Source organism: Rhinatrema bivittatum, chromosome 3 (genome assembly GCF_901001135.1).
Source record: "Rhinatrema bivittatum chromosome 3, aRhiBiv1.1, whole genome shotgun sequence".
Lineage (NCBI taxonomy): Eukaryota > Metazoa > Chordata > Amphibia > Gymnophiona > Rhinatrematidae > Rhinatrema > Rhinatrema bivittatum.
In genome coordinates this window covers 449,745,893-449,887,193 of record NC_042617.1, presented here as the reverse complement: position 1 = coordinate 449,887,193, position 141,301 = coordinate 449,745,893, and the positions used below count along the sequence as shown (strand labels likewise).

The 141,301-nt window shown below is 45.2% G+C and overlaps 2 protein-coding genes across 5 annotated transcripts; both read right to left on the bottom strand.

Annotated features, from left to right (window-relative positions):
• Positions 1–30,404: 30,404 nt before the first annotated feature.
• On the bottom strand, positions 30,405–60,950 carry LOC115088021 (oocyte zinc finger protein XlCOF6-like). Of its 2 annotated transcripts, none has more exons than XM_029595877.1 (7): positions 60,648–60,950; positions 57,417–57,543; positions 47,994–48,107; positions 47,413–47,523; positions 41,297–41,398; positions 40,076–40,183; positions 30,405–33,202 (listed from the first exon to the last, which is right to left on the bottom strand). In XM_029595877.1, exons 1-7 carry the CDS (start codon positions 60,669–60,671, stop codon positions 31,500–31,502), a joined length of 2,289 nt encoding a protein of 762 aa, XP_029451737.1. In that variant the 5' UTR covers positions 60,672–60,950; the 3' UTR covers positions 30,405–31,499. The 2 variants fall into 2 exon arrangements, with proteins under 2 accessions (XP_029451737.1, XP_029451738.1); XM_029595878.1 differs by lacking the exon at positions 60,648–60,950 and adding an exon at positions 60,491–60,558.
• A 23,020-nt stretch (positions 60,951–83,970) lies between these two features.
• On the bottom strand, positions 83,971–122,556 carry LOC115088020 (gastrula zinc finger protein XlCGF26.1-like). 3 transcript variants are annotated; one of them, XM_029595874.1, is made up of 7 exons: positions 122,243–122,556; positions 104,312–104,438; positions 101,830–101,943; positions 97,505–97,618; positions 92,707–92,835; positions 90,657–90,761; positions 83,971–86,488 (listed from the first exon to the last, which is right to left on the bottom strand). In XM_029595874.1, the coding sequence occupies exons 1-7, from the start codon at positions 122,264–122,266 to the stop codon at positions 84,954–84,956; spliced, it is 2,148 nt and encodes a 715-aa protein (XP_029451734.1). In that variant the 5' UTR covers positions 122,267–122,556; the 3' UTR covers positions 83,971–84,953. The 3 variants fall into 3 exon arrangements, with proteins under 3 accessions (XP_029451734.1, XP_029451735.1, XP_029451736.1); XM_029595875.1 differs by having other exon boundaries at positions 83,971–86,485; XM_029595876.1 differs by lacking the exons at positions 97,505–97,618; positions 101,830–101,943.
• Positions 122,557–141,301: the final 18,745 nt, after the last annotated feature.

Sequence of the window (141,301 nt, the reverse complement as noted above, 5' to 3'; positions counted from 1 at the left end):
CATGCGAAAAATAAAATAAGAAAACGTAAGCGAACCCAACTCCGCGGGGTGGTGGGCGGGTTTCGTGAGGACTAACATCCTGCTGTCCTGTGAGAACACCTGTTTCAGGTAAGCAACTCTGCTTTCTCACAGGACAAGCAGTATGGTAGTCCTCACATATGGGTGAGGAGGGACCTGAGGATGCCCGAGCAATACACCAAATGCACCCAAACACGTGCAACAGGCACAACAACAGGGGTGGAATTTGGTAAGGAGGGCATCCTGAAACCCTGGACGAGTTGGAAGGATGTTGGGTAGTTAAACTGAAAACAAGTTGCGAAGAATCGACTGGCCAAAGATGGAATCTTGCCTGCCAGCCTTATCTAAGCAATAATGGGCTGCAAATGTATGGAGAGAACTCCAGGTAGCTGCCTTACAAATATCAGCAAGCGGCACCGAACAGAGGCCCTGATAGAGTGTGCGTTTACACGGTCTTGCAGCGGAATGCCTGCTTGCTGGTAGCAAAAAGAAATACAGTCCGCTAACCAGGAGGAGAGGGTCTGCTTTCCCACAGGATTTCCTAATTTGATGGTATCGAAAGAAACAAACAATTGAGTGGATTTCCTGTGGGCCGACGTGCGGTTTAGATAGAAGGCTAGGGCACGTTTGCAGTCCAAGGAATGCAGAGCCTGTTCTCCTGGGTTTGAATGGGGCCTGGGAAAAAAGGTAGGTAGGATGATGGATTGATTAAGATGAAATTCAGACACTACCTTTGGTAAGAACTTAAGGTGAGTGTGGAGCACTACCCTGTCATGCAGAATTTTAGTGTAAGGCAGGTAGGTAACTAAAGCCTGCAACTCACTAACTCTGCGAGCAGAGGTAATAGCGAGAAGAAAAACTACTTTCCAGGTGAGATAACGGAGATCACAAGAGTGGAGAGGCTCAAACGGAGGTTTCATGAGCCACCCCAAAACTACATTAAGGTCCCAAGCAGGGGCCGGAGGGCGTAGTGGAGGTTTTAAGTGGAGCAAACCTCTCATGAAGCGTGCTACTAAGGGTTGTGTTGAAATAGCGACATCTCCCGCGCCCTTATGAAACGCGGCTACCGCGCTACATGCACCCTGATGGAGGAAGTTTTCAGGCCTGACTCTATCAGGTGCCAGAGATAGTCCAGAAACTTCGCCATGGAACAGGTGAAGGGGTCTATGGACATGGAAGTGCACCGGACCATAAACCTCTTCCATTTAGAACGATAAGACCTCGTGGAAGGCTTTCATGACGCTACCAGGACTCAGGACACAGACTCTGAAAGGTTAAGAGGTTGGAGTATTAACCTTTCAACATCCAGGCCGTCAGGTATAGGGCCTGGAGGTTGGGGTGGCGAAGGCACCCATCGTTCTGAGTTATCAGAAATAGATCCTTCCCCAGAGGAATGTGCCGGCGCACTGAGAGGTCCTGGAGGATTGGGAACTACACCTAGTGTGGCCAGTGAGGGGCTATTAGAATCATTACGCCCTTGTCCCTCTGTAACTTCACGAGAGTCTTCAATATGAGTGGAAGTGGAGGGTATGCGTAGAGGAGACCGCTGGCCCACGAGAGGGCGAAAGCATCCCTCAGTTGCGAGTGGTGGCTGCGAGTTAGAGAGCAGAAGTGTTCTACTTTGTGGTTGTGGACTGACGCAAAGAGGTCTATGTGAGGGTAACTCCAACGTTGGAATATTGTTTCCGCTACCGTGGGGTTGAGAGACCACTCGTGTGGATGAAATGTGCAACTCAACTTGCCCGCCAACACATTGTCCACGCCTGGCAAGTAGGTGGCTGTGAAGTACATCGAATGGGAAAGGGCCCATGCCCATAGCTGTGCAGCTTCCTGACACAGGAGGTAGGAGCCCGTTCCCCCTTGCTTGTTGATGTACCACATCACCACCTGATTGTCAGTTTGAATCAGGATGGCTTTGTTCGAAAGGCAATCCTGAAAGACCTTGAGTGTATATCTGATTGCCAGAAGCTCCAGGAAATTTATCTGGTGTTTGGCTTCCTCTGGAGACCAGGTTCCCTGGGATTGTAGATTGCCAACATGAGCACCCCACCCTAGGTTGGAGGCATCTGTCGTCAAGGTAATTTGAGGACCTGGAGCCTGAAATGAAAGGCCTTGAAGTAGATTGGAGTGTTGTATCCACTAGGCAAGCGACAGGCGGAGCTGTGTGGTAACGTGAACAATGCTGGACATTGGCTGACAAGCTTGAACCCACTGGGATTTTAAGGTCCATTGCATTATTCTCATGGCTAGGCGGGCCATCGGAGTGACATGCACTGTGGACACCATGTGACCCAGCAGTATGAGGAAGTGACGAGCAGTTGAGGATACTAGAGTCTGCAAATGATGCACCAGAGAGACCAGGGTAAACAACCAATCCTGAGGGAGGAAGGCTTTCGCCTGTATAGTGTTTAGGTCGGCCCCTATAAAGGATAGGGTTTGGGATGGAACTATCTTGGATTTGGGATAGTTGATTAGAAACCCTAGGGATATCAGGGTATGGAGAGTGAGACGCAAGGACGCCAATACATCATCAAGATAAGGGTAGACGTGGACACCCTGACTCCTGAGGAAGGCTGCGACCACCACGAGGCACTTGGTAAAGACTCATTGAGCGGACGCTAGGCTGAATGGTAGAACATGGAACTGGAAGTGGCGAGGGCTGACCAGGAATCGCAGGAATTTGCGATGAGATGGAATAATTGAAATGTGTGTGTATGTGTCTTGGAGATCCAGAGAACACAGCCAATCCCCTCTTTGTAGAAGAGGAAATATAGAGCCCAAGGTCACCATCCTGAACTTCTCCCTTTGTAGATATTTGTTTAGGGCGCGAAAGTCCAGGATTGGACGAACACCACCTTACTTGTTTGGGATAAGGAAATACCACGAATAGAACCCCTGCCCCTGTTGGGAGAAGGGTACTGGTTCTATTGCCCAGGATTGGAGGAGGGTTGAGACCTCCTGTTCTAGAAGGGAAGAGTGGTCGGATGATCCCCACGTCAGCCGAGGTGCGGAGTCCGCTGGTACAGTCAGGAAGTTGAGGTGGTAACCCTGAGTGACTACCGTAAGCACCCACTGATCGGTGGTGACTGTGTGCCAAATGTTCGTGAAGTGGCACAATCGACTGCCAACCGGTACAGATGGAAAAGGAGGTTGGCATATGCTCTACAGGAAGGAGTCAAAATCCTGACGCTGGTCCCGGCTGAGGAGCTGGCTGGGACTTCTGAGGTCGGGATTGTCTGGACTGACCTTTTTGATAAGGCTTGGAAGGGCGACCTCGGGAAGCCGGAGGATAATACCTTCTTGGTTTGTAGGCCAGCCGCTTAGAGTCTCGCCTGAATGTCCTCTTGGAGGTGGACGAGAAATCAGCAGGCACTGAAGAAAGTTGACGCATCGTTTCATGGTGGTCCTTTAGCTGCGCCACAGTCTCCTGGATTTTGTCTCTGAAGAGATTATCACCAGCACAGGGCAGGTCAGCCAACCTGTCCTGTACCTCTGGTCTTAGGTCGGAGGATTTTAACCAGGCCCACCTTCTTGCACTAATCCCCGCTGCAGACACCCTAGAGGCAGTGTCAAATATGTCATACACAGCACGGACTTCATGGTTGCCTGCATCCAGGCCTTTTTGAGCCAGAGCATTTAGGTCATCCTGGAACTGGTCAAGTAAAGATTTGGAGAAATCCTGGATCTTCTTAAAAAGGTTTCTGTTATACTGGGTCATGTATAACTGGTAAGAAGCAATGCAAAATATAAGCATTGAGCCAAAGCATCCAGGGATTTTTGCTCCTTCCCTGGAGGTATGGAGGAATGAGGTTTGGAACGCCGTGCCTTTTTCTGGGCTGATTCCACAACCACAAAGTGATGATCCAGTTGTGATCTTTGAAAGCCGGGAGCTGACTGTACAAGATAGGTGGCATCTGTCTTACAGTTGACAGGCGGAACCGAACCTGGGTGCTCCCAGTTCCTCTTTAGAAGATCAATTAGGATTTCATGAATAGGAATAGACATGATTTCCTTAGAGCATCAAGGAACTGGAGTACTTCCAGCATCTTGTGTCTTGAATCCTCTTCTGTCTGAAGCTGAAATGGAATTGTCTCAGACATTTCTTTAATGAAGTTAATAAAGGACAGATCTTCTGGAGGAGAACACCTTCTCTCTTCAGGGGGAGAGGGCTCTGAAGGCAAATTATCTGTATCCTGGGAAGAATCATCAGTCCAAGGATCATACGGTTGATCACCAGCTCCCTGAGGATCTTCAGAGGGAAGAAATGGCATTATTCTCGAGGGGCCAGGCCTGGGCATCGACGGCATCGGAAGAGGCACCAAAGCATCGATGGAGCAACCGATGGAACTGGTGACATCGATGGATGAGATGGTGGCAGAATTTCAGACGTGGTATGGGTATCGGTGTTTCTTTGCTGTCCGATGACAAAGGTATCGGTGTCGAAGGAAGAGGGCATACCGGTATCCTTGCTTCCAGTGGTGGAAGGGCACCGATCAACGCATCCAGTTTACCCAGTAGCAGTGCGAGCGCCGTGGGAATCAGAACGGTGAGCGGCTTGGGCACCGGTACTGGCATCGATGGAGGCTGGAATCCTTGCAGTGTTTTTCCGATGGCCTCTTGGATCATCCGATCCAATTCCTCACGGAGGTCTGTGGTGTGTAACACTGGTTCCGGAGTAGGAGGCAATAGAGGCGTAGCCGGAGGGTCCACCGGTAAAAGTGGAGTCGCGGCTCCCTGCACCGATGAAAGTGGGGAACGCCTCTGTGGTCCGGTTACAGAGGAGGATGGGGCCTTCTCTGGACAGGATTTCTTTGTCAGTGGCTCTGTCAACGCCGATGCCGAGGGCTTGCCTGGATCAGCGGACTGAGCCTTCTGATGCCGGTGTCGATGTTTTTCACAGTGTTCTTCTTGGTCCTTCTCCTGAGGTGATGAGGAAGATGTCGACACCTTCGGAGTAGTCGATGCTGGTCGGGCCACACTGGTGTCCCGCTGCTGGCGAGAGGTCGATGGCACTGGCTCAGACGAAGTCGAAGAGGTCGATGGAGTCAGGGGTTTTGAATGAAAAAGAAACTCCATCTTTTCTAAGCGGGCTTTACGGCCCTTCGGCATCATTTGGGCATATTTGGTGCAAGTTAGGGTATCATGGGCGGACCCCAAGCACAATACACAAACTCTATGCGGGTCTGTGATGGACATTGACTGAGGACAATCAGGGCACCGACGAAAACCCGACACTATGGCTTCGACAAAAATTTAGCCGCGGTGCGGCCCCGAAGAGAAAACTCGATGGAATCGACTGCAACAAGGGTAAAGCCTTACCTTTCAACTGCGGAGTACAGATATTGATAGGGGGACCCCTATGGGGTAGAATTTTTGGAAACTTTTTAAAGAAGTTCCGTGAGGAAAATTCCTGTCAGGAATCTCTAGAGAGCTCCTTGACCCGAGTGGCTACTGCTGCGCAGAAAAAAAAGAGACTGAAGGGGGACCTCTGCTGGATGCAGGGTTGGTGCTATGCTAGGCATGCCCAGTAGGTGCCAGTCAAAGTTCTAGAAACTTTGACAAAAGTGTTCCATGATTGGGCTCCATCCTGTGATGTCACCCGTATGTGAGGACTACCATCCTGCTTGTCCTGTGAGAAACCACTGGGCCTATGTCCCTCCATAGGGAAGACCTGGCAAAGGAGATTCTGCTAGAAGAGAATTTCTGGAGAAGAGTGACAGTTTGGATCATAAGAGGTGCTGGAGCCAGAGAGAAGTGCTCAGAGGTGGATTGCAGGAAAATAGCCCAAAGGATTTTTTCAAAAACTGACCCACGGATATCTGTCTGACCCCCATGCACTTTCCCTGCAGCATGTGTTTCAAAAGCCTCAAGATATATCACATGACCTGAAACCTGGAAGAACTGAGCTAAAAAAATCTCCCAAACAATACAATATTTCAAAACAGCAGATACATCAAATACCCAATATTTAAAACTAGTAAGGGTTAAAAAGAAAAGTCTCCTGCTCTCCATACCTGGTAACTTGATTTCCAGTCACCCTGAGATTGTCATGGATTAGTGTGTGGGGAAAGAGGAATTGAAGGTAAGAAAGAGAAATTCCTCTCTTGCTCATATCGTAATCTAGCAAAGGATGGCAGATAAAGACTGCAAAGTCCATCCAGGCTGCCTAGCAAAGTGTTTAAGGGTGGTAGCTGCTGTTCCGTGCTGGTGCCACCCATGCCGTCTGGTTAGGGTTTGTAACGGTCCATGCAGAAATGTTACACCAAAAGTTAGCACAGGTCCCCCTGTTCCTTCATGTCTAGCCTCATGCCACTAGTGATGATCTGTGTTTATTCCCAAGCCCTTTTGGATTCCGTCACGGTTCTTGTCCGCACCATCTTGTCTGGGAGAGCAGTCCAGGCATCCATCCCCCTTTCTATGAAAAAAAATATTCCCTTCCTGAGAATCTTGCATTTCTCTAGCCTCTTGTGGGAGATTATTCCACAGAGATGGACCAATACCTGGAAAGACGCGCTCACGAGTGCACTTTAAACGGGCTTCACATAAAGAAGGAGTAGATAAAAAGCTCTTTCCACATACAAAGGTGCATACGAGCATGCAGATAACCTGCTCCCCCTTCATGAACAGACTTAAAAATGAAACATAATGGGCCTGATTTTAAAAAGCATTTATGTGCTTAAAGTTGAATTTTACACATGTAAATGCACTTTACCCATGTAAATGGGCTTTTGAAAATTGCTACACTTACACGTGTAAATCCAAATAAATTCCCCCCCAGTATTTTGAAATGAATACGAAACTTGATGATAGGAGATATATGCTCCCTCTATGTTGCATTAGAAACCACCCAAGTTGCTGCATATTGAATCAATTGTAAACAACGTATATAGTTCCCAGGAATTCCTATGAATAGACTATTACAAGGGTCTATATATATAAATACCAAGGGCTGAAGAACAACAAGGCTCTGAGTCTAAGATATAAAAGACCAGCCTTGTTTAATCAGATGTAAGTACATGAAATAAGCCTTACAGGTATGTTTAATCTGAGGGACCATAGATGGTCTAAAATGACTCCAAGGTCCCTAACTTGCAAGCCGATGTTAATAACCACAGCGTTAAGAAAATGTACTTGGGTTTTCAGCACACGATTTTAAGCTCAGATTAATTTTTTTTTAACTCCTGATGCAGTAAACTAATGCTATGCAAATACATTAGAAGTTAAAAAAAAACATGCATTAACTTTAAAATGTATTAATTGTAAAATTAATTTTAACTAGGGAAGGTGGGGGTGGGGGGAGGCATCCCTGACAGGAAAGATGACGGCCAGATTTTCCTAGCCTGGCTTTCTTCTTTTTTTTCTACATTTGTTAGATTTTTCTTTTGCTTAATTCTCTATATTCATTCCCGCTACTATTCAGATCGGCTCTTTAACTCTTCAGATCTTTAGGGTTTTATCTAGGTAAATGGCAGCAGCCACTGCCACTTACCTGGATATGTACTGATATACCTGGCTATCTGGCTGCGGTAAACCATTGCCATGTCACCAGATAAGTCAGTACTTATCCAGCTAAGTAGCGGTGACCTGCTCCAGATAGCCGGATAAGTACTGACTTATCTGGCTAAGTGGCAGTGGCTTGCTGGTGACAGATAGATGGATAAATCAGTACTTATCTCCCACCATTTACCCAGATAAAGTCCTAAAGATCCGATGAGTCAAGGAGCCGTGTGCAGGAGCTAGAGCCACGGGCTTATGAAAAGTCAGCCTATTGATAAGAAGAAGGGGAAAGTAGCGGGAATGAATTTAGAGAATTACAACAAAAGGAAAAATCTAACAAATAGAAAAAATTTTTTTTGAAGAAAGCCAGGAAAATAAGGCCGCCATCTGTCCGTGATCTTTCCTGTCAGGGACGCCTCCCCCTCTCCCACCCCAGTGTTCCTGGATTTTTTTTAACTTTATTTTTTAATGGTGCAACATGCCAGCAGCTCTAACCCAGGAGTTAAGTTTCCACTACTGAGAAAGGTGCTCTGCCAAAGGCAGCCTCTTTGCGTCAGGGAGTATTGATTAATGCCCTCATTTGCATTGGGATTTCCATGTGAGGGCGCTAAGCAGGACTCCCATTTTGGAATGCACATTTTCTGCATGCAAAACCCCTTGCTGCACTGGCAGAAAGTTTTGTGCACAGAAAATATATGCTGAAGTGCAGGCAGAAAGCTGTATCGGGCTGAACGCACCTATCTGTATGTATTGATTTCCTCAGACTGATCAGGAAAGCTTCACATTTAGACATTAAGCTGAAATTCATTAAGTACATAAGGCTACAGCTCAGTCTCCTCCTCCTCCCCGGCAGTTGCTCCCAGTGGTAAATGCCCTCTCAGTCAGCCCCACTAAGGAATCAATGTAATAAAGTGCGCTCGGCAGAGTGCATAGTTTAACCCGCAGTTATGCACACATTTATTGTGTGCAAAATTTTACTGCCAATGCAGCAAGGAGTTTTGCACACAAAAAATATACGCATGATAATTTGCATACAGATTAGCATCCTCATGCAAATCCTATGCTAATGATGACATTAGATATTATTCCCCCCCCCCCCCCCAATCGCAGAAAGATGCGCTGCCTTACCTTTTTTTTTTTTTTAGTCTGAGGTGGAGTAAAGTTTCCATGGCTAATGTCAGCTTATGGGCAGAAGCTGGAGTTCTGGTGCCAGGACCTGTAGTCGGGATTTTGTGTGCACAAAGATTGCTTTATGCACATAAAATATGATTTCTGCTCACAAACAAGTCACAAACAAATCACAAATACCGGGGGTTACGCGCGTTGTTGGGCACTGTGCGCGCCAAGCGCATTTTAGAAAGGACCCGGCCACGCACATAACTCCCAAATCGTGCAGAAGTGCCGGGCCTGATGAATGGGGCAGGGGGGTGGGCTGGCATGCGGAGTTTACTTCTGCTCCAAAGGAGCAGTAAAGTATAAAAACAAAAAAAACTGGGGATAGCTAGGGTAGGTTTAAGGGTCGGGGAAGAGAGGGGAAGAGGGAGGAAGGATAGGGTTAGAGAAAACTGGGAGGGCACTGGGCTAAGGCCCGATCGCGTTGCTGCGCATTTCTTTTAAAATCCCGCCCACACAATTGTGCGCGGACATTAAAATCCGGCGTGCATGTGCGAACGGGAATTGCGTGTCTTGGGCAATGAGGGTTCCCAGCAAGTTAACCTCCCTTTATTCCCATAAGTTCAAACAAGGTAAACGCTGCATGCTACTTTTGCGGCAGCTCCTTCCTCTCCGGCGTTTGAAAAAAAAACAAACCCAAAAAGCCAGCATTTGGCAGTACACAGTGCAACTTGTGCTTTTGAGCCCCTGATATGCTGTAGGGAACTGGGGTTTGAGTGGGCTACCGCTTCGATCGATAGCCGATCTGCTCCGGGGGTTGGTGGAGAGTTGGGAGTTGGTCGGGCTGCCGCCCTAATCGGCTGCTAGTGGCCTGGGGGTTTGCCGGAGGGCCAGGGTTGGTTGGGGCTGCTGCCCCAATCAGCCGGGGGCCAGGTGTCAGCCGGAGGGCTGGGGTCGGCGATGCAGCCAGGCTTCGTATGGGTAACAGAAGTGACTACCAGTGGCGAGTCGCATTCAACCAGGGTGCCAAGCATCGCGATGGATGCCTGATGGGGATTTCGGGCAGCCATCTTTGTTGAGGATAGCCCTATTAGATTTAATAGACTATGTGGTAGCTATCTTTGTTGAGGGGAAAAGGATCCCTAGGCGGCCATCTTTATTGAGGACTGTAAGCACTCCCCCTCAGTGGTCATCTTTAGTTAGGGCAGTGTAGGCATTAAAAAAAAAAAGAGAAGCTAACACATGAGCAGGCTGGCGACGCAACGTCTTGCATGGCATGGCGACACTGTGTAGGGGTTCGGCTGTTGCGCCAGGGGGTGGTTTGTAGGATGCTTCCGAAAAGAAAGGAGACATTGGCAGTACGACCCTGTGCACATGCTGGCAGAACAAGGGCAGCAGCCCCGAAGAATGAGAAGCCAAGGGAGGAAAGAGCATGGAAGACCAACAGGACTTCCAACCTGGTGCCACAAGGAAGAAGAAGATCAACTAACCAGGATCCCCCCCTGTAGCAATAAGGGCACCCTACTGGACAAGCCAGTCAGACATTGAGGAACTCATGTCAGAGCTTTGTCAGCAGGCGGAAACGCATGGGACAGACTGGCTGTGGCAACGCATGGTGAGCCCTGCAGTCTCAGCAGATGGCGATAATCCTCCCAAAAGGTGACTGGGGACAAAGGTAAGGTGGCAGCCACACAGAACGATTCTGGCTCTGACTCACCCTCTGACAGTAGTGATGAAGAGCTAGCTCTGGCTAAAGTTATGCAGAACGCTTTAAAATCTTTTAAGGAGAAATGGTCGACCAGGAGAGCTGGCTCAGCCGCAAGAGTTTGGGGCACAGATGCCAGGTCTTCGGAAGCGCAGGGTTCTGCAAACCCTCCTAGTGGCCCCCTTGGGCAGTCTGTTTTGACACCTATGCTCAAGGAGGAAGTTTTGTGCGGTGTTAGTTCTCTTGCTTACAGCGTTCCCAAGAAAATTAAGAAAAAAATATGGAATTGGGAGTTTATAGACATATTCTCCCTGTTAATAAGGGATCTGGGCGGTGAAGAGAGTGAAGCACGGGAAAAGGGGAAGTAAAAGAGAAGAGACCTAAAATTTAAAAAAACATACACAATTGGGTTAATGCGTTTCACATCTTCATGAGCAAGGTAGTGAAGCGCAAGCCAGAACAGGCCCCCTATTTGATTAGATACCTAGACACAATCATGAAGGCGTATAAGCGGGGTGGATGGGCCTGGTTGAACTAAGACATTAAGTTCCAGAAAAGCAGGGCCCAAGACAGCTCTGTCTCCTGGAGGCACAGGGTGTTGGACCTTTGGCTAGATGAGATGTCGACTCATATAGCAACCGTCGAGAGGCCAGCTTTCAACTCAGGTGCCCTACTGGATTGGATGTCGCAGCCCCCTGGGGGGAGGCAGGTTTTATGCAGGCAATTCAATGCCGGTCATTGCATATGAGCAAACTGCAAGTTCAAACGCATCTGCTCCTCCTGCGAACTTAGTCCACACCTGGCAAATCAATGCCGAGACACAAGAGACTGTAGGCAGCAATCCCCTACCACTGTGCACGGCGCTGATGGCCTTAGTACCATTGACGCCATGAAGCCTTGGCTGCAGCTTTACCTTCTATGGAGTAAGGCTGCGGAGCTCACGGTGGGTTTCATGGCTGGTTTCCCCATTCCGTGCCATTCGGACTCACCAGCCCAGGCGCTCCCCATTTGCAATGTGCTGTTGTTATCGGTGCATGAGGCTGAAGCAGAGAAAAAGATCACTTCCGAAGTCGCGATGGGCAGATTCGTGGGCCTTTTCGCATCCCCCGCTTTCTCGAATATGGTGATAACCCCTTTAGGAATGGTCTTGAAGAAGGAGTCCGGGAAGTTCAGGCTCATTCACAATTTATCCTATCTGCCAGGAAATTCTGTGAATAATTTGATTGACCCTTTGTCGTGTTCTTTATCTTATGCATCATTCGATTCGGTGATAGCAATTATCAGAGAAACAGGCAATCAGGTTGAGCTGGCAAAGGCAGATATAGAGTCTGTGTTTCATCTGTTGCCAGTTCACCCTGAATCCTTTTACCTCCTGGGTTTTCAGTTTAAAGGCCAGTTCTATTGTGATAGGTGCATCCTTATGGGCTGCTCAATATCATGCGCCTACTTTGAGCTGTTTAGCTCCTTTCTAAAGTGGGTGGTCGAGCAGTGGTCGTGGTCCACACGAATGGTACACAATCTTGACAATTTTTTATTCATAGGTATGCATGTGCTAGACTGCGAACACCAGAATTACCAGGGACCTGACATTTTTTGAGCTGTTTCCTATCATTGTTGCCCTTAAGCTGTGTGTGTGTGTGTGTGTGTGTGGGGGGGGGGTATTATCCAAGTTGAGCATTATTTTTCAGTCTGACAACATGTCAGTGGTTCAGGTGATCAATAGCTTATCTGCGAGGTCCTTTGAAGCTAATGCACTCAGTAGACAGTTAGTGCTTACATGCTTGCATTATAATATTACATGCCGCACGGCACACGTCCCTGGGGTGGAGAATAATATTGCCAATTGTCTTTCCTGCTTCCAGTGGGCATCTTTCAGATGCTACTCTCCAGAGGTGGATTGTCTTCCAACCCCTATACCAGAGGAGATTTGGCAGCTTAGCCCCTCGACTTTTGGGTGTTGATCTTAGGCTCTCTGGCTGAAAATACAAGGAAGAGCTATTACCAAGCATTGGTCAACTTCCAGACCTTCCTGGGGGACAAAGCCAGGTCAGGGATATGGCCCATACCACCTGTCTTGTTGATCAGATACATTCTGCACTGTAAGCAGCAGGGCACAGCCAGATTTTCGGTAGCCACCTGTCTGGCAGGCCTATCGTTCTTTTCCAGAGTGCTGGGATTCCCCAGCTGCTCTGAGCTATTTCCAGTGAAAAGACTCATGATAGGATGGGCTAAAAAAAAGGCAGTCCTAGGGACTTAAGGCGATCCATCCCGCACAACCTTTTGACACGCCTCCTGGTGGCTCTGAAAGCCATTTGTTTCGATGGCTTCGAAGCCTGCCTTTTTTGCTGCACTTTCTTGTTGGCATTTTATGCGGCGCTACGCGTAAGCGAATTAGCAGCCCAGTCAGCCACAAAGCCAGGCGAAGCTAATTTACAGATGGCTGATGTAGCTCTAGAGCAAAAAAATCTTGCTTTGCATTTGTAGGTCAAAAACTGACAAAAGCACAAAGGGTACCAAGATGGTCTTGCAGGAATGGGTTGGTGAGGGCTCCTGCCCGATCTGTTGTACAAAACTCTATCTAGGGCTGCGTTCCCCTTTCAGCAGGCAGCTATTGATACATGCCATTGGTAGCCCGATTATACGATATCAAATCTGGAAGGTGCTACGTTTAGCATTGCAGGCTAGTGGCGTATCCTTGGAAGGATATGGGACTCATTCCTTCCGTATTTGGGTGGCTACCATGGCGGCTGAGCTGGGTCTGTGTCTTAAGGAGATAATGTCCATCAGCATATGGCGTTCAGGGAGGTTCCGTTTTATGTTGCCGGAAGAATATTTTCGGCATTAATCTTGTAACTTGTGTTTTCTATTTCAGGTCCAATGTCACGTATGCACTTTGTCTGGATAATAGCGCACTCTTATATGCAGTGGGTGCATAGAAGAGCCATTGATCGACCTAGGGGCGAGCACCTGGGCATGGCTTCACATTGCCTGTCGCTGATCTGAAAAGGGATTCTAGGGATGAGGTGGGACCAGTTGATGCTGACCATTCTACACATGGTAAAACATTATCTGCCTCTTTCTTGCTTTGATTATCCATCTGGGGAGCAATGATTTAACAGCTACATGAAGTATGCAGCTGACCCAAAAAATACAAAGCAATTTAATCAGCATGTCAGGAATTTTACCACAGTTAGTCATCATTTGGTCCTGTATCGCTCATAGGTGGGTTTGAAGGGAGGGAGTGGTCACATCAGACGGTGGATAGAGCTAGAAGAAAAATTAACAGGTGGATCTGTAGATTTATTCCCACTGTTCAAGGGCTCTACACATGACATGAATTGCTGGAAGAGAGCCCGGGTTTGTTCAGGCCAGACGGGGTGCATTTGTCAGGCATAGGCTGGGATATTTTTAATAGCAACCTACAGGATATGTTAGAGACACTGCTAGACAGATTGATCACAGCTAGTAAAGTGGGGGGTTCCCCTGGCAAATGGGATCCATTACCAGGATACAGTGGCTTGGTGACCAGCGAATTAACAGGGTCCCCTCTTAAGCTAAACCTCTAATGCCATATTGACTTGAGGGCAGCTGCCTGCAGGGGAGTGCAAGGTGGGGAGGGGGACCAGAGTCGTAGCAGGGCCAGCGGCCTGACTGATTGAGCTAAAGACCGAGATAGGGCCAGTGACCTGATAAATCGGGATCCAGACACTTGGCACTTCAATGACAGCCAGGGGAGAGGAAAAGGGCACGGCAGGAGCAGCACTCAACCAAGGTCAACTGACTTCTATGGTCAGGGCTTTGGTAGGCCACATTTTGGCTTCTACGGCCGGGTTTATCTTGTGTTGTTAACGGCTTGTTGGCGTATTGGTTTTGGGGCGTTGGTCACCAGGGGTGATTTGTGATAGAATGTTAATGTTTAGTGTAGAGGTATATTGTGTCTTTGATGCTAGATTGCTTTGCTTTGCTGTGAGACTGCAGCCAAAATCTGTCCAATAATAAAACTTTGTTCTGCTCTGACCACGTGTTGGTGACTAATTCAAGTTGCAAAGGGCGGGGGGGGGGGGGGGGGTAGAGGGTGCAGGTGGAGGGGAACGAAGGCCTAACCCCTGTCCATATTGTGTCCCAGAACTTGACATTTCAAAGGAACTTGCTGAACAATACAGCTGTAGATCCTATTTTAGAGACCCTTAAAATAATCCCATTTTTAACTCACAGTTGTGCCAATGGTTGTAACTGTTAATCGTTGCCAATGTGAAAGATCCCAAAGCCCCGACAAAGGCCAGTTGTTTCGCCGGAATCGGCTTCTTCAGGGGGAATGAGTTGCTGAATTAATAAAGCTTGTATGGTACAGGATAATTTGTATTCCACAAATTATAAAGTACTGAAAATTGTTGGGTTTTGTTTTTTTTTTTTAATAAAAGATTGGTTTATAAAAACATTAAAGAATAAATATATCATAATTTAACTATAAATGCTTTTAAAAAGGATATAGTACTTACAATTATTTTGCTTTTCTGAACAGTGCAGAAACAACGGTAGTGCGACGTCATAAATTGCCGGTAGAATAAGTATACGTTTCAGCTGTTTATTTTTTAATCCTACAAGATAACAGTGCATACACATCTTTTAAACAAATGTAAAGTTTTTATATATTTAAATGTTTTTGAAGAAACTTTTTATAAAAAGAAACTTTTTGTAAAAAAGAAGAAAGAAAGACTATCCCTGCAGAGCTTACCATTACCTTCCTTACTTCATCCCTCTTTGAAAGAAATTGCAGAAGCTGAAGCCTGCAGTTGTGCAATGGACTCCTTAAATAGTAACTTCAAAAGTGTATAGAATCAGCTGGAATCCACCAGTGTCTATAAGATTTAATACTTTGAATAAACAATGAAAGAAATAAATGAAATAGAGAGGATAAATATACCTATAGGAACGCTTCCCTTTAAATACATGTATTTAAACCTGCTGGGTGGATTGAACGCCATTTATAAATAAATTCCTGTTCATAAATTCCTTACAATGCCTCTGGGCTGACCTATTGTGTCAGGCATAGGGTCCCTCTTAGAACCTCTATCACAATACACTGATACATTTTTAAGCCCAATAGACTCTACAGCTAAATCTTATATTTGAGATTCAGCTCATTTTATACAACTCGCACAAACTATTGATTTGGGACAAAATTCCCTATTTTTTATTTACAGCTGACATTTCATCGCTTTACACAGATATCTCAGGATTACTTGTTATCAAACATTTATGACATTCTGACATCTCAGGGTTTAGAAGGATTTACTGATTTTGTTGTGAAGCTGACTACCTTAGGGGTTGATTTTAAAAGGCACGCGCGTCCATGTGTGCATGGTTCCCGGCGCGTGCACATGGATGTGCAGATTTTATAACCTGCATGTGTCGCTGCACGCATGATATAAAATACAATATCCACGTGCACATGTGCGCCCAATTTTATAATCAGCGCACGCATGTGCGGGCGGGTGCCTCATTTGCGTGTAGGGGGGGATTTTTCAATTATGTGCAGCAATGCGATTGGCCTTTTTCCCAGTTCCCTCCCAGTCCGCTCCAATTAAGGAGCGGTTTGGGAGGGAACTTCCCTAACCCTAACCTTATCCTTCCTCCTGTTTCCCCTCTCCTGCCCGACCCCTAAACTAAACTTATCCCCAATTTTCTTTGTAATACTTACTGCTCCTCTGGAGCAGAATTAAACTCCGCACAGGAAGTAAAAATTTAAAAAATTGGGGGTAGCCAGGTAGGAATTAGGGGTCGGGGTGGAGAGGGGAAAGAGAAGGAAGGATAGGTATGGGGGAAGGGGACTGGGAGAGGCCCGATTGCGTCGCCGTGTGTATTCATGCAAAATACAGCACCCCAGCACACACCTCCTGCACATGTATGCGCACGCATGTTATAAAATCAGTGCATCCGTGTGTGCGCACCGGGAACCGCACGCACATGGACTGCTGCGCGCTGTTTTGAAAATCTACCCCTAAGCTTTCAATAAAAACCCACATCATTCAGCACAAAAGCTGCATACGTACCAACAAATTATCATCCCCTTTGGTCAAACACTGGTTGGAATATAAACGTACAATACAACAATTAAAATTGTTGTAATCCAGCATTTAACTCTTGCAAGAGGAGGAAACATCTCTCAAAAACTTCAATGCCGAGAACAGGAATTTATTTATAAATGGCGTACAATCCACCCGGCAGGTTTAAATACATGTATTGAATGGGAAGCGTTCCTATAGGTATATTTAGCCTCTATTTTATTTATTTCTTTCATTGTTTATTCAAAGTATTAAATCTTATAGACACTGGTGGATTCCAGCTGATTCTATACACTTTTGAAGTCACTATTTAAGGAGTCCATTGCGCAACTGCAGGCTTCAGCTTCTGCAATTTCTTTCAAAGAGGGATGAAGGAAGGTAATGGTAAGCTCCGCAGGGATAGTCTTTCTTTCTTCTTTTTTACAAAAAGTTCCTTTTTATAAAAACTTTTAAACATATAAAAACCTTACAATTGTTTAAAAGATGTTTATCCACCGTTATCTTTTAGAATTAAAAAATAAACAGCTGAAATTTACACTTTTTTTACCGGCAATTTATGACGTCACACTGCCGTTTTTCTGCACTGTTCAGAAAAGCAAAATAATTGTAAGTACTATATCCTTTTTAAAAGCATTTATGGTTAAATTATGATATATTTATTCTTTAATGTTTTTATAAACCAATCTTTTATAAAAAAAAAATAAATTTTCAGTACTTTGTAATTTATGAAATACAAATTATCCTGTGCCACACAAGCTTTATTAATTCATCAACTCTTTCCCCCTGATGAAGCCGATTCTGGCGAAACAACTGGCCTTTGTCGGAGCTTTGGGATCTTTCTCATTAGCAACAATTAACAATTACAAAACAACCATCTGCACAACTCAGAGTCAAAAATTTATATAATTTTGTGGGATTATTTTAAGAGTCTCTACAATAGGATCTACAGCTGTATTGGTCAACAAGTTCCTTTGAAATGTCAAGTTCTGGGACATTATTTTAACATATATGGACAGTATTTGTCCGCACAGGACATTTGGACACTTTTTTGTTTGAATTTAAGAGTTGCGATTATATGTCATTTTGTTAATCGTTCAAAAATAAAAGTTATGTTTATAAAAAATAAGATAATTAAAACAACAAAAAATTGTTTTTCTAACACTGAGTTGTTCCTTTTTTTCCCTTTGTTTAATGTGTTCATTATTGGGAACAATTTGAATTATTTTTTCTTCCACTTGTTGTTACTATATAAAATATAAAATACACACACACACAAAACAAATATTTTTGTATTTAAAAGTACTCTTTTTTTTTTTTTTTTTTACAGAATTGGTGTGTGGGGGGGGTGGTGATTAGGTGAAAATGGTTGTGAAAATTAATTATCAAAATCTCAGAGGGGGCACAGAAGAGGAAAGCTGCAGCAGTGAAGTACTTGCATTGGTCCACATGGGCTGGAAGAAAGTAGAGGTGTGCTTGCGTTGGCCAGCATGAGCCCGAAAGAGGAGGCTGCATGCAGCTGCCCTTCCATCTGCCAGCACAGAGGAGCACTGAGAGGAGAGGATCACCTTACTGGGGGCAGAAAGGAATCAGTAAGTTTTTGCTTGGGACATTGTCTTTTTTAAAAGTATTGGGGCAAATATAATTATTTGGGAATATTATTTAGTGTGTTTGTGCTTTTAATAGTCAGTAAGGTAGCGAATAAACAGAAGTTAGACTGTTTGTATTTTTAAATAGTCTGTAAGGCAGCTAGTAGCAGAAGTTAGAGTGTTTGTATATTAAAAAACAAACAAAAAAAAATCTAAGAAAAGAAAAAAGTAGCCAGAAGCTAGAAATAAGCTAGAAGCAGTGTATACCTAAGTAAAAAGGTTGAAAAGTTCAGTTCAGTTACTCACCTTGGAAAGGTGTTGAGGTAGTGTGATTTGGTTTGATTAGGTACCAACATTTGTTAATCAAGACAGCAGTGAGTCACTCTGGCTGGCTGACTGAAGTTAGACTGTTTGTATTTCCCAACCCTCCCACCCCTAGCTCATCCTTTAATTTATAGGCAGGTGCCACTTACAAAAAACAAACAAAAAAACCCACCTTATTGAGAGTTTGATCATTCCCCTGTTGGCCACTAATAGACATATAGTGAATTCACTAATACATTTAAAGGACATTAATTAGACACATTCCTACTCCCATAGCAACCTAAAACTTAAGTAGGAACCGAACAAATTTGAGATGAAGGCAGCAATCCAGCAGCAAGAGGGGGGCTTCCCAGTCTTTTGCATCGAGTGTCACACATGAATGATTTTTTACCCACCGGTGAGAAATTGTACATGTGCATGCGATGCACAGAGCTCCTGGCTCTCAGAGAACGAGTCAGATCTCTGGAGGCTAGAGTGGCAGACAGAGAGGTATATAGATGAAACCTTCAGGGACATAGTAGCCAAGTCCCAACTTCAGACTGGCAGCCCTGGTGCTGCCTTGGAGGAAGAAGGTCTCATGATTGGAGCGCATCAACCTGGTGTAGCAGGAAAGGATCCTGTAGCAAGGACCTGCTTTCCAGGTGATGCATTGTCCTTTCGCACCGAGGATATCTCCCCAAGGCCTACTGCCCAGGAGGGAAGGATTAGGTCGCCATCATAGTTGGTGATTCGATTATTAGGAATGTAGACAGCTGGGTGGCTGGTGAGCGTGAGGATCGCCTGGTAACATGCCTGCCTGGTGTGAAGGTGGCGGACCTCACTCGTCACCTACATAGGATTTTAGACAGTGCTGGGGAGGAGCCGGCTGTCGTGGTACACGTGGGCACCAACGACATAGGAAAATGTGGGAGGGAGGTTCTGGAAGCCAAATTTAGGCTCTTAGGTAGAAAGCTTAAATCCAGAACCTCCAGGGTAGCATTCTCTGAAATGCTCCCTGTTCCACACGCAGGTCACCAGAGGCAAGCAGAACTCTGGAATCTCAATGCGTGGATGAGGTGATGGTGCAAGGAAAAGGGATTCAGTTTTGTTAGGAACTGGGGAACCTTTTGGGGAAGGGGAAGTCTCTTCCGAAAGGATGGGCTCCACCTTAACCAGGGTGGAACCAGCCTGCTGGCGCTAACCTTTAAAAAGGAGATAGAGCAGCTTTTAAACTAGAACAAAGGGGAAAGCCGACAGTCGCTCAGCAGCGCATGGTTCGGAGAGAGAGGTTATCTTCAAAGGATACTAATGATGCATTAGAATTAGGGCATCCCGACAGTGAGGTTCCAATAATAAGAAAAGTAGGCCAAGTGCCTGTAACTAAAAACTCACCTGAGCTAAAAAATTCTAACTTATCCCTATCAATTAAAAAGCAGAATGAAAATACAAACAAAAAACAAACTTTGAAATGTTTGTATGCTAATGCCAGAAGTCTAAGAAGTAAGATGGGAGAATTAGAATGTATAGCAGTGAATGATGACATAGACTTAATTGGCATCTCAGAGACATGGTGGAAGGAGGACAAACAATGGGACAGTGCTATACCAGGGTACAAATTAATTCGGGGTGGCGCTTTATGTCCAGGATGGCATAGAGTCCAACAGGATAAACATCCTGCATGAGACTAAATGCACAACTGAATCTTTATGGGTAGAAATCCCTTGTGTGTCGGGGAAGACTATAGTGATAGGAGTATACTACCGTCCACCTGGTCAAGATGGTGAGACTGACAGTGAAATGCTAAAAGAAATTAGGGAAGCTAACCAAATTGGTAGTGTGGTAATAATGGGAGACTTCAATTACCCCAATATTAACTGGGTAAATGTATCATCGGTGCATGCTAGAGATAAAAAGTTCCTGGATGGAATAAATGACATTTTTAGGGAGCAATTTTAGATCTAATTCTCAGTGGAGCACAGGATTTGGTGAGAGAGGTAACGGTGGTGGAGCCGCTTGGCAATAGTGATCATAATATGATCAAATTTGAATTAATGACTGGAAGGGAGACAGTAAGCAAATCCATGGTTCTCGTGCTAAACCTTCAAGAGGGAAACTTTGATAAAATGAAAAAAATGGTTAGAAAAAAACTGAAAGGAGCAGCTACAAAAGTAAAAAGTGTGCAAGAGGCATGGTCATTGTTAAAAAATACCATCCTAGAAGCACAGTCCAGATCTATTCCACACATTAAAAAAGGTGGAAAGAAGGCAAAATGATTACCGGCATGGTTAAAAGAGGAGGTGAAAGAAGCTATTTTAGCCAAAAGATCTTCATTCAAAAATAGGAAGGATCCAACAGAAGAAAATAGGATAATGCATAAGCGTTGGCAAGTTAAATGGAAGACATTGATAAGACAGGCTAAGAGAGAATTTGAAAAGAAGTTGGCCATAGAGGCAAAAACTCACAGTAAAAACTTTTTAAAATATATCTGAAGCAGAAAGTCTGTAAGGGAGTCAGTTGGACCAATAGATGATCGAGGGGTTAAATGGGCACTTAGAGAAGATAAGGCCATCGTGGAAAGATTAAATGATTTCTTTGCTTCAGTGATTACTGAAGAGGATGTTGAGGAGGTACTCGTACTGGAGAAGGTTTTCATAGGTAATGATTCAGATGGACTGAACCAAATCACGGTGAACCTAGAAGATGTGGTAAGCCTGACTGACAAACTGAAGAGTAGTAAATCACCTGGACCGGATGGTATACACCCCAGAGTTCTGAAGGAACTCAAAAATGAAATTTCGGACCTATTAGTAAAAATTTGTAACCTATCATTAAAATCATCCATTGTACCTGAAGACTGAAGGATAGCTAATGTAACCCCAATATTTAAAAAGGGCTCCAAGGGCAATCCAGGAAACTACAGACCGGTTAGCCTGTTATATTAGCACGGCCTTAGAAGGCCTTGCATACTGTTGTGTTTGGGAACGCTAGAAGAGCGATCCCAACTTGAGGGGAATGTGTGCCCTTGGGCCTTGGCACGAATCCAAGACAGCACCGAGGGTTGGCGAGACCTGTCTCAGCATGGGTGAAGACAAACTCTGAGCCTCTGCCGGACCTGCATGCTTCTGGAAGCCAACAACACTATGTTGGTTAGTGAACAGTCGTCCGACCGTTCCCAGCCCTTTCGGACCTGCCGCTAGGTATCGGCAAGAAGCAGCAGGCCGGACTGAGGATGAGGGCAGACTGAGGCCTTGTGACACAGAAGACTCAAGATATGGACGAGAAGACTCTGGATAAGGCGAGAAACTTGGAAGACTCTGGATGAGACAAAGAACTTGGAAGATTCAGACATTGGCACTGTCTCTCAGGGCACCCTACACAGCCCACCGAAACAGGCGGACCCAATGGGCAGGTCACGGACCACCCTGTCCCTGTAGCGCACCCTACACAGCCTGGAAGGCTGGTCACGGACCACGTGGAGAACGGGACTAGCGCAGGAAGGGAATCCAGCTGAGACGAGACTCCAATGACGAAAACAGGAACCGACAAGACAGATTTACCCCAACAAGGTGTCATCTGGAGAACCAAAGGAGCTGGAGGGTCAGGAGGACAACGAGCAAAGGAGGAGCGAAATCTCGGAACATCAGGAAGTCTGGAACATCAGGAATTGGAACGCCAGGAATCTGGAACATCAGGAAGAGGAACATCAGGAAGCCTGGACTGAGAACCTCGGAACATGAAGACATGGAACATCAGGAAAACCACGAAGATGAAGACTCAAGAACCAAGATGAGACATGGAGCTCCAACAAAGAACAAAGACCTGACGGAGTGCTGGAAGATGAGACTTACAGGAGCAAGAAACTCCAATGCAGGGCAACACAGGAGTGCAGAAGAAACCCTTAAATAGGGTTAGCACAGGAAACCAGGTGGAGCTGACTTCTGGTGGGGCCAGGAGGACCCCACCTATGCTGCCCCTTTAAGAAGGGGAAGAAGACGCAGGCCTGCCCATTAGGAAGGGGGCAGGACCTTGGAGAGTGGCCATGCTGCCGCAAAGACGCTGAGTCTTGAAAAACTTTAACTTTAATGATCCAAAGACATCGACAAACCTTTTCCGTCAGAAAAAAATCAGCAGAACCAGAGGTCACGAGCTGAGGCTCCAGGGAGGAAGACTAAGAACCAATGTCAGGAAGTATTTCTTCACGGAAAGGGTGGTGGATGCCTGGAATGCCCTTCCGGAGGAAGTGGTGAAGTCTAAAACTGTGAACGACTTCAAAGGGGCGTGGGATAAACACTGTGGATCCATCAAGTCTAGAGGGCGTGAATAAAGTGGAGGCATTCAAACACTGCACGGAGCAGCAGTAGCCACAGCGGCATTCAAACACTGCACAGAGCGGCAGTAGCCACAGCGGCATTCAAACACTGCACGGAACGGCAGTAGCCACAGAGGCATTCACGGAGAGGGATGCCAGTGGCCAGTAGTTGGTGTTCCACCTTCACGGAGCGGAAGGATGGAGGGCTGCTATTTCCAAAAAATAAAAAATAAAACAAAAAAATAAAAACAGGGGTGGGTAAGAGTATGGGGCAAGGGGGTGGCCTGCTTGTTACAGCAGTTGCTACCCCCAATTGGGCTGGATGTCACTTGGATGCAGATTCAAAGCTGCTCTCTAAATTGGGTGGAGGGGAATTAGGGCTGGAGGGTACTGGAAGCCAATAGTAACAGGTGGGAGAGAGAAAAAGGGAAAAAAAAATGGATAAAGTGCGTAGCTTGCTGGGCAGACTTGATGGGCCATTTGGTCTTCTTCTGCCGTCATTTCTATGTTTCTATGAGTCGTGCAGAGCCGGAGCTGGGCCTCTGCGCAGGCCCCGACAGGAGGAGGCGGCGGCTTCCCTGCCACATGAAGAGGATCTGGGACAGCTCCATGCCGCGAAGGTAGAATTAAGAACGGCCCCAGCGGTGGCGGCTCCTATGCCGTGGAAGACAGGCTGGCTCACGGCTCCCTGCCTTGAGTGAAGACTCAGAGGGCGGCGGTCTGGGCTGTGATGGCGCGGCGGCAGCAGCGGCCTCCTGGCCACTTGGGAGGAACGTGGGCGGCACCCGGCCGCATGGACAAGGCCTCCAAGGGTGGCTGCATGCTGCGGAAGTCGGCGGCCTCAGCCGCGAAGGAAAAGGCATCGCAGAAGGTGAGAGGCCTGCTCGCGGGGAATTGCTCCGCGGGCAGGAATCATAACATAGCCTGACTTCAGTGCCAGGAAAAATAGTGGAAAGTGTTCTAAGCATCAAAATCACAGAACATATAGAAAGACATGGTTTAATGGAACAAAGTCAGCATGGCTTTACCCAGGGCAAGTCTTGCCTCACAAATCTGCTTCACTTTTTTGAAGGAGTTAATAAACATGTGGATAAAGGTGAACCGGTAGATGTAGTGTATTTATTTATTTATTTATTTAACAGTTTTATATACCGAAGTTCTGGTAACAAAGTTACTAATCACTTCGGTTTACATTACAACAATTGAATTGACAGTATATAGAATAATGTCTTACAATGAACAAGGTAAATAGAACTTGGAAAAATAAATAATAATAACTTACAAAGGGCAAGGAGAGTAAATATATACAAAGTAGTGGACCGTCATGGAGATCAAAGCTTAGATATTGAGTTTAAGATTAAGAGAATGCTTGGTTGAACAACCAGGTCTTTAGTCTTTTTTTAAAGGTGGGAGTCGATTGATCAATTCTAAGGTCTGGTGGGAGTGCGTTCCAAAGATTAGGACCGGCAGTGGAAATAGCTCTTTTGCTAAGTGAAGTCTTGAGAGGATGGGCTCTTAGTGTGCCTTTCTGAGCTTGTCTAGTCGGATGGGAGGTGGAGTGAAGCTGTAAAGGGATGGTGAGGTCCATTGGAATGGAGTTATAGATGGCTTTATGGATTATTGATAGGGATTTATAGAGGATTCTGTGTTTGATAGGGAGCCAGTGAAGGTTCTTTAAAATGGGAGTAATGTGGTCCCTTTTATTAGATTTAGTCAGGATCCTCGCAGTGGCATTTTGTAACATTTGCAGAGGTTTCAGAGTGTTTGCGGGTAAACCAAGCAGCAAAGAATTACAATAGTCTATCTTCGAGAAAATGATTGCTTGTAATACATATCTGAAATCTTGGAAGTATAAGAGTGGTCTTAGCCTCTTTAATACTTGAAGTTTAAAGAAGCAATCTTTTATGGTGTTGTTAATGAAGCTTTTGTAGTTCAGCTGATTATCCATGGTGACCCCAAGGTTTCTGACCTGAGTGGAAAAGGCCGGAGGAGATAAGTTGTGTGAGTAGGGAGCGGTGTAGTTACCATTTGGGGTGATGAGCAGGAACTCTGACTTGTTGGAATTGAGAATCAAATTAAGATTTGTTAGGAGGTTATTGATAGATAGAAGACAGGAATTCCAGAATTGTAAGGTGTTTTGCAATGAATCTTTAATCGGGATAAGGATTTGGACGTCATCTGCATAAACATAGTGAATAAGGTTAAATTTGGAGAGGAGCTGACATAGAGGGAGAAGATAAATGTTGAATAATGTTGGGGATAGAGAAGAACCTTGCGGGACTCCCATAGTGGATCTGAAAGGTGGTGATTCTTTGCTGTTTATCTTGACTTTATAGAATCTATTCTGGAGGAAAGATGAGAACCAACTGAGTGCGGTGTTTTTTATGCCAATCTCTGTTAGACGATCTAAGAGGATATCATGGTGTACTTGGATTTTCAGAAGGCATTTGACAAAGTTCCTCATGAGAGGCTTCTAGGAAAAGTAAAAAGTCATGGGATAGGTGGTGATGTCCTTTCGTGGATTATAAACTGGCTAAAAGACAGGAAACAGAGAGTAGGATTAAATGGACAATTTTCTCAGTGGAAGGGATTGGGCAGTGTAGTGCCTCAGGGATCTATATTGGGACCCTTACTTTTCAATATATTTATAAATGATCTGGAAGAAATTCAACGAGTGAGGTAATCAAATTTGCAGATGATACAAAATTGTTCAGAGTAGTTAAATCACAAGCAGATTGTGATAAATTGCAGGAAGACCTTGTGAGACTGGAAAATTGGGCATCGAAATGGCAGATGAAATTTAATGTGGATAAGTGCAAGGTGATGCATATAGGAAAAATAACCCATGCTATAGTTACACAATGTTAGGTTTCATATTAGGCGCTACCACCCAAGAAAGAGATCTAGGCGTCATAGTCGATAACACATTGAAATCGTCGGTTCAGTGTGCTGCTGCAGTCAAAAAAGCAAACAGAATGTTGGGAATTATTAGAAAGGGAATGGTGAATAAAACGGAAAATGTCATAATGCCTCTGTATCGCTCCATGGTGAGACCGCATCTTGAATACTGTGTACAATTCTGGTCACCGCATCTCAAAAAAGATATAATTGTGGTGGAGAAGGTACAGAGAAAGGTGACCAAAATGATAAGGGGAATGGAACAGCTCCCCTATGAGGAAAGACTAAAGAGGTTAGGACTTTTCAGCTTGGAGAAGAGATGGCTGAGGGGGGATATAATAGAGGTGTTTATAATCATGAGAGGTCTAGAATGGGTAGATGTGAATCGGTTATTTACTCTTTCAGATAATACAAAGACTAGGGGGCACTCCATGAAGTTAGCATGTGGCACACTTAAAACTAAACGGAGAAAGTTCTTTTTCATTCAATGCACAATTAAACTCTGGAATTTGTTGCCAGAGGATGTGGTTGTGCAATTAGTGTAGCCGTGTTTAAAAAAGGATTGGATAAGTTCTTGGAGGAGAAGTCCATTACCTGCTATTAATTAAGTTGACTTAGAAAATAGCCACTGCTCTTACTAGCAACAGTAACATGCAATAGACTTAGTTTTTAGGTACTTGCCAGGTTCTTATGGCCTGGATTGGCCACTGTTGGAAACAGGCTGCTGGGCTTGATGGACCCTTGGTCTGACCCAGTATGGCATGTTCTTATGTATGGGCCAGAAGTATCAGCTTAATAAGGCAGGAGAGATAGAGGAGAATGCTGGGGTTGGGAAGGAGAGGGAGTAGGATGGCCACTCTGGGGAAAAAAGAGGAAGCCTATCCACAAATGTTTGCCCAGGGCTCTTTAAGTGCTTAAAGCATCCTTATCTATTTCTATAAGACCCATACTACCTTAAGCTCTAGGGGGTGCAAATTTTGGCATACATAGATTCTTACAGATTTCCTGATGGGCGTGGAAGAGCTTTCTTGCTCTTATATCCAATTTTTCAAGATCTTTAAGAGACCCTTCCATTATTCCAAAGCTGTATGAGAGTACGGGGACTGCAACCTAATTGGTAATGTGTAACTTATTTAGTATTGTTAAAGCGCTTTTCTGTATCAATTCAGCCTCCTGAAATACTCATCTTGGTAATTACTGCTGAATTTTTCCTCTACTCCTAGATATTTATATACACTTTCCTGCTCATATTCCAATATATTGCGGTCTTCAGTCAAAAAGAAACTTTCCGTGTTAGTTAGATTTTCTCTAAGGAAAGTTGGTTTTGCACATTTGCCCAGGCCAAATACCATCCTGATGTCATCTGAGAAACTCTTCACTACTCAAGAGTTTTTCTGCTAAATGTCTATTTTAGCAATAACAAATTATTCATTATTATTGGTATCACAGGTACTGCACTCAACTGGTTCAAATCCTTTCTCGGCAATAAAACCTTCAAGGTAAAAATAAACAACAAAGAATTGCACCCAGTCAGCTCCAATCTGGGAGCCCCCCAAGGTTCTTCCCTTTCACCAACACTCTTCAACATATACCTTCTACCTCTCTGCCACTTGCTTACCAAGCCAAAGATCAAACACTATCTCTATGCGGATGATGTGCAAATTCTCATCCCTATTACGGAATCGCTGCATAAAACCCTAAGCTTTGGAATAGCTGCTTCCATGAAATCATCACGCTCCTCTCCAGTCTCAATCTAGTCATCAACAAGGACAAAACGGAAATCCTCATCATCTCTCAGGGGGACAGCAACCCTCTCCTAAACTCGCCTTCCGCTATACCCGACAACTACAAAACCTAGTCTTACGTAAGGAATCTGGGTGTGCTGAACCTCAAAAGATTTGTAAACACGACCAAGGAATGCTTCTTCAAATTACAAGTTCTAAAAAAGATGAAACCCCTTCTGCATTTGCAAGATTTCCGCTTGGTTCTACAATCAATCATCCTCACAAAAATCGACTACTGTAACTCCCTGCTTCTTGGCCTTCCGGCCAACACCATCAAGCCCCTGTAGATATTACAGAACTCGGCTGCCAGGATCCTGCCTACTCAAAAAAGAGTGACCACATCACGCCTATCCTCTACAACCTCCACTGGCTCCCTATCAAATTCAGAATTCTTTATAAAGTCCTGATCATTTTGCACAAATCCATACACAATCTTTCCTCCGTTGATCTCACCATCCAGCTGCGCCCTCACACCTCGGTCAGACCGATTAGAAAAGCCTACCAAAGCACTCTATACGCCCCCCAAGCAAAATCATCCCTAAGGAAAAGAGCCCTATCCATGGCAGGCCCCATGCAATGGAACACTCTCCCACCAGACCTCCGACAAGACCCCTGCCCAATTTCCTTAAAAAAAAAACCCTCAAAACGTGGTTATTTAAATCAGCGTTTCCAGAACCGCCAGGGTAGCCATACCAATTCACCGTAGCTTGTCCCATGGCACCCTGCAAACATTGTATATTGTATTAAGTTAACTCTGCATCTTTTTTTCCCTCTTGATCTATGCTCACTTACTCTTCAGACTAGTTCCATGCCTTTTTTGTTTTCTCATTTATTAAGGCTTTGTACCTCATTTATTTACTAATTTAGTTCGTCCTAGGTGCAATCTTAGCCCATCATATTTAATGTTATCTATGCAAAGTATAATCTATGTTTAAGGTTCTATGTAACGCTCTCATGCGAAGTTATTGTTCCACTGTAAACTGGTTTGATTTGTATTCTATACAAAAAGATCGGTATATAAAAGTTAAAAATAAATAAATTCATCTTCATAATTCATGGTGAACTCTATGCACTAAGTCATTGCAGGATTTGCTCTGCACATTTCAAGGTAATTTATTATTTCAGAGTGAGGGATGCTCTGGAATAAGAGGTCATGGGATGAGGGTGAAAGGGGGTAGACTCAGTAGTAATCTAAGAAATTATTTCTTTACAGAAAGGGTGATGGATGCATGGAACAGCTTCCCAGTGGAGGTTGTGGAGAGAAAGAAAATATCCAAACTCAAGAAAGCATGGGCCAAGCACAGGGATCTCTGAGAGAGTGGTAAGGATTGTAGAGCCGAGCAGTTGGTGTGGCTAGCAGACTAAATAGGCCATATGATCTTTTTCTGCTGTCACATCTCTGTTTCTAAAAGCTTTCAGATAGTCAATCAATGCTATACTGAGATTTTGACCTTTCTTACAGTTGCCACAATGGCTTCATTCAGCATCAGCTGGTCCTTGGTTTCATATGCTCCTCTTTTGTTAAGAGCTTGGCAACAGAGCAGAAGGGCATTATAGTCAATATGACTGTATTTTCCTTCTGCATCTATTCTAGTAAACAGCTTGTACCTTGTAGGTGAAAAAAATCTAATCAAGTTACTGGGCTGTAGTGTTGCTTGACTCTCCCTTTGGAAGAGAATTTTTCTTCTTGTTATTACATTGTGGTATCAGTTTTGCCTTGATTTTATAGAATATAATACAAGCCATTATATATATTGTTGTATATCACCCAATTATATACCATTATGTTATTTATCTTTTTATCCTAACCCCCTGTTATGCTGTTTGGCTCAACTTAACTTCTCCTCAATTACTTTCCTTTTATGGTATTTTCTACCGTTACATGTAAACCAAAGTGATGTCCTTCGAACATCGGTATAAAAAAGCCATTGAATAAATAAATAAATAAAATGATCAATTGCTTTTTGCAGTTAATCAGGTCTTGGTGAGATATTAAATGTTTGTGCTAAAAGTTAGGTATACCATCAGGGCCAGGGTTCTTCCAATTTGGGGCTCTTTCTAACCTGGCTTACAGCTCTATTTTTGTTACTCCAGTACATTCCATAGTTTTACTGTCAGACTCTTGCTGGGTAGCCATTCTGCTTCTCTGTTGTGCTCTCAGGATCTTCATATAAATCTCTCCAAAAGTTTTCTGTTTCATCTTTGGTTGCTGGTGTTAACAGCACCAGTCTTCGTCCCCAATTCCCCATAGAACTGTTTTAGTTTCTTTCTAAATGTTTTATTTTGGTGTCTCTCCTTTCTATTTTCTTCATATCTTTGCTGCTTTTGTGCTTCTGCTGTTATTTTCAATTTGTTATTTAAGGTCTTTTTCCATTAGTACAGCTTAACTCAGCTTAATGTTTTGGATTTTTCTTCTTATTTTTTTTAGTGCCCTCAATCCTTTGAGAAACTTGTCTACCAGTGACACCTCTGTACACAGTGGCGTAGATTTTAAAAAAGTGCGCCTTCGCGTACTTTTGTTGGCGCATCAGGCGCAAACAAAAGTACACTGGATTTTAGTAGATACGCGCGTAGCCGCTAAAATCCTGGATCGGCGTGCGCAAGGCTGCCGATTTCGTGTAGCCGGCGCGCGCCGAGCCGCGCAGCCTACCTCCGTTCCCTCCAAGGCCGCTCCGATTTTGGAGCGGCCTCGGAGGGAATTCTCTTTTCGCCCTCCCCTCACCTTCCCCTCCCTTCCTCTACCTAACCCACTCCCCCGGCCCTGTCTAAACCCCCCCTACCTTTGTCGGGGGATTTACGCCTCCTGGAGGGAGAAGTAAATCCCCGCGTGCCAGCGGGCCGCTAGCGCGCCGAGACGCGACCCGGGGGCGGTTCCGGAGGGCGCGGCCATGCCCCAGGCCGAAACCACGCCCCCGGGCCCACCCCCAAAACGCCGCGTCCCGCCCCCAAAATGCCGCGCCGATCGGCCCCGCCCCGACACGCCCCCGACACGCCCCCCTCGAAAAACCCCGGGACTTACGTGAGTCCCGGGGCTCTGCGCGCGCCGGCAGGCCTATGGAACATAGGCGCACCGGCGCGCAAGGCCCTGCTCGCGTAAATCCGGGCGGATTTACGCGAGCAGGGCTTTTAAAATCCGCCCAAGTGATTTGATTTTTTTCACCTATATGCTTTTTTTACAAGAAGACGTTATTATTTTTTCCTTCTGGCTTTGTGCCCTTGTTTTTAGGGCTGTGTCAATTCTTATTTTTGCTGCACCGTATTGGCACCTTAAAAGGGATCATGGCTTTGTTGATCTCACTTATCTTGCTTTTAACTTGGGGTGTCAGGTTTACCTTAGGTAGTTTTTCCTGCTCCTGGAACCTAGCATATACATTATAATCCATCTCCAAATAAGCCAGGTGCTCAACCACCAGCTTTTCAGTCTCTTGATTCCTTTCCTCTTCTCTCTGTTTCCTGGTCTGTCTTACACTGCTCTCATCTTCCAGTGCTGCACCCTTAACCTTTCACTGATATTTCATCCCTTATCTCTTTCAATTGCTCTGTTTCATACCTTTCTACTGGTGCTCCTTGGCTGTTTAAGCATCTCTCTGCTGTTGCGATGTCCTTTTTATCTTATTATTTCTCTCTTTGCATCATCTTTCAGCTTTTTTAAGATATCATAATTTAGGCATTTCCATTTTATGATTTTTCCAATTAAAGATCATAAAATTTCCAACACTGACCTTTTGCTATTTTTCTTTGCTATTTTTGCTCTTTCATTTTTTTTTGGTAGGTTCTCTTTGCATACACTATAGACTTAAATGCAGGTTTTTTTGGCAACAAAATAGTACATTATCTCCTTTTTATCTTCAGGCATCCAGTTAACTTTAGTTAGACTTTTCATTAGCTTCTGTATTCTGTTTCCTGCAGTGGGTCCATGAACAGTTTCATCATGGCCTATGATTGCACCAGGCATGTTATCTTCACCTGAAAATTTAGCACTATCACTACCATCATTAGTGCTTAGGGTAAGGATGAGAAAATTCTTATCCTGAGTGACATGTGGCCATATAAATGTTGCTTTTTGTTTCTTTTCACACTACAGTCATAGTGATAGCTTTGATGAGAATGGGTCTAGATGTTATACAATAAGGACACCATATGAAGGTACTTAGCAAGGTTTGATGAGGAGATATTTACTCTAATCAATTATTCTTTAACCTCTCAGAGAGTTTTTTTGTCTTATTTTGCAAATTTTGTTGTTTCATTCCTCTCATGTGCTGTGGATTCTTTTCCTCTTATGTGGGTCATTTCATGCAAGCGCAGGTTGCCTTTCTGAGTAAAGCTTTTATCACATTCAGAGCACTGAAAAGGTTTCTCTCCAGTATGTATTCTTTGATGTATGCTCAAATCACATTTCCGCTTGAAGCTTTTATCACATTCAGAACATGAAAATGGTTTCTCTCCAGAGTGGTTCATTTCATGCAATCGCAGGTGGTCTTTCTGAGTGAAAAATTTATCACATTGAGTACAGTTAAATTGCTTGTCTCCAGTGTGAATCTTTTTATGACTAAGCAAGCTACTTTTCCATTGAAAACATTTATCACAGTCAGGACATTTAAATGGTCTTACTGTGGTATGGCTCATTTCATGCTGTCGCAGGTTGCCTTTCTGCGTGAAACATTTATCACATTTAGAGCATTTAAATTGTTTTCCTCCAGAGTGGGTCATTTCATGCACTCGCAGGCTGCCTTTGTAAAAGAAATACTTATCACATTCACAGCATTTAAACTGTTTCTCTCCAGTGTGGTTCTTTTCATGCCTTTGTCTGTTGTATTTCTGACTAAAACATTTATCACATGCAGAACATTTATAAGGTTTCACTCCCTTGTGGACCATTTCATGCAGTCGCAGGCTGCTTTTCCAACCAAAACTTTTATCACATTCAGAGCACTGAAATGGCTTTTCTCCAGTGTGGGTTCTTTCATGTTTTCTTAGGTCAGGTTTATGACAAAAGCCTTTATCACATTCAGAACATTTAAACGGTTTCTCTCCAGTATGGATCATTTCATGTTCTCTCAAGCTTCCATGCTGACTGAACTGTTTATCACATTCAGAACACTGAAATGGCTTTTCTCCAGTATGGATTCTTTCGTGCTTTCTAAGATCAGACTGGTGACAGAATCTTTTATCACATTCTGAACACTGAAATGGTTTCTCCCCTTTATGAAATTTCTGATGAATTTTAAGCTGTGATCTGTATGTAAAACATATTTCACAGACAGTACATTTAAACCGCTTGTTTTGTCTATGAATTGTTTCATGTGCTTTCAGGTTTGACTTCCTACTAAACCTTTCTTCACACTGAGTACACTGAAATGTTTTCCTCCTTGAGTGAATTCTTACATGTTTTTCCAGGTCAGTACTGTCTGCAAAGCTTTTTTCACACAGAGTACATTTTAATGGTTTCTTTTGCATGCAAACCTTTTTATGCGCTGTAAGTTTTGTTTTCTTAGCTCTTTTCTCACCTTCAGTACCTATCAATCTTACCACCCTTCTATGATATTTTTGGATATATGTCTGACTTGACCTTTCAGTGAACTTGTTCCCACATTCAATCTTTTCTTGGTGCTCAAGAGAATGCAAGTCTGTGGTAAAGTTTTCCCAAGTTTCAGCACTTTTAGATGGTCTCTCTCCTTCACTCAGTCTCTGAGTTTGTACAAGTTTGGCACAGTGGTTCAAATTTCTCCCTCGTTTATTATATATTTTCGATCTCGCTCCTTTCTGGGCTTTTTGTTTTACTATTGTTGGTCTTAATCTACTAATATCGCCTTCAAAGGCAGAAGGAATTGGGATGTCTCTGGAGGGATCTCTATATTTCCATTCCTCACTCTGATGTCCATCGCACATTCTCTGACTCCCACTATTATTCTTGAATCCGTCATCTGTTGGATACAAATGAGAGTATGAGCATTAATTTTACACCTGAGGAAATGGACACACAAAGAAACTACTCTTAATAAGAAGGAACATGTACTCCTAATCCTGTGAGACCTCAGAATCCCAATGTTCTGGCAGAATGAGTTAAAGACTGTAATAAACTGAACTACTCTGATGGATTATGAGGCCTGGCACTACCAGATATACAAATCATGCAATTGCACAGGAGGGCACAGCTGGGATGAGGAGCAGCGGTAGAAGTAAAGAAGGGGTCAATAAGGAAGGAAGAAGAAAGAAAGAGGTCTGTGTGGCCACTGCTGGACCCCATCTCACCAGCAGCTGAAGAATGAAGAGAGGCCTCTGGTGGACCCCATCCCACCAGTGACAGAAAAAAGAAGAGGCTTCGTGGCCACTGGGGAACCCCAACCCACCACCGGCTGAAGAAGGGAAAAGCCCACGTGCTTGACCTGACTGGAGCAGAAGAAGGAGCCCATTTTGCTGCTCCTTCTTGTGTGCCTGCCCCATGATATTCAATACTCATGGGACTGGCACTTCCTCAATGTTCATCTCGCGATGCACAAGATCAGCATAGAAGGAGTCCCAGCCCAGTAAGTTTGGAATACCGTTGGGCCTGCACACAAGGAGAAGCAGCAGAATGGCCTCCTGCATTTTCCACAACAAGGCATAAGCAGCCCAATGGGGCTGCTAGCAAAAAGAAGGTTGTGTGTGTGCAAGAGAGAATGGGTGTCCCCCTTGGTTGTGTATGTATGTGTGGAAGCCTGCCTAGGTTGTGTGTACGTGAGAATGGGAGCCTGCGTGAGTTGTGTGTGTGTGTGAGAATGGGACTCTGCCTGGATTGTGTGTATGTTACTGATGTGCAGGGAAAAAAAGGTTTTTGTTTTTCGGTTTGTTTTCAGGAGGTTTTATTCCCATGAATTTTGGTTCGTAGATGCTTGATTTGTTTCATTCATGTGAAAAAAATGAATTAAGTAATTTAAAAAAAAAACCAAAATGGCCAAGAAATGACAACAAGTCCCACCCACCCGTCCTCCCGGAAAAACGTTCCCGGCATCTACTGGGTCATACTAGAGTTAATTAACTGTGGCGCATTTACCCCAGTGGATGGCGTCATTTCGCTTGCAAGTGCTGAAGAAAGATGAGGATGCCTCTGGGCTGGGTCACAGCGTCCAGGCCTAGGCCCTTGCTTTGGGACCTGGACTCCGGGTTGGGTCGCGGTGTCAGGCCTGGGTCCAGATCAAGGCTCCAGCACCGGGTCGGGCCTGGGTCTGGGCCCCAGCCTAGGCTAAGGCCCTCGCATCAGAACCTGGCCTCCGGGTCTGGTTGCTGCATTGGGCCTGGATCTGTGCTGAGGCCCCGGCGTTGGGACTCGGCCTCCAGCTCTGGTGACAGCATCCGGCCTGGGTTCAAGGCCCGGCCTTCAGGTTGGGTTACGGTGTCGGGCCTGGGTCCAGGCCTAGGTCCTAGTGTTGGGACCTGCCCTTCGTTGGATACCTGATGGATCAGGTAAGTTTTGTTTTTTTTTAGTTTAATTTTAGGGGGTCTCAGCCAAGGCCCAGGCGTCGACCCATGTCTCCGCTAAGACCCTGGCATCATGCTTAGGCCTAGGCCATGGCTCCTGCTTTGAGCCTTGGCCTATGCCCTAAGTGAAACCCTGGCTTCGGGCCTAAACCTAGGCCCGTATCATTAGTTTAAAACAAAACAAACAAATAAGGTTTGTTTTATTCAGGAGGCCCCCCGATTCAATTCGGGGCCCCTCCAAATGAAATAACTTAGTCTTATTCCTCACATTTTGCAGTATAATTTTAAATGAATGCACATCCCTATGTATGTGAGAGAATGGGAGCTTGCCTGGATTGAGTGAGAATGGGAGCGTGTGTGTGTGAGAGAGAGAGAGAGCGCGCCTGGATTTTATGTGTGTGTGTGTGTGTGTGTATATGTGAGAATGGAAGCCTGCCTGGGTTGTGTGTATATGCAATAATGGGAGCCTGCCTGGGTTGTATGTGTGTGAGAAAAGGACTTTGCTTGGGCTTTATGTAAGAATGGAAGCCTGCCTGAGTTTTGTGTGTGTGTATGTGAGAATGGGAGCCTGTTTAGATTATGTGTGGTGTGTGTGCGTGTGAGAATGGGAGTCTGCCTGGGTTGTGTGTTTGTATGTGTGTGTGTGTGCTCATGTGACAAAATGGAAGCCTGCCTAGGTTTTGTGTTTCTGTGTATATATATATATGTGTGTGTAAGAGCGAGAGAGAATGAGAGCATGGGTAGTGTGAGTGTGTGTGTGAGAGACAGAATGAAAGCCTCCCTGGGTTGTGTATGAAGAAAGTTTGTGTCGCCCCAATAATCCACAACAATCTCAGGGTGTCTGAATATCAAAATTTTTCAGGTAGAGAGAGCAGGGAATTTTTCTGTCTTTATTATCTGGGTGTTTGATATATCTGCTATTTTGAAATATTTTATTGCTGTTTGAAAATTCTTAATTATTGGATGTTATTTTATTCTTCAGTTCTTTGGAAATATTTTTCTTTGTATGGTTTTACTAATATAATTTCATTTTTTAAATTGTATTGATTTATGAGAACTGGTGATGCTTCTGTTTTTCCATTGTTGCACTGCATACAGAGTCTGTTTTTGCAGTTTACTGTTCGGTTTGTGGTGGCATGTTTCTATTTATACTTTATGGTCTCTTTATCCTGTATTTAGTTATCTGTCTGCATTTGCATGTGTGACTGAGGTGGATTATTCTGCTAGTTTCTCTGTAAGGATTTATGGCAGCCTGGCTTTTTTTGTTTTCCTAATAAGAAGTGTATTGGCTTTTGAAGGCTTGGTGTTAAACTTGCAGTGTTACCTTTTCATAAGTAGGATTGTTCTTGTTTGAGTGCTGACAGTTAGTAGTTTTAATAGGGGACGTTAACTCAAGACTTTCCAAGGGTCAAACCCACACCCAACAGACATTACAGTAGACCTAATACCATATGGGTTCCAAGTGTCTTTTTTTGCAGAAATTTTGGGTGGCACCACCGCAGTACATGTATTTCTGTACAACAAAATGGTGCCGGCTAAAAGGCCAGCCTATGCCATTTTTACATTCCAGTCAGTGGGGCAGTAGCACCTGAAGATTACTCCTACCCAGTTTAGGTGTGTTGGACTTGTGGATAACGTTAGATAGGTTCAGGGGGTGTGTCAATTTTGAAAGTTTGGATCACCAGAGGGAACAGGGATTTTTCAGCGAAGAATGGGGGCCTGGGATAGAGTGTGAGACTGACAGTTTCTAGTGTATGTTGGTAATTGGAAAAAACAATTCTGTGTTTAGAAAAACAGAATGATGAGGGGTCAGGGGAAGACTATAGTGATAGGAGTATACTACCGTCCACCTGGTCAAGATGGTGAGACGAACAGAGAAATGCTAAGAGAAATTAGGGAAGCTAACCAAATTGGTAGTGCAGTAATAATGGGAGACTTCAATTACCTCGATATTGACTGGGTAAATGTATCATCGGGACACGCTAGAGAGATAACGTTCCTGGATGGAATAAATGATAGCTTTATGGAGCAATTGGTTCAGGAACCAACAAGAGAGGGAGCAATTTTAGATCTAATTCTCAGAGGAGCACAGGACTTGGTGAGAGAGGTAACGGTGGTGGGGCCGCTTGGCAATAGTGATCATAATATAATCAAATTTGATTTAATGACTGGAAGAGGAACAGTGTGCAAATCCACTGCTCTCGTGCTAAACTTTCAAAAGGAAAACTTTGATAAAATGAGAAAAATTCTTAGAAAAAAACTGAAAGGAGCAGCTACAAAAGTAAAAAATGTCCAAGAGGCGTGGTCATTGTTAAAAAAATACCATTCTAGAAGCACAGTCTAGATGTATTCCACACATTAAGAAAGGTGGAAAGAAGGCAAAACGATTACCGGCATGGTTAAAAGGGGAGGTGAAAGAAGCTATTTTAGCCAAAAGATCTTCATTCAAAAATTGGAAGAAGGATCCAACAGAAGAAAATAGGATAAAGCATAAACATTGGCAAGTTAAATGTAAGACATTGATAAGACAGGCTAAGAGAGAATTTGAAAAGAAGTTGGCTGTAGAGGCAAAAACTCACAGTAAAAACTTTTTTAAATATATCCGAAGCAGAAAGCCTGTGAGGGAGTCAGTTGGACCGTTAAATGATTGAGGGGTTAAAGGGGCACTTAGAGAAGATAAGGCCATCGCAGAAAGATTAAATGATTTCTTTGCTTCGGTGTTTACTGAAGAGGATGTTGGGGAGGTACCCATAATGGAGAAGGTTTTCATGGGTAATGATTCAGATAGACTGAATCAAATCACGGTGAACCTAGAAGATGTGGTAGACCTGATTGACAAACTGAAGAGTAGTAAATCACCTGGACCGGATGGTATACACCCCAGAGTTCTGAAGGAACTAAAAAATGAAATTTCAGACCTATTAGTAAAAATTTGTAACCTATCATTAAAATCATCCATTGTACCTGAAGACTGGAGGATAGCAAATGTAACTCCAATATTTAAAAAGGGCTCCAGGGGCGATCCGGGAAACTACAGACCGGTTAGCCTGACTTCAGTGCCAGGAAAAATAGTGGAAAATGTTCTAAACATCAAAATCACAGAACATATAGAAAGGCATGGTTTAATGGAACAAAGTCAGCACGGCTTTACCCAAGGTAAGTCTTGCCTCACAAATCTGCTTCAATTTTTTGAAGGAGTTAATAAACATGTGGATAAAGGTGGACCAGTGGATGTAGTATACTTGGATTTTCAGAAGGCGTTTGACAAAGTTCCTCATGAGAGGCTTCTAGGAAAAGTAAAAAGTCATGGGATAGGTGGCGATGTCCTTTCGTGGATTGCAAACTGGCTAAAAGACAGGAAACAGAGAGTAGGATTAAATGGACAATTTTCTCAGTGGAAGGGAGTGGACAGTGGAGTGCCTCAGGGATCTGTATTGTGACCCTTACTTTTCAATATATTTATAAATGATCTGGAAAGAAATACGACAAGTGAGATAATCAAATTTGCAGATGACACAAAATTGTTCAGAGTAGTTAATTCACAAGCATATTGTGATAAATTGCAGCAAGACCTTGTGAGACTGGAAAATTGGGCATCCAAATGCCAGATGAAATTTAATGTGGATAAGTGCAAGGTGATGCATATAGGGAAAAATAACCCATGCTATAATTACACAATGTTGTGTTCCATATTAGGTGCTACAACCCAAGAAAGAGATCTAGGCGTCATAGTGGATAACACATTGAAATCGTCGGTTCAGTGTGCTGGGAATTATTAGAAAGGGAATGGTGAAGAAAACGGAAAATATCATAATGCCTCTGTATCGCTCCATGGTGAGACCGCACCTTGAATACTGTGTACAATTCTGGTCGCCGGATCTCAAAAAAGATATAATTGCGATGGAGAAGGTACAGAGAAGGGCAACCAAAATGATAAGGGGAATGGAACAGCTCCCCTATGAGGAAAGACTAAAGAGGTTAGGACTTTTCAGCTTGGAGAAGAGACGGCTAAGGGGGGATATGATAGAGATGTTTAAAATCATGAGAGGTCGGAGAACGGGTAGATGTGAATCGGTTATTTACTCTTTCGGATAATAGAGACTAGGGGGCACTCCATGAAGTTAGCATGGGGCACATTTAAAACGAATCGGAGAAAGTTCTTTTTTACTCATTCCACAATTAAACTCTGGAATTTGTTGCCAGAGGATGTGGTTAGTGCAGTTAGTATAGCTGTGTTTAAAAAAGGATTGGATAAGTTCTTGGAGGAGAAGTTCATTACCTGCTATTAAGTTCACTTAGGGGGTAATTTTCAAAAGGAGTTACATGCGTAAATGTAGCTACTATTGTAGCAATTTTCAAAAGCCATTTACTCAAGTAAAGTGCACTTATGTGAGTAAATCCTATAGACAAGTCAATGGCATATATTGTAGCAATTTTCAAAAACCCACTTACTCAAGTAAAGTGAATTTACTCCAGTAAATCTGGTTTTTACTCGAGTAAATGCTTTTTAAAATCAGGCCCTTAGAGAATAGCCACTGCCATTAGCAATGGTAACATGGAAAGACTTACTTTTTGGGTACTTGCCAGGTTCTTATGGCCTGGATTGGCCACTGTTGGAAACAGGATGCTGGGCTTGATGGACCCTTGGTCTGACCCAGTATGGCATTTTCTTATGCTCTTATGTAATTGTTCACAGAGCATAGCAATAATGCTAGCACCGGCCCTGTGGATTATATCCCTCACTGGTAGGAGATCTTGTGTCTACAAGGTTTGGGTAGTTCTGTCATTGTATTTAAGATTTCAAACAAATAAAATGAAACCTCTAGGTACAAAATAAATTGAACACACAAATACCTAGTAGTACAGATTAAGCACAAGGGAACAGTTTTTTGAAGAGGGAAAAAGATGCCAAATCTCAAGACAGAATAGCTTTTGAGATGGCTGTCATATGTACAATTATTAGTCTAAAAATAATCTCCATTTTGTAAAAATGTATGCATGACAAATGTATCCTCAAACAAATAGTGCCGTAATTAGTTTCTGGTTTAAAATACTCAGCAATGCACCCTTACAAAAATTATTATAAATTTAGAAAATCAAACCACACCTAGCTTAGACTTTCTTCTGACAAATATACTCTGCTCAGCTGGACACCTGGATTCATTCTGGATCTGAGTCCCTTAATGTCAAACCTGTCGGCCTAAAGCAACTGAATTCCAATGGATTAGTAATAAAACTTAACCTGAAAGCCAGGTAATAAGATTCACTTCTATGTGTAAAGTTTAAAATACTCCACAGCAAACAAGCAGCATTTTATTATAAGGGAATTATTTGCCCACCATCCTTGGTATCAGTATCTTCCTCTCTTCCCGCTAGCTGGTCGCTGACACGAAGCTCTTCTACTTTCAGGATCTCTCCTGTGGGGTCAGGACTGTAATCTTGGCTGCCTGTTTGAAGAATGGGAAAATATCTTCAGCTTTTAAATAGTCTGGGATATTGACTTAAGAAAAGCAGCACTTGGATACAAGTGTTATTATGGGAATCCTGTGAGCTCTTTAAATTTAAGTATCCTGGTAGAAAGTGTTAAAGACTCTTTATAGTTATGAAAAAGAGCCATGACAGGGAACACACACACAAGTTCACACAATATCATGATGGTGCAAATTCTGCAGAATCCCATCTCCCTTCCTCCTGCTGGGCCATCCTGCCTTCTTTTCTCCTCCTGATTCCAGCAGGGGCCTTCCTCCCTGCAGCTAGCAGGACTATTAAAAATAACCCAACCACAGGCTGCCGGAAGGTAGAAAGGGAGAACACGGTGGGGTAGAGGGAAGTCAGAATTAGTGAAGGAAGAATGAAAAACTCACAGGGGCTAGGAGACAGGAGCTGGTGAACAGACTGAACTAATGGAGCAGACAGACATGAAAACAGAGGAAAGAGGAGAGGCTGCAGATGGAAGAAGAGGAGTGTGAAGACGAATACAGGAGAACCCCCCAGAACAACCTAAGGGTCCGTCACCAAGTATCTGGCCCAGTCCACCTTAAGGAACAGTACAGAAGAGAATCCTGGTCTCAGGGCGTTTTCCTTAGCAGGGGGATAAGTAAGCAGGCTGTTAGTTTTCTTTGACAGACTGCTGAGTAAGCAGATCTGTTTTGCTCGTTTTCCTTTGTGCCTATAATAGAAATTTTGTGACGAGACAGCCGGAGTCCAGTCACTCTGTCCTCTGGCAAATTCCCATGACACAAGGAGGTACCAATGGGAAGAGAGAGAGGCTGTAGTGAAATGATGGAGCAGAAAGGAGGGAGGGAAAGGGAGAAGAAATGAAAGACATAAAACAAAAGTCAGACCTGAAAATGAAAGGAGAAAAGCTGAAATAATGGAAAGTGAACAAATTAATTATCTTCACAACAAAGTTTAGAAATCAGGGATCTTGATTTTAACGCCTCATTTTTGCTGTGCCTGGTCCAGAGGAGGTGTCTTTCATTTAAGTAATGTTTGGCTCAATCCATCACTAGCTTTAATCCAAACTACATCACCTATTTCATGCAGTTCCTCTCCTGTACCTGTGATGGCCAGGTTTCCTGTTTCTTCAGATTCCCGGGGTTCAGTCCTGAGTCCTTCATGCTTAAATTGGATTAAAATATCAGGTTTAACTTTGGAGGAGCCTGTTATAGAAAAATATGGTCACAATATGTTTAGAAAATATACCCCAGAGCCTATGTCATCAATGCAAGTGAGCTCAGAATTATGCAGTTTTCATAGGCACTAACAGCAGTGAAGAAGAAAAGGGGTGCTGCTTTGCTGATCATCATCAGAAATCTCATCTAACAGTATTTTTTTCATTTTTATTTAAGCTTAAGGGTTTATAAAAAACCTAATGCAATGTCAAAAATATTCTTAAATGATAATACAGTAAACGGATATAAAAAAGAAGCTTGCTATTATTTTCAACTTATTATATGTTGCTCCTGATTTGTTCTGTATCACAGAGACTTGCCTCTCTGTTTAATCATCCTGTTTTGTCACGGTATAGTGTTTTTTCTCAGCAGAGACTTGGTAGTCATGGGGACGGTTTACTTATTACTGCTAAATCTTCTGTACCAACAACATAGGAAAATGTGGGAGAGAGGTTCTGGAAGCCAAATTTAGGTTCTTAGGTAGAAAGCTGAAATCCAGGGGAGCATTCTCTGAAATGCTCCCTGTTCCACGCGCAGGTCCCAAGAGGCAGGCAGTGCTCTGGAGCCTCAATGTGTGGATGAGACGATGGTGCAAGGAGAGGGATTCAGTTTTGTAAGGAACTGGAGAATCTTTTGGGGAAGGGGGAATTTTTTCCAAAGGGATGGGCTTCACCTTAACCAGGATGGAACCAGACTGCTGGTGCTAACCTTTAAAAAGGAGAAAGAGCAGCTTTTAAACTAGAACACGAGGGAAAGCTGACAGTCACCCAGTGGCTCATGGTTAGAAGGGAGGTATCTTCGAAGGATACTAATGAAGCAGGAGAGTTAGGCATCCCAATAAAGAGGTTCCAAAAAAAGCAAAAGTAGTCCATGTGCCTATAAGTAAAGAATCACCTGAGCTAAATGATTCCAAATTTTCCCTGTCAACTGAAAAGCAGGTTGTTAATACAAACAAAAAACACAATTTGAAATGTTTGTATGCCAATGCCAGAAGTCTAAAGAAATAGGATGGAAGAGTTAGAGTGAATAGCACTGAATGAAAAGGTAGATATAACTGGCATCTCAGAGATATGGTGGAAGAATGAGAACTAATGGGATAGTGCCATACCAGGATACAAATTATATCACAATGATAGGGAGGAGCAATTTGGTGGGTGGGTGGGTGGCACTTTATGTCCAGGATGTCAAAGAATTTAACAGGATCAGGATCCTGCAAGAGACTAAATGCACAATAGAATCTTTGTGTAGAAATCCATGTGTGTTAGGGAAGAGTATAGCGATAGGAGTATACTACCATCTACCTGGCCAAAATGATAAACCGGATAATGAAATGCTAAGAGAAATTAGGGAAGCTAACCAAATTGGTAGTGCAGTAATAATGGGAGATTTCAATTACCTCAATATTGACTGGGTAAATCTAACAGGACATGCTAGAGAGATAAAGTTCCTGAATGGAATAAATGACAGTTTTAAAGAGCAATTGGTTTAGGAACCTATGAGAGAGGGAGCTATTTTAGATCTAATTCTTAGTGGAGCACAGGATTTTATGAGAGAAGTAATGATGGTGGGGCCAATTGGCAATAGTGATCATAACATGATCAAATTTGAATTAATGACTGGGAAGGGGGACAATAAGTAAATCCATGGCTCTAGCACTACACTTTCAAAAGGGAAACTTTGACAAAATGAGAAAAGTAGTCATAAAAAACCTGAAAGGTGTAGCTACAAAGGTTAACAGTGTGTAACAGACTTACCCATTTTTAAACAATATCATCTTAGAAGTGCAGTCCAGAAAGGTGGAAAAAAGGCCAAACAACTGCTGGAATGGTTAAAAGATGAGGTGAAAAAGACTATTTTAGCCAAAAGAACTTCCTTCAAAAATTGGAAGAAGGATGTATCTGAATAAAATAGGAAAAAGCATTAGCAAGTTCAACGTAAAACATTGTTAAGACAGGCTAAGAGAGAATTTTAAAAGAAGTTGTCCATAGAAGCAAAAACTCATAATAAAAACCTTTTCAAAATATATCCGATACAAGAAGCCTTTGAGGGAGTCAGTTGGACTGTAAGATGATCGAGCAGTTAAAAGGGAACTTAAGAAATGGCCATGGAAGTTAATTTGTTTAAGATGATCATACTACCTAAATGGTTGTATGTGTTGCAGAACCTACCTCTTATTCTAAAACGTAACGATTTGGCCGCCCTTCAACAGATGATGCGGGCATTTCTTTGGCAGGGGAAAAAGGCGCGCATACCATTGTCCTGGCTTATGTTGCGTTGGGGAGCAGGGGGAATGGGAGTTCCCGACCTTCAGTCTTATTGTGTGGCGGCCAACCTCCGGATTGTTAGGGAATGGATATTGGGAATCCCCTTTTGTATTGACTTGGTGGCTGAATCCACATTGGTGGCCCCCTTCGCGTTGACCTATGTACTGATGGGGCTGGGAAAGGAGCTACCGTCTGCAATCTCTCGGAATCCACTGGTTGTCCCGTTTCGAAAATCCTGGCAATACCTTACAAAGAAGTTGGGACTGCCTCGATGTAACCCTTACCTTCTCCCAGTTCAGGGCAACCCAGAGTTTTTACCAGGATCCCAAGATGTTAGTCTGCGGGGATGGGCCTCGAAGGGTATCACTCATTTGGGGCACTTGGTGAACCCGGAAGGGATACTAATGCCGTTCCCCACAGTACAACGTATATATGGTTTGACCCGGGTCCAGTTCTTTGGGTATCTACAAATCCAACATTACATATTATCATTGCAGATTGGTACTCAGACTTCCACACATTTAGCGGCGTTAGAATCCTTTTTTCAGTTGGGAAGGGAGCGGCCATTATCTCTCTCGACATATTATAGGGCTCTTCAACGAGGTATGTCACAGCGTACCTATGAGACTTCAGTAGAGCGTTGGACCAAAGATGGAGTATTCACGGTTACAGTGGCAATCTTCTCTGCATGTATGGGGAATTTAAAAAGGTCCAGTGAAAATATGTATTACCGGGAAATGCAATACAAGTTTCTGCGGAGGGCCTTTGTCTCTCCACAGGTTGCGTGGAGAGCGCGGCTCATAACAGATTCGACATGCCCTCGTTGTCACCTTGCAATTGGCACTTTGTCTCACGCATTCTGGGCTTGTCCCCTTGTTCAACAGTTCTGGCAGAAAATTGTAAATTACTTACAACGCCTCCTGAAAATACGTTTTCAAGTTACCCCGCAGCTGATTCTTTTTGATTGCATTCCCCAGTCGGTTATAAGAAAAGCGGGATTGAGAACTCTGATTAAAAAGGCCTGGCTGTTGGGGAAAAAAGTTATTCTACTTAATTGGTTGGAGATATCTGCACCATCGTATTGGACTTGGCGTAATCATTTTCATCGAATGATGTATATGGACAGTTTTACTTCTAAGTTGTCGCCAACGCACCGAAGACTTTTCTTGGAGACCTGGGAGGTATATGTGCAGACTTTGCCACATCGGGCTCGCAGCTTGATCCTCAATGCCTGATGTTTGTTTGTTCTTCTTTTTTTGTTTTTTGGGTTAGTGATAGACCCATGCCTTCAATGTTATGATTGGACTCTAGTATACATGGATGTCTCAACTGGTTTGTCAGCCAGGCCTTGGGTAGGGGAAGGGGGGGGGGGAGGGGGGTAAAGGGGGAGAAGCGGGACGGGGAGGTTTGGAGAGGGTGAGGGTTTGGGGATAAGCATACTGGACTCCTGTTCCTTCTTGTTTAAGCAGAGCTAGCCCGCTATAGTTGTTCAATATGTCAGACTGGGGGAGGTATCAGAGTGCAGCCTCTCCTAGTTTGTTGGCGACATGAGTATTCTCTAGGGTGGCTCTAGAGATGTCTTAGACACAGTTATAGATATCTGGAAGGGGGAAAATTGAGGAGTGTTTCCTCATGGTTCTGTGATTTGTGTCATCAATATCGTTTGCTGTATTATGTTTGCTTGTCTGTTATCGGCAAAGTTTCATATTGTGTCTGAGGATCACTCAATAAAAATTGTATTACAAAAAAAAAAGAAATGGCCATGGAGGAAAGACTAAATTAATTCTTTGCTTTGGTGTTTATTGAGGAGATGTTGGGGAGATACCTGTTCCAGAGTTGGTTTTCAAGGGTGACGATTCAGATGAACTGATCCAAATCACAGTGAAACTGGAAGATGTAGTAGGCCAGATTGACAAACTGAAGAGTAGCAAATCACCTGAACTGGATGGTATATCCCCTAGGGTTCTGAAAGAACTCAGAAATGAAATTTCAGACCTATTACAAGTAATTTGTAACCTATCATTACAATCATCCATTGTACCTGAAGACTGGAAGATGGCCAATTTAACCCCGATATATAAAAAGGGCTCCAGAGGTGATCCAGGAAACTATAGAACAGTGAGCCTGTCTTTAGTGCTGAGAAAAATCATGGAAACTATTATAAAGAATAAAATCACAGAACATATAGATAGACATGATTTAATGGGACATAGCAAGCATGGATTTATCCAAGGGAAGACTTGCCTCACAAATCTGCTACATTTTTTTGAAGGGGTGATTAGACATGTGGAGAAAGGCAAACTGGTAGATGTAGTATATTTGGATTTTCAGAAGGTGTTTGACAATGATCCCCATGAGAGGCTTCTAAGAAAAAGTCATGGGCTAGGAGGAGATGTCCTTTTGTGGACTGCAAGCTGGTTAAAAGACAGGAAACAGAGAGTAGGATTAAATGGTCTGTTTTCACAGTGGAAAAAGTTAAACAGTGGAGTGCCTCAGTGATCTGTACTTGGACCGATGCTGTTTAATATTTTTATAAATGATCTGGAAAGTGAGGTGATCAAATTTGAAGTTGTCAAAATTATTCAGAGTAGTTATTCAGAGTAGGTAAGTCAAAGCGGATTGTCAAATTGCAGGAGGACATTGAGAGACTGGAAGATTGGGTGTCCATGTGGCAGGTGAAATATAATGCAGACAGTGCAAGGTGATGCATATCGGGAAAAATATCCCATGCTGTAGTTACAAGATGTTAAGTTCCATATTAGGAGTTACCACCCAGGAAAAAGATCTGGGTGTCATAGTATTACATTGAAATCGTCAGCTCAGTGTGCTGTGGCAGTCATAAAAGGAAACAGGATGTTAGGAATTATTAGGAACAGAATGTCATCATACTGCCTCTGTATTGCTCCATGGTTAGGCTGCACCTTGAGTACTGTGTGCAATTTTGGTCGCCACATCTAAAAAAGATATAGTTGCACTGAATCAGATTTCCAAGAGAGCTAGGTGATACCTGCATGGAGCAAACTTAGATTTAACCTTAATATCAACTAGCACAGGGTAGTTGGATGTTTCAGACAACAGTCTCTTCATTTTGGTGGCTGTTTGGAATATTACAGAGATTTGTGGTAAGGTATAGGATGGGGCTAGGTGTTGGATTAAGTAAGGGACTTGTAGGAACTAAAAAGTAAAATGACAGACTGGAATATCCTAATATCTCAAATAGTTTTTGGGCCTCCTCATACTCCTGGTCATGCTAGATTCCATATACAAGCATTTTAAACACATTAAACCATTAAAATACTTTAGCACATTAGTCTTCATTAATGTTAATGTTGAGTTAATATACACTAACACACAAAAAAAAAGTTAATGAGCCATGCTGCATGGAAAATTATGCAAGTCAGCTCATTAATATTAAAACAGGTTACAACAAATCATATTACTTAATATAATATGCATTAACCTACTAGCAAGAAAAAGACTTAGCTATACCTCCCCTCCACGGCCGAATCAAGAAGTACTGCTCTCACGGTGCATGCTCCCCATGGCATCCCCTACCATACCCCCAGTCCCTCACCCCAGCCAGGTGCCCCCCCCCCTCATAATCCAACCCATCCCCAAAATAAGGAAACAGAAAATGGAGGCAAGGGAGAAGATGACGCCCCTTGTTCTCCCGGTGCTGAACACCTAAACGGTGCTCGTTGACCTTAGTAAACATGTTCAGGAGGAGTTTTTACTTGCCTGTTACAGGAGGGTGAATCTGTTCAGTCCTTTCTAATTCAGGATCCATGAAAGTTAGGTCTTTCTTTTGTTCAATGCTCAGCGAGAACACAGATGTTACAATCGGAAGGCCTGTTATGAGAAAACATGTCTTAGAAATATTCATCAAGGACCTGCTTTATAATATTAGGAAATGGATTTTAACTGCACCACTGAATATATCTGGATAAGTTAAAGTTAGCAGGATAGAGTTATCTGTCTAACTTTAAACCTGCTCTGTAGCAGGTCTAACTTATCTGGCTAACTTAGCCAGGTAAGTCTCAATATTGCTACTTATCTGGCTAAATTAGCTGGATAAATAGCTCCTCCCTATCACACACAGTCCCACCCACCACTTAGCTTCTTAGACGGATAAGTAGTTAGCCAGCTAAATAGCAGCTGCTCAGTGAGGCTGGATATTTAACTGCCACCACTTAGCTGGATAAGTCCTAATTTCTCTGAATATGTGGCACTGAATATCAGGCCCTAAATTTTTGATGTTAATGACCCTTGTCTTATGATCTGAAAATGCAAAGTTCTTTAAATTTAAATGGTTTACTCACCAATGGTGGGGTCATTCATGTTTTCTTTTCCCTCCCACTCACAGTGTTGAGTGAAATATTTCTCATCTTTCTTTTTAATCTTGAATATAACATCAGGATTAAGAATTGAATAACCTGTCAATAAAAAATAGGAAAATTACATTTTAAATTTATACTTGTGGACCCCACCCCCCTGAGGGTTTCATCTGTTTCCTGTTCTGAGGGAGGGAGGGAGGTGTGTGTGGGTGTGTGTCTGTTTTATTCAGTAAGGGGCCGAAAACTCGCGTCCAATCCCCCGAACCTAATAGCGCCCGCAACATGCAAATGCATGTTGATGGCCTTATTAGGTATTCCCGTGCGATTCAGAAAACAAAATGTGCAGCCAAGCCACACATTTTGCTTTCAGAAATTAGCGCCTACCCAAAGGTAGGTGCTAATTTATTCGGGCACCGGGAAAGTGCTCAGAAAAGCAGTTTTTACTGCTTTTCTGTGCACCCTCCGACTTAATATCATGGCGATATTAAGTCAGAAGTCCCGAAACTTTCCAAAAGTAAAAAAAAAAATTTGAAGTCGGCCCGCGGCTGTCGGGTCGAAAACCGGATGCTCAATTTTGCCGGCGTCCGGTTTCCGAGCCCGTGGCTGTCAGCGGGCTCGAGAACAGACGCCGGCAAAATTGAGCATCAGCTGTCAAACCCGCTGACAGCCGCTGCTCCGGTCCAAAAGGAGGCGCTAGGGACGCGCTAGTGTCCCTAGCGCCTCCTTTTACCTGGTTTTACCGCCGGGCCTAATTAGCATACTGAATCGCTCGCACAGGAGAGTGGCCTGTGTGCACGTCGGGAGAGGGACTTTACTGAATCGGCCTGATAGCTTGGTGAGAAGAGAAAGTTGCAGGCCACCACTTGAGTAACATGAAAGCTTGGGAGGATTCATGGTATTGTCATTTCTACTCATGGCCCTCCTGGGTACATGCATTGCAGGTGCCAACGTCTCTCTGCCAACATGTGGCCTCCAGGACCAGAGTCAGTTCATCTTCTTATTAAGAGCATCTGAGAGGAAAATTAGCAGATAAGAACCAATTTTCCTTTCCCTGTACGTACCAGGATCAGTCCAGACTGCTGGGATGTACCCAAGCTGCCCTAAATGGGGTGGGACCTCGAGAGTCCCGCTCTAAGCACACTGCTGCCAAAGTAATCCACATCCGGAGCTCGGACGTCCAAACGGTAATGCTTAGCAAATGTGTGCAAAGACTTCCAAATAGCTGCCCTGCAGATTTCTTGAGGTGATACACATTGGCTCTCTGCCCACGATGCCGCTTGCGATCTGATAGAATGAGCCTTAAGACCATCTGGCACTTGTCGCCCGTGAGATATGAATGTTGAAGGAATAGCGTCCTGTAGCCATCGGGCAATGATAGTCTTAGAAGCCTTACACCCGTTCTTTGGACCGCTCCATAAGACAAAAAGATGATCATACAGTCGAAAGGCATTAGTCACCTCCAAATACCACAGGAGAATCCGTCGTACGCCCAACATCCTCCTATCTTGGCCCTGAGGAGAACTCTTATCCACCTCCGGAAAGGCTGGTAACGCAACAGACTGGTTGATGTGGAACGCCGAGACCACCTTTGGCAGAAAAGAAGGCACAGTCCGAAGCGAAACTTCAGAATCCGATATTCGTAAGAACGTTCTCTACAACGCCTGAAGTTCTGAAACACGTCTGGCCGAAAAGATAGCCACGAGAAACACCATTGTAAGAGTTAAATCCTTCAACATGGCCCGCTTGATAGGCTCAAAGGAGAACTGCAAAGTCCACGGAGCACCAAATTCAAGCTCCATGAAGGACAAACCGCCCACACCGGCGGGTGTAAATGTTTAGCTCCCCTCAAAAAACAAGCAACATCCGGATGTCCTGCAATGGAGGTACCCTCCCATCTTATCATGTAAGCAGCCGAATGCCGCCACCGGGACCTGAAGTGAACTGTATGTCAAACCTTTCTTCAAGCCGTCCTGTAAGAAGGCAAGAATGTGGCCTGCCGTGGGAACACCTTCAACCCACTGCACCAGGAATCAAACACTTTCCACATCCGAACATAGAGGAGAGAAGTAGATGCCTTTCGTGCGCGCAGAAAGGTGGTAATCACCGCCTTTAGATAGCCTTTCTTTCGCAATTGCCTCCTCTCAGAAGCCAAGTCGCTAGACAAAAACGATCCGCCTAATCGAAATATACTGGACCCTGTCGCAGTAAATTCGGTAGGTGACCCAGACGCAAAGGGCCCTCTATCGCTAGATCGATCAGATCCACGACCTACGGCCTTCTCGGCCACGCCGAAGCCACGAGAGTAACCGGTCCCTGGTAGGATTCTATTTGCCTTAAAACCTTTCCCACCAATGGCCAAGGAGGAAACTTGTAGAGGAGAATGTTGGAAGGCCATGGAAGAACCAGGACACCCACCCCTTCCGATCCGTGTTCCCTTCTGCGACTGAAGAAATGAGCTGCTTTGGCATTCACCCGAGTCGCTATCAAGTCCAGTCGATGTCGCCGGGATCTAGCCACTGTCAGCAGAAGAATTCTGCCTGGAAGTTGTCTACTCCGGCTATATGAGATGCCACTATGTGGGTCAGATTGCATTCCGCCCAGGCCATGAACTTGTCTGCCTCGGAGGCTACCGGCAGACTCTTTGTGCCCCCTTGACGGTTTATGTAAGCCACGGTGGCCACAATGTCGGATAGAATCCGCACCGCCCAATGCCAGACAAGCGGGAGAAATTGGTGCAGCGCTAGCCGAACCGCCCTGGTTTCCAACCGATTTATGGACCACTTGGCCTGCTGAGGTAACCACTGACCTTGTGCCAAGCGGGACGGACAGACCGCCCCCCAACCGGTCAGGCTGGCATCTAATGTCACAATTAACCACTGGGGACTTTCCAGGTCCACACCATGAAGCAAGTGATCCGGGACCAATCACCCATCTAGGCTGGCCCCAGTTGGATCCAGTAACGGCAACGGCAGGTAGAACCCTTCCGACCTGGGATCCCAATGGGAAAGCAACGCCCTCTGCAAAGGTCTCATATGAGCAAAGGCCCAAAGAACCAACTCCAGGGTAGATGCCATAGAACAAAGAACTTGTAAATAGTCCCACACCTTGGGCAAAGGAAAGATCAACAGACTTCGAACTTGAGCCATTAACTTCTCCATCCTCACCAGAGGCAGGGAAACCTTGCCCTCAGATGTGTCGAAACTTGCTCCGAGAAATTCCACATGCTCCTGGAAATTTCAACATCTGGGACGGAGCCATCTGGCTTTTGGTGTAATTGACAACCCAGGCTAGCGAATGTAGACTGTGCAACACCGACTGCACCGCAACCTTGCAAGGCTATTTCGAGTTCGCGAGAATGAGCCAGTCGTCCAGGCAGGGATGAACTAATATCCCATCGCGCCGAAAGCATGCTACGACTACCACTATCACCCGAAGAGTGGGCCAGCAACGTTTCATAGGGTAGATTTAGCCGGAGCTCTTTGCGTAGAGGAGTCCCGAGTTGGTCTCTGGTCTCAAAAGGAATGAGACCAGGAGTGCGACCCCGAAGAGGGAGTCCTGTGAGGCACCGGTCTAGTCTGACGACCACGCCGTTGCCCTCTGAACCGGGGCCACGTACTGTTGGAAATTCTGGCGGTCCGAAGAAGATCTTCGGCAATTTATGTACCTTATCCACCCCAAGCGATTTAATGATATGGTCCAACTCGTCTGGGGCGGACCTATCAACGTCCCTGTCTCCATCCCCAAGGGAGAAGGTCCTGCGACCCAGGGTCCGGCAGATGAGGAGCTAATGACCCCGAAGAATTAACAGCTGTCCGTCCTGACTGTCCCCAAGAGCAGCGGTTCTCAACCGGTGTGTCACGACACACTAGTGTGTCGCCAAGCACCGGCTGCTGTGTTGCGTGGTCCCGGTCTCTCCCGCTGCTCTTTCTTCCCTGCTGCCGTTGCCGCCGGGCTATCAACACGTTCAAGCCCAGTGGGAACGGCAGCAGTGCTAAAAAAAAAGCTGTGGCACTTGTGGCTGGACCTTTTCTTCTTCCCGCGCCTGCCCCCCCCCCATGACCCGGAACAGGAAGTGATACGCGGTGCGCAGGAAGGAGAAAGAGCAGTGCCGCGTGATAAAGTAGCAGCAGCGGCTGCAGCATCAGCCCCTGAGCAATTGAAGTAGACGGTAATCGGGAAAGGAGAGAGCAGCTTGAGCCTCCCGCGGCTGATGGGATTCTTCTTTCTTGGCTTGCGGGGGCTGGAGGAGGAGGCTGCTGCAGCTACCATTTGTGCTCGGGGAGGGGCGGGGAAGAGGAAGTGAGTGAGAGAAAGAAGCAGCTACCCTGCGTGTGATTGAGAGCCTGCGTGTGAGTGAGAGAAACTGGTCAGAGAGCTGATGTGTGTGTATATGTGAGAGACAATGAAAGTGACTGCTCAAGAAGATGACTGATGTGTATGTGAGAGTGTGAGACATTAGTCAGGGAGGTGACTGATGTGTGTGTGTGTGTGTGTGTGTGTGTGAGAGAGAGAGAAAAAGCATTGAAGTGAGAAATCTGGGTATGTGAGAAAGCATGGGCGTAAGAAGCCTGCTGTTGTGGGGGGGTGGATGTGTGTGAAAGAAAGCATGGGAGTGAGAAGCCTGATTATGTGAGAGAGCATTGGAGTGGGACATCTGTGTGTGTGTGTAATGCATGAGACAGAGAGACTAGTTGGTAAGGTGACGGTGTGTGTGAGAGAGAAAGAGACTGGTGTGTGTGAATGTAAGAGAAAGAATGTGATTCAGGGAATGAGAAGCCTGTGCACGTGGAGAGCGAGCATGGAAATGAGAGAGAGACTGGTGGGTGTGTAACAGAGAAAGTGATTATGGGAATGAGAAGCCTGTGCATGTGAAGAGAGTGAGCATGGGAGTGAGAAATCTGGGTGTGTGTGAGACACAGCATGGGAGGGAGAAGCCTGATTATGTGAGAGAGAGAGAGCATGGGAGTGGGAAGCCTGTGTGTGTGTGTGTGCATGCATGAAAGACTGGTTGGTAAGGTGACGGTGTGTATAAGAGAAAGAGACTGGTGTGTGTGAATATGAGAGAAAGAATGTGATTCAGGAAATGAGAAGCCTGTGCAGTGGAGAACGAGCATGGAAATGAGAGACTGGTGTGTGTGTGTGTATGCATGTGTGTGTAACAGAGAGAAAGTGATTATGGGAATGAGAAGCCTGTGCATGTGAAGAGAGTGAGCATGGGAGTGAGAAACCTGGGTGTGTGTGAGACACAGCATGGGAGTGAGAAGCCTGTATATCTGAAAGAACATGGGAGTGGGAAGCCTGTGTGTGTGTATGCATGAGAGAGATCAGGTGACTGGTGTGTGTATGTTTGTGTGTGTGTGTGTGTGAGAGAAAGAAAGTGATTATGGGAATGAGAAGCCTGTGCATGTGGAGAGAACAAGCATGGGAGTGAGAGACCTGGTGAGTGTGTGTGAGACAGAGAAAGTGATTATGAGAGTGAGAAGCCTGTATATGTAAGTAGAACACGGGAGTGGGAAGCCTGTGTGTGTGTATGGCATGAGAGAAACTGTTCAGGAAGGTGACTGGTGTGTGTGTCAAAGACTGTTTGGGAGATGATTGGTGTGTGAGAGACAGAAACTGGTCATGGGGGCATGACTGGTATGGTGTGTGTGAGAGACATGGGCATTAAGGAAGAGGACCATGAGTATAGAGCTTAGCCTCTACTGCTGCTTCTGCTGTGTGCTACGGCCTGCATGGAAGAGGAGTAGGAGAGCTGCTGGAGGGGGGTAAGTAAAGGTGGCTTTTTAAGTTTATTTTTCTTGATTGACTGCCATTTTAATTATTTAATATTATGTGATGTGTCTGCTTTTTTGAAATATTTTATTGGTGTTTTGAGAATGTTTAATAGTTTTTATGAGTTTTTAATTGTTGGATGTTATTCTGTTCATAGCTGTTTTGAAACATTTATTCTGCTTATTAGTATAGTTTTACAATTATTTCTGTGTGGGGATCTATAGCTGCTTGCTAGTTCTGTTTTCCTAATAAGAGGTGTATTGGCTTTTAGGACCTGATTTAATATTTGTAGTGTTGCCTTTTCATAGATAGGGTTGCTCCTGTTTGAGTGTTTTCCATAATACAGGTGTAACTGTGTGCGGATTAGTTTATGTGCATTACTACAGATCCTGGGAGGACGTTAGGTCGGTTCTGTGTCTGTTACCGAGATATTTTACTAGCATGTAAGTGTTTTATCAGTCTTATTTGTTGTGTTTTCTCAAGAGGACATGCATTGGTGGTAAACTGCTGTCTTTTCATAAGTAGAGCTATTGAGCCTGGAAGTAGAAGGAGTTTGAGTTGCTGTTACTGAGATGACACCAGAACCAGAATATCTTTTTTGTAGGGTGAGTTGTATGGGGAATGTCATAATTCTGCTTTACATCCATTATTGTGGGTCAGGGGGGTTCCCGTGGATGCAAACTGTACTTTTACGTCTAGCCCCGTGACGATCATGGGTCAGTGTGTCACGCATGTGAGAACCATCTGTCAGGTGTGTCCCGACAGAAAAAAGGTTGAGAACCACTGCCCTAGAGGGATCAAACACCCCTGATGGCCTGGGGACCTTCGCTGGTGTAGGTCCCTCCTCCTGCCATTCACCCTACGCTTCTAACAAAGCTTTGGACATTAAAAACACAAACTTAGAAGAAAAAACCTGCTGTCTCTTTAAACCTAGAAGAGAAACCTGCTGTCTCTTTAAGGCCCCCCTTGGGGAGGGGGCGCATCGGGAGGAGAGGCAGGCTCTAAGTCGGTGGCACAGGCTTAAATTAGGTGTAATAAAAGTACAAAGTCAGTAGTAAAGTAAGAAGGGGCTTTCCCTGGAATTGGAGGAGAGGGGATATTGTCCTAAGGGTCCAGGATCAAATCTGGAGAGCCCATGGGGCGCAAAGCCAGAGGGGATTGATAAACTACAGAATCCCTCCCCCCCATCCAGCAAGGAAACAGGCTTGATTTGTGCAGCAGGAGGCCGGCTCTCCACATGTGGATACAAAATGGCCATCGAGGCATCGGGAGGGAGGGGGGGGGGGAGAGGAGTTGACGAGGGAACGGACAAGTTCTTCTGTGCCTGCTGCGAGCTGGAGGGAAAGAAAACTGCTCTCCACTCCTTCCCCCATAAGCTGCCGGTCCTTGTACAGGGTACTGATTAATAAAAAGTAAAAACTTTTCCTCTTTTTTTTTTTTTCTTTTTTTCTCCCCTCCCAGACAGCTTAAAGTGACAGAGGAATTTTACTTCTCTGACAGTAAGAGACCAGTGACAAGAGACCTGAGACATGAAGGTTCACAGGGGTCTTAAGTGACAGAGGAACCTAAGGCATGAGACTTCTCAGGGAAGTGACAGAGGAATGTTACTTCTCTGACCAGAGGCATGAAATTTCATAGGGGTCTCCACGGGAAAAGACTAGACCACCCCTCCCCCTTGCACCCAGCTCCTCTTCTTCACTCCCCCCCCCCCCCTCGTGGGGAAGGCAAAATAGCCGCCGTTCCCGCAGCACGAAGGGATCTTGAGGCGCTGGATCCGAAGGAATGGAGGGCATGGGAAACACCCCACCCCCCCGGTCTGGAACTGAGTGGGGGAGCAGAGGCCAAGCTTTCCCTGGGTCTGCAGCCGGTCTAAATTGTTTAGCCGGGGCAGGATACTGTGCATCCCAGTCAGCCTCAGCTTGCATATATACATCATGTAGTAGAAAGAAAAAACTGGGACGAAAATGGGTGCTGCCTACGTAAGGTTCCCCCCCCCCCCCCCCCGCAGAGGCAAAAACGGGGTAGGGTCTGCATCTGGCTGCTAATTGCGGAGCCGTTGGCTCAAAGACGGCGAGGAGAGAGAAGGGAGATCTCCTCCCCATGAGCCTTGTGCAGGTTCAGAACCCGGAGCAGGCAAGATGGCCGCCGCACCTGCGCCATGCGGGGATGGGACAGACCTCTGCATGCGAGCTGCCTGATTGCTCCTCAAGTCGCGCGGCAGGGGGAAAAAAAAAACCCCGCAGAGAAATCGGCCTCTGCGAAGGCCCCCCCTTACAACACGACCCACGCGGCATTAAAAGCGTGCGAAAAAATGAAAGGCAGCTGGGTGAAGTAATCCACCCCCTCCGAGGCCCGGGAGACTACGGCAGGCTAGGGCTGAAGAAAAGGTCTGAATACCCTTTTAAATGTGCCCTTTTTTGAAACAGTTCTTTTATTTTTTTTTTTAATAAGCCACCAAGCAGGGGAAACACCTCCCTGATACCTAAGCACAAGCTAGCATCCACCAGAGGAATTTGATCATCTCTGGGCTTGTAGCAAAAGCTAGCACCCACCAGAGGAATTTTATCTTCTCTGGGCTGGTATAGAAGGGGGGAGAGTGACCGGCCCACCGGTAAATACTTCCCCCAGCTCACCGGGTAGGGACACAATCTCCGGATAGGTAACCAAAATAGTGAAGGGTCTGTATCAAAAGCCATATGAGATGAGACAGAAGAACCTGCCTATGTATCCCCTGGAGGAGAGGAGAGAGAGGGGAGATACAATGCAGACCTTTACATTCCTGAAAGGCGTTAATGATAAACAAGAATAAAACCTTTTCCAATGGAAAGAAATCTGTAGAACTAGGGTCATGATATGAAACTCTGAGGCGATAAGGACGGTGTTAGGAAATATTTCTCCAAGGGTTGTGGATGCATGGAATGCCTTCCCAGAAAAGGCGATGAAGTTCAAAAGGGTGTGGGATAGACACAGAGGATCCATAGTAGCTAAAGGACAGAAATGAAAAAAAAAAAAAAAGAGGTAACCTGCATGGAGGGAGCAGTTATTGCCCTAAAAGAAATAAAAACAAACAAAAACTTGCTAGGCAAACTGGATGGACCACTTAGGCTTTTTCTGCTGTCATTTACTGTGTTAACCAGATTTGTGAGGGGCACAGGGCCAACCAGTGGAATGGATATAAAGGGGACTGCAGTTCAGTTTGTTCATCCCTGGTTTAGGGTGTGCTCTACTTCTTAGTTATTCAGGAAAAATGTGGAATTTAAGTTAAAAGATATTTTGGCTCCAGGTCACATAATGGACCTCTCAATGGTCGGCTTGCCACGCTTTTGGGAGCTGTTGAACCTGTGCTGCACAGAAAGCACACAAGGGTGTCGGGCATATAACCTGTGGGTCTATTTCGAAAAAACTCCCCCGGGTTGATATTTTCCTACAATCTGCCCCTGAACAGTAGTGTCTCTCATAGGGCCTTGGAGAGCCACAGTAGCTCCTGTTGGACTTAAGAGAGAATTAGGTGCCAGGCCCTCAGTTTTAGGTGCCTATGTAACCTGGTACCAGGGATTTCTCCAGCCCTGATAAAATGGCAGCATCTTTCCTGCAATGTGTCTATTGGTAGTAATTGAAATAAAAAGACATACTTACCCCGTGATATCAGGATGCCATGAATCTCCTTTATGACCTTCTTGTACACTTCCTTCTGCCATTCTCCCAGGATGTCCCACTCCACTTCCAAGAAATAAGCAGCGACGTCACTGAATGTGACCGATGCCTGGAACAGCAAACAGGACACACTCAGCCCCTTTGCCTCCTGCCTCATTATAACATGCGTTTGGCAAATTTTATGTGGTCTTTTTCAGTGAGATCAGCTCTCTGGTTGATTATAGCATGATGCGAGCTCTGTTCTCAAATATCCATTATTTTGTACAGATATCTGATCTCCAGAGAAGCTCTGGAAATTCTGGGTGCTGTCCGATTTAGCAGGATAGAGGATGAGGCAGATGGAGCAGAAACATCTGAACATTTGGATGAACGGAGGCTGATAGGTTGGTATTTAAAGGCAGGAAAGTGGAGAATGCTGGGGCCAGGTCTGGGAAGGAGAGAGAAAAGTGTATGAGAGAGAAAGTGTATAGGTGAAAAATAGTGCAAATGTCTGTGAGAGTGTGTATATATATATATGAATGTATGCATGTTTGTATGCAAATGTTTTTGTGAGATTGTGTGCATGTATGTGTGACCCCTCCTTAGTGTACAAGTTGGATACAGAGGGGGACAAAGTTATTTACAAGTCCTTTGGAGCAGGGACCCTGGCTAGCTTTTACTTCTCCTCCCAGCCCAAGGTTTAGGTCCTTTGGACTATGGATGGAAAGGAGTCCTCTCTGGTCCCAGTACAGGGTGATTTTGTGCTGAAGTTCCCTCATTCTGCTGTGAGCTGTGCGTTGTGTGCGCCAAACAAACCACACTCGGACCACATAGGCAGTGTCCAGAATAATGCTTTACTGATAACAGTTTTGTTGAATGGCACAATTAAATATGGCAAATCACACACCACAGTCTCTGCTGTACTTTTTCCAATTACAACTCTTTTTCCCTCTATCTGTGCATTAGTCTCTATTAGGCCAGGAATCCACCCACACTTCTGGGTTAGACTGTGCAGTGGTCCTTCTGGGCCAGGCCCCCTTGGCTGGACGGAAAACCCCTCCCGATGGCACAAAAATCTGTTTTGGCACAGAGTTAATGTCTCTGTCCCTCAGGGCTCTTTGTGAACGCTGGATGGGTGTCCTCCCTTGAACGTGGATCTTTTACTCACAGATAGCAGATTAATCTTCTGGTGGGATCCCTGGTGGTAGGAATCCTTATGGACTGCAGTTCTTGCCAGTCCCCGTGATGGGGCAGAAAACACTTCCTCCCAGGTGTTGGAAAACAAATCTTCTTCCCCAACTCAGATAATCAGGAAATCCTCGGCAGTGGGTCACCGCCTTTGTTTGGCAGATCTTTCCTAAACACTGGGCATCTTCGGCTCAGGGTTCCCCAGTCCCTGGCTTCGGAAAGGCCCAGGCCTCCAGCAGGGCTCTTCTAAAATAAGAGTACAAAATCCCAAATAGTCCCAGAGCAGCCACTTTCCACCTCATGGGGAGAGTACAGCAGCGGAGCCCCTTTGGCCTGTCCTGGAAAGATCTTGGAGGGTTTCTGAGGTTCCAGGTAAACCCAAAACCAATTTAGGAAAATACAATCTCTCTCTCTCTGACTCTCAAATAATACTGCCCCCAGAGCCTATTACAGAGCTCTGCTATAAAACCTCAAGACCAAGGGTATCCATGACAGCTCCGCCAGTGAGAGCGCTGTCCATGAACGGGTACTCTCCTAATTATTTCCCTAACCGTATTAGACTGTTACAGGACCTATTAGTAACCCAAAAAGTGGTCTGGGTTACATATATGTGGCACCCCTAAGAGTTGACCACCAGATGTCACCTAGTCCCTATAGAAAGAACAACTAGCTAGAGGGAATACCATTTTACAGCTTCTCCTCTATGAGGTAGCTGAATGGGGGACGACGACACCCTGCTATAACTAGGGGAGTAGGTTGAGATTCAGGAGGAGTTAGAGGAGGGAGGTACAGGAGAGAGGAGCTCTACTGGCATGGGTCCCTTTCCTTTGGATGAGGCCTACCGCTTTACCACAGACACCTTTGTGAAATGACCTGCCTGATCGCTTGCTGCCAGGACAGGAGCTAATATAAAAAAAAAAAAAGCAAGAGAATTTATTAAGAATTTGGACTGTGTTAACAAATAGTTGCCTGAGTTATGGGCTGGAGCTCTGAGAAAAGATTACCCCTCCCCCCCCCCCCTGGATCCAGAGACCAGGTCACTAGGCTCTGTCTGCACTCTTCAGGAGCAAAAAAAAAAGGGCTGCAGGGACACTCAGAAGATATTGAAGCAGTCCCTAAGATACCCTAGATAAGGTGAGGGGAGGCTATTTACTCCTTCTCTCAAGATGAGCGATTTAAGGCCTTCCCTTCTGGCAGGCTCAGATGAAGGAAAACCACAAATAAACGACTGAGGAGCATCAGTGAAGATCCCATCAGGATCTTCAACGGGGACGCAGGTGCAGGTTGGGTTATTGTGCGAAGTCCGCTGGATCCAGGTAGGACTCTGAAAATTCAAAGGGGAATCTGTCCCAGCTTGGGACCCTTCAGGAGTAGGGGACCACTAATCTCTCATTCAAAGGGAGTTAGAAATCCCCCAGGAACCCAGAGTGCAGCACTTCAGACAGAGAGAGAGGGGGGACACTCATTTCTAGAGACATTTGCATCACCTGCTCATTGATTACCTTTTCACCAAATCAGTAAAGTTAATTTTGAACACCCAATCCTGTGTCCTGCACTTATTACCCTGATCAGCCTTCAAATTACATTAACCAGCTGCACACCAGAAAGGAAGTCATGCCTGGGCCACAAGCATCTGCTCTTCCCCATAGAAAGAACTCCCCCCTGGGGTATTACACGTAGAGGGGACCTGTGGCAAAGGAAAAATAACCTCTAACAATATAAATTCTTTTGTGTGCCCTTAAGAGGAGATGCCCCTCAGAAGAAAAAGGGTTACATATGTGAGTTATGTACAAGTATGTTAAAGAATAAGTGTGTTTATGTGTGTACGCATGTGAGAAAGTCTGCTTGAATAGAAAGACAGTCTGCATGTCCCCTTCCACCCTGCTTACCTGTGCTGATTTCAGAATGACCAGAACTCAAACCTTCCCAGGTGCAAAAAGATCTTTGCACGGTGCTGTGAGGAGGGAAGGTTACATGCGACCACAAGGAAAGTTCTTCCTTTTAAGTGCTGCTGCCCTGTAAACAAGATAGAGAAGAATTTCTTACCTGATTAGAAACCAGGAAAGACATTTTCCTCCTTTTTTCCCTCTGAATTCTGCAGCTGAGAGGGATTAATTCAGGCTGAAGATTTCTTTTTTTTGCCTGATCAGATGCTGAGGAAGAGGAATAAGACAGGAGGAGACTGGGCTGATTCCTGAGTGTGTCAGATAAAGTCCCTCCTCGCCCCCTCTGCAGTGGAGGGGACAAATCTAGGGCTTGCAAGGATTTCCAGTCCCGGGGAGGCAGAAAGTTGCTGCTTTTATTTTCAATCTTTTCTGCTCTTCGGAACCCCGCGGACACCGGAGGAAGAGAAAGCGACAGAGCATGTGCAAAGCTCCTCAGCTTAGGTCATGTTGGGGGCGGGGGAATCCTGCCTCCTTAAGGTGGATAATAGAATAGATAGTTACAGAAATCTGACAGGAGACCTGCTTTAATCCTGCTGCAGCTGTGAACTTGTAATTTTGCAATTTTTTTGGGAAATCATTCAACACAACAAATCAGATGCTGCAATGCAATGTTTGCTGCTATTTTAAATATATCCATCAAGCTAAATTTGCAGCTGCGCCAACTAAACATATCAAACACGTGACCACAAGAGACCGCGCTTTCTCCATAGCTGGAATTAATTTATGGAACAAGATGCCCACTGATCTGCGTAATGAACCCTGCCATAAGAAATTCAAACATGACCTCAAAACATGGCTATTTGAACTAGCGTTCACTCTATGATATACAATTAATCTGAAATGCCACTCTAGTTGCCTCACCCCTCCAACTCTCAGCCCCATGTCCCTTCTACCCACCATCCTTCCACATTATTCCTCCTCCCCCTTACGCCCGCTCTATCCTTATCATGATATTTTAATTGTTTTATGTAATAGAATTATCCTCTGTTCAATTTAGAGCTTGTATTACCTCACAGCACCGTTATTATATTATATTCGCGATTGTTATATTGTTGTTTCGTAAATGATTTTTAATTACTACAATTTCATTATTGTAGGTTAAATATTCTTCTAATGGATAGTCTGCAGTCGATACAGCCTGTTTTCTGTTAATCCTGTTAATTGTAATTAATACTTATTAATACTGTTATTTGTAAAGCCTTGTTGCTAATTCTTTTGTTAATTGTAAACCGCGGTATATAAAAATCTCTAAATAAATAAATAAATAAATAAATAAATTTTTGATACAATGTCTATTGTAAAGCTGCAAATGACCTTTGTCCCTATGCTGCTTTTGTAATGTACTGTAAAGTGCTTTGTGTAAATTCCATATTCAAAAAAGCAGGTAATAAAAGCCCCTGTGATGGTAGAACCCAGATAACAGTTCCAGAGGCTATATCTCTGATTTATTTTTAAGTGGGGAAACTGTCCTTATGCCATAAGCTGTTTTTCCAAAATGATAAAGGGGATGGAACAGTTCCCCTATGAGGAAAGGCTGAAAAGGTTAGGGCTGTTCAGCTTGGAGAAGAGACGGCTGAGGGGGGATATGAAAGAGGTCTTTAAGATCATGAGAGGTCTTGAATGAGTAGATGTGACTCGGTTATTTACACTTTCGAATAATAGAAGGACTAGGGGGCATTCCATGAAGTTAGCAAGTAGCACATTTAAGACTAATCGGAGAAAATTCTTTTTCACTCAACGCACAATAAAGTTCTGGAATTTGTTGCCAGAGGATGTAGTTAGTGTAGCTGGGTTCAAAAAAGGTTTGGATAAGTTCTTGGAGGAGAAGTCCATTAATGGCTATTAATCAATTATACTTAGGGAATAGCCACTGCTATTAATTGCATCAGTAGCATGGGATCTTCTTAGTGTTTGGGTACTTGCCAGGTTCTTGTGGCCTGGTTTTGGCCTCTGTTGGAAACAGGATGCTGGGCCTGATGGACCCTTGGTCTGACCCAGCATGGCAATTTATGTTCTTATGTTCCTGCATGGGAATGTAAATGGAGTGCCTAAAGGAAATTAAAAAAAAAAATGGATTGATGATTCAGGAGCTGGCGTGAGTAGAGCAGTGTCAGGCAACCACCGTGTTCTCGACACTAGGATGACATCACAAGCAAGGATCTCAGAGGGCTGGCAAAGCTACTGACTGTTATAGAATCTGGAGAGAGAGAAGCCTGAAACTTAACTGAACAGTAGCTGTCATACAGGCCCAGTGCGACCGGGTGTGCATACTGTGCATATGGACGGGGTGGCACACCCGGGGGAGGCAGCGGGCCTGCGGCTTCAGGAAAGGCCGTGAGGACACCAGCAGAGCCTAACCCACTGGTGGCCGAAGAAGGAGAAAGGCTGCAGGTCACTGGCACTCAATCCACCAGTGGCCAAAGGAAGCCCATCTTCTGTGTATGTGCATACGTGCACGCTCGCCTACGCACATCTTCCGCTCTCTCTCCCCACCCAAAGCAAGAGGATCAGTGGGCCGTGGCAGAGCTCATCCCATTACGGCCCGGACAACAGGAGACCATGTGTGTACCTGTGTGAGCTTGTATGTGTGTGAATGATTGAGAGTCTATAGATGTCTGAGAGCCTGTTTGTGTGTGCAAGTGTGTGTGTGTATGTGTGAGATCCTATGTGTGTGTGTCTATATGAAAGTCTGTGTAACAGCCTCTGTGTGTCTGTGTGAGAACCTGTGTGCCTGTGAATGTGTTTGTGTATGGTTTGTGCCTGTGAGAGCCTATGTGTCACATATTTATTTATTTATTTACGCTTTTTCTTTTTTTTTTTTTTATATAATTTTTATTGCTGTAAAAGACAAACAAGAACATACGCTATATATGATAAGCAAACGTCGAACAATAGCACAACCAGAAAATATGCAATACAGCAAAATATAGTTTACAGCAGTGGCCCCCCCCCCCCCCCCCTCCCCCTCCCCCCTCCCCCCTCATGCTAAACAAACTGTCTGGTTCATGTCATGATCCGTCACTCCATCCAGTACCAACTATTAACGCTTTTCTATACCGACTTTCTTGATACAAATCAAATCAAACCGGTTTACAGGGAACAGAGGCATTAACAAACGATAACCATAACCAGAAGGAGCAAAAGTTACAATACAACAAGGGAGATTAACTGGGAAGAAGAAAAAGCAGAAGGGGGAAGGAACTCAATGAGATAAATATTGTAAAATAAACGGAAGAAGTAGCGGATACTAGAGGACCCTACATCTGATCTATGGCATGACAATGCTATGGCAATGCTAGCCTTGATTAGGGGAAGGCTTGTCTGAATAACCAAGTCTTAAGTTTTTTTTTAAAAGTCAAAAGACAAGATTCCTGTCTGAGGTCCAGGGGTATGGCGTTCCTAGGCCCGCACACACACATAATGTATTTGTGAGGGTGAGGGAGACAAAGTCTGTGTGTTAGAGAGAGGGAGTGTGTGAGAGAATGAATGTGTTATTATGAATGTGTGTGAGAGAGATGATAAAATTTGTGTGGCCCTACCTCCTCCAATCCACGACAATGTCAGAGTCACTGGAAATCAAAACCCAGTTATTGAGAGCAGATTTTTAAATCCTTAGTTTTAATTATTGAGTGTAATTTGATGATTCTGCTCTTTTGAAATATTTAATTTTTTGTGGAGGGAAATAGAATATTTTTTTAATTGGATTTTTTATTCATCAGATTTTTAAAAATTTTTTGGGTGTTTGGAAAATTTTTTATATTCTATTCATTAACTGGTTTGAAATATTCTTTTTATGAATATGAGTTTACTATTATGATTGATGTTTTATATTTCCTGATTTTATTTAATGTTTTATGAAGAATGGTAATGTTTCTGGTTTTCCATTGTTGCTCTACATATAGAGGCTGGCTTGTTGTGGGTTCCAGTTCAGTTCTTCTCAGCACGTTTCTGTTTATACGTTCTGATCTCTTTATTCTGTATTGGGTGAGGGTCTGTGTTCTGCATATGTAACCGAGGTGAGGTATTTTGCTGGCATGTAATTTCTCTGTAGGGTTCTATAGCTGCCTGGTTTCCTAATAAGAGCTTTTATTGGTGTTCTAGGGCCTGGTGTTCTAGGGCCTGGTGTTAATATGTTCAGTGTTGCCTTTTCACAGATAAGAGAAGGGCACCCTGAAGAAGTATCGGGGTGCCCGGGCATAATGTGGGTGCCAAGCACCCACCGCGCCGGCACCCAGGGAGGGAAGGGTAGGGGAAGGAGTGAGAAGAGTGGGCCGCTGTGCACATGCCCGCTCATTGGCTGCCGTCAGAAAAGGATTGGCATGAGCCCTTGGTGCTGTGACATAGTTGATGCAGCCTCATGGGCAAACCCACAAGACCTAAGCTGGGGGCTGGCAAACACTTTGTAGCAGGCCAGGCTGGTGCTTTACCTATATCAGCCACCTCCCCCTTGGGTTCTGGTAGCCAGCAGGACTTAGGAGGGGCCCTTTGATAGAGAACAAGACAAGAGCCCAAGATGCACTGGAGTCAGGGCAGGCAGCTAGCAAGAACATTTAGGTCCAAGCAAGGGGTCCGATCCAGGAGGCAGGTTAGAATAGAGTCCAGGCCAAGCAACAGACAAGATCCAAGCTAGAGGCAGAACCAGGGCGTCAAGCCAAAGGGAACAGGAAGGCAGAGGGCACCGGGACTCCTCAAGCCACAGCTACGGTAGCAACTCACTGGAGCACCAGGAGACCAGCTGCTGAGGCACTGGCTGGTTGCAAAGGATTTCATTATATACTGATGGGGGGAATGTGATGTCATCAGCCAGCACCACAGGTAGACCTGGCTGAGGGGCCCTATAAAAGGAAGTCCAGAGTAACAGGAAGTTCTCTCCCAAATCCTAGGAACACCACACTGCTGGAGGCTCTGCTGGAGTCACTTTGGATCAGAGGAGCGAGCATAATTGGGGAGGGGGATTGGGACACTGCTGGCCCTTTGATTTGCAGGCTAGGCGCATCAGAACATGCATTACCATCCTGATGCTCCTGCAGAAAGTTAGCTACAACTCCTGAGATGTAGTTAACTTTCCAGGAAACAACGCAGCTCTGGTAAGCTGCATTATTTTATTAGCATAGAATTAGATAACAGTAAACTTCTTTGCATGCATTTGAAAATTGTATGCATGTAAATAGCATGCAAAGCAGCTCCTTGTATTAGGGGAGGATTTTTGACCAAAATATCACAAAATTAATGCTGTTTTTTGCCCATTATACCCATATCACAGCTTAGTAAATAAGCCCCTAAGCTAGAGACAATGGAGGTTGAAGTGACTTGCCCAAGGTCACAAGGAGCGGCAACAGGATTTGAACCCTGGCTTAAAACCATTAGGCTATTCTTCCATGCCAGCATCTGAAACAAAGATTCTCTTCCCCCTTTTTTCCCATATATGATGTCAATGCTGAGACCAAGTTACTTTCCACCGCCTTAACAGATATTTAGTGTAGAAATGGCAGCAGTGAGAAAAAAAAAAATGACCTTTGAAAACCATATGGCATATTAGCAAGTAAAGGAGGAGTCTGTGCCTCAGTGGGGAAGAGTGTTGTCTGTTTATTCCTGGCACACAAATGAGGTGGAGAAGCCCAGGCCACAATATGCAAGCAAGGTACAGTAGGTTGGGAAAACCAAATTCAGAGTCCACCAGTAAATGATGTTCACAGAGTTTTATTATAAATTCATAGGGAGGCAACTGCAGAGGTAAAAATTGTTTAGCGGGAGGTGACAGGTGAGGTAGCCCATCACGTGGAGGGAATGATTCATGCTGTGCTGACATCCTCTTAACAGTCAGCCCTCCACACACAGGGGGGGGGCTGCAACTGCTAAACAATTTTTACCTCTGCAATGAATTTATAATAAAGCTGTCTGTGAACTCAGCATATACTGTGGACCCTGAATTTGGTTTCCCAACCTACTGTACCTTGTCTGTTTATCCCTGAAAACTCAGAGCAGCTAATGGAGCGTGCTGACTGCATTAAGAAAAACGTGGCTGGATTCTACCAGGAAGAAGGCTGGAGCTTGGGGTCCTGGTTTGGTACATTGGGCACAAATTTTATCATGGTATTTTGATGCTTTTTTTTGGCCTCCTACTGCTTTATTTGTAGGAGTGTGCAGGGTTTGTTCTGTTTCATTTTTGGGTTGTTTCCTTTTTAGGGTCATTTTGTATTTAAAATGGGTCAGGGGGATGTTTTTTCAGGCTCCCTCATTTTTGAAGCTAGTAGTACACAGTAATTGAGCACTGACTCCAAGCATGAGCATTAGCGTTCCCAGTGCCATTTGGACCACGTTGGACATGGACATCATAAGCACACAGCACAGCAGTTCAGCAGCACATCTGTGTGCCATGTGGGAGCAGCAGAAGCAGTCCAACTGTGAATTTGCTCATTTGCTTTAATTTTACTTTATGGTAACTTAATGTTAAAAAAAAGTTTAAAACCGAAAACTGCAAAAGTGATGGTGACAAAGCTGTGGCCAGGTTGCCAGTTCGTGTTAAACCTTTTTGTTACATTAAGGTACAATAAAATAAAATGTAAGAAGTACTTTAATTTTAAATAATGGTTTAATTCCCACATTGAACCACAATGTAACAATTAAATAGCTCTCCACCCAGGGGGCTGCCTCGCCAGTTACCCCCCCCCCCCATCACCTATATACCAGCCAGTGAATGGTGTGGGTGTGTGTTTGGGGGGTGGGGGGGAGTGACAGGTGAGGTAGCCCATCATGTGGAGGACTGATTCATGCTGTGCTGACATCTTCTTAACAGTCAGCCCTCCACAGGCTGCTTCGCCAGTCACCCACTTTGCAATTGGTGAGGCAGCCCCCTGTGTGGAGGAATTACTGACACTGTGCTGTTGACACCCTCTTAAATCAACCCTCCACACAGGGGGCTGCCTCTCCAGTCACCCCCTCCCCTTCCCCATACACCATGTTGTCTTGTAACTATTTCAGTTTGATAAGGAATATTTCATAGACACAAATTGATAACAATGTTTAATAAACAGATTGGTAAGATTTGACTTGCTATATCTTTTCATGTTTCTTTAATATACGCTTAGAATATACTTTAAATATGGTAAAACAATAGTATATAATTCCTTATCCTATTATCTCGGGATCCTTTAAGAGAAATAAAGAATAAATGCAGAGTACATTTCCCAGATCTCTATACTTAATTAATATCGTATCAAATACAGTGTAAGTTTTAGCTGGCCAGGCTTTTGATACTCACAGTGGGGAGGGTAACACTGTGATACTGGATCATGTCTTCTGGGTGCGTCTCTCTCTCTCTCTCTCTCTCTCTCTGCTTCCTAATCAATGATAATGTTGCACCCTGTTCTATAGTTTCCCAAATGTTCCTTTCTGATTGGTTATAAATTGAAATTCTTTTTGTCATATATGGTTTTGTACCAGAATAGCCCCAGCCAAATAAGAATCAATTATTAGCATAACTATTCTGTACCATGTAGCAACATATGTTCTTCTGGGTTATTTCTGACCAGCCAATCAGTGACTGCATCCATGACTGATGGACTCCAAATGTAAGCTATTTTAGCTCACTCCAAAAGTCGTTGTCAATCTTTCAATATTCCAATGTCCAGTATAACGTCTCCAATGTCCATTTTCTCTGAGCAAATGCAGAGACTTCAAATCTTCAGCCTTGCTGGTTCACTAGTATCCATTGTATCAAATACAATATTAAAAATAAATAAATAAAGAAATCAAAGAAATAATCTCCCCATCACCCCACACACTCTCTCTCTGTGGTCAATAAATCACCACTCCGACCAATTATTTTTTCCCCACCTGACATTCCATTCACTCCTCCTATTCCCCCCTCACTTCAGTATTCACCTACATCACACTCTGTTCCTCATCTGTGTTTTCTAAAAAAAATAACTTTATCAGGGAAGTATGGAAGCTCAACCGTCTACCTCAGCAAAGATGCTGCCAGATGACAGCCCTCCCCGGTCCAGGAAGCCCCACTTCACGGAAGTTGATGTGGACCTCCTGGCACGGCTGATCCTCCTGGAGGAGCATGACTTATGCACGCCTCCAGGCTGCAAGCCAAATCTTCAAAAGGAGACTGCAGCCTGGATTGCCCTCCAGGCGGAGTTCTGCCACAGGGCCTCTCACCCTCGAGAGATTGAAGATCTCAAAGAAAGGTGAGAGATTTTTGTGCAATGTAATGTGGACATTTATATTTCTGATTTGGAAATGTAAGAGTAAGTAGTAGTGCACATAGACTTATAGAGTAAATATTTTATAAGAAAAGGAGTAGCACCTACACTAGTGTGTAGATTTTTTTTTTTAAGATAATTTAAATATACTTAAATAGTAGTCTTGAGGTATCATTTGTGAAATTGTGGTATTTGAAATTTTGAATGCCACATTGAAAAATAAGTAAATTTAAAAAAAACAACTATATTTTTTATTTTTACAAATCAGTAAACTAGGCTACGCTCGAGGGACCTTTCCTGTGACCTACTATATCAAAGCAAATCTTCTATTTATGGTGGTGAGGTTTTATAAAATAATTTATTCTTTTATTTTTCTAACTTTAAGGTCATTTGAGACTTCATGAGGATAAGTGGCTTGAGGCGGTCCATGTCTCACGGGCTCTATTTTGTCACAGCCTTTCTAAGTTTGATTGACATTGATTTTGGCGCCACACACAGTATTTATTTTTCCAGTTCCATCAACCATTTTATCATTGCTATATGCAACATAGGAGAATCTGGTGGTCGCTCAACTAGGTAATCTCACGGAACAGTTCTTTGTTTTTTCTGCTACTCTGCACATAATAGATAGATTTAAGCATGTGAATATGGATCGGGTTATTAGTCCACTAATTTCTTAAAAGATGGATTATAGTTAAAATATTATTATATAGAAATTGTTGTATACCCCATATAACTGAATGCACTGAACTTTGGTTTTCCTTTAATTTTTATTTTTTTATATTAAGCGCACATAGGGGTAGATTTTAAATGGAGCACGCATGGCGTACATGTGCGCACGCTACCTGGAGTGCACACATGTACGGCCGATTTTATAACATACGCAATAGACTTTTTTCTAATCGACAAAGTACTGAGTCTCCTCTGTTTTGATATTAATCATCCCAAGCGAGTGTTTCAATCACCACGAATGATAAGGATTAACTGCGAGATTTTGCGGTCTTTTTACGAGTTTAAAGGGACAGCACATACACTGTGCCGCGTCAGATGCTGTAGCAATCCCCGTTCGGACGGGAAGATTTCTTTTTCTAGCACTGATCTTACACATTCGAGTTGGTAAGTGGAATAGAATTATTTACACCGTCCAAAGGATTGGGATCCATATGATGTGTGCCTTTAAGAATAGAACTCTTACAGATTTATTGCTTTGAGTAATAATAACATTTATGCCATAAGCAACTGTATTTAATATTACAATGCCACATATGTACGTTTTTGAGCATGTCCATAAGATTTGCCGCTTTTTATCAGCTTGCTGCACCCCTGAAGAAGGACGTAGCTCCGAAACCCTGCAGAGTTGGGCATTCAGACGGTGAGCAGCGAAAGAGGACGTGAAAGGCACCCCACTTCAGGACGTTCAATTTGCAGCCCCGGCCGGCGAATACACCTGCGTACCTAAAAGGGTCCTTCGCTTCTAAATTACAGAACATTTTGGCAGATGGCAAGCACTTTAAATCTAAGTACTTGCCGTGACATTTTGCAACTATTCTCAAGTTAAGTATGATACTAACTTAATCCCTTGCTTATTTAGGCTCTGATAGGATACTGGATAAACACATCAGGAACCTTGTGCCTTATGAAGGTTGCTTAAAAACAGTAATTGTTCTATTCACAGTGGGAAATAGAGATATATTTGATGTTGGTAGTTTTTCCCGCCAAAGAGGTTTTGGTTATATATTTAGTTGATCAGATGGAGCAGGGTTTTGGTTTATTCCTGCCCAATCCGATGTATAAATTTGGGGTGGCACTTGCCAGCCTGAAGCAACACTTATGGGCTGGGGATTCACCGAATCCCTTGAAAGCTCTGTCTGCACACCACCTTTGTGCATGTATATTGTGCCAGTAGCAGAATAAAACAGATGCTTCTGTTTTCCTAACTGGTGCATAGCCATGTCTCCTGGGTGCACAATGCCAAGGATGCGCTAGGGGTGCACAATTTATCCCTAGTGCATCCTTTTTAACATGGCACCCAACTTGAATATTTAAATTAGGTGCACAGAAGAGGTGTTTGTGCACACTGTAAAAAAATGGGCACCCAGTTTGGATGCATGTTTTTTACATACACTTTATTGCATTGGCCTGAACATCTTTCATACTTCATTCACCAATCATTTTGTTTTGGAACTGAGTCAGTACTAGGTGGTTAGAAAGAAAAATACAAATATACCTCTGTCGTAGGTTAATGCCACAGACTCAGATTCATTTCCAAAACAAAATAACTATACTGAGTTGACTGTCTAAAGGAAAATTAGTTTCTTACCTGATAATTTTCGTTCCTGTAGTACCAAGGATCAGTCCAGGACACCTGGGTTGTGACTCCGCACCGGTAGATGGAGACAGACTAAAACTTGTGGGCGGAGCCATATATGCCCCTGTGCCAGTCACAGCCCCTCAGTCTTACGGAATGTCAAAGTAGAACACAACCAGAGAAGTAAACAAAACTAGATACCGCTAACTAACGGGGAAAGAAACACCCCTTCTGGAAACGGACTCTCCAACCGAGAGAGCGAACAAGCGGAACAGAGCAAATCAAAACACAGAGCGGACTCTCCATTACTTCAGCGCAGCACCGCGGGCGGGATCCTGGACTGATCCTTGGTACTACAGGAACGAAAATTATCAGGTAAGAAACTAATTTTCCTTTCCCTGTACGTACCAGGATCAGTCCAGGACACCTGGGATGTACCAGAGCAACCTACTGAGGGTGGGAAGCAGAGAGTCCCGCTCGGAGTACCCTCTCTCCAAAACCCCCGGAATCAGTAGCCCGGACATCCAGCCGGTAATGCCGGACAAAAGTATGCAACGACTTCCAGGTGGCCGCCCTACAAATCTCTTGAGGCGACACCTGAGAAGCTTCCGCCCAAGACGCTGCTTGGGATCGAGTCGAGTGAGCCCGCAGCCCCACGGGAAGAGGTTTTCCCCGCACCAAGTACGCCGAACCAATGGCCTCCTTGAGCCAACGAGCGATAGTTGTGCGGGACGCTGCCGCTCCTTTCTTTGGTCCAGAGAACAGGACAAACAGATGATCTGTGACCCGAAACGGATTAGTGACCTCCAGATAACGGAGAAGGGATCTCCGCACGTCAAGCTTCCGTAATTCCCTCTCTTCGGTAGCAAAGGAGTCTCCGCATGCAAAAGCGGGCAACTCCACCGATTGATTCACGTGAAACGACGAGACCACTTTCGGAAGAAAGGAAGGAACCGTCCGTAAGGAAACCCCCGAATCGGAGATACGCAAGAAAGGTTCCCTACAGGACAGGGCCTGCAACTCGGAAACACGCCGTGCCGAGGCAATCGCCACCAAGAATGCCGTTTTTAAAGTGAGATCCTTAAGAGTTGCGCGTTTCAAGGGCTCAAACGGCGCCGTGCATAGAGCGGAGAGAACCCAATTGAGGTTCCAAGCCGGACAAGGAAGCCGTAACGGGGGGCGAAGGTGCTTAGCCCCCCGAAGAAAACGAGCAATATCCGGGTGAAGCGCCAGAGACTTACCTCGCAAGCACCCCAGCGCCGCCACTTGGACCCGTAGGGAACTGCACGCCAGACCTTTGGCCAGACCCGCCTGGAGGAACGCTAGAACATCAGAGACGGAAGCCGAGATGGGGTCCACCCCTCGCTGCACGCACCAGTCCTCAAAGACCACCCAGACACGGACGTAAGCCAAAGACGTCGACTGCTTCCTGGAACGCAGTAGCGTGGCCACCACCGCATCTGAATAACCTTTTCTCTTCAGTCGATTCCTCTCAAAAGCCATGCCGCGAGACAGAAGTGATCCGCATCCTCCAAACAGACGGGGCCCTGATGGAGTAGGGCCGCCATTCCTTGGAACCGAAGGGGGGCCGCTACTGCCAGTTGTACGAGGTCTGCGAACCACGGCCGGCGAGGCCACTCCGGTGCCACCAAGATCACGTTGGTCGGATGCAACTCTATGCGCCGTAGAATCTTGCCGATCATCGGCCACGGGGGAAACACGTAGAGCAGCACATCCGTCGGCCAGGGAAGCACCAACGCATCGACGCCTTCTGCCCCCCGCTCTCGACGTCGACTGTAAAATCGCGGGGCCTTCGCGTTGTGCCACGTGGCCATCAGATCCATGTGGGGCACCCCCCACGTTTCGCAAATGAGAAGAAACGCTTCGTCCCCCAGCTCCCACTCTCCGGGATCCAGACGATGACGGCTGAGATAGTCCGCCTGCACGTTGTCGACTCCCGCAATGTGAGACGCTGCGAGGTTGCTGAGATGTAGCTCCGACCAGGCCATCAAGCGCTGAGCTTCTTCTGCCACCTGGGGGCTCCGGGTCCCCCCCTGCCGGTTGATGTATGCCACGGTGGTCGCATTGTCCGACAATACTCGGACTGCCTTTCCCCGCAGCAATGGTAGAAAAGCCTGCAGGGCCAGACGGACCGCTCTGGTCTCTAGGCGATTGAAAGACCACTGGGCTTGCGACACTGACCATAGGCCTTGAACTGAGCTCCCTAGGCAGACCGCTCCCCAACCGGAGAGGCTGGCATCCGTGGTCACCACTGTCCAACTGGGCACCAGGAGAGAGACTCCGGCGGAAAGATGACTGGGGTCCAGCCACCAACGCAGGCTGGACCTCGCGTGTCCCGCTAGAGGAAGCGGTAAGTGGAAATCCTCCGAGACCGGCTTCCAGCGGGAAAGCAAGGATGACTGTAAGGGTCGCAGATGAGCGAACGCCCATGGCACCAGCGCCAGCGTGGAAGCCATAGACCCGAGGACCGTAAGGTAGTCGCAGACCCGCGGCTGGCGGAGAGACAACAAGCGTTGTACCTGAGTTTGCAATTTGACCATCCGTTCGAGCAACAGAAACACCTTGCCCTGCTTCGTGTCGAAAAGAGCTCCCAGATATTCCAAGGTCTGCGTGGGTGTCAGATGACTCTTGCTGAAGTTGACCACCCATCCCAGGGACTGCAACAGATGGAGGACCCTGGCCACCGCCATCCGACACTGATCTTCGGACTTCGCCCGAATCAACCAATCGTCCAGATACGGATGGACCTGGAGACCTTCTCGGCGCAGTTGCGCCGCCACCACGACCATCACCTTCGTGAAAGTACGAGGGGCCGTTGCGAGCCCAAAAGGGAGCGCCCGAAACTGGTAATGCCGACCCAGAATGCAGAATCTGAGGAAGCGTTGGAACGACGGCTGGATGCCTATGTGAAGATACGCCTCCGTGAGGTCCAGGGAGGCCAGGAACTCGCCTGGCCGAACCGTGGCGATGACTGACCGGATCGTCTCCATTTTGAAGCGAGGAACGCGAAGGCATCGGTTCACCCCTTTGAGATCCAGAATTGGTCGGGACGTGCCGTCCTTCTTTGGTACGATGAAGTAAATGGAGTAACGGCCTTTGCCTTGTTGGCTGACCGGAACGGGGGAGATAGCTCCCAAGTCCTCTAAGCGGCGGATGGTGTCTAGCACCGCCGTCTCCTTCTCGGGAGCCTTGCAGGGTGACACAAGGAACTTGTCCACTGGAATGCGAGCAAAATCTAACGCGTAGCCGTGTCTTATCACGGTGAGGACCCACTGGTCCGACGTTATTCCGGCCCATCTCTCGTAAAACGACAGCAACCGCGCCCCGACGTTGGGAACGGCGTGCTGAGGCTGCGGCGGGAGAAGGGCCGACCCCCTTTCATTGTGAAGATTTGGGCGCCGTGATGGCCAGGGCACCCCCTGGTCTACCAAAACGCCTCCCACGAAAGGACTGCTGCTGCTGCCACTGTGGGGTACGGGAGGAGGAAGACCTGTACGAGTGCCCCGACGACCTTTGAGGTCGCGCCTTCCTGGGCCCACGAAAGCGGGACCTGGCTGTAAAGGAAGTCCGTGACCTGGCTCTATCTTCGGGCAACCTAAAAGCCCTATTTTCCCCCAGGGAAGCCATCAAGTCATCTAATTCCTTGCCAAACAGCAATTTACCCTTGAATGGCAGCGCCCCGAGGTGAGCCTTAGAAGAGCCATCCGCCGCCCAGTTGCGTAGCCACAGGAGGCGGCGCGCCGAGACAGCCGCCACCATGGATCTAGACGAAGTGCGCAGCAGATCGTGGAGTGCATCTGCGCCATATGCTATTACCACTTCCAACTTATCCGCTTGCGCTGCCTCGTCTGCCGAAAGATCCGCATTGGCTTGAAGGACCTGAGCCCAGCGTAAGCCAGCTCTCAAAGCGAAATTCGTACACATGGCGGCCCGAATTCCTAGCGCGGAAACCTCAAAAATCTTCTTGAGCTGTACTTCCAGCTTCCTGTCCTGAAGGTCCCGAAGGGCTGTCGCACCCGTAACCGGGATAGTAGATCTCTTCGTTACCGCCGAAACCGCCGAATCCACCTTGGGAAACTTGAGAAGGTCCAGCGCATCCTCCAGGAGCGGGTAAAGCTTGTCCATGGCCTTGCTGACCTTCAACCCTAACTCCGGAGTGTCCCATTCCCGGAACATGATGTCCGTTGAAGAAAAATGGAACGGAAAAGCAACTGCCGGACCCGTGAGGCCTAACAGGACCGGATCCATGTTCGCTTCCTGACGAACCACCGCCGGAGGGGGGTTTATTCCCAGTTCCTGGATAATGGCTGGAATTAGAGGTGGCAATTCATCCCTACGGAAGAGCCTGACCACTTTGGGATCGTCCCCCTCCACTGCCTGTGAGCCTTTTGCTACGCCGGACGTAGCGGAGCCGTCCGCTCCCACATCGTCGGGTCCCTTCTGGGTTTCCTCAGAGGAATCAGCGTCCGCCTCGGGTGAGGAATCGGTGTCCGCCTCCTGTGGGACGCCACGTGGAGGCCGCTTCCCCCGCAAGGCGCCCTGGGGCCCCTCCGCGACCCCCGAGGGCTTCCTGGACCTCTTCTGCGGTGGAGCTCTGCGAGCCTCACTCCGGCCGCGCTTGCTTTTTTTGTATTTCAGGACCTTGCGCAACAAAAGCGCAAGGTCCTCCGAAAGCGAGCTCGAATCAGAGGAAAAATCAGCGGGACTCCCCGGGGACCCTGTGTCCCCCGAGGGACCCCCTCCGACCGCGATCCGCTGCGGGGAAAGCGCGGGAGGCAAGGCCGAAGGCCCTGCCGTTTCCCGCGCCATTTCGCGGCCCGTGGCCAAAATGACCGCCACTCCCGCGCTAAGCGGGAAAAGCTCTTGGGGCTTTTCTCTGGCGCCCCCCCGCGCGGAGGCGATCGCGCGGGCCGCGAACGAGCCCCCCGAGGCGCCCCAGACGACCCCTCTCCGCCCGGGATGCAGGCCGCGCACAGACTCTCGCGCGAAAGACGCGCGCGCCGAGCCACAGGCCCGGCAGACCGAGCCGCGAGGCATGCCGGCGAAGAGGCGCGAAAACGGGGTAAGAGGAGCGACAAAAAATAAAAATTCGAACGAACGGCCTCCCCCCGTCGGCGGCGCCCCCACTACGAGCGGCGACTCGAAGCAAGAGAGAGCCGGCACAGAAATAAACACAAACCTTTTTTTTTTTTTTTTTTAAGAAAAGCGCCTGTCGCTGTCCACGGTCCTGGAGCCCTAATCCAGCAGGGGTGAGTGAACCGGGCTCCCCGGTGTCACCCCTGACGCTGCTACTAGTCCAGCTGGGTCCTCGACCCTAGCAGCGGCCTCAACCAGGGGGGGGTGGTCCCCTCAGAACCTCACAACCCCCCTGGGAGGCAGGGCGAAAGGGACCTAAGGACAATTTAGAAAAAAAAATATTCCCAAATAGAAATCCGTAGCCTAAAACTGGCCTAACAAATCAAAAAGGAACCGACCCTGACGGAATACCAGAACCAGGGCAGGCAGGGCTGTGACCGGACCTGCACCATCTACTGGAGACAGAGTAAGACTGAGGGGCTGTGACTGGCACAGGGGCATATATGGCTCCGCCCACAAGTTTTAGTCTGTCTCCATCTACTGGTGCGGAGTCACAACCCAGGTGTCCTGGACTGATCCTGGTACATACAGGGAACTATATTTGAAATGTGAAGTGAAAAAAGGAAAGGAAACAAATTGGGATGGACAGAGTGAGAGACTACTGGACTGGTGACCCCATGGGGTCACTACTAGTGATTGACTTGAGTCCTGGCTTTCATCAACACCAGGAATATTAGTGTCTGTCCCCTGCCCCATTGGTAACCCTACATCATTCTCATCTCACTCCTGCCAATCACAGAAAATTTCCAGAAAACCAAGCAGAGGAAGGAAATTGTTCTACTAACTCTGGAGACAAACATCCATGGTGTGGACTCACAAAGTTCCCTGTTTTGGAAACTACCCTTTCACTTTGCACACTGGTTTGTGGGCAGAAAAGAAAGTGCTGTGCTACTTTGACAAGGTCAGGCCACACTGAAGCTTTGTGTGCCCAATATACAAGGGACGTGTGACCATGTTCTCAATAGGCTCAGACAGGAAATTCTTGACAGAAATTTCTGAAAGCTTCTCTTGTGGGAAGTGCTGCTCATCATTCACACTTCTGCCAATGGCTAATGCTACTGCCCTTGCCATGGGAGCCACTTCATCAAATTTGGGATGAGAATGGTGTCGCAGGGGAGGGGATGAGGATACAAGTAATAGGGAGCAGCTGCTAGTACTACTTGACCTGGATGGAGTTGGAGACAGAGAAGATGATCCTAATTCTTCATGATTACCACTGACCCTCTTTGACATTACCTTTTCAACCATTGTAACCAACTTATTTTTCCAATGTGAAAGAGCATTGTACTTGAGAGCAATAGCGCCTTTCACACCTGGGTCTCACATTCCTGTTAATATAGAGCAATCTTGTTGCATGAGAGGTTTCACTTTTTTCAACTTGCTCTTTTAAGCATTTAACAAGCACCACCACTTCTTTTGAGAAATCTGGCTGATGCAGAAATTCCTCTAATACCTGCTCCAGATAGTTTATTACAAGGATGACACCACCCAATGTGGCCATAGCTGAATTCAGTACATCAGTATTTACCTTGAAAGGCTTGAGGACATGCACCATTTGTGCAATGTTTGTCCAGTCCTGACATTCAAGAGAATAATCCAATCCAATTTCATATGACATTGCCAAATCCTGAAGAGGTGTCTGCTGTTCAGGCAACCTCTGCAACATAAGTGGAATTCCATCTTGTAGCTACATCCTGGATAAGGTTGTGCAATAGTGCCCCAACTGCTACTTGCCTCTAAGTTGCTTCCCACTTTTCACACTGCACTTGATGTGGCCAGCTATTTTGTGACACTTAACAATCAACCACTTCAGGATTTGTCTATCACCTTCCTTGCCACCAAGCCCCAAAGCATCCCTCACTACCAGGTGCAACATATGGGCAAAGCATTGGATGCCCTTGAAGCCACCAACAGCCAGTTCCTTAATGATATTGGCATCATTGTCAGTAATGAAATATCCATTGAAAAATTCCAGATTACTGCTTCTAAGTAGCCCATGCCATCCTTCCATCATCCCCTGGATTACCTCTAAGATATTTTCTGTGCTTGAGTGTGCAGTGAAGCCCATCGGTATCCTGATGGTGGTGAATCCTTTTTAGAGCTGCTAATTCTACTGCTGCTTACAGCTAATGCCTGCATTGCATTCATACTAGTCAAAATTTCAGTGGTGACATGGATGCTTGTTCCCTTTTCCTTTGCTAGCACAGACTACATTTGAGCATAGCATTGTATGTACAGGGAAGGAATCACATGACAGCTAAATGTAGTTCTTGAAGGAGCTTTGTAGTAAGGGGCAAAAAAATGGATCAGACAACCCAAAGATATAATAGATACCCCTCGACAGCAATCATGTTTTTTTTCCCCTTTTGATTTACTCCTAACAGCACCATGCGCTAGCAGGATGTTCAAGTGGGAGGGGGAATCCTATGTAAAATGTTTGTTGTTCTTGTCTTTGTTTTTTTCTATATTAACAAGCCGTTAAGCCCGTTAAAACGGGCTACATCCCTCTGTCTCTCACCTCCCCCTCTTTCTCTCTCCCCTCACTCTTCACCACCCCCTCCCTCCCCCACTCCTCCCCACCCTCCCTCTCCTATCACTCAGTCCCTCCCTCCCACTCAGTCTCACTCACTCACTCCCTCCCCCCTCTCTCCCTCCCTCTCACTCACTCAGTCCCACTCACTCTCACTCAGTCCCCACTCCCTCCGTCCTCTCCCTCAGTCCCACTCCCTCCCTCCCTCTCTCTCCCTCAGTCCCACTCCCTCCCTCAGTCCCTCCCCCTCACTCAATCCCTCCCTCCCACTCAGTCACTCCCTCCCCCCTCCCTCTCACTCACTCAGTCCCACTCACTCTCCCTCAGTCCCACTCCCTCCCTCTCTCTCCCAGTCCCACTCCCTCCCTCAGTCGCCCCTCTCCCTCTCACTCAGTCCCACTCCCTCCCTCTCACTCAGTCCCTCCCCCTCACTCAATCCCTCCCTCTCACTCAGTCACTCCCTCCCACTCTCTCTCTCCGTCCCTCCCTCCCACTCAGTCCGTCCCTCCCTCTCTCTCTCTTCTCCCTCCTCGCTACCGCCCGCTACCGCCGTCGCCGCTACCGCCGCCGCTCGCTACCGCCGTTGCCGCCCGCTGCCGGTACCGCCGCCGCTCGCTACCGCCGTCGCCGCCCGCTGCCGGTACCGCCGCCGCCGCCCGCTGCTGCCACTGGACGCCGCCATTTTTTTTTCTTTCTGAAGCTGCCTCAGAGCGACGTGCTCGCCCGCACATGCGCGGTAGAGCTGGTCTCTACTGCGCATTTGCGGGCCGTCGGTCACAGGCCATTTATAAGGTAGATTGTATGGCTTGTAGTGCAGACAATAATATTGCCTATTCAAGAAAAAAAAATGGATCAGGCACTTAAACCCAACATTCTCTTATGATCTGCGGTGACTGATCATCCAAAGCAATCATTTCACCAAATGTTGTGTAGCCACTTTGGAAAGTGCCTGCTTCCTGCTCCGAGACAGTGCATCAGGACACCACCCATCTGCTCAGTGGCAGCTTGCTGCTGCTGCTGGGGAAGAGACTGCTGCACATGCACACTACTAGTACCTGAGGAAGAGGACTGTGGAGTAACACTAGAATGACAACAATCTGTACTTTTCGTCTATGGTTTCCCTGTTGCTTTAGTTAAAGCCTGGGCAAGCACAACGGTGGTACCAGCTTCTTCTACAAGCAACAATGCTCTATGTTGTTTTCCAGATGGATCTCATGTTACTATTAGAACGATATTATCCTTCTCCAGCTCACAATCTTTTTACAATGGATTCCTTCAGCAAATCTCTGATCAGCCAGAGAATGAAAATGATTCCAAATCTTAGATTTCTTTCTAGTGTCCCTTACAGTAGCAGCAATTGTTGTCAATGTTATACTAGTAGTCAGGGATGTCACTTGCCGATGTTCAAATGGTATAGGGGTGATGCTGGCAGTGATTTTTGCACTCTACCACTACCATCTGCAACTAACTACATTGCCATTGGTGGTCTCCTTCTCATCAGAAATTTGACTAGCCAAGAAACCCTGACATCCCTCCCCAGTTGTTTCCTTCACCTTGCTAGCAGTTAATTCACCCGACATTAGGAAATCCACATCAGATTGATGATCATGATCACCATCATCTTCTTTGTTGTCATCATCATCATGAACATCTGAATAATCATCACGCAAAACCTTATCTAGCACTGATCTTTCCTTTAAGAATACAGTGTGCTGCACAGATTTGGACTTTCTCTTATGTTGTACAGATTTTCCTCCTTTCTTGCTAATGATCTTGGCCTGCAAGAAACCTTGATTTTCTACATCCTCACAAATATTGGAAGAATTAACATTCTTAGTCTTCTCAAATATTGTGCTGTTTTTCCTAGGAATTGGAGGGCTGCTCTTTCTGGTACCAGTACCCATGCAACTGCTACTAGTATTTGATATTTGTTTACTAGTTCTACTGCTTCTACCAGTACCAGTATTCTTTGCTGCTACCACCATATTTAAACATCTGCCAGCTTCTGCCAGTAGTTGTAATACTAGTAAGGTAGTACCACATTTTCTTCCAGAGGGAAAAGGCATGATGATTGATTGTATTTAGTTTAGAAATCACCATGCACAAAGACTCTAAGGCCAATGCTTAAGCTGGCTGCGCATATACACAGTTAGTGAACGTGGTCAGGTGGTACTCACTGTGCCCACCAGTGAGTCACTGACCAGTACTGTCTGCCTGATTGGCTTGCCTGCCAGCCAGACACAGAGCCGCAAGTCAACACTAATATCGTCAAAATGTGACATCATTCACATGATGTGTGTGTATGTATATCTTGATGTGTACAAGAGCCCTTGAGTTGCTGCTCTAGTCCTCTCACTGCTCTTAAAACTTTTTATTAAATTTGAAGATTTGGCATATTTATTTATTATTATTAACTTTTATTAACTTTATTAATCTGTGGCATGGATGTTATTGGGCCAGTTGCCTCAGACCAGTGGCAACTGGACAGATTGCAGAGCTCAGGCCACAGAACATAGGATAACAACAAGCAGATACCTTAGTTAGCTGGCAGTGCTATACCAGTAGTAGTAGTAGATTACTAGTTAGATAGTATTTAATATACTACTAGTTTAGTTAGCTACCAAAAACAACCCAGTGTGTGTGTGTTACTCTCAAACAGCAGATCAACAAATTATTAGCAAGAAAATCAGAATGAATTTACTTGCACTGGGTGGACTGGGCAGTCTGGCTGAGAAACAGTAGGGCAATATTAATACAGGCAGCTCACTCACATACACACACACATACAGAGTAAAGTGGCTACCTGCTAGCCTGCCACAAGTGTGCCCTACAGGCAGCTCTGCAGAAAAAGATGCAGAAGGAGCTCTTCTCTTCACTTGAATTTATATAAATAAATCGTGGTTTTAGTGTGTGGCTAGTGGCTACTACTAGCACTGGGGAAAACCACCTCCAGTCCAGCAAACTATTGCCTGAGATATTAACTCTGCACTGAGTCTCTGCAGCACTCACTCACTGAGATCACAGATCAGTATGCCACTGCACTGCACAGGAAGCGCCTCCCTTACAAGCACTGGTGGTATGGCACTGACCAGCGGCTAGGTTAGGCTACTGGTTCTTAGTGACTGGCTAGTAGTACTAGTAGTGCTAGCTAAACCTCAAGACTGTTATACTATCTCTAGCTGCAGCTAACACTGATTGATGATTAATTTGTCTGCTCTATAAAATCAAATGAATAAAGAGCTGTTGTTTTCTCCTCAAACCCCACAAAACAAAGCAGCACACAAGCAGAGAACCCCTTATGATGTAGCTATTGAATAAAAGTAGGAGGGGAAATAAACATATAATTGGTCAATTAAAAAATACACTGTTACCAGGCACTGACAGCTCATGCCAACCCATCCCCTAACAAACATCACCTCAGGGGCAACTTTGGCAACAGAAATAATAACAAGGAGACAGCCAATGGGAATACAGATTCATACCTCTAGCCAACGAACTGTTCCCTTGCATGGCAAAAAGTGTCAATTTTGTAACATTTTCAGTTATTGCGCACTAGGTCCCAATAGTGTGCAGTAACACGAAATACCAATTTTAATTAAGTTTTGGTGATTTTTTTGTTTTCGGGCTTCCTGAGAAAAGATGAAATAGAGAATTTCATTGTCGTTTTTATTTTGTTAAAAACGACTGCACACCTCTACTTATTTGTTGCTTTCATGCTTATTAAATATTGTATAAACTGTCCTGCAAGCGTTGTTACTACAGGAATGCAGAATCCTTTGAAGTCCAGTTAGATAAAGGAAGTGTGTAATATGGATATTGAAATTAGCCAACAAGACAAAGATAGACAACAAAAGATTAAGGGACTCATGGAAATGTAAGTCTGAGGTTAAGGTTTGGATTTCATAATCCTGAAAAGGGAGGAGTATTGTAGGGGGATTATAAAACCCTAGTCTTGCTTCTTAGCATAACTGAACTAGGCCTCAGATTTATTTTATTTATTTATTTATTTAAAAACTTTTCTATACCGTCGTTTAGTAGTATACCATCACAACGGTTTACAGATAGGCACATAAATAAGTCTGATTAGGATTATAAATTAGCTAGTAGGTGCCAATAAAGTTTCGGTTACATGATTCAAATAATATACGCTATTTGGATTGTAAATTCCATTTATATGAATAATAGGATATCCATATATGAGAATACTGTACTCTTAAATTAATCTTTAGGTATGAGAAAAAAACAATAAAGGAGGGATAACTGCTATTTGTTGACTTTTAACAGTGTGTCGGAGTTCTCTTTCTTGTCCGCTAGTATTCCTTACTCCCCACTCATTGTGAAAAGCTTTTTTGAAGAGCCATGTTTTTAAACTTTTTTTTTTAAAGAGTTTTCATTAGTCTTATTTCGAGTGGTAGTGTGTTCCATAATATTGGATCGGTAAGGCTATAAGTGATAAAAGGAGAAGTATAAGTTACATACCAAAGTTAAGCAACATGAAGAAAGGCAAAGCAATAGACTGTGTGTCAAAAGATAAAGACAGTTTGCAGTATTCTTTTTTGACAATGAATAAGCAGTTTCAGTCTTATCTCCAATAGTCAGTGAACTATAAAAAGCAGAACTGGGAAAGCTTGCAAAATATAGGATGTGCTAGAATATTGCTTGAAAATGTTATAAAAAAAAACCATGTTCACTTGCCAATCAGTGCTAACTTTGTTTTACTCCCTGTTCAGAGTATCAGAGAGAAAGGTGAGCCCATACAAACTGTATGTGATTTGCTTTATTAGCGATAATAAAAATCTTTCTTTCTAACTGACCTGCTTGGTGTAATTCAGCCTTGCTGAATTTCCACAACACCAGCATCTGCTCTCCCTTGCATTTGCCTTGCTTCCCTAGTATGCATCCCTCTATTCACCTTGCCCAGATTCCAACACCTGCTGCAGCAGCTAGAGGCAGAGACTATCCCATGGCTGCTGACTGGTCTGCCTCTGTGCCAGAACTGTGAGCAATTTCAAAACTTGGAGGCAGATACTTCCTGTTGACCTCAAGCATCATGAAATCAACAGTAGGACATGCCAACCTATGAATTTTGGAAGAATGTCTTTCTGTTACTATTTTTTATTATTTAGATTTTTTTTATATTTCGCTTTTCGCCCTTTTTTTTTTCAGCGCTTCAAAGCGGATTACGTTCAGGTACTGTAGGTATTTCCCTATCCCCAGAGGGCTTACAATCTGTTTGTACCTGAGGCAATGGAGGGTAAAGTGACTTGCCCAAGGTCACAAGGAACGACAGAAGGACTCTAACCCTGGTCTCCTGGTTCGTAGCCCGCTGCTCTAACCACTAGAGCCTAGTGGTTAAAGGTGTAGAAAACTGTATTAATTAGTGTGCTTCAGGGCTCTGTTCTGGGCCCTCTTCTCGCTATATATTAATTCCCTTAGTACTCTGATCTTTTGCCCTGGCTTTCAACACTATCTTTATGCTTATGTCGCCCAAATTTCTCTCTCTACATTCTATCAGGAATCCAATCCCATATCTCAGCTTGCCTGACATTGCCATCTGGATGTCCCACCGCCATCTTAAACTTAACATGACCAAACCAGAACTCCTTCCCTTCCCTTTGGAAACCTACATTCCCTCTTCCTTCATTCTCTACACTATCATCTTCCCTATATATTATTTACTTTCATCTTCAGGAATTCATATAACTATGTAATCCTTTCAATTTTTTCACTGGCTACCATGGTCTATTTTCTGCTGCAGTGGGTCCATTGCCAGGTTCACTATGGCTTATAATTCTACCAGGGCTGTTTTTACCTTCTGCACTATGTACCACACTCATTTGATTTAGTGCTGATCTAAGCGTAGGCATCTTTTAATCCTGGTTGATGTATTGCCAGTATGGAATTTTCTTTTTGCTTCTTTTCATACTTTAATAGCTGGGGTTACTTTACTGAAATTTGATCTAGATATTATACAATGTGAAGGTACTCAAACTTCTGACCATGTAGTTCTTTTTAGTGTGTTGTCTCATTTCATACTGAAGCTTTTGTCACACTTAGAATATTTAAATTGTTTTACCATGCTGTGGGTCATGTATATAATGGAAACTTTTACCACATTCATAAAATTCAAATGGTGTCTCTCAAGATAGTGTCTCCAAATGAGTTTGTTTTGTGTACATCATGACAGGAGTGAACCCATTCTTAAGCCAGGGTATGTTGAGTATGATCATAATCTCTCAAATTAACTTCTAGTGCTCTTCTTCTTAGTTCTGTGTGGATCCTTTCATGTCGTCTTAGGTTGGATATATGATTGAAGCTTTTATCACATTCAGGACATTTGTATGGTTTCTCTTTTGTGTGCGTCACTCCATGATCTTTAAGGTTATGCATGTAATAGAAACATTTACCACATTCAGAACATTTAAATGGTTTCTCTCCAGTGTGGATCATTTCATGTCGTCTTAGGTTGTATCTATAACTGAAGTTTTTACCACATTCAGAACATTTAAATGGCTTCTCTCTCATGTGGCTTACTTCATGTACTGTCAGGTGGGATTTATAAGTGAAACTTTTATCACACTCTGAACATTTAAATGGCTTGTCTCTTGTGTGCAGTCTTCTCTGTGTACTAAAGTTTGAATTTAGAGCAAAGTTTTTCTCACATTCACTATATTTTAATGGTTTCTCTCCTGTGTGAAATATCTGATGAATTTTAAGCTGTGATCTGCATGAAAAACATTTTTCACATTCTTTACATGTAAAAAGCTCATCTCCTTTGTGAATTTTTTTATGTGCTGTGAGTTTTGACTTCTTAGTAAACTTTTTCTTACATTCAGTACACTGAAATGGCCTTTCTATCATGTGAATTCTTACATGCCTTTCAAGCTCAGCTTGGTATGTAAAGTTTTTGTCACAATGAGCACATTTTAATGATTTCCTTGACTGGTGAAATTTTCTGTGTGTTATATTTGTTTTCTTAGAGCTTTCTTTCTCACTTTCAGTACATGTAAATAATCTTTCTCCTGGGTGAATTATTTCATAGCTTTTAAGTTCATATCTGTTTGCCAAGCAATTTTCCCATTCAATACATGCAAAAGGTTTTTCTTCTGTATGAATTATTTGATGAATTTTAAGCTGTGATTTGCATGTGAAGCATTTTTTACATTCAGTACACTGAAATGATCTTTTTCCTGTGTGAATTCTTATATGCTTTTCCAGCTCAGCTCTGCATGTAAAGCATTTTTCACAGTGAGAACATTTTAATAATTGTCTATATGCTTTAAGGTTTGTTTTCTTAGAGGTTCTTTTTTCACCTTCAACACTTGTACATTTTTTCTCATTTCTGTCATTTTGTTGGATCAGCCTGTGACTTGATTTCTTAATTAACTTGTTTTTACATTCCAATATTTCTTGGTGCTCATTAAAATGTGAGTTTGCGGTGAATTTTTCCCCAGTATCAGCACTTTGAAATGGTTGTTCTCCTTCACTGGGTCTTTCAGTTTGCACAAGCTCTGTGCAGCGCTGGGAATTTATCTCTCGTTCAGTACATAGATCTGGCTTCTTTCCTTTTTGGACTCTTTCTTTCACCCTAGGTGGTGTTGCCCTACTCACATCTCCTTTCCAGTCAGCAGAAGGATTTGGACTGTCTCGGGAGGGTTCTAGGTGCTTCAGTTCCTCCCTTTGCTGCTCATATCTTGATCTCTGCATCTCACTCTTTCTGCTGAATTCATCATCTGCTGGATAAAAGTGAGAGTTAGCTCATTAATTTTACAACTATGAAGAGGGACTAATAATAAGGCAAATTACCCCACAAGTTTGTTTAAAAGTCTTTGCTTGGCTAAGCCTCTAGTATTGCTTGTAGGCACAAACAGGAGGGCAATAGTACATGCACAGAGGGAAACAGATTGTGTCTGATTCCATCCTGCTGGTTCTGGGCATCTTCTCCTTACCTTCAGTCTCTGTATTATTTCACTTCACTCTGATTACAGTCAATAACCAAACACTCTGGAAAGCCATGCTGGAGACCCAGGATTCATTCTGGACCTGATTCCTGACCCTTAGAGTCCAGCCAGCTTAAAGCAAATGAATCCTAGATTGTCAATTTTAGTTATTTTGTATCTGTTTTGTATGTACCCCAAGTAGTAGTACATTGTTAATCAAACTGATTGACAGGTGAGATAAAGACATCAACCAATCAGTGTTTACTTTCAGATTTGACCATACTAAGCCCCCCACCCCCCCTAACTCTGCACATGCCCTGCCCCACCCATAGAAGTGAATGGGTGTAGTCCCATCCAAGTGCCTTCCATGTCTTGGCCCTAGACCACACCCCTAACCCACCCCAAATTATGCCTTAGTCCACCCAAAACCACACCCCCATGATGTCATAAAAATGGCCCTTGTCACTTTTGATATCATCACAATTAATAGTTCCTGACAAAGCAGAGAAGGGGTATGTGACACTAAATCTGTTCCTGAGTTCAGGAACAAATAGCTAGTCCTTGAGAATTGCAAACACTTGTTATCAATGGATTTATTTGAGCAATCTTCAGAAGCAGTACAGAACCCTACCACAGTCATGTTTTGCCAATGGGGCTGCATCAGGAGAGACATGCACTCTGGATTCAGAAATATCCAGTTTATGAAGGACTTCAAAACTGGAATCTCTGGAAATTCATAGAAGTCTGATGCTAACTAAAATACACAAATTACTAAAAGGGGTACGTAGACACCTACATCGAGACAAAGAACCTGTAAACGGTTTAGAAATGCTTAACAAACTGCAGGAAAGGCATCACTGGAGGCGTGAGAAACTCATTATCAAATTAGTTTAAAGGGTTGAGAATGAGCAGCAGCGTAACTGTTGATGAATTTTTTTGGACTATATGAACTTTTGATTTTACAGATAATGTGGTAGAACTTGATAGGACATTACAGGATGCATTATAAACTGCTCCTCTCCCCATCCCAAGGAAGACTGGGTGGGGGAAGTCTCTTGAGAATCAGGTAACTTGTATATCTAAATCAGCCATCTTGTGCTCCCTAGGCCTACCCTGCATGAGCAAGGCCTTGTGTAAAAGAAGCACAAACTCTGTGGAAAAAAGGGACATCTGGCCTTAAGCTCCCCAAAAGAGAAACTCCCAAGCCTTCAGGAGACAGCTCCAGAAGCCCTCTGAAGGAAGCAGAGGTCAAAGGAGACTGTGCCAGGCTCTTCTCTTGCATTCGCTGTGCACTTAAAATGGTGGCATCTCCTACCACAAAATAACCCAAGTCTTCCCCTTGCTGCAGCAGGGTGAGCTTTGACCTTCACACTCCACATGGTCTCCTGTATCAGGGAACTCTGCCATATAAAGCTGCCTCATACTTCCCTGGCCTTCTGCAGACACAGTGCACTCACGCTTTGGGCCTGAGGAAGAACTCCAGCGGTAGGCTCCATACATAAGGCACTTTCCTTGATCCTCCATGCTTTCCTTTCCCCCGAGGCTCTTCCAGAACAGCGGCAGCAACCATCAGACTCCAAGTAGTTGATGCTTTCCTCCTTTTTTTTTTTTTTTTTAAATAATGTTATCAGCTACCCTGCTCAGTATAAAGACCCCCTTAAAGAGGAAGGGAACAGGACCAGAGCCCATAAAATCAGAGGAAGCCAAGGCATAGGGGAGGAGGGAAGAGAAGAAATCTATAGGCCACAACCCTGAGAGGAAAATTTCAAACCCCAAGAGGGTTGGGGCTCCTCATGGTCTCAGGAATTCAGGCTATATGAATCTGCTTCCTCACCCTTTGGACTCTATTGGGACCTCCAACAAAATGGTCAACTGGGAGCCCACCTAAGACCAGCTGGCCCCGACACCCAAGGGCTCAACCTGCGGGGAACGAGGGCTGATAGTGGTGAAGCTCCAGTCGGCCCCTGCTCTCCTCTGGCCTCGCCTCCTGACGGTGGTGACCTGTGGGGATCATTCCCCTCGGATAGCAATAATGCTATCTCGGGCCAAGGGTTCACAGCTTATGTCGGAGACCCATAACAATACACATTACCCTCACACCAAACATTCCTATGCCCCCACCAAAATACACACTCAACCTCTCCTACAAACTCATAAGCCAAACACTCTTACCACACCCCACAGCCACATATCTCAACCTCAGTTTCCCATACATCCCCATGTATCTGCCTCACTACTTCCACTTTACTGGCCTGCTACTTCCCATGCTCATAGTTACCTATGCCCCCAACATGACTACACAGCCACAATGCACGCATAAACCCAAAAGCCTATATCTACAATGCACCTCCACCCCCCAAATATATAACTCTATCCACTTCACACATAATATACTTCCCCACACAATCAATACTTCTGATAAATATTCACACCCCTCATATCCCCCTAAACGTATTTCCACCACAAACTCTCCCACATCTATGAATCACACCCACACAATGCTCGTCGACAAATCCATGTTGAAAACATTCCCGAAACAATGCCTCTGCATGCTGTCCCTATTTGTTAAGATTTAAACATTGCTATCCTCTATTTTATTTTGTTTACTAAGTTTCCTGATTATTGTAACTGCTCAGATTTCTTATTTATTTTATTTTATTCATTTAAAATATTTGTTACCTGCCCTTCCATAGTTCAGGGTGGGTACAATAAAAATGTACGTAAATAGTAGATGCATAAAAACATGAGGTTCATATTTAAAAGCCATTTAGATGGATAACTCACAAGTTGGAAGCAGGTCTAAAGTTATCCGGCCTCGTGTGGCCATATAACTTTAGACTTAACCGGATACATTCCAAAAAGAATATATCGGGTTAAGTAAGGTTCCATTTAAAATTTTAAAACCCCCTCACATTGTGGCCTGTCCCCTGCCTCCCTCCCACCTGAGTTGCAAAGGCCCTAGGGGGCCAAACTTGCCACCCCCCCCAAAATGGCCCATTTAATATTAACAAAAAATCCCCCTCCCCCATCCCCTGCTCCTACTTCCCCTTATAATTAAAAAACTAAATCTCACAGACTCCAGATTCCCCCCCCCCCCCCCCCCCACACACACAATGGCCACCCCAACCCTTTCCTTCCTACCCCTTTCTTCCTGCACCGTACCTTTATCTGAAGTTGGTCTCCAGGATCGTGGTAATCTCCTACCGCAATCCGGAACTGGCATCTCTGCTGATGCCTCTGCCCTTGCTAGGCAATTATGATGTGTAGGTATTTTTTTATTTTAAATGGAACTTTACTTAACAAAGTATATTCTTTTCATAGCCAAATAATTTTATACATAACTGGCGATATTCAAAAGAATATCCAGTTGTGTTTAAAGTTGTGATGGAGTAGTGCCCTTATCCCAGAATCAGGTAGGTCAGCTCCCAGACAATCAAGGACCACACTGGATAAATCTTAATCCCCGGAGCAAAGAGTCAGTTTGATTGGCCTCCAATTTCCTGTGGTGAAACAGAGTGGAATATTCAATGGGACTCTGGGGGAGGAGCCTCTGAGTGCAAGGAGGGCGGGATCTCCAACTTCCCAGCAGGCAAGAGGGCTTGGAACAGGAGGAGGAGGAAAATGGAGTTCTTCCCTGCTGGGCCAGAAGCATCTTCTCAGACTAGATTGAGATTGGAGGGAACTCCTGAGGAAGAACACATGGAGACTGAAGAGCCCCTGTAATCTGGAGAGACCTTAGCCTCTTATTTTGTTTTGGAGTCCAACTCAAAGCTACCCAGTAACTGCTCCCCTTGAGGTCACTTAGGATAAAGTGGAACCACTGAAGGAAGCCCAATCTATGTTCTCGGAATCTGGAGGGGGGGGGGTCAGCGTCACTAGCAAGCTCCTTCATGATGTATAAGGTGTGAAATATACCACAGGATTCAGCAAATATTTATTTTTTTATAAAGAATTTTTTTCTTACCTCTGATATCAAAATTCTCATCTTTTGCCTTCAGCTGGTCACTGACATATATCAGTTCCATTTTCAGGATCTCTACTGTGGGATCAGGATTGTAACCTGAGCTGCCTATCAGAAAAAATAGGAAAATACCTTCAGCTATTAAATAGTCTGGATATTGACTTAAGAAAAGCAACATTAGGTTGAAAGTGAGATGATGAGAATTCTGTGAGATCTGAAAATTCAAGTTTCCTAGCGCAAGGAGCTGAGGACTTTGTGTGGTATTTTCATAAAACGGACCAAGGTCCCACAATACCTTGGACATAAAATTGGCTGCAGAATATACCCTGTGCTGTAGAAGTCCACATCCCTTCTTCTTATTGCTGTCAGTGCGGATCACTCTGCCTCCTCCCCCCTGCTGCTATTACCATCAGTGTAGGGGGAGGGGGTTCATCCTGCCTCCCTCCCTCCTGCCACTGCTGTCAACGTGGGTCTTCCTGCTTTCCTTCCTTCCTCCGCAGACAAAAGGGGCCATCCTGCATCCATCCCTCCTGCCCCCATCCCTTCTGCTGCAGGCTCTGCAAGACTCACAGAAAACAAAAGCCACTTGTTACTGGGAGGAATGCAGGGGGTAGCAGGCTGGGGCAGCAGTGAAGGAGGTAAAGGATGAAAAAACCTTATAGAGGGATGAATGATTTGGATTTGATTATTCACCTTTCTAAATCAGTGCTCAAGGTAAATTAGAAATTATGGCACAGTCGGAAGGGTGGCAAGGCGCACGCACAACCTGTGTGCCAAGTTATGCACATAAAACATTTGTGTGTGTAAATAATGCACCCAAAAAAACGAGCGCACAACGCATGCACAGATCCAACACACTGAGCACACCAACTGCATACAGAGGGCAGCAGAACATGCAGAAGAGCGTGCAAAAACGGCTGCCGCAGCCTACCACACAGCAGGCAAGAAAAAAACCTAAGTGTGGGGCGTAGCCCACCAGGGGCGCCTCAACCCACCAAGCTGCTCAATTCCCCAACCCCAACAGGAGCAGGAACGAATGTCGCCACAGCACACTGAGAACGGAGAAAGGAGGAAGGAGGAAGTCCTGAAACCCCTCTGTCTATGATTCTCCTTTATTTTTTTTTTTTAAACCTTACCTGAGCTCAGCGCTTATTAGCTGAGTACAGAGATGGTCTCCGGCTGCTGGGGAGAGGGCATCTGCCGTCACCGCCACAATCGGCCTCCTGCACCCACTGCTTTTCAGCTGAACTAGCAGCTAAGTCCACGCCAGGAAACCCAGCTACCAGACCAAGGCACACTTCTGAGGGACCACGGAAATCGCCTCATGAATTCTCAACTAGGGGAGGGAACTTTAGGTATCACTGCAGGAGAGCGGGGCTCTCTTTTCCTGAATTTAGAATTTCAAATTTCTCCTTTCAAATAGGTCAAAGCAATCTCCATAGGGAGATGCACATCCATCATCTGTTGGAGACGGAGAATACTGGCAGGCTGGGGTCACTGCAGGGTTATATATACTGTGACATCAGCTTGTTCATTCTCCATCTGCTGACAGGGAAGCATAAACGCACTGGTCCTGAGTCCATCTGTCTACTCGCTAAGAAAGTGTGATTTGAACCCTGATTTCCCTCATTCTTAGCCTGCTGCTCTAACCATTAAGCCACTTCGGGTGATGGAAAAAGAAAAAAGGAACAGATGAGCAAACAGAGGGAAAAAAAGAAGAGACTACAGAAGGGAGGAGAATAAAAGACTTAAGAAGGAGGAGAGGTGCCTTTAGGAAGAGAGACAAGCTGTACTGAAATGGTGGGGGAAGATAAGAGAGGAATAGCAAAAAGAAAGGAATGAACTAGAAAAATCTAGAGAGAGACCTGAAAATGAACAAGAAAAAAAAAAGCAGAACTAGGACAAATTATCTAGAGGCACACAAGAAAGGTCTCCGACCTTCTAACCTTCATTTTAATGCCTCATTCTAACTGTCCCTGATCAACAGAAAGCAACCTCCTTGTTAGAAATGTTTTGATCAGTTTATTACTAGCTCTAATACAAATTGTATTACCTGCTTCGTGCAGTTCCTCACACGTGCCAATGATAGGCAGGTTTCCTCTTTCCTCAGCACCCTGGGGCTCAGTCTTGAATCCCTCTTGCTTAAAATGGATCAAAATGTCAGGCTTGACACGAGGGCAGCCTGTTAGGGAAAGAATGGTAACAATATACTTAGAAAAGTTACCTCACTCTATATTTCAGAAGGGTTTAAAGACATGATTGATATAAGTTACACGACATTTACTCAACAGCCCCTGAATATTGCTGGAGACGATGTGGAGAGACTGGAACATTTTATCATATCTGGAGGACATATTCCTGCTAGCCATATACCCAAATAATTGGCCATTTAAGTCAAAGAAACTAATAATGCACTTCCTGAGTGCAACGAGATGTGAAACAGCAGCATGTTGGAAAATAGCGCACCCACCCTTTCAAACAGAACTTCTCTGTAGCGTTTGGATGGCACATTATTTGAGATATCATACAGAAGTCTGAAGAAATAGGGTGCCTTTTCACATATCGGTTTGGGAGCCTTTTTTTTTTTTACTATGCTATCGATGTTTCAGTTAATCTCTTTCCTATTGTAATGCAAACAAAAAGGTTTGGGCAGGGGATGAGAAGGTGTTTGCTTGGACCATGATAAGATTGTGCTCTATTTGTGGAAGTTTTTTTTATTGTATTCGATGTCTTGGTTCAATAAAAACTTAAATATGAAAAAACAAACAAACAGATGGATGATGTCCCAAGCAGGCTGGTGGGTTTTGAAGAATGGTTTTCTTTTGATCTGCAGCATTACTGTTTGCTTTGTCATCTCAATTTGTTTGGATTTATATGTGAATGTATTTCATGTATATTTTTGTATATTGCTTTGAGTGATTTTTATCTGGAAAGTTATTCATAAATGCTATTAAATATTAAATAAATAAAAATTGCTCAGGTAGTCTGGTGTATAACAGCTTGTGTGTGTGTAGGAGCCTGTGCCTGTGTTACAACTCCATACACGGGAGGGCCCCACGAGTGGCCTCACTCACCTGACACCGCCTCAGCCTTGCCACTGTGCCCGCGGTGGGAGAGATGCCGCCGACTCCCGATTTCGGTGGGCACTGCTTGCTTCTTGTGCGGCCTCTCACCTACCTGATGTCACTTCTGCTTCCTGTGCGGCCTGAAACACTGCCAACATTCTCCGCCGCTGTTGCTCCTGTCCTCCCTAAGCACGTGTGCGTGCCCATGCTCAAGATTTAAAGGGACCACGGCAGGAAAAGCCCCGCGGCCCCTCCTGATGATGTCATTGCCTCGGGCCTTTAAAAGGCCACTTCTCTGGTTGCTCCAGTCCTTCAAGTTCTCCTGTTTCATGTAGTTCCTGTTCCTGGTGTCCTGTTTCCAAGTCTTGAGTCCAAGTCTTCATTCCCGGGTCCAAGTTTTCAGTCCAAGTCTTCAGAGTCCTGTCCAAGTCTTCGCAGTCTCTTCCTGAGTCTGAGTTTGAGTTCCCGAGTCTGAGTTTCAAGTTCCGAGTTCCTGAGTTCCAAATTTCAAGTTCTGAGATCTGAGTTTCAAGTTCCTGAGTCCTGTCCCTGGTCTTCTGAGTTCTTGCTCCAGCCATCTGCCTGTTCCAATTCCTGAGCCCTTGTCTTGTTCCAAGTCTTCAGAGCCTTCATCTTGTTCCAAGTCCTGAGCCTTCGTCTTGCTATGAGTCTTCAAAGCTAAATGGTGAGACCGCACCTTGAATACTGTGTACAATTCTGGTCGCCGCATCTCAAAAAAGATATAATTGCGATGGAGAAGGTACAGAGAAGGGCAGCCAAAATGATAAAGGAGATGGAAAAGCTCCCCTATGAGGAAAGACTAAAGAGGTTAGGACTTTTCAGCTTGGAGAAGAGACGGCTGAGGGGGGATATGATAGAGGTGTTTAAAATCATGAGGGGTCTAGAACAGGTAGATGTGAATCGGTTTTTTACTCTTTCAGATAATAGAAGGACTAGGGGGTACTCCATGAAGTTAGCATGTGGCACATTTAAAATTAATCGGAGAAAGTTATTTTTCACTCAACGCACAATTAAACTCTGGAATTTGTTGCCAGAAGATGCGGTTAGTCCAGTTAGTATAGCTGTGTTTAAAAAAGGATTGGATAAGTTCTTGGAGGAGAAGTCCATTACCTGCTATTAATTAAGTTGACTTATATAATAACCACCGCTATTACTAGCAACGGTAACATGGAATAGACTTAGTTTTTGGGTACTTGCCAGGTTCTTATGGCTTGGATTGGCCACTGTTGGAAACAGGATGCTGGTCTCAAGTTCTTATGTTCTCTTATTATGAGTCTTCAGTATTGTTATGTTCTTATGTTCTCTTATTATGAGTCTTCAGAGTCCTCAGCCTTCGTCTATCCTGTCCTCAAGCCATTCCTAAACAATTAATCTGAAGGGGTTTTCGGAGTGGCCAGAGGGCTACCCCAGAGACCAGCATGGATTGCTGGTTCTCAGTTCCTGATCTGTGTTGAATGTCCAAGTGTCCCTGTTCCAAGTTAAAACTGTCCCTGTTTCAGCCAGCCAGTGCCCGAATGCACTCGCTTGCCAGCAGTGTGGACCACAGCCAGTCCCGGGGTTGTGTCAGTTGCGTAGCACAGGGGCTCACGCTGTCTGTGCTCATAACAGCCTGCATGTGAGGGGACCTGTACCTCTGTATGTGTATGTGTCGCCCTCTGTGTGGATGGCTGTGCTTCTATGTATGTGTGTGTGTCTTCCTGTGCGTGCTTCTGTCAGTGTGTGCATATTCTGTGCAAGCCTGTGTGCGTGTGGGAGCCTGAGAATGCTTGTGTGAACTTCTGCATGCTTTTGTATGCTTCTGTGAACTTTCTTCCCTGCATGTGGAAGCGTGAGAGACAGAGCATATTAGCCATTACCAACAATACCCGGCGTTGCTCGAGTTGTCTGGTCAATAACAGCCTCTCTGTGTGTGCACGTGTGTGTCTGTGCCTGTGGGTGTGTGCGTTGTGTGTTTGGGGGATCCTGTGTGTGTGTGTGCCTGTGTATGTGTGTCTCTGTGACAGTGCTTTGCAGACAGAGCATATTATTTGGCTACAAACTTAGGGCCTGATTTACTAAGGTTTTTTTTTCCCATTCTATGTCTAGGGGAAAAATGCATAGTAAATGAAACCCTTAGCTAGATAAGTTGGGGCAGGCCATGGGCATTCTGGAGTGGATCAATATTATCCAACTACTTTAGCTGGATAACTCTAGAACTGCCTCAGAGGAGTTCTAAAGTAATCCGGAACTTAGACGGCAAACCATCTGAATATTGACAACTCCCCCCCCCCCCAAACCATCTGAATATTGACAACTCCCCCCCCCCCAGTGTTTATTTTGTTAATATCTCCTTTTTAAATTCTAATGCTGTTTTCTCTTGGGTGGGAATATTCAGTCAATGGCCAGTCTGCCAGACAAACTTACCTGGCTAACTTTGGAGGGATATTCAGTAGTGCAGCCCCACTACTGAACACAGCTGGCTACCTTAAAGACAGCTGGATAACTTTATCTAGCTAATTTTAGGACAGCTCTCTGGCATGGCCAGAGTTGGCCAGATAAGTTAGCCACATAACTTAGCCAGCTAACTTAACTCTTTCCGGAAATGCCCCTATGTTATCAGGCTAAAATGTAACCAGCTAAGTGTCCAAAATATAACTTGTGAGTTATCTGGCTAAATGTCTCTTAATATGGACCCCTTGGTTTTTCCTATCATATGTATGCTAACAATACACAGCTTTGTTTACCTTTTTCCTCAGATATCCACTGTTCTCTCTACTACTTCAAACTGGATATCTGCTTACATTTTCTGCTGAATATTTCTTAGGCTGACACCCTCTTTGTTCCATCCTTGGATGCTATTCTTAATGTTGCTGCATTGGTTCCACATCCACTTCCACATACAGTTCAAGTTTCTATTATTTATCTACAAATTCATCTCCTCATTACTTTCCTCTTTTCTCTCCCTGCACCCTCTCTCATAAGAACATAAGAAGTTGCCATACTGGGTCAGTACGAGGGTCCATCAAGCCCAGCATCCTGTTTCCAACAGTGGCCAATCCAGGCTACAAGTATCTGGCAAACACCCAAACATTAAACAGATCCCATGAACACCATTCCTTGGGAAAATCACTCTTAAGTATGCCCTGCTCCTCTGTTTTCAACTCCTGACTCCATGCTTTGCTGCGTTCTATACTTGGAATAGACTTCCTAGTTGGCACATCATACTCCCTTTCTGGCCACATTCAAATCCAGTCTAAAATCTCATCTTTTTGAGTCTGCTTTTAAATCCTTCCACTTATCTACAATAAATATACTTCCCACAGACTCTTGTGTGACATGTAAGTTTGTCTTAACTAGACTGTAAGCTCCATGGAGCAAGGACTCTCTTTTATATGTATCTGTACAGTGCTGCATATATCTAGCAGTACTTCAAAAATAAGTAGTAGTATTCTTTCCACTTTTCCATTATTCACTTTTTTCTACCCCATCCCTGCCCTTTCTGTAAATAAGTCTTAGAGTCCTTATCGATGCCAAGCTCACCTTCTTATCAATGCTATCTTCATAGTATTAGGCCCACACACATTTGTCTTACTGTATCATCGACTAAAGAGCTTATCCATGCTCTTATTTCTTGATGGAATTTTTCTAATGCTGTCTATTTCACTCTTCCTCACCTGTTGACAAAAACTATGGCTTGTCTGATTAAGGATGGTCCCTTCCCCAGAGAGCTTATAATCTGACTGGATGAAAAATGTCCGGGGGGGGGGGGGGGGAGTTTATACTTGCTTGTCGCAGGAGTGTGAATCTGTTCAGTCACCTCCGATGCACGACGATCCATAAAATCTAGTTCTTCCTCTTGTTTAACGCTCAGTGAGAATACAGATGTTACAATCGGATGGCCTGAAATCACAAAACATACTGATAATATATTAGGACATTTTTAGTCTACAAGGGCCTGATATTCAATGCTGGCCGGTTAAGTAACTTATCCGGATATGACTAATCCAGCTAAGTTACAATGTATATTCAGCGGCACGGCAAAATCTACGCAGCTAGGTCTAGCCCTGCTTTATGGGACATCTAAACTTAGATGTAAACATACGGCTAACTCTAAATATCAGCAGTTAGCCGTATAAGTTTTATGGCTAACTCACTCCATCCCCGATCGTCCCAGTACTTTCTTACATTTTGTGCATGTAACCTTTAGCCGTATAAGTTTTATGGCTAACTCACTGCACCCCCGATCGTCCCAGTACATTCCTACATTTTGTGCATGTAACCTTTAGCTGTATAAGTTATATGGCTGACTCCACCCCCGATCCACCAGTACTTTCTTACATTTTGTGCATGTAACCTTTAGCTGTATAAGTTATATGGCTAACTCACTGCACCCCCGATCCACCAGTACTTTCTTACATTTTGTGCATGTAACCTTTAGCTGTATAAGTTATATGGCTAACTGACTCCACCCCCGATCCACCAGTACATTCCTACATTTTGTGCATGTAACCTTTAGCTGTATAAGTTATATGGCTAACTCACTCCACCCCCGATCCACCAGTACATTCCTACATTTTGTGCATGTAACCTTTAGCTGTATAAGTTATATGGCTAACTCACTGCACCCCCGATCGTCCCAGTACATTCCTACATTTTGTGCATGTAACCTTTAGCTGTATAAGTTTTATGGCTAACTCACTCCACCCCCGATCGTCCCAGTACATTCCTACATTTTGTGCATGTAACCTTTAGCTGTATAAGTTTTATGGCTAACTCACTCCACCTCCGATCGTCCCAGTACATTCCTACATTTTGTGCATGTAACCTTTAGCTGTATAAGTTTTATGGCTAACTCACTCCACCTCCGATCGTCCCAGTACATTCCTACATTTTGTGCATGTAACCTTTAGCTGTATAAGTTTTATGGCTAACTCACTCCACCCCCGATCGTCCCAGTTCATTCCTACATTTTGTGCATGTAACCTTTAGCTGTATAAGTTTTATGGCTAACTCACTCCACCTCCGATCGTCCCAGTACATTCCTACATTTTGTGCATGTAACCTTTAGCTGTATAAGTTTTATGGCTAACTCACTCCACCTCCGATCGTCCCAGTACATTCCTACATTTTGTGCATGTAACCTTTAGCTGTATAAGTTATATGGCTAACTGACTCCACCCCCGATCCACCAGTACATTCCTACATTTTGTGCATGTAACCTTTAGCTGTATAAGTTATATGGCTAACTCACTGCACCCCCGATCGTCCCAGTACATTCCTACATTTTGTGCATGTAACCTTTAGCTGTATAAGTTTTATGGCTAACTCACTCCACCTCCGATCGTCCCAGTACATTCCTACATTTTGTGCATGTAACCTTTAGCTGTATAAGTTTTATGGCTAACTCACTCCACCCCCGATCGTCCCAGTTCATTCCTACATTTTGTGCATGTAACCTTTAGCTGTATAAGTTTTATGGCTAACTCACTCCACCTCCGATCGTCCCAGTACATTCCTACATTTTGTGCATGTAACCTTTAGCTGTATAAGTTTTATGGCTAACTCACTCCACCTCCGATCGTCCCAGTACATTCCTACATTTTGTGCATGTAACCTTTAGCTGTATAGGTTATATGGCTAACTCACTCCACCCCCGATCCACCAGTACATTCCTACGTTTTGTGCATGTAACCTTTAGCTGTATAAGTTATATGGCTAACTCACTGCACCCCCGATCGTCCCAGTACATTCCTACATTTTGTGCATGTAACCTTTAGCTGTATAAGTTTTATGGCTAACTCACTCCACCTCCGATCGTCCCAGTACATTCCTACATTTTGTGCATGTAACCTTTAGCTGTATAAGTTTTATGGCTAACTCACTCCACCCCCGATCGTCCCAGTTCATTCCTACATTTTGTGCATGTAACCTTTAGCTGTATAAGTTTTATGGCTAACTCACTCCACCTCCGATCGTCCCAGTACATTCCTACATTTTGTGCATGTAACCTTTAGCTGTATAAGTTTTATGGCTAACTCACTCCACCTCCGATCGTCCCAGTACATTCCTACATTTTGTGCATGTAACCTTTAGCTGTATAAGTTTTATGGCTAACTCACTCCACCTCCGATCGTCCCAGTACATTCCTACATTTTGTGCATGTAACCTTTAGCTGTATAAGTTTTATGGCTAACTCACTCCACCCCCGATCCACCAGTACATTCCTACATTTTGTGCATGTAACCTTTAGCTGTATAAGTTTTATGGCTAACTCACTCCACCCCCGATCGTCCCAGTTCATTCCTACATTTTGTGCATGTAACCTTTAGCTGTATAAGTTTTATGGCTAACTCACTCCACCTCCGATCGTCCCAGTACATTCCTACATTTTGTGCATGTAACCTTTAGCTGTATAAGTTTTATGGCTAACTCACTCCACCTCCGATCGTCCCAGTACATTCCTACATTTTGTGCATGTAACCTTTAGCTGTATAAGTTTTATGGCTAACTCACTCCACCTCCGATCGTCCCAGTACATTCCTACATTTTGTGCATGTAACCTTTAGCTGTATAAGTTTTATGGCTAACTCACTCCACCTCCGATCGTCCCAGTACATTCCTACATTTTGTGCATGTAACCTTTAGCTGTATAAGTTTTATGGCTAACTCACTCCACCCCCGATCCACCAGTACATTCCTACATTTTGTGCATGTAACCTTTAGCTGTATAAGTTTTATGGCTAACTCACTCCACCTCCGATCGTCCCAGTACATTCCTACATTTTGTGCATGTAACCTTTAGCTGTATAAGTTTTATGGCTAACTCACTCCACCCCCGATCCACCAGTACATTCCTACATTTTGTGCATGTAACCTTTAGCTGTATAAGTTTTATGGCTAACTCACTCCACCTCCGATCGTCCCAGTACATTCCTACATTTTGTGCATGTAACCTTTAGCTGTATAAGTTTTATGGCTAACTCACTCCACCTCCGATCGTCCCAGTACATTCCTACATTTTGTGCATGTAACCTTTAGCTGTATAAGTTATATGGCTAACTGACTCCACCCCCGATCCACCAGTACATTCCTACATTTTGTGCATGTAACCTTTAGCTGTATAAGTTATATGGCTAACTCACTGCACCCCCGATCGTCCCAGTACATTCCTACATTTTGTGCATGTAACCTTTAGCTGTATAAGTTTTATGGCTAACTCACTCCACCCCCGATCGTCCCAGTACATTCCTACATTTTGTGCATGTAACCTTTAGCTGTATAAGTTTTATGGCTAACTCACTCCACCTCCGATCGTCCCAGTACATTCCTACATTTTGTGCATGTAACCTTTAGCTGTATAAGTTTTATGGCTAACTCACTCCACCCCCGATCGTCCCAGTTCATTCCTACATTTTGTGCATGTAACCTTTAGCTGTATAAGTTTTATGGCTAACTCACTCCACCTCCGATCGTCCCAGTACATTCCTACATTTTGTGCATGTAACCTTTAGCTGTATAAGTTTTATGGCTAACTCACTCCACCTCCGATCGTCCCAGTACATTCCTACATTTTGTGCATGTAACCTTTAGCTGTATAAGTTTTATGGCTTACTCACTCCACCTCCGATCGTCCCAGTACATTCCTACATTTTGTGCATGTAACCTTTAGCTGTATAAGTTTTATGGCTAACTCACTCCACCTCCGATCGTCCCAGTACATTCCTACATTTTGTGCATGTAACCTTTAGCTGTATAAGTTTTATGGCTAACTCACTCCACCCCCGATCCACCAGTACATTCCTACATTTTGTGCATGTAACCTTTAGCTGTATAAGTTTTATGGCTAACTCACTCCACCCCCGATCCACCAGTACATGACTACTTTTTGTACACGTACATTTTAGCCATATATGGGACTTATACGGCTAAGCGACGGCTGCTGATCATAGGGACACATTCAGTGGCCACTACTTAGCCACATAAGTCCCGCTTATTTAGCTAAGTAGTGCTAAATACGTTTTGAATACTGGGCCCCAAATGTTTGATGTCAATGAGTCATCTCCTATGATCTGAAAAATGGAAAGCCCTTTAAATCCAAAACATTTACTTACCAAAGGTAGGATTGTTAATGTTTTCTTTCCCCTCCCACTCATTTTGTTGAGTGAAATGTTTCTCATTTTTCTTTTTAATCTTCAGTACAACATCAGGATTAACAATTGAATAACCTGTCAATGAAACTAGCATCATTACATTTTTAATTTGTACTTTGTAGTAAACTTGCAGCTTTCCTTTTCTGATGGAGCACTGGGATTGTGTTGCATGTATCTGTAGGGTGCGTGGATCTGCAGGACAAATCTCAATGAGACAAGATAACACTGTGACCTGCCGCTTGTTCCTGAGACACTCTTGAGCCTGAAGATGTACAGAAGCTAGCTGTCTGTCTCTCTCCGTATTCTGCACAGTAAATTATTCGGCTCATCTACACCTTGTGCGATTCTTTTACTTAGATCTGTATATATTTGTGGCATAGGTTAAGATTACACCTAAGAAGCTTTCAGGAGCACAGGCATTTCTGTTCATATCCTTCCTTGGTGAAGGCATCATGGCGCCAATCTTCTCTGCAAGCATGTTCCACCCAGCAGAAGTCCCAGCTTCTTAGGGGCATCTAAGCAGGAAATCTCAAATAACAGGTATAAAGATAACTGTATCCAGAGCCCAGTGAGAAGGATAAAAGAGATATTTGATCTCTGACAGCTGGTTAAGAACATAAGAACATAAGAAATTGCCATGCTGGCTCAGATCGAGGGTCCATCAAGCCCAGCATCCTGTTTCCAACAGTGGCCAAAATCAGGCCACAAGAACCTGGCAATTACCCAAACACTAAGAAGATCCCATGCTACTGATGCAATTAATAGCAGTGGCTATTCCCTAAGTATAATTGATTAATAGCCATTAATGGACTTCTCCTCCAAGAACTTATCCAAACCTTTTTTGAACCCAGCTACACTAACTGCACTAACCACATCCTCTGGCAAAAAATTCCAGAGCTTTATTGTGCATTGAGTGAAAAAGAATTTTCTCCGATTAGTCTTAAATGTGTTACTTGCTAACTTCATGGAATGCCCTCTAGTCCTTCTATTATTCGAAAGTGTAAATAACTGAGTCACATCTACTCGTTCAAGACCTCTCATGATCTTAAAGACCTCTATCATATCCCCCCTCAGCCGTCTCTTCCCCAAGCTGAACAGCCCTAACCTCTTCAGCCTTTCCTCATAGGGAAGCTGTTCCATCCCCTTTATCATTTTGGTTGCCCTTCTCTGTACCTTCTCCATCGCAACGATATCTTTTTTGAGATGCGGCGACCAAAATTGTACACAGTATTCAAGGTGCGGTCTCACCATGGAGCGATATAGAGGCATTATGACATTTTCCGTGCTATTAACCATTCCCTTCCTAATAATTCTCAACATTCTATTTGCTTTTTTGACTGCTGCAGCACACTGAGCCAACATGTTGTTCAGTATAATTATCTAATTCAGATACTCACACCCATCCTTCCACAAAATTGTGGTTCTCAGGTGGGATTTAGAGAGAGAATTCCTTCCTCCTGTATCTTTGTGCCAGTATTTGTTGTTGAGACTTTTGCTATTGTAGTATGAAGCATCTGGTTAGATATCAAAAGTTTGATCTCACAGGAGACACCTCCCAACTGGGTTCAGGGTTTTGTGGCCTGTACTGGAAGGTTAAATGACTCACTGAAGGTCTCAGAGTGAGTGAAATGAAACCAGGCCTTCAGGTCTGTGCTCTATACTCTCCCAATAAGGGGGCAGAAGGAGGGTCCTCAACTGGTTCCACAAAAAAAAAACAGGCTAATCCTGTCCTGGTTTTACTCCAGTGCATGCAGGGATTTGTACCTCTGATTTTCTGAGGGAAATAAATGTGAAAATCTGCTTTGTTTATCTATTTATTGAATCCTAGTTATTTCACACCTTCCCCATGTAGACCCATGAGCTACATTGACAAACAAAATACAACACAATAAATTGCATAATAATCCTAAACAGGATAAGGTAAAACCAGAACTGGACTGCCTGTATCTCATGACATGGACACGGTACAAGAGAACAGAAAATGCAAGAGAGGAAAAATTCTTTGAAAACTTGGCAAGAGCCCATATTTTCTAATGGCTGATGGGCATATTTTCTTCTCTGATAACTTTCTTTGGCTTTTACTTTTCTTGTTTTATTTTCTCTAAATTGTTTTCATTAATTTACTCTATTTCATTTTTTTCTTTTTGGCTCATTTCCTTTATCACTTTTATTTGTTTTGCTTTTGTTCTCCCTCCAGCTCCTCTGCCCCTTTCCTTTCCTCTGTCTCTCTTCCTGGAACTGGGCAGGCAGTGATGGCAGGAACGTCTCTCAGTGGGTCCAGCCTGGTGGCAGTGGCAGTGGTGGCATCTTTTGAAAGGCCTGGGACCTTGGCAGCTGCAGCAGTTCCTGTCAGGTTTGGGATGGCGTTACATGCCAGACTTACAGGCACCCAGGATATCTGGGTGGATCTACGGGTGGTAGATGATAGAAAAGTCATATTTACCCCGTGATATCAGGAAGCCATGAATCTCCTTGATGACCTTCTTGTACAGCTCCTTCTGCCATTCTTCCAGAATGTCCCACTCCACTTCCCAGAAATAAGCAGCGACATCATTGAATGTGACTGATGCCTGAAAGAGCAAACAGGATGCACTCAGCCATTCCCCCTTCAGCATCATTGTAAATGTGTACACAATTAACTTTATTCTATGCACAACCCCCAGTTTCTTGCAGCAGCTTGGGGTAGATTCTGTAGCTATTTTAGGGCACCTCTGCATCTTTATGCATATTAATAATGTACATTTTATTTCTCATTAGTTTTCCAACAATATTTATATGTCTGTGTAATTTATTTTGTGGGGAAAAGAAGCGCACGTATTCGCATAGGGAGGGGATCTCTGCTTGGGCATGTGATAGAGGAATAGGGGCATGACAAGAAGAAGCCATTGAAGGAGAAAGGATCTGGGATTAGATTTGGGAGGATCTAAGATCTGGGAGGACATGGTGAAGGTTCCAGGATCTGGGATCACAGGAGAGAGGCGTGTACCTTCCCTGATTCCAGTTCTTCATCATATCCCCACCCTTTCTTCAGCCTCCTATTTAATTCCCTTCACAAAAGTCTGTATAAAGTCTCTTACAAACCCGTCTCGATTCCATCTTTGTCATCCATCCTGGTGACTCTCTCTCACATACTAATCCCAAGCCAATCCCTTCTGACACAAAAACAACTCCATTACCCTCTGTCTCTGTCACATACACACCCCCATCTGATCCTGTCTCATCTCCTCCAGCTCCTCATTCCCCCTCCAAAACAATACTCTCTCTCACATCCCTGGCCCCGCCCAAAAGTCCCCAACCTTTCTGAAGGACCGACCCGCTAGACCCCTTCTCATCCCACTCCTGCATCTAGATGTTAGTTGCACTTTAACTTATCTTGCTCATTTACAATCCTCCTGACTCTTCTAACCTATTATTGGGATTCACTTCAATTAATCTCTGAAGTTGCTTAAATGTATGAACAGCAACTTGTGTTGACGATTTTAATACTCTTCCCAAGAACCTTTCCAGAGCAGATGATTTTAATTTGACAACTATGACTGACCTCAGTTTATTTCAGTGATCAATATTCCTACCCATACAGCAGGCCACACATTTGACTTTATCTTTACCTCTGACAAATCAATGATCATCTCTGATTCAATTCACACCTATCCCCTGCCATGGAATGATTATTTTCTGTTTTATTTTTCTCTCTTTAGTTGTGTCTCAATCCTACAAGTTAGTAGATGGTAGTGACATAAGAACAGCAATCAGAAAGATTTGGCCATACTCTTGTGTTACACTCTAAGCAGTTCGGATATCATAAAGAGTTTAGCACTGAACCTGCTCTGACTGCTTTACAATCTGACATTCATCTTAATCTTGAAAAAGGAAAGGCAGTACTCATTATTTACTTAGACATGAGTGCCGCTTTTGACACTGTCGATCACCAACTTCTTCTCACTTGACTTTATGAGATGGGTATCAGGAATCAAGCCCTCAGCTAGATCAAATCATTCCTTGAATACTGAACAAATGTTGCGCCTGGAGGTGGAACCTTATTCTGGAGCAGGGTTGGTAGGCTCTCTGGTCGGGCCTAGGAAGCGCCTGCCACCAGGAGGCGGAGCACAAGAGGAGACAGAGGCTAGCTGGAGCTTCCCGCGGTCCCCCCAGGTGGAGCCCTTGGGGACCCGAGCTGCTTGGACTTAGGTGGGCCTCACAGAGTCTCCCAGAAAGGAAGTTCAAAGGTGTGCAGTCAACATCAAAGCTAGGGGTCCCTTTTTCTAGGTTTTCTTTAATATACTCGGACATGGCTAAGGTTTCTGGACATGACAACTGATAGGTTCTGCCTTTGGGAGGCGTCGTGCCAGGCAGGAGCTCTACAGGGCAATTCAGTTTGTGAAGTGGAGGAAACGTGTCTGCCTTTTGCTTCGAGAAAACGTCCTCAAACTTGGTGTATTGAGTTGGTAACCCAGTGAGGGTGGTGGACTTTAGGACGGTTACCATTGGAGACACTTGCCTTAATCAGGTCTTCTGGCACTTGGAACCCCATTGCACCAACTGTAGAGAATGCCAGTCAAATTGAGGCCCGTGTGTCTGGAGTCAGGGCAGCCCCAGGATGACTGGAGGTGTGGAACGTTTCAGGATGTATAAGGATATTTCTTCCTCATGGAGAGTGCCCACGGTGAGGCGGATGGCCGACGTTCGGTGGGTGAGTCCTGGGAGATGTTCCCCTTGGATGGACGCAATGCGGAGAGGCACCTCTAGGGGCTGCAGAGGAATGTTCAGGAGCTTGACGATGTCATCCATGATGAAGCTGCCACTTGCCCCAGTGTCGACAAGGGCAGTGATGGCGAAGGAGCGAGACTCGATGACAAGGGAGACTGGAAGTAGAAGTTGGAGGCCGGTGACAGTAGTGCCCAAGCTCGGGACCCCCATTGGGTTTAGGGCGTTGCAGTTTCCCGGTCGGACCGGGCAGAACTGCCGAAGATTTCCGGAGGCACCACAGTAAAGGCAGAGACCCTCCTTTTTCTGCCGAAGGTGTTCAGTTGGAGATAGTCGCCCATGGTTGACTTGCATTGGTTCTTCAGAAGGAAGCGGTGGTGCCGATGAAGTCTTAGTTGGAGGACTTCTGGCACGTGTAGGATGTGGAGTAGGAGATCGAGAGGCCTTTACTTCTAGGTGCCTATGCCGGAGTTGATGATCAATCTTCCCGGTTAGGGAGATCAGGTCCTCAGAGATCTGGGAGTCTCAAGGACTGCAAGTTCATCTTTGAGAGCGCTGGAGAGACCATCTAGGAAGATGGATTGCATACAATCTTCTTGCCACCCGAGCTCAGTAGCCAGGGTCCTGAATTCCACCGTGTACTCAGAAAGGGTTTTCGACCCTTGACGGAGATGGAGAAGTTATGGCTTGTTACTGCTTGACGACCCGGGTCTCAGAATGTCCGCTTGAATACAGTGACGAACTGTGACAGCTGGGAGAGCATGGGGTCAGAGCATTCCGACAACGGAGTAGCCCATGCTAGAGCCTTTCCCTCTAAGCGAGAAAGGACGAAAGTCACTTTCGTGGTTTCCATCGGGAACAAGGAAGGTTGCAGTGCAAATTGCATAAAACACTGGTTGAGGAAGCCTCGACAGAGGTGTGAATCCCCGTTGAATCGAGGAGGCGCTGAAAGAGCCAGTGATGCTTTGGGTAGCAGGGTAGCCGATACAGCACTGGCCAACCCAGTGGGCCTATCTCGCAACTGGGATCGGAGCTCTTCATCCGAAGAAGCCAATATTTCCAAGGCTCGTCGATGCTTTTGGACAGTAGCGGCCAGACCGGTAGGGCCCGGGAGGCAGAAGACTCCGCCGAGTCCATGGCCTTATCAACTTGTAGCGCCTGGAGGTGGACCCTTATTCTGGAGCAGGATTGGTAGGCTCCCTGGTCGGGCCCAGGAAGCATCTGCCACCAGGAGGCAGAGCACAGGAGGAGACAGAGGCTAGCTGGAGCTTCACCACTGGAAGCCCGTGGTTCCCCTGGGGACCCGGGCCGCTTGGACTTAGGTGGGCCTTGCAGGGTCTCCCAGAAAGTTCAATGGTGTGCCCACCAGGATCAAGGATGCGCAGTCGACGTCAAGGCTAGGGGTCCGAGGAACCAGAGAAGGCCAGAACAGCATCTGAGATGTCAGGGCTAGGATCAAGGCCAGAATCAAGGAAGCGAGGTCAGTAGTAGCAGAAGTCAAGTTCCAAAGGTCAGTCCGATAGTATTCAGCCAAAGCAGAGGTCAGGTTCCAGAGGTCAGACGTGGTCAAGTAACGGGCAGGGGTCAGTATCTGGGCAGCGGTCAGCATAGTCACAAGCAGGCAGATATCAGTATTCGGGCGGCGATCAATATAGTCAAGAACAGGCAGAGGTCAGTACCAGAGAGTCAGTCCAAGAGGTACTACCTGAGGGAGCTTAGGAACAGACGGACGCTGGAACAAGACTGGAACAGGACTGGAACAAGCGATGAGACATGGAGGCAAACTAGTACACACACAGTGTCGATCCGATTGCCAAGGCAAGGAAGTGCAGACAGGCACTTCCTCTTGTACTGCGTTCAATCAGGGCACGCCGCGGAGCTAGGACCCGCCCCTGGCCCTTTAAGGGACCGGTTGGTCTGCGCGAATGCCTGAGGCGGGGCAGACGCCATGGAGGACGCCGAGCCGCACCGTGAGGCCTGGTGCGCTGAGGAAGGCCCGGCGACCACAGCTGCGGGACGCCGAGGCCTGGAGGAGCTTGCAGCTGCTGCTGGGGAGGCCGACCTGGGACCTGCGGAGGAGTTGGAGAGCTGAGCAGGCCTATGCGCGGGCCGAGTGCGGATGGGGCGTGCAACTACATATCAGGTAATTTAGAATAATGTCACCTCTAGTACCAAATCCCTCAAATGTGGAGTCCCTTGGGGCTCGATATTGTCACCCACACTATTCAATTTATACTTGGTCCCCATTGGCCACCTTAATTCAGAGTTTAGGTTTTCTTCATAGATTTATGCCAATGATATTCAGGTGGTTGCCTCTATTGATCTTAAATCACGCAATCCTTTGGAATGTTTCAATAACTGATTCTCTGAAGTAGCAAAATAGCGAAGGATTTCAAAGCTTAAAGCGAACCCTAATACATTGAAAGCTCTTTGGTTCACCAGGAAATGCTCTTTTGATTCTCTTCCTTTTCTGGTTTTGAATAATGTTCTTATCCCTATTAAAGATGTAGTTACTACTTAGTTGGTAAGCTTGACAAAGATTTGAAATTTTTAGCTCATATCTCTCACCTAATTCAAACCTCGTTTTTCTTCCTTAGATTCATTAGGAAACTACGACCTTTTTCAGATCAGAAAGATCTCAAAACTCTTGTACATGCATTAATTCTCAGCAGACTCGACTAGTGTAATGCTCTTTGTGATAGCTTGTCCGTTACTACTATTCAAAGATTACAAGTAATTCAGAACGTGTAATTTTTGTTAAAAAAAGATTTGATCACATAGCTCCACTGCTTGTTAAACTTCACTGGCTGCCTGTTTCTGCAAATATAACCTTCAACCTAGCTTGCTTGACATTCAAAGCTTCCAAATCTGGTTCTCCTCATCTTGCCAGTTTTATAACATCTTGTTGACCCAATTGCACTCTATGATCAAGCCATCAAGAATTATTTACCATCCTTTCACACAGAGATTAGGCTCAAAACCACCAGATATAGCCATTTTGTTTTTCTTGCACTCAGTATTTAGAAATCTTTGCCCTTTAGTGTGCATTTAGAGAAAGATTATATTGAATTCAGAAAATCTCAAACAATTTTTTTACTCAGCAGTATCAGGATTACAACTTAATTTTATTTTTGTAGTGTTACTTTTACTTTCTGTTAATAATTCTTTTACATTTTTTGTAGTCTCATGATGTCCACTTATGTAATAATTATATATTGTATTTATGTTTTATTATTAGTTCTGTCCCAGAATGCCCAGGTCCTGCCCTTTATCTGCCCCCTTATTCCTCACGTGTGCACGGGTACATACGCGCATATTGTGCGGCTTTTCAAAATCTGTGTTGCTCGCACATGGCCCACATACACGTGTATGTGGGCATTTTTGCACGAGCGACACTTTTAAAATCGATCTGTAAGGGTATAAGAGATGGGGCCTGAGGCAGCTTCCAGGAGTCTCTGCTTATGTCAGCTGCGGACTTGGGCTTACTTCCCCCAAAGGAAGGGTTAGGCCTTGAACTGGTTGAGCAATTTTGGCTCCTGGGGCAACAGTCCTGTGGGGCTGATTTTCCCCAGTGGAGTGGGCCTCCCAGGGAATACCTGATGGAGTGCATTCTTTGGTAATGATCCCAGTAAACCCTAGGGTGCTGGCTGATCACCCCCAGAGGAAAGGGAGCCAAACAGGTTGGGCTAGCATTCTGCCCTTGGTGATATTTGAATGTCTCTCTTCTCCCTCTTCCTGTCCGTCCACCCCCACCCCACCCACTCCTTTTTGTTTCTTCCTCTCCTGTTTAAAAAAAAGAAGGGAGGAAGTCGGCAGCTGAATGGCAGACTCAAGCAGCTCTTCGCCAGCCACTGCAGAGGTGGTGAGTGACAGGGGATTGGGTGGGGAAGGAAGCGGCACAGAAAGAAGCAAAAAGAGAAAGCCCTATGATGCGGGGCTGCAGGTGTGTGGCCTGGGGCTCATAGTGTCCCACGGGTAACCGGGATCCCGAGCCAGTGCTCCCGGGCTGCAAGGGTGCTTCCCCCCCAGAGCATTTCAAACTGATGGGAGGACCTGCAGACGCCTCCTTGGATGTAAGGGAACTTCCACTGGCTCAACTCCACTGCAGCCTTAGTCCCAAAGACCCTCCCCCTAGGAGTCTCCCCACACCTCCTGCTATGACACAGGAATCAAGAGCCAACACTCCTCACCCCATGGTTCCCCCAATTTTGTGGTGCTTATGCACCAGGACTTCTGTACAATGCAGAACCCGAAGTTGAGTGTGCCTCCACCCCCCCCCCCCCCTTGCCAGCCTAAGAGATCCTAGGGACCTCAAGGAGCCAACCTTAAAAAGACTAAGGGCTGGCCTGAAGGCTTCAAGCTCCTCGGCCTTGTCGGCTATTCCAGAGCCAAGGGAAGGTTCCTGGATAGGGGATAACTCCGACCATAGCAGCCCAGGGAATTCCCAAGAGAAAAGTGAATACTCAGTAGTGAGGTTATTTAGGAAAAAAGAGCTTTAAGTCCTCATCTTAAGGATCTGGCCTCCCATAAGATTTCAGGCTCTAAGATGGAGAGTCCTTCTGAGGGAGATCCCATTCTCCTGGGGGTCTATAAGCCCCCCAAGCTTTTCCCTCCACTAAGCTCTTAAAAGTAGGTTTTTAACAGAGTGGAACACATCACCAGGAGGCCTCAAGGGTTGGAGAATCCTAAGCAGACTATATCCCATGCCATTGGGGGATTGTTCTGTTCGTGGACCCTTGAGCCGGCTAGAAGATGATGATACAATACCGAGGGAAGGCCCTCAGCAGAGGTCGTAGCCAGGAGGCGGAACAAACCCAGGAGTCCAATAGAATCTTCACCACTGGAAGCCTGAGATCCCCCCGGGAGGAGCCCTTGAGGATCCGAGCCGCTTGGACTTAGGAGCGGTCACCTGGAGATGAGCGTACGACGAGAGTTCCAGAGGACATGAGTCGAGCAGGAAGCCGGAACCAGGGGACCCACAGGATCTTCACCACTGGAAGCCCGAGATCCCCCCAGAAGAAGCCCTTGAGGATCTGAGCTGCTTGGACTTATGAGCGGTCTCCTGGAGACGAGTGTATGACGAGAGTTCCAGAGGACGTGCTGAAGTCAGAAGCCGGAAGACGAACAGAGGTCAGGAGCCAGGAAGACGAGCCGAAGTCAGGAGCCAGGAACAGGAGCAGGCAAGGAAGGGCTGGAGCAGGAACAAGGAACACAGTATCAGGAATACGCAGGAGAGACGACAGCAACTAGCAAACTCAAGGAGAGAGAACCTCGTTGCAAGGCAAGGGAGAAGACTGACAAGCAAGTTTAAATACCGGCGGGCATCTGACATCATCCTGGGGGCGGAGCCATCCTTTCCTGCACTGGCCCCTTTAAATCTTCTGCCCTTGCGCGCGCATCTAAGGTGGCGGGTCCATGTGCTCTGTGTCAGCAGCATCTCCCTCGCACAGGGAGAGCCGTGAGAAGGCCCTGACCAGGCCCGATGTGCGGCGAGGAAGCCGGAGAGCAACGCGGCAGGTAGGGGAACCGTCTGCGGCACCCCGCGGGCCCGATTCACAACAGGGATAAGAATAATCTCTTAAGAATTCCCAGGGTAAATGCCCTGGTATCAATGAGAACTCATAAAATGACTAACCCGGTGGACGGAGGAATGCCCCTTAGCATCAATTTTCCTATTTTAAAAGGTCCCTACCTTAAAAAACGTCTTTACCAATAATGTCATGGCCATTTAGTCCTCTATATGCTGAGGGTATGTTGCACAGGCAGTAGTCCACTGGAAACAGCCCGCTCCCAGAGAACACAGAATCAGCCCATTTAGAGTAAGGCACGACATTCTTAGCTTTGTTAGGATGTCTGCAAGAGTGGTTGCTGTAGGGGTGGCAGCAAGGTGGCTCTTCTGGTCTTGAAATTGGTCAGCAGATTCCACATCCAAAGCTCACCTCTGAAGCTCCCTTTAAATGGGATTTGCTCTTTGGAGAAGAACTGGATAAGTTGGTCAAAGACTTGGGGGAGCTCAAGCCTCAAGGGACTTCCAGAAGATAAAGATTGTGCAGGGGCATGAGGCTGGAAGCAATTTCAAACCTGGGACTTTCGTAAATTTAGATCAGTCAAAATATCCCCCTGCAGTCTTGTCATTAAAGCTCTGTGGTGAAAGCTGGGAGTAGCAATCTCTCATTAAAGCTCTGCTGCGTGATAGCAATCTGATGTCAGAGAGCTCCGTTGATAAAGCTGTTGTTATTTAGAATAATTGTGGGTTGATACTTGGACCAGTGGCAGGTGACCACGCCCTCGGGGGAAATCCTGAGAGGGACCACTGGTCAGGCTTAGTGTAGGAGACAGACACACACTAGTTCTTTTATTAGACAATATAGTAAACCACCAGAGGTGGCAGTAGTGAGCTAGAAGCGCCCGGCTGGGCTGTAGTCCCTCAGGTATTGGAACAGCGATCCCAGGGTGGCTGAGTTGTAGAGAAACTAAAACAGTGAGTAGGCAGTATATGCAGAGTTCTGGAACAAGTCCTTGATGGTAACACTCACACAATAGTCTCTTAAGGCAGCCCAGGAGTTGGTATACATTAGGCCCTCAAGGAGCGAGTACCTGATCCCAGGGAAAGCTCTGAGAGATAGATGGAAACTCACTGATGTAAGCAGCGATGACTTCTTAGCAGAAGTGGTATTCAGGAGCAAGTCCGGGACGTGGGCCCTCGAGGAGCGAGTACCAGTCCAGACTGCAACCTGAAAAGAGAAAGAGAGAGCGAGGCCCCTGAGGATCGGGTACCTCTGGTGAAGTCCAAGGAGACAGAGTAGCTGGGTTTGCGGAGAGCGAATCCCATCTGCAGTGACTTGGAGGAAGCGAACCCCTTGCTAACTCGTCTTGTTAGCAAAAACTGAGACCTTAAATATCTGGAGCTGGTGTTGTCATCTCAGGAGGACACCCCTGAAGTTCGCGCCAATGCCGGTACATCAGTCGGGCCGCGCGCACACCCTTAGGCATCTGGTCAACATGGCAGCTTGCAGTGTCGAACGCCGGAGGAGGACGGCCTGGAGACGCTGCAGCAGCTAGCCTTCCATCAACCCCGAAGGGAGTCGCTGAGGTAAGGTGGGCGGAGCAGAAACGTCGGACAGCAACGGACACAACAAGTCTTTCAGAGGCTAAGAAGCCTAAAGATGATACTCTCTCAGTGGCAGCTGGTAGCCGCTTCTCTCAATAATGCTCAAAGACCTACACCCCCCCACTCCCCGATGTTAACCCCACTACGTGGCCGCCTCTTACGTTTTCACCAGGAATGTGCCCAAATCACTACAGGCAAATGGGTTCTGGAGATTGTGCAAAGGGATTTTCTGTGGAACTCTTCATACCATTCCTGAATGCCTTCATGATTTCCTCTTGCTTCTCACAGGGCATAAGATGACAGGAGTCAGGCGGCACCTTATAGACGAACCAATTTATTGAAGCATGAGCATTCAAGGACAGAGTCCACTTTGTCAGATGCATAAAGTGATGTACAGGAAGTATATACAGAATAAAGAGAAGGCCTTGAATTAGGCAGACATGGTGTGGAAAGAGTGTTAAAAGCATTATAGTATAGCCTACTGACAACTGAGGTAAGGTGAAAAGACAATGATCTGATAACAGTTAAGTTCATAGATAGTTGTAGTGAGTCATGAAGCCATTGTCTCTGTTGAGACCTAGGGTAATGGTGTTAAGTTTTTTCATGAGTTCCAATTCAGGTTATAAGAGAAGCTGTAAATTTCACCCTAGTTAGATTACAAGAACTATAGGCTATTATTCTGGTGCCACTATTGGAAAAAGGCCAGCTGACATATTCAATATGTTTTGTGGAGCGAAAGAATGGACGGCTCATTCCAGCTTGTCCTGGACTTAAAAAGTGTTAACCAATGTCTTCAGATACTCCACTTGCAAATGAAAACCTTCATGTCTGTCATGTTGGCAGTAAGAAAAGAGGAATTTCTCACCTCCCTGAACTTGGCAGAAGCATAGTTCCATATGTCTATCCAAAGTGCTAACCAAACATTTCTCCAATTCTGTGTTCTTGGCAAGCACTTTCAATCCCCGGCACTTCCCTTTGGACTAGCGATTGCCCCCAATAACATTTACCAATGTAATGGTGATAGCAGTGGTAGCATTATGCAAACACGGGATAATGCTATGCCCGTATTTGGATGATTAGCTCATCAGAACCAAGTCCTTCCAAGAAGCTCAACAGGCAGCAGCCACAGTAGTTGAGCTCCTAAAAAGTATTGGAATGGTGGTGAATTATGCAAAGAGCAGCCCAATACCCTCTCAGTCCTTAGAATTTTTGGGAAACCTCTATGATAATAAAGAGGAGCAGATTTCCCTGACCCACAAGAGAGTCACCAACTCATTACTCAGGTGCAAGTCTTTCAAGAGCAGAGTGTGCCCAAAATATGGAAGTATCTTCAGCTCTTGGGACTCATGATGTCTGTCCTTTTGTTTAGTCCTTGGCTGAGGAGAAGACTGCACAGCAGAAGACACAGGTATTAATGGCCCCTTCACGCCTCCATTCTCGCCTGCTGTCAGCCAGGAACCAAAGTAAAACGTTCCCACTGTCATCCTGCCTTCTCCCCCAAGGCTGTAATCATCACCTGCTGCTAGCCTAGGGCCAAAGAACATTTTTGCCTCTGTCATCAGCCTGCCCTCTCAACTTCATGATCTTCCCCATCACTGGCTGTCACCGAGAATTGGAGCAGGCAGGAAGAGGAGATAAGCAATGGCACCTTGGGCTGCATCTTCCTCTGCCACCTGCAGTCCCGTATGGTAATATAGTATCTCACAAGATTCAAACTGGGAATCAGGTCCCGGGCAGCAGAGGAGGAGGACAGAGACCTCAGCACCATCACTCTAGCCCTCCTATTGTTGGCTCTGCTCTGTGGCTGCGGTGGCAGGGTGGTTTAACAAGGAAAATCAGCTGGAAGGGGGTATAGAAAGGACATTGATTGGGGAGGGGGTTTGAAAGGGAGGGATCTACTAGAAGGGGGATTTCAGGAGGAGGATTGGCTGAGTGGGAGATTTGAGAGGGGGATCAACTGGTGGTGGCGTTTGAGAATGGAGACAACTGGATAGGGGATTGGCTGTGGTGTGTGAGAGAACATAATAACATAAGAAATGCCATACTGGGTCAGCCCAAAGATCTATCAAGCCCAGCATCCTGCCTTCAACAGTGGCAATTTCTAAAGATCAGATCCAGTGCTTCTTGCTTATAACCAGGGATAAACAAGTACTTTCCCAAGTCTATACCACTAATAATGATTTAAGGACTTTTTTTTTCCAGGAACTTGTCTAAACTCTTTTTAAACCTAGCCACATCCTTTGCAACAAAATCTAAAGTTTAATTGTGCACTGTGAAAAATTACTTTTCCTGATTTGTTTTAAATGTGCAACTTATTATCTTCATGGAGTGTTGCCTGGTCCTAGTACTATTGGAAAGAGTACTCTTTTGAAAACTCATTCCATCCCATTCAAAATTATATAGACATCTATCATATCTCCCTATAGCTGTCTCTTCTCTAGTCTGAAGAGCCCTAATCCATTTAGTCTTTCTTCAGGGGAGCCATTCCCTTTCTTTACCTTTTCTAGTTCCACCTGATCTTTTTTTGAGATAGGGTGACCAGAACTGCTCACAGTACAAAGTGTGGTGGCACCACGGATCGATACGGAGGCATTATGATATCCTCTGTTTTATTTTCCTTTCCTAATGATACCTAAAATTGTATTTACTTTTCTTGACCGCTGCTGCATACTGGGCTGAGGATTTCAAAGTATTTTCCACAATGATTCCAAAAGAGAGAGACTGTGTATGAATGATTGTATGAGAGCATGTGAGAGTGAGAGCCTGTGTGTGTGTGTGAGAGAGAGAGAGAGAAAGCATGTGAGAATGAGAACCTGACTGTGTGTTTGAGGAAAGAAGATAGATGGAGAGAAAAGAAATAGAAAAAAAGACAATATGAAAGGAATCGGCAAAAAAATAAGAAAGGGAAGGTGGAACAAAAAAGCCTGTGACCATCCCATTAGAAAACTAAGATCAGACAGCAAAGGTAAAAAAAAAATAAATTACTTTTTACTGATTGGCACATGTAATCTTTGGTAATGTGCAAGAGTAGCACTTTCTCTATGCGGATCTCACAATGTACGAGATCAACATGGAGGAAGTGGAAACCCACGGGGCATGCACAGAGGAGGCAGCAGAATGGGCTTCAGTGCCAGTAGCAGCAATCAGTGCCTCCCCAATAGCCATGCGGCATCAGTGACAGTGGCAGCAGAGGAATGAGAGAGGCTCAGAGGTTGCTGGCAAAAGAAAGAGAGGGGTCTGCCTTTAGTGAGTGCATGTATGGGAGTCTGCCTGGGGGTGTATGTGTGTGTGAATGCATGGGTGCCTGCCTGAGGGTGTGTCTGTGTATGAGAATAAATGGGTGTCTTCCTGGGGTTTGTGAGAATAGGTGCCTGCCTGTGTGTGGTGTATGTGTGTGTGAGAATGAATTGATGCCTGCCTGGGGGTCTGTGTGTGTGAGAATGAATGTGTGCATGCCTGGAGGATGGTGAGGGAGTGGTATGAAAATGAATGGGAGCTTGCTTGGGTGTGTGTGTTTGTGTGTATGTGAGGGAGCCAGAGAGAGTGAGAGCATGAGCGTGTATGAGAAAATCCAGGGGAGTAAGAGTTTGTGTGTGTGTGTGGGGGGGGGGGGGTGGTGGAGGGGGAGGGGGAGAGAGTGTCTTAGAGCCTGAGAGTGTGTCAGTGTCTGTGAGAGTGAGAGGTTATGGTGGGTATAAGAGCATGAATGTGTATGTATGTGGGAGAGAGAATGGACATGTGAGTATGTGTGAGAGAGAGAGGATAACCTCCTAATCCTTGACAATATCAGGGTGACTGGAAATCAAGAGCTCCCATGTATGGACAGCAGGGGCTTTTAAAAATCCTTATTAGTTTTAATTATTGGGTGTTATTTGATATATGTGCTGTTTTGAAATATTTTATTGGTGTTTGTAAAAAAAATGTAAATGATTTTAATTAATAGAAATTTATTTATTTATTTAGAAACTTTTATATACCGGTATTTGTGGGGACATCATACCGGTTCACATAACTGCAAGCTTGGAATGTACATTTCAACAGGGAGAGTAACTGGGCAAGGGGGTAACCAATAAGCAGTAAGAAGGATAGAGAACGAGTAAGTCATAACAAGAGAATAATAATTAACAATTTACATTGAATATCTCCTTAGTATAAGGAAAGGGCGGTCACCTGGAGGGGGGGGCGGGCTACGGACTAGGAAGGCTATTCTGTATAGGCATGGTTGAACAGAAGTGTTTTTAGTTTCTTTTTGAATTTGATTGCACAGGGTTCTATTTATTGATTGCACAGAAATTCTATTTATTGGTAGTTTTAAAATATTCTTTTATTAGTATGGATTTACTATTATAACTGATGCTTTATGTTTCTTGATTTTATTTGTTTTATGAGGAATGGTGGTTCTGTTTTTCCATTGTTAATACACAGAGTCTGGCTTCTTGGGGTTTCCATTTCAGTTTTTGTCTAATTTGTGCTTCTTTATTTTGTATTCTGTATTTGGTGAGGGTCTGTCTCTGCTCTGTGTGTGTGACCATGATGAGAGATTCTGCTAGCATAGGGATCTATAGCAATCAGGTTTGTTTTGTTTCCTCAGTAGGTGGTGTATTGGTATTCTAGGACCTAGTGTAATATTTACCCTTGCTTTTTCACAGGTAGGGTTATTGTTGTTTGAGTCCTTGGAGTTATTACTGTTATGTTACAATGGGATTGCAGTATAGATTTTGAGTGCCTTTTTTGCGAGGTTTTATTTTAGTTCACAATGTGCCTGGCAGTGGAAGGTGTTTGTGCTGCTGTTACTGTGAGGTGACACCAGAATTTGAAAATATCTTTTAGTATGATGAGCTGTAAGGGAATTTCAGTGGATGCATAGAGTTACAGAACTGGAGGTGCAGGATTTATATTGACATTCTGTCCCTTCCTATAAATTCCAGACTTCACTCTCATAGCCATATAGAATTAGTTGAATGAGGCTATCAAATAATTTTATAGTGTGAAACTGGCCAGCTTTTTAAAATTACGCAGAAGACCCTTTGGACTTTTTTATTAACACCAAATATTCAAAAGCTGTGCTCATCCCATCAAGCTCATAAACTCATTAAAGAGGTAAATTGAATAACACAATAACTTCGTTTTATTATTGTTACTCATAAATTATAACAATAACATTAATCTTGGAATATTATATATTTTTAATATAAATGAAAGGTTTTCACAAGATAGGTTGTGTCGTGAAACATTTTATTATGTTTATATTTAAGGAAACATACATAAATTGTCGAAATACATTTTGTTCGTTTAACCTTTAACCTCTGGTTTGCTAGTAGACTGAATTACTGTGTCACGAAAATAGGTTTGTCTAAAAAGTGTGTCACCAACATGAAAAGTTTGGAAAGCTCTGACCTAGACCCTCTAGCACTGCATCCTGAGCCCCCACCAGCTCAGCCAGACCTCTCGCCCAAAAGCTACAGACAACAGACAAGCCTGATTTCACTTGCACAAGTCCCACTGATGCTCCTTGTGACCTTGGGCAAGTCACTTTACTCTCCATTGCCTCAGGTACAAACTTAGGGGCCGATGCTATAAAAAACGCAGAAAGCGGGCGCTGACTTTTCAGCGCCCGCTTTCTTAACATGTGCATGGCGCCCGCAAGGGGAGGCGCCATACTATAAGCAAATAAGGGGGTCGCGCTAGCAAGGAGGCGCTAGGGTCGCTTGCGAACTCGAGGTGGCAGCCTTTACGAAAACAGACGCCGGTAAACTTGGCCTCTGTTTTCATAACCGGCTGTCTGCCAGTAATGAAAATGGACGCCTACTGGCATCGGTCTTCATAACTCAGTGGTCTGCTGAGGTTTTTTTTTTTGTTACTTAAGAAGTACAGAAAAGCAGTTTTTTCTGTTTTTCTGTACTTCTTTTACATGCGCTCAGCTATTAACGCTTGCTCCAGGCAGGCATTAATACCTGAGAGCTAAATGTGCGTCTGAGACGCACACTTTTTTTTTTTAATGCAGAGTGAATGAGTAATAGCCTCATTCACATGCATTTGCATGTGATGCGCGCTATCGCATTCACTCCAAGTTGGACGCATGTTAAATAGGCGCTAAACCCCCTATTGCATAAAAAGTGCAAAAAGTGGAATATAAATCTAAAATAAATTAATAAAATAATAATTAAAAAAAAATTAGCAGGTGTAAAAGGGCATGGATAAGTTTGGTGATGTATATGGGTACATCTCTTAGAAAATAGCAACTACTGGGTGCGATGCTCCCTCCAAGGAGTGACTGGGTGTGGGCAAATTATTTTTTTGTGAGCAATTATTTTTTTTAAATCAAACATTTTTTGATCAACATTAGTGTTGCATTTCTGTATATAGTGTTGCGGTCTCCACCGCTTCCCCACTATCCGCTCTGCTTTGTGCTCTCCTCCAGTGGTGGAAATGCCGCTCCCGCGGCCCCGCTGGACCTTCAGGGCATCCGCCATTACCGGATCATCTCCCTGCCGCCATGCGCGCGCGTGAGGACGCGCATTATGGACGCACGGCCGCCGGAAGTCTGGCCCCGCCTGGATTAACGACGCCACGCCCCAAGCCTGATTTAACCGGCGTTCGCTTGCCTTCTCATTGCCTTGCAACGAGGGTCGCTACTGGTTAGTAGTTCTTAGTTGCGCTTCTCTTGTTCCACGTTCCGGTTGACCTCAGCTCGTTCCTGACTCCGCTTCTGCCTGCCGCCTGCCATTGACCTCAGCTCGTTCCTGACTCCGCTTCTGCCTGCCGCCTGCCATTGACTTCAGCCTGTTCCTGACTCTGCTTCTCATCGCCGCCAGCCTCCGACCATTGCCTGTTCCTGATTCTGCTTCTGCTGGCTGCCAGCCTGACTTGGGTTCGTCTCCGTTCCTACTCACAGCCCGTTCCAGTTCTGCAGGCCGCTACAGACTCCGTTCCTGCTCACAGTTGCTTCTGCTCACAGCACGCTACAGACTCCGTTCCTGCTCACAGTTGCTTCAGCTCACAGCACGCTACAGACTCCGTTCCTGCTCACAGTTGCTTCAGCTCACAGCACGCTACAGACTCCGTTCCAGTTCCAGCTTGCTCCAGTTCTTGCTTACCCGACTTGCTTCAGCCCCAGGCCTGCCACAGTTCCCGCTGGTCGCTGAGACTCAGTCACCCTTTGGACTTCCGTATTCTCTAGCCCAGCCTATAGCCATACCAGCCTCTGGACTCCCTGGTACTATCGTCCAAGTCCCAAGGTGCCAGGTCCCTACGGGCTCCTCCTGGGGGGTTCCTGGTTCCCGGGTGAACACCTCAAGCCTCAGGCTCCGCCTCCCGGCCTACCCTGCCTCTCTGGGTGGGTCGGCCCAAGGGTCCACTACCTCGCCAGCGGTACCAGACCGCAACATATAGTGCAAAGAAAAATGTATGTGAACAACCATGTAAAACCCATGAGCAATTCTCCGAAATATATGAGCAACTGCGCACATGCTCAAGCTTAGAGGGAACTGTGACCATGTGTACATCTGAGCGCCAATCCAGAACCCTCCTAGACTGCCCCTTTTTTCCCTGGTAAAATATACACGTAAAACCGAAAATACACATGCACACTCAAGGATTATAAAATAGCATATAAGCAAACCCCTTTGAAAATTCACTCCCTAATGCAGTGTTTCCCAACTTTTTCAAGCCCAAGACTTACTTACGCTAACAAAAATGTTGTGTGGCACACCAACGTCTACAGGGCAGACAATGCAGATGTGATCAAAAGAAGAGTTAGGGAAGCACTGAAATCCCCACCAGTTTCTCTTCCAAATTTTAAAACAAAGGGAGTGCAGGGTGGAGACACAAAGGAACCTATCATCTTGGACCAGCTCCCCACCTCTCTCTCTCCCTATATGCAGGATAAGGAAGAAGTTGGTGTGGGTGGGAAAGACTGCTGGGTTAGTTACCTTGCCTGCTGCTCTCAACCCTCAGACCAAATCACATCCAGTGTTCACTGCACACTCTCCCTGTCTCAGCCTGGGAATAAGACAGAAGCTGCAAGAGCTCAAAAGGGGGAAAGTGTTTGGTGCACTGTATTTGGTGAATAAAGTGGACCCGACTATTCATGCCCTGCATGCTGCCCATTAATTACCACATGCTAGGGTCCATGCTCTAGCTAGGAAGAAGAGGCATGCATGATTGCACAAGTGCTCAGCAAGGAGTTCCAACACATTTAAGACATTGTCGCGTTTCTGTGAGGTGCTGAGAGCAGAGCCCAGGTGCTGGCCTAGATCTGCGCATCAGGCAGTGGTGAGTTTTCCATGGCACATCCCTGATCAGCTCTGAAGTCACACCGGTTGGGAAACACTGCCTTAATGCACATGCTGCTTATTTTGCTGCAGTCATGGTCTGGGGATTTGTGATTTTTCAAGTGGACCTTTCAGATAAAAGTTTGGGAAGCACTGTTATAGCAGAACGAGATTATGTTCTTCACATCTAGTCACTCTGCTGTAAGGGAAGGTTGGAAAAACTGCAGATGAAACAGTTTTCACTCTGGTGCTCTGAAATACAAGAGGTTAGAAAATAATGTCTTACCAGATCTGAAACCAGCATAGACATTTCCCTTCTGTTTTTCCTCTGAATTATGCAGCTGCGGGGATGGATTCAGGCTGGAGATGTCTTTTTCTGGACAGATGCTGAGAAAAAATGAATAAAACAGGAGAAGGATGGGCTAATTTCTGAGGTTTCTCAGATAAAGTCTCAACTCTCCCCCTCTGCAGAGTAGTGGGGCAGAAACGGGGCTTTTCAGAGATTTCCAGTCCTGGAAAGGTAGAAGGTTTTTTGTTTTTCGCTTCTAAACCTTCTCTGCTCTTTGCAGCTCTGAAGACACTAGAAGAAGAAAAAAAAAAAAAAAAACCAACCCAGGAACACAAGAGCCCCTTGTGCAGAGCATGCGCAAAGCTCCCCAGTGGAGCCCATGCTGCTTCCCTTCCAGTGCATGCTGGGGGAGTTCCGAGCCTGCTTAAGGTGGTTACATAGAGATGCCCAAAACTCAGAGCTGCAAGTAAGCTGGTAGGGCTCAGTACACGGGACCTATAACACATTTGCTTTTTCTGCCAGTACTGAAAGACACAGGGCCTGGTTGCCAAGGAATACCCTCACAGAGACTAGTACCCTGGCTCTGTTGGCTAGTGCCCAGTATCTCAGCCAGCATAAAACAGTTGCGCTGCTAACTTCTCCAGATCCTCCAGGGAGCAAGCAGGAAACGGGAGGTGCAGAATGAGACTGAAGTGGACAGAGCAGGGCTGAGAAGAGCTACTCAGATTCAGATAACTTTATTGGCGTGATAATTTTATGTGCTGCCGAAGTAATATACAGAATGATTAAAATAAAAAGGGGAAGAAGAGCAAGGAAAAAGATGACCAAATAATAGTAAAGTCACAATATCCGGCACAAATCTCAGGTTTTGCTGCTGATCCATATTTTCCCTGGTCAGATTTAATTTCTGGCCTGGTGGCAGAATGCCACATATTTTGCTGGTATAACAGTTATTTCTTCTCTTTCCCCCAGGATTATGCAGAGTTTTTCCTATTCATTCTTTTGTGGGAAGTCTGATTTTCTCTGTCAGCTTTCGGAAACGTGCATCTCTGATCTCTTTGTATTTTGCAAAGCACAGGAGAAAATACATTTCTGTTTCTATTTCTCTGGTGCTGCGTTCTATACAGTATGGCTTTTTGGGGTTTCCAGTTCAGTTTTTTTCTGCATATTTCTATTTCTAGACCGTGATCACTTATTCTGTATTTGGTGAGAGCTTGTTTTTGCATTTGTGACCAAAGTGAGGTATTCTGCCAGTGCAGAGATTTGTAGCGGTCCAGCTTGTTGTTTCCAATTTGAATCTATCAAGAGGAGGTATATTGGTGTTGTAGGGCACTGCAATATTTGTATTGCTGCCTTTTAGTAGGCATGGTTGTAGTTCAGTTCCAGGTGTAAGTGCTGATTTGGCATGGTAGATTTGCTAAGTAGGTGCTGAGTGTGTTTTTTCCAGGATTTTATGTTACTTCATGGAGTGCCTGGTAGTGAAAGGAGTTTTTCTGACTGTTACTGAAATCAAATACACAGCAATTCTTCTCTAGTGATAAAAATGGCCATAAATCACTGGTTCAAACTTCACTTTTTTTTAAATAGTGAAGTTTGATCCAATGATTTTTGCTCTTATTGAAATGACACCCAAATTCAATTGTTTTTGTACAAGTATTTTTATTTTGGTCCTGCAGATGAAGATCTCTCCAGAACTGTGGGGGAGATCCCTGCTGTAAATCAGGGGTGAGCAAACTTTTAAATCACAGCCTCCCTTCCATTCATGCAATTGGTTGTGGCAAGCTTGCTTTCTGTGAATGGTGTTTTCCTTAGGTAGCAGGATAAATTAGCCATGACATACGGGTGACACCATTATGCAGCAATGAATGGACCTCTCTCTCCAAGCTATTAGAGCTTTGGCTCTATCAAGCATGTGCGGGAATTCCCGTTCAGGTGTTGTTTTGTGAGCTCCCTCAGTTGATGTGAGAGCTAAATCTAAATGGGTAGTCAATTCTCCAGAGAGGTGAGTGGATATTTAGTATTTCTAATTCATCCTGCTATCTACACAAAGTATTGCATACTGACGTGCGCATGTTATAAAATAGCCACGTCATGCATGCTACTTTTAAAATCTACCTTTCCTGTACGTACCCGGATCAGTCCAGACAGGGGGTTGAGCCTCCTCTCCAGCAGGTGGAGACAGACTAAAACTTGCAGGATGCCCTATAACAGGACAGAGCCTATCCTCTAACCCTTCAGTATTCGTCTGTCTCCAGCAGGTGCAGCATCTCCCCTTCGGTTCTCTGCTGTAGGCTAGTCAGCCTCTTCTTTCTCTTTAGGCTCAAGCAAGTACTTCTTTTGGTTCTTGTTTTTTTAAAAAAAAAAAGGATCTCTGAAGGAAATTTCTGCCTTCTTTAGTGCTTTTCTGGTTTTTGTGTGGGAGACATCCGTCTCCCAGCTCTTGCCCGGCTCAGGGGGGCTTGTCCCCTTTTGCAGGAGGGGGTTCCCGGCATAGTCCTGAGTCCGTGGACGCTTCCAGGTGTGGGGACCGACGCTCTCTGGGCCTCGTTCCCCCTCTGGCTGCCGAGAGGGTTTTGAACCCGCTGCTGCGCTCAGTAAAAAAAAAAAAGGAGTTAAAAGGTGTTAAACTTTCAATAAGTTGCAAGTACTCACCTACCTCTAATTTATTTGCAGCAGTTGACCAGCTTTTTTATTTTTTTCTGGTCAGAGTAGGGCTAGAACCGGCAGTCAGAGAAGCAGAAGGCAGCAGGTTTCCCGCCTGCTCTCTCCTGCTGTGCAGGATGTCAATCAAGCTTTTTTTCAATTTTTTTTTCTTCAGCCGAGGTTTTAGCTATGTCCCGGCTGACAGCCTGTCTTTCTTGTGGGCTGTCCTCTTCGCGTTTTTCGCGTCAGGGCCTCTGCACTGCTTGCCTGCCGGGTGGGGAAGGTCCCTCCTCGGCAGGACAAGCAAATTTAGCCTGGGGCTCCACTCCTCCCGGCATGGCTAGGCCTTTCCCGGGTTGGCAGAGCCCGGGAACTGCCGCCATCTTGGATTTTTCATTGGGGCCGATTTCAGTGCTCCCTGGGGCTGGGGGGCCGGATTTTTTTGATTTAACCCCTGATTTGGCCCCCGCGGGTCCCCAGGAGGGGGGTCCTGATCTTCCCTCACCCCCCCTCTCCCTCCCCCCCCGGCAAATCCAGGGTCCCTTTTTCCGCGGATTTCATCCTCCTCATGCACAAATCTTATCTAGCTAGCCTGCATGAGCTGGATGAAAGCCCCCCCCTTGTCGTCCCCCCCGCCAAAAATCCCTCGTTCAGCGCCGTTGACCACTGGACTGGCCGCGGAGCCTCAGGGACCAGTTCGGGTGCGGGTAGTCCCGGGGATGCCCCCCCCCCCGGTGTCTCCCGGGTCCTCGGACCCCACTGCTTCCTCGGATTCGGCGGATGCCCCCCCCTAGAGGGGGATGACCCCAGAGCCTTTCGTCTTTTTCGTAAGGAGGAGTTAGAGCCCCTCCTCCCTTTTGTTTTGGAGGAGCTGGGTCTGGAAAGTCCCTCCGTGGATAATCTCATGGCCTCACTCCCTAAGGATATGAACCCGGTTTTGGGAGGGCTCCAAGCTCGGCCTTTCCCTTCCACCCCATGCTTAAGCTCCTTATCCTGCGGGAATGGGAGGCTCCTGAGGGTGCGCTCCGGGTGGGGCGTGCGATGGATAAGCTCTATCCCCTCCCGGAAGAGGGCTTGGAGCTGTTGCGATATGCATTGGTGGATTCTTATGTTTCTGAAGTGGCCAAGCACACCACGATTCTGGTGGAAGGTTCCACGGCCTTGAAGGATTCACAAGATCGTAAGCTGGAGGCTCACCTGAAGCACATCTTTGACGTCCTAGCCCTCGGGGTTCGGGCGTCTTGCTGTAGTAGTCTCATGATGCGAGCGGGCCTCCAGTGGGTCCAACAGTTACTCTGCGCCCGGGAGCTTCCGCCAGGTGAGGCAGAACAAGCCGAACGTCTGGAGGCGGTAATCGCTTATGTGTCAGACGCCCTCTACGATTTGGTCCGTGTGCAGGCGAAGGTGATGGTTTCGGCAGTGGCTGCCCGGAGGCTCCTTTGGCTACGCCACTGGTCGGCTGATCAGTCCTCGAAGACCCGGCTGGGCACGCTTCCCTTCAAAGGTAAGATGCTCTTTGGCGAGGACCTCGACAAGCTTATGGATTCCTTGACTGACAACAAGGTCCATAAGCTTCCAGAGGACAGCCCTAAGTCTTCTCGGTCCTTCGCGGCCTCTCGCTTTCACTTCAGAGGTCAGCGTCGCTCTGCTTCTCGCGGGCGGGGCGGTGCTGCAAGGGGGTCTTCTCGTGCGCAGTCCTGGTCGCAGTCCTTTCGTGGCAGGCGGCCTTTTTGCAAGGGCCAGCCCGTGCGTACCACTGCTAAACCTGCCACGCAATGAAGTTCAGCCGACCTATTCCTCGGTCCCTTACCTCGGTGGACGCCTCTCCCTGTTTTTCGAGGAATAGGTCAAAATCACGTCGGATCAGTGGGTCCTCGACATTATCAGAGATGGGTACGCTTTCGACCTCGTCAGAGAACTTCCAGATCTCTTTCTGTTCTCCCCTTGCGGCCGGGCCAAGAGGGACGCGGTGGTCCAGACTCTCTCCAAGCTTCTGGATCTGGGGGCAGTGTTCCCAGTCCCAAAAGGGGAAATTGGCGCCGGCCAGTATTCTATTTACTTCACCGTGCCAAAAAAGGACAGTTCCTTCCGCCCAATCCTAGACCTCAAGAGGGTCAATCGGACCCTCAAGATCCCCCACTTCCGCATGGAAACCCTACGGGCGGTCATTGCGGCAGTCCGTCCCGGAGAGTTCCTTGCTTCCCTCGATCTCGCAGAGGCATATTTTCATATTCCCATCAACCGCGACTACCAGAAGTATCTCCGATTCCACATTCTCAACCAGGTCTTCCAGTTTCGAGCTCTCCCCTTCGGCCTCGCGACCGCTCCTCGCACCTTCACGAAGGTCATGGTAGTAGTGGCAGCGGCCTTGCGCCGGGAGGGGATTCTCGTCCATCCCTATCTGGACGATTGGCTCATCAGGGCCAAGTCGGAGACCTCTTGCCGGCGGGCGGTGGATCGCGTCTTGGAGTTCCTTGCCTCTCTCGGGTGGATAGTGAACTTTTCCAAGAGCAAGCTTCAGCCCTCCCAGGAGTTGGAATTTCTGGGAGCACACTTCGACACCCGAGTAGGCAAGGTATTCTTACCTTGGGCACGAGCCCTCAAGCTGATCGATCTGGTCCAGAATCTGATTGCGCTATCTTCCCCGACAGCCTGGGATTATCTCCAAGTCCTGGGCTCCATGGCTTCTACCATCGATCTGGTCCCCTGGACCTTTGCTCATATGCGTCCTTTACAGAAAGCTTTGCTGTCTCGTTGGCAACCAGTGTCGGAGCAGTTCCACGTAGTCCTTCCGTTCTTGGAGTCTACTACCGATGACTTACAGTGGTGGTTGTCTCTTCCTCATCTCCTGCAAGGGATGCCTCTTCAAGCTCCACAGTGGACGATAGTAACCACGGACGCCAGCCTTTTGGGCTGGGGTGCGGTTTGCCTTTCTCAGACCACCCAGGGGACATGGTCCCAGACTCAGTTGCAGTGGCACATCAATTGACTGGAAACTTTGGCAGTCCGCCTGGCCCTTCAGGAGTTCCTTCCCCTGATCCGCGGCAAGGCGGTATGAGTCCTGTCTGACAACTCCACCACAGTCACCTACATCAATCGCCAAGGGGGCACACGCAGTCCCCTGGTAGCCTTAGAAGCCAGCCGTCTCCTCGCTTGGGCGGAGCGTCACCTACAGTGCCTTGCGGCTTCTCACATCGCCGGAAAAGACAATGTTCAAGCTGACTTCCTCAGCCGGCAGTCGCTCGATCCGGGGGAGTGGGAGCTCTCGGATGCGGCCATGGCTCTGATAGTGGGCAGGTGGGGTCCTCCTCACCTCGACCTCATGGCGACTCTGCGCAATGCCAAGGCCAATTGGTTCTTCAGCCGCTGGAGGGAGCACGGCGCAGAAGGCATGGATGCTCTGGCTCTACCTTGGCCAGTGGACGTCCTTCTGTACGTGTTTCCCCCGTGGCCACTGGTGGGGAAAGTTCTCAGGAGAATCGAGCTCCACCGGGGACCGGTGATTCTCGTCGCTCCCGAGTGGCCGCGAAAGGCCGTGGTTCGCAGATCTCATCAATCTAGCGGTGGACGGGCCCCTGCGCCTTGGTCATGTCCCTCGTCTCCTCCAGCAGGGGCCTGTATTTTTCGACCAGGCCGATCGCTTCTGTCTTGCGGCCTGGCTTTTGAACGGCGTCGCCTGAGACGCAAAGGTTATAGGGAGGAGGTCATCTCCACCCTGCTGCGAGCCCGGAAGCAGTCGACTTCTCTGGCCTATGTGTGCATCTGGAAAGTTTTTGAGTCAGAGTGTACGGAGGCAGGTGTCCCTGCGCACTCCGCCTCGATTCCTTTGATTCTTTCTTTTCTTCAGAAGGGTCCCTCTAAGGGCCTCTCCTTCAGTTCTCTATGCGTTCAAGTCTCGGCGCTCGGCTCTCTCCTGGGTTGGGTGGACGGTCATGCCTTAGCAGCTCACCCTGACGTGATTCGTTTCCTGAGGGGCGTTAGACACCTCCGCCCCCCCTCTCGGGCCACGTGTCCGTCGTGGAGTCTCAACTTGGTCCTTCGTGCTCTCTGTGCAGCTCCCTTCGAGCCTCTTCACCACGCTACGCTCAAGGATCTTACTCTAAAGACTGTCTTTCTGGTCTCTATTTCCTCTGCTCGCCATATTTCCGAGCTTCAGGCGCTGTCCTGTCGGGAGCCCTTCTTGCGTTTCTCCGATTCCGGGGTTTCTCTCAGGATGGTTCCTTCCTTCTTGCCTAAGGTTGTCTCCGCTTTTCATGTCAACCAGTCGGTCGAACTCCCAGCGTTCTCTCCGGAGGAGATTGCGGGTACGGCAGGTGGCGACCTTCGTCGGCTAGATGTGAAACGAGTCTTGCTTCGCTATCTCCAGGTCACCAATGACTTCCGGGTATCGGACCATCTCTTCGTCCTTTGGAGTGGTCCCAACCGCAGTAAGCAGGCTTCTACGACCACGATTGCTTGGTGGTTGAAGGAAGCCATTTCCTCTGCGTATCTTTGTCAAGGTCGTCCGCTTCCTGAGGGTCTGAAGGCCCATTCTCTGCGTTCTCAGGCTACTTCGTGGGCGGAGAGTCAATCTGTCTCCCCGCAGGAGATTTGCAGGGCCGCCACTTGGACGTCTCTGCACACTTTTGCTCGGCACTACCGTCTGGATGTACATGCTCCGGTGTTCGGTTCCTTTGGGCGGCAAGTGCTTCGAGCGGGACTGTCTCGGTCCCACCCAGGTTAGGGAAGCTTTGGTACATCCCACTGTCTGGACTGATCCGGGTACGTACAGGAAAGGAAAATTAGTTCTTACCTGTTAATTTTCATTCCTGTAGTACCACGGATCAGTCCAGACGCCCTTCCCTGTCTGTCTTCTGTCCTCTCGAAGCTTGTTTTCTTGCAGGTCTGCAGATTTTCATATTTTCCTTGGTGCAAGATTACTGAGCATTTACACCGGAAGCCTTGGTGGTTATTTTATACCAAGTTTATGCAAGAGTGTATAGGTATACTATGCTTCTACATTAATCTGTGGTTGCTCCATTGAGCTTTTTGGCTACTTGCTTGATCCTATTCTTGGGTTTATTGTTTTATGCTTTGACATACGTTATACTGAAGGGTTAGAGGATAGGCTCTGTCCTGATATAGGGCATCCTGCAAGTTTTAGTCTGTCTCCACCTGCTGGAGAGGAGGCTCAACCCACTGTCTGGACTAATCCGTGGTACTACAGGAACGAAAATTAACAGGTAAGAACTAATTTTCCTTTTAGTTTCTAAACTAAACAGATTAGAAAAGAGTTTACATGGTAGCTTTATTTCAAATACATTTCATTTCTGAAAAAAAGATGCAAAAACTCCTCCGCCTCTGCCCACCGTCAGAGACCTAGGAGTCTCCCTAGACACACAACTAAGCTTCAAATCCCACATCAAATCGCTCCTAAAAGGGGGCTTCTATAAATTCCAAACCCTCAAAAAACTGAAGCCTCTCCTCCACGCACATGACTTCCGTACTGTTATGCAAACCACCATACTATCAAAACTTGATTATTGTAATTCACTTCTAATAGGCCTCCCAGCCTCCACAATCAAACCCCTCCAAATCCTACAAAACGCCATGGCTCGAATCCTTACAAACACAAGAAAGACCGATCATATTACTCCCATACTACAAGACCTCCACTGGCTTCCAATCACCTTCCGCTCTCAATACAAAACACTCACTATCATACATAACACGCTATACAAAAACAATTCCCCATGGATCGAAGATATGCCACACTTCCGCCATGCCAACCGCCCTACCAGAAATTCCCTTGCTGGCACCCTCCACACCCCTTCACTCAAAATCGCCCACCTTAAAACCACCAGAGAAAGAGCCTTCTCCATTGCCGGCCCAACCCTCTGGAACTCCCTCCCCGCCGAGCTCCGTCTAGAACCATCCCTTAATCACTTCAAAAAAGGAATCAAGACCTGGTTATTTAAACAGGCCTATCCCAACTCCTCACAATCCTAGTCAGTGACATCACCGCAACACTATTATTTCCCCCTGCCCCTTGCACAGTTTCCCCTGCCCCTTGCACAGTTCCCCTTGATTCACCGCTACCTCCCTACTACCCATTCTGCAGCTCCCTATCTACAGCTACCACCCCACCTCCCCACCGCCCCTTACAGCTCCCATGTACTGTACCACCCCACCCCCCCCATCTCCCCTCCTTACACTATACCACCCCCCCTCCCACCTGCCCCTATACAACTCCATCTGTACAGCAATATATAATGAACGCCTTATACCTTGTACAGCACCCCCCACCTTCCCACCCACCCCGCCCCACTATACCCTGAATCCTCCCTCTCTAATGCTGCTCCCTAACATACCACCGCCATCCTTCGCATCATTCTCATCCCCTCTTTCTCCCCCCATCCCCTGTGCACATTCCCCCTCCCCACCCCCCACCCAATCCCTTGCATTGCTTCCTTTTGTACATATTTAATATTGTTTAATATTGTTTATTATATGTAATTTCTTTTATCAGTTCATTTTGTCCTTTTAACCAAATTATCTGTGACGCTCGTTGGCTCTACAGTAAAGTTACCTTATCTTTTATCTAGCTATCCTTCCATCACCGATCATTGTAATTTCCTTTCTCAGTTACCTGTAAACCGACATGATGTGTATACACGAATGCCGGTATATAAAAGCTATAAATAAATAAATAAATAAATAAATAAATCAATCAATCTTTCGAAAAAGAGAATTGGAAGCTGTGATTCATTTTCAGTTCACATCTTTTGCGTCAAACAAGTGTAAAACACAGAATGAAATTTATAATATTTTGTAACAAAATCTGAGAATTAAATTTACATTTATTGCTTATCACATAAAATACGCATTGTTTATAAATAAATGCCTAGAGAATGTCTAGTTTTCCATCTCTCAGCATGCAATGTTTTGTCCTTAGTAACAGAGGGTCAACAAAAAAGTCAGATTTGTTTTCTATCTACATCTTTAACAAAAAAAAAAAAGAAAGCAGGGAGCATGTTGCCCATAGATTTTAAGTGTTTATATCATTCTTTATTACGAATATTTTCAAAATACTCACATAAACACAGATTAGGAAAAACCCCAAACTGCTTATGGAATTCTATACATGGTATCATTGTTATTTCAAATTACATCTGCAACAGTTTTCATTTCTGCAAAAGATACAAAAACATCACTGAGCTGTTTTAAAATATGAGGTGTGCTCTCTTTTACAGATTAGGAAGTTGATAAGCTCATTTGATGTTTATTGACATTGGGCCTAACTAGTTGGCTTAGAGCCATCTGGGGATCTTCTGCATTTTTGATAGACATGATCAGATCCATAACCGTGTTTATGTTCTCATTACAGAGCCCCTATACCTCCATCTTATACCCTGCCAACACCAATACGCTTATGAAATGCTTGAGACACAGTCTATCGCAAAAACTTCTTATTTTCCATGTGCTAGCACCATTTCAGACACTTGTGAAAATTCTGCCTCGGTATTTCCAAGATATACACCTCGCAGTCATTCTGCAGGAACCCTTGCCAACATTTTTTTATAATGCAGTGCACCGTTGATCGTATCAGCAAATTGAGTATGCTTTTACGATAAAGAGCGTGTGTGCACGCTTCTTTCCAAAGCCTTGGTTTGTAACACCATCTCATGTCCCCCACATCCTCTGGTCTTGAAGTCCATTTGCAATTGCTGAGTTTACTGTCCACATCTTCCAGTTTGTCGTTGTTGCAAGAGCTAAAACAGCACACGCAGGACATTTTGATTTCCGGCAGATCTCCTGCCTCTTCGTTTTCTCTGGTCAGAAAAGATCCATAAGGTGAGCTTTAACATAAAATTTTTACAAGATTGAGAAAGCTGCTTTAAAACTAGTTCTTTTTCTGTCATAACACCCCAAAATATTTTAGAAACATTCTCTTTCCCTCTGCTACTATGGCTGAACAAACTTCTAGTTTGTTAATGTAATCCATCATTTCGTCATCCATCACTGTGTAGTACAGTTCCATGTCCGTACAATCTATACCGCTGTCACTGTTGTCTATAATCCGCCGCTGGATCTATATTTTCTGTCTTCTTTTGCGCCAATGGCATCTCTTCAGCACCGGTAATGCTCCCTGGAGATTCCAACAAAATTCTGACAGCCAGGTAGCTTTCCGACTCTGTGCCGAGGTCTCTAGGAAAGTAGTGAGCCTTATGTCCTGCCTTGAGAACTGGGGGTTATCTCCCTCATTCCATTGCCCATCTTTCAGGAGTTTCTTGGTCCACTTCATTATCACTCATATCTTGGGAGTTTGACAATTTTTGCGCCAAACGGCATCTTGTCTATCTCTGTGTCGGTCAGCCCTTCTTTGGTGCTGGTAATGCTCTCCGGTGAATCACGCACAATTCCCTCATCCTGGTATCCTTTCCACTCCCCCTTCAAGCTCCCTCTGTGTGTAAGTGGGGCTTACGCCCTGCCTTGAGGAACAGGAGCTGCCCCCCCCCCCCCCTATCGCCTGGCATCCTTTCCACTCCCCTTCAAGTTCCCTCTGTGTGTAAGTGGGGCTTACGCCCTGCCCTGCCTTGAGGATCAGGAGCTGCCCCCCCCCCCCTATCGCCTGGCTTTCAGGAGGTTTGTGGGGGTCCATTTTTTCAATGGGGGCTAGGATACAGCCTTTTTTTTTTAAAAACTTGCCAGGAATTCTGCTTATATGGCTGCTACCACCTGTCATCTTTTTTTACGCATGCTTGATGAGCGGGGCCTCTGCCTTGCCCCCACCCTCCTCCTGGACATGTTCAGACGTGTTGCCCCCATTCCTATTTATTCCAGCACCATAAGAAAATAAGTATTCTCAGCTTGTCAGTCTTGTATTGTCAATATTTACTTTCTATGCATGTTATAATGGCCCCAAAAGAACATTCATTACAGTGTATAGTCGCAGAAAACATGTTATTTGTAAGAACACCCAGCTGTTTTACAAAAGGAATTGCTACCACAGCCCAGGCTCAAACCTGAGTCTTTAGAATGGCAAACTAATGCTCTTGCCTTCTAAGCTACTGCGGATTCAGCTAGAGGCAAGACCTTTATAGAATGGTGAAATATTTTTCTTTGAGCATGTCTCGGTTTTTCATGCCAGTCCGTTATTGTTCCCTGGTCACAATACAGCCTGACAAATTCATACTCAATATCGCCTTTATGACACAATCCAGAGAGACCGAGAAGGAAAGTTAAAAAGTTATAGTAACGCCACCAGCCATAATTAAATGGAAAAAAAAATATGCGAGTGCATTGCAATCTTACTTACAATATGAAACAGCACTGGCCTGTCTATGTTTTAACTCAATTTTAGTTTTTTCAATTTATTTATAAGAAGAGAAACATTTTATGGTTTTCTATTCACTTCTTTACACTGTTTTCTAATTTTTTTATTTATTTGTTTTTGTATACCGACATTCGATCAAGATATCACATCAGTTCACATGTAACTGAACATAAATAAGACAGTGGTTGCTTATTTTACATTGTAACTCATATAAGAAGTTAGGAAGGTTAACTTACATGATAACTTCGAGTTGATAACAATTAACAAGTGATTTGAAGATAAATAGATATAAAAAGAAACAGATTAACTATTTATAGAGACTTTTACATGATAAAGTGATGTCACACCCCCCCAGACTTGCTATGGCTCCAGGATTATAAAGATTTTTTTTTAAACTTTTGTACGTCTCTGCTTTCAAAAAACCTTGGCTAAAATGTGCTGTAACTTTACATATCCCTCTTTATTTTCACATGCTTATATTCATGTTTAAACTAGATGATGGTGGAAAGCAGATAGTCGCTCAGAAGCGTATGGTTCAGAATGATGTATCTTTGAAGGATACTAAGCGATCTGGGAAAATAGGGCATCCCAGAAGAGAGGTTGCAACAAATGCCAAGGGTGACCAGGTACCTTCAAGTAAAGTGCAGAAAGATTCCAAATTACCCCTGTCAACTGATGAGAAGATTGTTAATTCAAACAAGAAACATACTTTGAAATGTCTATGTACAAATGCTAGAAGTCTAAAAAATAAGGTGGGATAGTTAGAATGCATAGCAATAGATGAATAGGTAGATATAACTGGCATGTCAGAGAGCTCTTGGAAGGAGGATACCTAGTGGGACACTGTGATACCAGGGTAAAAATTATATCAAACTGATAGGATGGATCAAATTAGTGGAGGGGTGGCACTATTTGTTAAAGAGAGAATTGAGTCAAACAGTAAAAGTTCTGCAGGACATAAAGTGCAATGTTGAATCTTTATGGATAGAAATTCCAGGTGAAAAGGGAATAAAATAGTAGTGGGGGTGTATTACCATCCACCTGGCCAGAATGAACTTACAGACAATGAATTTCTATAAAAAATTAGGGAAGCTACAAAAATCAGCAGCACGGTAATAATGGGTGATTTCAATTTCCACAATATTGACTGGGTGAATGTTACATTAGGACATTCTAGAGAAGTAAAATTCCCAGATGAAATAAATGACTGCTTCATGGAGCACTTGGTACAAGAACCAACAAAAGGGAAATGGAGAAATTACTTATCTGATAATTTTGTTTTCCTTAGTGTAGACAGATGGACTCAGGCAGTGGGTTTATGCTCCCCTGCCAGCAGATGGAGATGGAGCAAGCTGACGTCACAGTATATGTAGCCCTGCAGTGACCCCAGCCTGCCAGTATGCTCTTCAAAAACAACTGTGGACAGACTAGTAAAAAACTTGATTAAAAACAGGTAACCAGAACTGTACTCAACCATAAACACTGAACACACGTAAGAGTCTAGGTACCCCAAGCTAGGGACAGGATGAACACTTACCACTAATCCCTTGGGATCCAGAGCCCCACAGGACTATTGACACACTCATGTAGCAGCCAAGGGTGGGAAGCTGAGTCTATCTACACTAAGGAAAACAAAATCATCAGGTAAGTAATTTCTCCATTTCCTAGTGTATAGTGTTTTAAATTGTGAGCCCGACCTTTGAGTGTTTACAAGAACAACTCAGAAACTAATTTACTCTACTACTCTTTATTGGATATCATTCACAGGAGTATTTTATTATATTATCTCATTCACAGCATACACAACATATGAACAAAAAATGAAACTGGATATATAGTTATGTGACAAAAATGAGTATAAATACTTACATAATGGTTATAGCTAGCAAAGCTCTCGCGCAGGAACAAAAAAAAATGTCTCTATCTCCCTTACTTCATTTCTGTTCTACTTTATATAGGTTAAAAGGCAAACACAGCAAACCAGCTGGTTTCTGCTTGCATGTTTTCATATCACAAATCTTATTGCCTTCTCTTGCTTAGTCTCTCCCTTATCTTTTCCCTTGCATTCCTTAATACAGATTGCCTGTTGCGTACCCTCCACAAGTCACCTCCATCATCCTGTGTCTCACTAGTTCTTCTGTTATCTAGTTGTTTATGACTCTTCCTGCAGAGCCTGGCATTCCTCTTGCAAGTCTGGCATTCAAGGTTTTTGGTATTTAGCAGAAATAACATCAGTATATTCATCAATGGTGGATAAAACCGGGAATTGAACCCGGGGCATAATCATCAGTAGACAGATGGACTCAGGACCAATGGGATGTATCCAAGCTACTCCACAACAGGGTGGGAGGCTGCCCGCGGTCCAGTCAACACCGTACATGCAAAGGCTGCATCCTCCCGGGCCAGCACGTCCAGATGATAAAACCTGGAAAACGTGTGTAAGGAGGACCACATCTCAATTTGGCATATATCGATAGGAGACAACAGTCTAACCTCCGCCCATGTCACTGCCTGAGCCCTAGTGAAATGAGCCCTAACCTGCATAGGCAACGGCTTTCCAGGATCCATATACACGCCATGACTACCTCCTTAATCCAACGAGCTATGGTAGACTGTGAAGCCGGAGTGCCCTGCTTACTCTCACCATGGAGAACAAACAGACGAACCATCTTTCAAAAAGATTCAGAGACCTCCAAGTTGCTTGACATAAGAACATAAGAAATTGCCATGCTCGGTCACACCAAGGGTCCATCAAGCCCAGCATCCTGTTTCCAACAGAGGCCAAAACCAGGCCACAAGAACCTGGCAATTACCCAAGTACTAAGAAGAACCCATGCTACTGATGCAATTAATAGCAGAGGCTATTCCCTAAGTAAAATTGATTAATAGCCATTAATGGACTTCTCCTCCAAGAACTTATCCAAACCTTTTTTGAACCCAGCTACACTAACTGCACTAACCACATCCTCTGGCAACAAATTCCAGAGCTTTATTGTGCGTTGAGTGAAAAATAAATTTTCTCCGATTAGTCTTAAATGTGCTACTTGCTAACTTCATGGAATGCCCCCTAGTCCTTCTAATATTCGAAAGTGTAAATAACCGATTCACATCTACTGGTTCAAGACCTCTCATGATCTTAAAGACCTGCTATTAATTAAGTTGACTTAGAAAATAGCCACTGCTATTACTAGCAACAGCAGCATGGAATAGACTTAGTTTTTGGGTACTTGCCAGGTTCTTATGGCCTGGATTGGCGACTGTTGGAAACAGGATGCTGGGCTTGATGGACCCTTGGTCTGACCCAGTATAGCATGTTCTTATGTTCTTATCATATCCCCGCTCAGCCGTCTTTTCTCCAAGCTGAACAGCCCTAACCTCTTCAGCCTTTCCTCATGGGGAGCTGTTCCATCCCCTTTATCATTTTGGTTGCCTTTCTCTGTACCTTCTCCATTGCAATTATATCTTTTTTGAGATGCGGCGACCAGAATTGTACACAGTATTCAAGGTGTGGTCTCACCATGGAGCGATACAGAGGCATTATGACATTTTCCGTTTTATTAACCACCCAGGATGCATTTCTTTTTTTCCAAGATTCCTTGCCCATTCCATGATGTCTGCCCTTGTAGGTCCAGTACATGGTCTCTTTTTTTTTTTCTTTTGTCATAGCTAATAAAATGTTTTACTTGCTTTTGGAATGCAGCACTGCTTTTAAAAAACATCTTTTCTCTGTATGCTTGTGCAGTGTGTAATGGCTTCATCTGTAATAAAAAAAAAAAAAGGCAACAGCGTTCTACTGGAAGAAGGATGGGAGAGGGGGATGGAAGGAGAGGGGCTCTGGAATGTATGTGTTGTTAATTTACGACTTACAGATAAAACAGGCACTTTTGATGGCTTGCTTGCCTGTACAAAAAATATCCTGGCTTCTACTTATTTTAATAATTATACAGTGTCTATTTTAGTTTCAAACATTAAAAAAAAAAAAAGACAGGGTCTACCTCTGAGCAATAAAATGCAACCCTCCCCCTCCTGCTCAGTTCCTGTGCTAACTGCAGCAAGTATGGGGGAAGGGGGGGGGGGGGAGGGTGTAGTCACTTTTTTTCTCTCTTCCTCAGAAAGCAAGGAAGATGGAATTTACAGCCAGAGACAAGAGCTTTCTATTTAAAAATTGGTCTTTTCTCTCTCTTTCTCAAACAGTACTGTGTTTGATTAAAAAAAAAAAGTAAAAAGAAAACATTGGCACAAAAAATGTATGCTTTGTGGCAGAAAGAAAACAAAAGGTTTTATTTTTTACTTTAATGACAGAAAACAGAAAGATTTTAATGACTATATACTACCCTTTCAAACCCCGCAGCTGCTTACTGAGCATGCTCATTCCTTCCAACATGGCTGCCCTCTGTGCTCTCTCCTTGTAAACAAAAGGATTGAGCAAGCACAAGAATAATGCATGGTCTGTGATGTCATTCCAAGATGGCTGGCTGCAGCATAGTTTACAATGTCATGATTAAAATGTGCTCGTTTTGGTTTTACTGTGCATGCACTGCCCCTCCAGAACATCTGCCATCTTGGATGTGCAACATTTCCTGTCTGCAGGCACCCACCTCCATCCTGAAAAATGTATTTCCGGTTCTGGTCTGCATCCTCCACAAGGGCCATACAGAGTGTGTCTGGAAGTGACATCACCAATTACTCAATAACCTCAACCTCACCCACTTTATATATGCGGATGATGTGCAGATCCTAATCCCCATCTCGGACCCCATCTCCACTACTCTAAACTTTTGGAACAGTTGCCTGCACGCCATCAACCTCCTTCTCTCGAGTCTCAACCTGGTTCTTAATATGTCCAAAACAGAACTCCTTGTCATCTCTCCTAGTGACAATAACCCCTTCACCAACAACACAACTATACCTCTAGTAAGCCAGGTGAGAAACCTTGGGACCACCCTTGACTCCAGACTGAACTTCAAAAAGTTCATTAATACCACAACTAAAGAATGCTTCTTTAAGCTACAGGTCCTAAAACAGCTAAGACCGCTCCTACACTTCCACCATTTCCGCTCAGTTCTTCAGGCCATACTGTTCTCAAAGATTGACTACTGCAACGCACTATTACTCGGTCTCCCCGCCTCATCTACTAAACCTCTACAGATGCTGCAAAACGCAGCGGCCAGGATCCTTACAAACACACGTCATAAGGACCACATCACACCAATACTATAAGTCCTACACTGGCTACCCATCCACTATAGAATACTCTTCAAGACTCTTACCATCATTCACAAATCTGTCTACCAGCAATCCTCACTCCAACTTTCCATCCCTCTCGAACTCCATGCTTCCGCAAGGCCGATTAGATCCACATACAAAGGCTCTCTCCAGGCTCCCCCAAACAAATCTGCGGTTCACAACTCCATTCATAAACGAGCACTATCCACAGCGGGACCGCTCCATTGGAATTCACTACCCCCAGATCTACGCCATGAACAATGCCATCTCTCCTTCAGAAAGAAACTGAAAACCTGGCTGTTCGCTCAAGCATACCGCTGAAGGAACATTCTATCCACCTGTACTGACTCCCTCACCCACTCCTTTTACCTTCCTACCCGTTCCCTATCACCTCAGTCTCTCCGCCCCGGTCCCTGCCCTTCCCTTGCCCCCTCGATTACCTCCTCTGCTCCTTCACCCACAGGAATTTTATGCTAGTAACTGCTTATGATAAATTTACCCGCCGAAATTCAGCTACTCTATGTTAATCAATTGTTCGCTGCCTATTTTTTACATTAATCTCCAGTTGTACTCGTTTGAACTTCTTCTTCTCATCTAACGCCCATGTTTATGCTCCCTGTTTTTTGTAACTTTGTCTTCTCTATCGGTGTTAATTGGTTTCCCCTAGTTCTACTGTAAACCGGTACGATAAGACTTGGTCTTAAGCATTGGTATATTAAAAGAATTTAAATAAATAAAATAAATAAATCATCAAAAAGGGACAAAGGGGTGGGAAATGGGTGGAGCTATGAGAGATGTCAACAAAGGGGCAGGGGCAGGGCAGAGAAAGAAGCAGGGTTTAACCCAGAAGTAAACTCTGGCTGAGAAGGTGAGAGTGGGTGAGCTTAAACCGGAAGTGGCTATGGCCATGGCCACCTGTCAGAATAAAGTTTTGACATTTAAAGTACCCCTTAACTACTGATCTCTGCTGTCAAGTGGCTCCACCACTGTTACTGCTTGAGCCAGATCCTGCATTCCAGTGAGAACTAGCTCCAAAGTATTAACTCCCTCCTCCATTTACTGGTTCTAGGACTATGCTCCTTGAAGTAGTCATTTAAGGTATCTAGGACCCTAATCTCCCTGCCATGTCCAGATGAGACATTCGCTCACTGAATATTAGGGTAATTGAGCTCTCCCATTATTACTGTATTTCCATGCTTAGTAACGTGTGTAAACTCTATTAGCATTTCACAATCTATTTCACCATCCTGGCCGAGTAGATGTTAGAAAACCCCCAGTGCTACACTCTTCTCATCCTGCTTGAAATTTCTATCCATAAGAATTTTAGAGTGCAGTTTGTTTCCTGCAGAATCTGTATCTTGATCCTATGGAGTCCTTGACATATAGTACCACATTGTCATCACTTTTGTCTGCTCTTTCAGTTCAATATATTTTCAATACTCATATCACTGTGGCCCATTGGTTGTCCTTGTTCTACCAGGTCTCTGAAATGTCTATTATGTTAATATCCTCATCCCTTGCCATGCATTCTACCAGATATAAACTTTCTTCTTCTTGGACTCTCATTTCTGTAATATAATTATGTCTATCCTCCATCTGTAAGCATATCACATAGATGAAATATATATAATTCTAAGGGACTTTGCACTTAGAATATTAATACAATTAAAGATGAGGTAGCAGCAATTGCTTAGGAGCATCTACGAGAATCTGTCTAGTGGGATATACCAGATTTAGGTCACACATTTTTAAAGACTTCTATAAGGCAGAGGATCTACAAGCATGCCCATATTTGCCCCTGCCCATAACAACTACTATAAAAAGTGATCCCCTGCTCCATGGTGATTTGCTGGGACCCCACAACTCCTTCC

Coding starts and splice junctions, on each gene's coding strand:
- LOC115088021 (XM_029595877.1), bottom strand. CDS start 60,671: ATGTCTTTCCTGGTTTCTAATCAG. Junction 57,544..60,647: donor CTTTCCTGGTTTCTAATCAG/GTAAGAAATTCT, acceptor TTGCTGTTCCAG/GCATCGGTCACATTCAGTGA. Junction 33,203..40,075: donor AGATACTGATACCAAGGATG/GTGGGCAAATAA, acceptor TGTATCCAACAG/ATGACGGATTCAAGAATAAT.
- LOC115088020 (XM_029595874.1), bottom strand. CDS start 122,266: ATGTCTATGCTGGTTTCAGATCTG. Junction 101,944..104,311: donor TGGCTTCCTGATATCACGGG/GTAAATATGACT, acceptor TTTCATTGACAG/GTTATTCAATTGTTAATCCT. Junction 86,489..90,656: donor TGAGAATTTTGATATCAGAG/GTAAGAAAAAAA, acceptor ACTTTTATCCAG/CAGATGATGAATTCAGCAGA.